This window comes from Macrotis lagotis, chromosome 4 (assembly GCF_037893015.1).
Source record: "Macrotis lagotis isolate mMagLag1 chromosome 4, bilby.v1.9.chrom.fasta, whole genome shotgun sequence".
NCBI lineage: Eukaryota > Metazoa > Chordata > Mammalia > Peramelemorphia > Peramelidae > Macrotis > Macrotis lagotis.
In genome coordinates this window covers 81,233,965-81,356,024 of record NC_133661.1, presented here as the reverse complement: position 1 = coordinate 81,356,024, position 122,060 = coordinate 81,233,965, and the positions used below count along the sequence as shown (strand labels likewise).

Below are 122,060 nucleotides of genomic sequence, written 5' to 3'. Positions count from 1 at the left end.
GCTCTAGAGTCCAACCATTTGTGGTTTCTTATAGAACAATAATATTCCATAGTATTCATGTACCATAACTTGTTTAGCCATTCTCCAATTGATGGGCATCCCCTCAATTTCCAGTTCTTTGCCACTACAAAAAAAGAGCTGCTGTGAATATTTTGGAACATGTGGGATTTTTCCCTTTTTTATAATTTCTTCTGGATATAGACGTAGAATTGGAATTGCTGGGTCAAAGGGTGAACAATTTTATTGCTCTTTGGGCATAGTTCTATATTACTCTCCAGAAAGGTTGGATCCATTCACAACTCCACCAGCGACATATCAATATCCCAATCCTCCTCAACCTCTCTAACATTGATCATCTTCCCTTTTTTCTCATCTTGGCCAATCTAGTAGGTGTGAAGTGATACCTCATAATTGCTTTAATTTGCATTTCTCTAATCAATAATGATTTGGAGTATTTTCCATATGATTATATATAGCTTTAATTTCTTCATTTGAAAATTGTCTATTCATATCTTTTGACCATTTATCAATTGGGGAATGACTTGTAACCTTATAAATTTGATGCAATTCTCTATATACTTTAAAAATGAGACCTTTATCAAAATTCCTAGTTGTGAGGATTGTTTCCCATCTTTCTGCTTTCCTTCTAATTTTGGCAGCATTGATTTTATTAGTGCAAAACCTTTTTAATTTAATATAGTCAAAATCATATTTTGCAGTTTATAATGTGTTCCAATTCTTGTTTGGTCATAAAATTATCCCCTTTCCATAGATCTGATAATTTCTTGGTCTATTAATTTATCTATGGTGTTGCTCTGTATTCCTAAATCCTGTATCCATTTTGACCTTATTTTGGGATAGGGTGTGAGGTGTGGATCTATGCCTAGTTTTTGCCATACTATTTTCCAGTTTTTCCACAACAATTTTTGTCAAATGGTGAGTTCTTATCCCAGAAGCTATCTTTGGGTTTGTCAAATAGTAGATTACTGTTTCTTTTTTTTTTTAATTGTTGAAAGGCAATGGGGTTAAGGGTCTTGCCCAGAGTCACACAGCTAGGTCATTATTAAGTGTCTGAGGTTGAAGTCAGGTCCTTCTGACTCCAGGGCCAGTGATCTATCCACTGTACCACCTAGCTGCCCCTATTACAGTTTCTTTTGAAGCATCCTAATCCACTGATCCATTACTCTATTTCTTAACCAGTACTAGGCAAATTTTATGAATGTCACTTCAGAGTATAGTTTTAGATCTGGTAAAGTGAGGTTACCTTCTTTTAAATTTGTTTTTCATCAGTCTCCTTGCTATTCTTGTTGCTCCAGATGAATTTTGTTACTATTTTTTCTAGCTCAGTAAAGTAGTTCTTTGGTAGTTTGATTTTGTAGTTTGGTAGTATGGCACCAAATAAGTAATTTAATTTGGGTAGAATTGTCATTTTTGTTGTATTAGCTCGACATAACCATGAGCATTTGACATTTTTCCATTTATTTAGATCTGACTTTATTTGGGTAAGAAGTGTTTTATAATTGTGTTCATACAGTTTCTGGGTTTGTCTTGGGAGGCAGATTCCCAAGTATTTAATGTTATTTTAAATGGAATTTCTCTCTCTATCTCTTGCTCTTGGGCTTTGTTGTTCATATAAAGAAATGCAGATGATTTATGTAGGCATATTTTATGTCCTGCTACTTTACTGAATCCATATCATCTGCAAAGAGTGAAAACTTTGCTTCTTCATTGCCAATTCTGATTCCTTCATTTCTTTTTCTTTTCTTATTGTTACAACTAGCATTTCTAATACTATATAGTATTAGAAATGCTAGCTGTAACAATTGTAATATTGAATAATAACATGATAATGGGCATCCTTGTTACACTCCGATTTTATTGGAAATGCTCCGAGTTTATTCCCATTATATATAATATTTGTTGATGGTTTTAGCTAGATACTATTATTTAAGGAAAACTCCATTTATTCATAAACTTTCTAGTGTTTTTCATAGGAATGGATGTTGTATTTTATCCAAGGCTTTTTCAGCACTATTGAGATAATCATATGATTTCTCTTGGTTTTGCTATTAATATGTTTAATTATGTTGAGTGTTTTCCTAATGTTAAACTACCCCTGCCTACCTGGTATAAATCCTACCTGATCATGGTGTATTATCCTAGTAAAAATTTCCTGTAGTTTCATTGATAAAATTGTATTTAAGATTTTTGCATCAATGTTCTTGGGGTTTTTTTTTGTTTTGTTTTCTAGGTTTTTGCAAGGCAAATGGGGTTCAGTGGCTTGCCCAAGGCCACACAGCTAGGTAATTATTAAATGTCTTAGACCAGATTTAAACCAGGTACTCCTGACTCCAAGGCCAGTGCTTTATCCACTATGCCACCTAGCCACCCCTGCATCACTGTTCTTTAGGGAGATTGGTCTATAATTTTCTTTGTTTTAGTTCTGCCTGATTTAGGTATCAACACCATGTTGGTGTCATAAAAGGAATTTGGCAGAACTCCTTCTCCTATTTTATAAAAATAGTTTATGTAGAATAGGAATTAATTGTTCCTTAAATGTTTGGAAGAATTCCCTTGTAAATCGATTTGGACCTGGAGACTTTTTCTTAGGAAGTTTATTGATGGTTTCTTCAATTTTTTTCTGAAATGGGGTTATTTAAGTAATTTATTTCCTCTTCTGTTAATCTGGGCAGTTTGTATTTTTGTATATATTCATTCAATTTATTGGCATACAGTTCGGCAAAGTAGCTCCAAATTATCTCTTTAATTTCCTCTTTATTGGTGGTTAGTTCACCTTTTTCATTTTTGATACTGGTAATTTGGTTATCTCCTTTCTTTTTTTTAAATCAGATTAACCAGAGGTTGTCTATTTGTTTTGGTTTTTCATAGAACTAATTCTTAGTTTATTTTTGAGATCAATAGTTTTTTTTGCTTTCAATTTTATTAATCTCTCCCTTGATTTTCAGGGGATCTTTAATTTGTTCTTTTTCTAGCTTTTTTGGTTGCATACCTAATTCATTGATTTCCTCTTTCTCTATTTTATTCATATAGTCATTTAGAGATATAAAGTTTCCCCTCAAAAACTGCCTTAGCTGCATCCCATAAATTTTGGGATGTTGCATTATTACCATTTGCTTGGATATAATTATTGATTATTCCTATTATTTGCTGTTTGATCCACTCATTCTTTAAGATAAAGTTATTTAATTTCCAATTAGTTCTTGATTTATCATTCCATGACCCTTTATGACAAGTAATTTTTATTGCATCATGGCCTGAGAAGTGTGTGAGATATTATTTCTGCTTTTCTGCATTTGATTCTAAGGTTTTTGTACCCTAGTATATGGTCAGTTTTGGCATAGATGCCATGTACTGCTAATAAAAAGGTATAATCTTTTCTATCCCCATTAACTTTTCTCCAGAGGTCTATCCTATTTAAGTTTTCTAAGATTCCATTCACCTTCTTAACTTCCTTCTTGTTTATTTTATGATTAGATTTATCTAGTTCTGAGAGAGGGAAATTGAGGTCTCCCAATATTAAAGTTTTGCTGTCTATGTCTCCTTGTAATTCACTCAGCTTTTTCTCTAGGAATTTGGATGCTATACTACTTGGTGTATACATATTTAGTAATGATATATAGCTTCATTAGAAATGTTGGCTTTTAAGATGTATTTTCCTTCCTTATCCTTTTTAATGAGATTGATTTTTGCTTTTCCTTTTTTCTGAGATTAGGATCACTTCCCCTGATTTTTTACTTCATCTGAGGCATAATATATTTTGCTCCTACCTTTTTCTCTTTACCCTGTGTGCATCACTCTGTTTCAAATGTGTTTCTTGTAAACAACATATTGTAAGATTCTGGTTTTTTAATCCATTCTGCCATCCACTTCTGTTTTATGGGACAGTTCATCCCATTCACATTTACAATTAAAATTACTAATTCTGTATTTATTTCCATGCTATCTTTCTCCATTTATATTTTTCTCTTTCCTTTGATCTTATTCCTCCTCACCAAACTTTACTCTCTTTCCCCTTTGTCTTTTCTTTTAAAAATTTAACTTTCAGTTTATTTTCACTTATACCTTCACCTTCCCTTTTAACAATCACATCCTTTCCTGTAGACTAGGGTAGATTTTTAAATCCAAGTAGGAATGAATCTTATTCCCTCTCTGGAATAAATCTATTGAATAGAATTTACCCAGCTTTCACATTCTCCCTTCTTTCCCTCTAAAATTATAAATCTTTGTGCTGCTTTCCTTGTGTTATTTATTGAGCTAGTATTATTAATCAGGTATCATCATCCCTCTGTTTGTATTTTTCCCCCTTCCCCCCCTTTATCCATATTCCCCAGTATTTTGTTTCTGAATACCAACCTCTTCAGTGTGTTTGCCCTCCTATATTACCCCTCCCCTTTCTTTCCCCTTTCCCTTTTTCCCTTTTCCCTTCCCTTCCTTTTGTTATTTCCCCCACTACCCTTCCCTTTCTCCATCCCCCCCTTTTCCCCTTTTAATACTTGAAAGGTTAGATGTTTTATAAGTTAATTGAGTATGTATAGGTTGACTTTAGGCCAAGTCTGATGAGAAGAAGATTCAGGTGTTTCTCATCTACTCCCTTCTTCCCCTCTATTACCATAGGTTTTTTGTACCTCTTAGTGTAATGAGATTTACCCCATTCAATTCCCTCCCTTCTCCTGTCTCTTTCCTGTCTCCCTTTTTAAGTAGGTAGTGTTTTTTTAGATCATTCTATCGAAGTCATAGAAAATTCTGAGTGTCTGTCCCTTCTAGTTCAGTATATTCTATCGAATAGAGTCAAAATTCCTGACAGTTATTAGAGTCTTTCTCCCAAGTGGGGTTAAAGCCAGTTACATCTCTTTAGATAGCAGTCTCATGGATAGGTCATGATTGTTCACCATTTCTGGCTAGGTATATTCTCTTTGTTAGAGTTACAATTCTCAAGATTTATGAGAATCCTTTTTCCCCCATGCTGGGATATAGCCAGTTTCAACTTACTGGATAGCATTTTTTTCCTTTTACCCCCCCCCCCCTTTTCTTTTTACCTTTTCATGTGTCTCTTGAATCTCCTGTTTGCTGTCCAAATTTTCTGTTTAGCTCTGGTCTTTTCATCAGAAATTTTTGGAATTCTTCCATTTTGTTAAATATCCATCTTTTTCCCTGGAAGAGAAGGCTCAGCTTTGCAGGAAAGTAGATTCTTGGCTGCATTCCAAGCTCCCTTGCTCTTCGAAATATCTCATTCCAGGCCCTTTGATCCCTTCATGTTGATGCAGCCAGGTCCTGTGTGATCCTTACTGTGGTTCCTTGATATTTAAATTGTTTCTTTCTGGCTGCTTGTAGGATTTTCTATTTTATCTGATAGTTCTGGAGTTTGGCCACAACATTCCTTGGTGTTTTCATTTTAGGATCTTTTTCTGGTGGGGATCGATGTACTCTTTCCATAACTACTTTGCCCTCCGATTCCATGATATCAGGGCAGTTTTCCATCACTAGATCCTGTAATATTAAGTCCAGGCTTTTTTTCTCTTCAATGTTTTCAGGAAGTCCTATAATTTTCAGGTTGCCCCTCCTTGATCTATTCTCAAGGTCACTGGTTTTGTTGATGAGGTATTTTACATTTGCTTCTATTTTTTCTATTTTTTGATTTTGTTTAACTGACTCTTGCTGTCTCATGGAGTTATTAGTTTCTGTAGACTCCATTCTTTTTTGGGGGGAGGAGTTTTCTTCATTAACCTTTTGCAACTCCTTTTCCAATTGGTCAGTTCTACTTTTGAAAGAGCTTTCCATTTGACCAATTGAGGTTTTGACAGAGTTAATTTCTTTTTCCATTTGCTCATTTGAGGATCTGAGAGATTTATTTTCATTTTGTAATTGTCCAATTGATGATCTGAGAGATTTATTCTCCTTTTGTGTTTGTCCAATTGTACTTTCTAAGGTTTTCTTTTCTTGTTGCAAGGTATTAATTGTCTCTCCCAAATTTTTAAGCTCCTTCCTTATTTCTTCAAGGAATTCTTTCTTCACTGGAGACCAGATTGTATTCTCCTCAAAGGTTCCAGGTCTCTCTGAGTTAGGGTCTTTCCCTTCCAGTAATTTTTCTATGGATCCACCTTTCTGCTGACCCTTCTTCATTTTGCTAAGACCTGAGTTGGTGAGGGGCTGGTTCACAGGGTCTTGGGATCTCTAAAGGCTTTACTTACTGAGTGCAGTTTCTCTGGCTGGCCAGTAGGAGGTGTTGGTTGCTTTCTCTGGAGTGTCTGTGACCTTGGTTGAGGCCTTTTCTCTTTGCCTGAAGGGAGGGGTTGGAGGTATTGAATTCTTTTGCCTTCACTCAATGGTGGGCCTTACCCTGGCCTGAGGGCATTCCTCAGCTGGGCTGGTTCTTCTGCTCACACACCTGGGCCTGAGGCAGAAGTAGTTTGCATTTGTTTTTTTGGGAGGAGGTTTGAGTTGTAATGGGACCAGAGGAGCCCAGGATGGTGTCCACAGCTCTCCTGTACCAGAACTCTACCCCCAGCTCCATCCCCAAGCTCCAGGGGAACAGCACCAACACCAGTGCCTCTGCTCCCTAGTTGACTCAAGCCCCCACCGTCTAGCCCCACTGCTGATCCAGCAGGTCTGGCTCTCAGGCCCTCAGACTCCCGGTTCCAATTCAGCTGTTAATCTGGCTGATCTGGGGCTGATCCTCCCTCTGAGCCCAGACTCACCCGCCCGAATTTGGCCAATGCTGCTGCCAGAGACAAATCCTGAGGTAGATGTTCTTTCTCCTGGCTTTTCTTTCTGGGTTTTGTGGGTCGGATTTCTTTTAAGAGGTTTGTTTCATGTGATAGATGGGGAAAGGTCAGGAGACTTTAGAACTGTGCCTGTCTTCTCTCTACCATCTTGGCCAGAGGAAATCAGGTATCATCAAACATAGTTTGATTATTTGATTGCTTGATAAGCAGTATTGTCTCAAATTATATCAAATTATAATTATAATCATTTTTTTAACTTTAACCCCTTTTCAAGTATCTTTCAAGTATACACAATCCTCATGAGCCAAAGTATCATCCAAAACCATTTCATTTCTTGAGCTATTTGTACCCCTCCCCCAGGCCTATTTTTCCTCTCACATTTTAATTTCCCACTTCCCACCCAGGGTACTTAACCCCTTGTTATGTGAAACATGGGTTAAGTCAAATCCTAATCTAATTAACTGCAAGAATCTTAAAGATCTTTAAGTACTGGGAGGTTCTGGATGTCTCACCTGAGAACTTTACAAATGATTGTAGGTTACAGAGACACTGATTCAGGTCCTCAGAGTTTATGATGCCCTCATTAGACAAAGTGCTAAGCACAGTAGAATTAAAGTGGGTCAAATAATAATGAGACACTTAAATTTAAAGTTAACACCCCTGCTTTTCTTCAGGGCTTTTTTGTCTCAAATAGGTGAAGTCATCTTGAATATTAAAGAATGGAGAGACAAGATCCAACTATACCCATATCCTTTAAGTCCATTCTCTTCAATCATATTCAACCCTTTAATTATCCAAAGAGAAGTAAAGTTCTAAAGAATTAGAAGTATTGTATCTTTCCTTTTACAGTTGTATACAATCTGTTAGTCTTGACCAGTGTTTGTTTGTTTTGTTTTTTCATTCCCCTTTTTGTAACTCTTGAGTCACGTATTTGGTGATTGAATTCTCTGTTCAGTTCTGGTCTTTTTGTCAGGAAATTCTGGAAGTCCTCTCTTTTCATTGAGTATCTATCTTTTTCTCTGACAGTATATGCTGAATTTTGCAGCGTAGTACCTTCTGAGTTGTAATCCCAGGTCCTTTGTTCATTAATATATGTTATTCCAGGTCTTCTATACTTTAATGTTTAGGCTGATAGGTCTTGTATGAGTCTGATTCTTTTTCCTTTGTATTTGAATTTTTTTCTTTTTGCTGCTTCCAATATTCTCTCCTTTATTTGAAAGTTTTGAAATTTGGTTATAAAAGCCCTTGGAGTTTTTATCCTGGGGTCTCTTTTTGGAGGGGGTTCTGTGTATTCTTTCTTTCTTCTTTTTTTTTAGGTTTTTGCAAGGCAAATGGGGTTAAGTGCATAAGGCCACATAGCTAGGTAATCAGTAAATGATTGAGCCCAGATCTGAACTCAGGTACTACTGACTCCAGGGCTGGTGTGCTATCAACTCCACCAACTAGCTTCCCCTGCGTATTCTTTCAATGGTTATATTGTTTTCTTGTGCTAATAGATCTGGACAGTTTTCCCTTATAATTTCCTGCATGATGTTTTCCAGGTTCTTTTTTTGATCTAGACTTTTTAGTAGTTCAGTGATTCATAGATTGTCTCTCCTGGATCTATTTTCTAGGTCATTCATTTTCTCTAAAAGGTACTTTAAATTTTCTTCAGTTTTTTCAACCTTCTTATTTTGTTTAAAGGATTCTTGTAGTCTTGTAGATTCATTGGTTTCTATTTGTTCAATTCTAATTTTTAGGGTTTTATTTTCTTCAAATAGGTTTTTGTTTCCTTTTCCAGTTCATTATTTTTGCTTTTAATGGAGATATCTTTGGTGAATTTTTAATAATTTTCCTTTCTTTTTCCTCTCTTCTTTGGACTTTAAATTCTTTTTAGGCTCTTCAATGAACTTTTGCACGTGAGTCCAATTTATACTGTTTTGATACTTCCCCTGTGAGTGATTTTCACTTATTTCTTCTTCAGAGATGGCATTGCTGTCATTTTTGTCTATAAAGTAGTTTTCTATAGTGAGTTCTCTTTCAGCTTTTCTGCTCTTCTTTGTTGTCTTAGCTCTGCTCCTGGAGTATAGGGAGTATAAATCCAAGCTTTTTTTTTTTTTTTTTTACTGGGGCTGTTGTCTAATTCCTGGCTTACCATTGGCCAAGATGCTGTCTATGCAGTCTAGGCCCTTCCTTTGCAGATTTTTAATTCCTCCTTTATGTCCAGGTTCTGACATAGCATTGGTTTGTTCCTGAACGAATCCTGTTTTTTACCCTGGTGTTCCCAGGGTTCTTACTTTGGGGTTGGGATCCTCCTGGCTGGCTTGCTATCTAGCTCCTGGGACCTCTGCTGTTGTCAAGCTGTCTGGACCTGGATTGCACTGTGGCTAAAAGCCTCTTGCTGCCATTCCCACTTTCCCACCTCACTGGACTTTACTTTTCCTTTCCCCCCAAAGAGATAGACCTTCCCTGAAGATCCTCCATGATGTCTACAATTGAAAACTTCTTTGAATCTTCTCTTTTTCTTGGTGGGATCTGTAGTGTGAATGTCAGAGTAGAGCCTTCATTTATCTTCATTAGAGAAAAGCTCTGGGAGTATGTTAGCTTCATGCTGCTATCTTGGCTCCACCCCAACCATTACTAATAAAATTTGTATTGCATAATTGTTTTTTGTCTCCTCCATTAGACTGTGAGCTCCTTGAGGAAAGGGTATGTTTCTGTCTTTTTTCCCCCTATTTCTAAAACCTGGTGCATGGTATTTCTTAATAAATTCTTCTTTAATTGACTCAACCAACCTTGCTAAGTTAGGAGAAGTGATTCTTGGCTAGGTAGCTGACCAATTTTTAGTTAAGGCATCTCTATCTCAAAAGGTCACAGAGGGTTTGTAATCAGAGTCAGTGAAGGGGCTGCACAACCAATGAAATAACAGATCTTGCAGATAATGAAACAAAATGTGAGGAAAGCTCTTTGCAAAGCTTAAAGCATTATATACAGATGAATTATTGGAGAGATTTTAATCCAGTTTAAGATATTATTTGTGGGGCAAGTACATTTACTTCCTTAAAATCTTAAAGCACTATAAATGTGTTTTTATTATAAATATAAGCTCCTACCCAGTCCAAAAAATCAATTTCACAGTGGTTTGTCTAGAATAGATCTGAATATTTCAGAAACTCAGGATTAGTCAACAATGCCACAATGCAGCCAAAAAAAGCTGTTGCAGAATTAGGGTTCATTGAGAAAGTGTGGTGTCCAGACACAGCAGGTGGTAGAATACTGCTATACCTGGAATGAGAATCATATGTACTATGTGTTGCATTACAGAAAGTACATGGACAGACAGGATAGCATCCTGATGAGAGTCTTTCTATTCCCCCATCTCCCTTATCTCAGCTGCATCCTCAGGACTTCTGCTTTAAAACCAAACTTTTTTTTTGCATTTTTTTTCCCTAGAATATTAACTCTTTGAGATTAGGGAAGATCTGGCCCTGGCACTCCATCCAGACCTTGACATTTATCAAACACATAATTGTATTTTCATTTATTTATGCAACTGAGATTGGGAGGGTCATCAAAACCATGGTCTTTAAAGTTCATTTGAAGGAACTGGGAGAGAAGGAGCTATAGTGTAGAGATAGGATATGGAAATCTTCAAAGATCTAAAGGATTAGGGCTGGCTAGGTGGTGAATAGAGCACCAGCCCTGAAGTCAGGAGTACCTGAGTTCAAATCCAGCCTCAGACACTTAATAATTACCTAACTGTGTGGCCTTTGGCAAGCCACTTAACCCCATATGCCTTGCAAAAACCTAAAAAATAAAGATTTGAAGGATTATCATGTTAAATAAAGATTATAGTTAGTTTGTTTGGCTTCAAAGGCCAGAAATGAGAGCACTGAGTTTGTTAATGAGGTAGATTTAAGTTCAAAGTAAGAAAAACTTGGGCAGTAAATCAGTTTTTTTCCCTTTGTGCTAAGCTCTCATTTGAGGTATCTAGGTGTCACAATGTCTAGAGTGCCCAGTCTCTAGAGACAGGAAGACAGGAGTTCAAATTTTCCCACAGACATTTGTTAGCTGTGTATGACCCTGAGCAAGTCAACCTCTGTCTCAGGTTCCTCCACCTTAAAATGGGGATAATAATAATAATAATGACAGTTACTTCCCAATGGTGTCCTGAGAATCAACAAGATAATTCTTGTTAAGGGCCTGACTATATAAAATCTCTCCACACTTTCATAAAATTTCATCTTTTAAAGGAAGTTTTCTCAATTCCTCCTAACACTAGTAGTTGTTAATTATTTCCTATTTATCCTGAATGTAGCTTGCTTTGTATATATTTGTTTGCATGTTGTCTTTCCCATTAGATAGTACATCCCAGGTCTTCACATAGACTTCTTGTGCCTGACATGTGACAAAGCATTCCAAGCTTATAATTGGTCTGATCAGCCACAGTCCAGACACCCTGCAACTTGTCTCTAACACAGGGATGTTGTTTTGATCTTCTTTGATAACAAAGGGAAAGAACAAACTAAATAAGGTCCTTGAGGGCAGGGATGGTGTTCTGCATCTGTTTGCATCCCCAGAGCTTAGCTCCTAGCTCCTAGCTCCTAGCAATGCCTAATAAATGTTAGCTTATTCATTCAAGTGCCTAGTAAATATCCAGTGTAAAGTTAGGCAGTCTAAGTAATGTAAAAAAGACATTAATAAGAAGTTGGCACAATTAGAAGTGCAAAGGCACTATCTAGATTATAGGAAGTAATCATCTACTATAATCTACTGTTCAGATCATATCTAGAAAGGTAGGACCAAATGCACCTGAAGTCATTTCACAGGGAGAGAAAAGCACAATGTAGTAAAAAAGTGTTGGGTTGAGGATTTGGAATCCTACCTCTAACATTTATTATCCTTCTGACTATGGACAAGTCACTTTACCCTCTGTAAGTCTCATTTTCTTTATCTGTAAAATGGGAATAATAAAACCTCAAGGTTATGTGAGGATTCAGTGAGATAATGTGTTTAACAGAGCTATGAACGCCTTAAAGTACTATATAAATGTCAATAATTAAAATAAGAGGAATGATTAAAATGAACTGGCGATCTTTAGTTCAGAGAAGAGAAGTTTTAGGGAGAATGAAAGGATCATATTTGTTTAAGAACATTTAAATATGTGTGTGTGTATATATATATATCTATATATCTATATATAGATATATAGATATATATATATATATATATTTCATCACATTTGATGAACTTTAAAAGAACTTTAAAAGAAATCCGAGTAATGAACTTTAAAGAAATCTGAGATCTTCTCATTTTCTATTTGAAAAAAGAAGGAATCAAATACCATTTATATCCTAGGTACTCTCCAGAGTGCACCACTTTAAAGATTAGAAGTTTGCCTAAAGATTAAAAATTTGAAAAATTTTGTTTTTTCATAATCTATGTTTTTAAAGGCTATAAAAATGAAATCATTTTTAAAAAATCCTAGCTCTTATGCCCTAGATACATATGTTAATATGAAAAAATATAAATATATACTCATATTAAAGTAGATAGGCATACAAATAAATATATGTATTCTTATATAAAATATATACATATATATCCTTTTCAAACAGATTATTAAATTTTACTTATAGGAAAAGGTTTGATCTTTAAAGTTATCTCTAAAAGGCACCTAATATGTCACTGGCTATTGATTACTTCTAAGAGAAAATGTGAAGATGTTCTTGAAAGTTTTAAATTGTTCTTTTAAATTTCACTACACAAGACATAGATGCTGAAAATTTTTGAGAAAATAAATATTTTGTAAATTTAGTAAATTTAAATGGAATAGAGAACTTTGGTGTTTAAAGGCACCCTATGGTGAATTACTTAGTGAAGAATTCTTTTTTGTATTGTGAATAACCATCCCTAAATATCCATATCACCATATTCCTCTATCAAATTTATTTAAAGCAAAATATTATATATGCCACTAATTTACTTAATATCTTTTTGTTTGCATCCTAACTTTAGTTTCTTTTCAGAGTATTCATACCTCTTAATTCTTCTTCAACACAATTCTAGAAGGTAGCTACATTATTTTTTTCCATTTGATAGTTGAAGAGCCTAAGGCTGAAAAGCTTAATTAAAGTCAATCATCCAGTGAGGGAAGCTAGAATTAGATTATAGGTCTCTTAGCACCTTATGTTCCTTCTAGGAGACATTACCTTTCTTTTTGACTCTTAGGCTATTTTAGAAGAACACAGAGCTGATTATTCACTTAGGATTCCAGGGAGTGTCATCCAGAATTGTTGCTAAACTATATTTTCAGCAAATACTTTCATTTTTGCCAATGAGATAGCCATTTTTTTCAGCTGGAAAATAAATGAAATGTATACTAGAGATAAAACACATGTCCTGGAACAAAGATGATTACTTTTTTCTTTTTTTTTTATTTTATTTATGATTAGTTTACACATTACTAAAATATTCCCCTTCCCCACCCCCTCCCCCATAAAAATATAAAACCTCAAGAGAAATAAAGTAAAAGAAAGAGAAAAAGATGTGTTTCATCTGTGTTCTGATACCATCACCTCTGTCTCTGGTGGATCATGTTCTTTAACATAAGTCCATCATAGAAATTACTTCCATATTTTTTCAAAGTTGCTGTTGCTGATTGTAACTCCTTTCATCCATTCTTCCCCACCACCATCTATTATATTTTCTCTCTCATTTCACTCTGTCCCTCTTCAAAAATGTACTGTGGGGCAGCCAAGTGGCAAAGCAGATAGGGCACCAGCCCTGGGGCCAGGAAGCTCCAAGCCCATATTCCACCCCAAAGACTCAGCAACCACCCAGCCCCAAGGTGCTAGACAGGCCACCCAATCCTAGCACCATGCAAAAAGTAAAAAAGAAAATGTGTTATATCTGACTACCCTCTCCTATGATCTACCCTCTTCTCTATCATCCACATCCCCTCTCTCCCTGTCCCTCTTCTCTCCTTTTTCCTATAGATGTGTATACCCTGTTGAGTGAGTATGCTGTTTCCTCTCTGAGCCATTTCTGATGAGAATGAAGATTCCCTCATTCCCCCTGGCCTTCCCCTGCTTCCATATCATTGCAAAAGCTACATGAAATATCTTTTATATGAAATATCTTAGCCTATTCTACCTCTCCTTTCTCTTACTATTTCCTTTCTCTTCCTTTCTCCTTTCTCTTAGCTATTAACTCCATTTTTACAATATATTATATCTTCAAATTCAGCTCTCTCCTGTGCTTCATCTATAAAAGCTTCTTCTACCTGCTCTATTAAATGAGAAGGTTCATATGAATATTATCAGTATCATCTTTCCATGCAGGAATACACACAGTTCACCATCATTAAGTCCCTCATAATTTACCCTTCTCCTCCACTCTCTATGTTTCACCTGAGTCCTGTATTTGCAGGTCAAACTTTCTGTTCAGCTCTGGTGGTTTCAACAGGAACATTTGAAATTCCCTTGTTTCACTGAAAATCCATCTTTTCTCCCTGGAAGAGGATGTTCAGTTTTGCTGGGTAGTTGATTCTTGGTTGCATTCCAAACTCTTTTGCCTTCTGGAATATTATATTCCAAGCCTTGCGAGCCCTTAATTGTAGTTGCTGCTAAGTCCTGTATGATCCTGACTGCACCTCCATGATAACTGAATTGTGTCCTGGCTGCTTATAATATTTTCTCTTTGACTTGTGAGTTCTGGAACTTGGCTATAATATTCCTGGGGGGGGGGGGGTTGGATCTCTTTCCAGGGGATATCAGTGGATTTTCTCAATTTCTATTTTGCCCTCTGCTTCTAGGATATCAGGGCAATTTTCGTGTAGGAATTCTTTAAAAGACTCTTTTCCTGATCATGACTTTCAGGTATCCCAATACTTTTTAAACTATCTTTCCTGAATCTGTTTTCCAGATCAGTTGTTTTTTCAATGAGATATTTCACATTTTCTTCTAATTTTTCATTATTTTGGTGTTGAACTATTATGTCTTGATTTCTTACAAAGTCATCAGCTTCCTTTAGCTCCATTCTATATCTGAAGGATTTTTTTCCTCAGAGAGCTTTCTTATCTCCTTTTCCGTCTGACCAAATTTGCTTTTTAAAGCATTCTTCTCCTCAATAACTTTTTGGACTTTTTGCACCCATTTGACCTAAGCTGGTTTTTAACATGTTATTTTCTTTTTTTTAATTTATGTTTTATTCTCATTTTGTACAAATTTTTTTTACATTAATAAAATATTCTTGTTTACAAGTAAACAAAATACCCCTCCCCCCATGAATATAGATAGACTTGCTTGGGTGAAAAAAGTAAAGGGGAGAGAAAAAAAATTAAAATAAAAAAATAGTAATAATTGTAGGTATGGCCAGGTGGCGCAATGGACGAAGCACCAGCCCCAGAGCCTCTAGCACCTGAGCCCACATCCAGCCCCGTAGACCCAACAATCACCCAGCCATGTGACATGCAAGCCACCCGATCCCCACTGCCCTGCAAAAACCAAAAAGAAGGGAAAAAAAAGACCCCAAATAAAATAAAATAGTAATAATAGTAGGGGTGTATGGGTGGCAGACAGAGCATTGGCCCTTGAGCCAGGAGCACCTGGGTCCAAATCGGGCCCCAGACACCCAAAGATCATCCTGCTATGTGGCCCCAGGCAGGCCATCCAGCCCCATTTGCCCTGCACCCTCCCCCAAATAATAATAACAAAAAATGTGCTTGAGTGTTTGTTCCAACACCAACAACTCTGTCATGGGTGGATCTCATTCTTTATGATAAGTCCATCACAAAAGTTACTTCCATATTTTTCCACTGTTGCCATTGCTGATCGCAACTCCCTCCTTTCTTATTTCTCCACTACCATGTACTCTATTTTCTCTCTCCTTTCACTCTGACTCTGCTGTAGGGTCGTTGACTGGCTCAGCATACAGATTCCTGGTCCTGGGGCCAAGAAGCCCTGAGCCCCCATACCACTCCTTAAACCCAGCATCCACCTGGCCCCATGGTCCTGGGCAGGCCTTCCAATCCCAGCCCCTTGCAGGAAGTAAGAAAGAAAATGTGTTATATCTGGCCATTTTCCCCCATGGTCCATCCTCTCCTCCTTTATTCACATCCCCACCCCTTCCCCCTGCTCCCCCCTCCTTCTTACTCCAGATGTCTATACCCCATTGAGTATATATGCTGTTTCCTCTCCTAGCCATCTCTGATGACAGCAAAGGTTCCCTCATTCTCCCTTGCCTCCCCCCTTCCATATCATTGCAATAGCTCATTGTAATAAAAAAAAATCTTATTATGTGAAATATCTTGGACTATTCCCCCTCTCCTTTTTCTTTCTCCCATTCCATTTCCCGTTTTTTCTATTGACTCCATTTTTACACCATATTTTATCTTCAAATTCAGCTTTCTCCTGTGCTTCAACTATAAAAGCTCTCTCTACCTGCTCTATTAACTGAGAAGGTTCATATGAGTATTATCAGTGTCATTTTTCTATGCAGGAATACATGCAGTTCATCCTCATTAAGTCCCTCATATTTCCCCCCCTCTCCTCCAATCTCCATGCTTCACCTGAGTCCTGTATCTGAAGATCAAACCTTCTCTTCAGCTCTGGCCATTCCAAAAGGAACATTTGAAATTCCCCTGGTTCATTGAAAGTCCATCTTTTTTCCCTGGAAGAGGACATTCAGCCTTGCTGGGTAGTTCATTCTTGGCTGCATTCTAAGCTCTTTTGCCTTCCGGTATATTGTATTCCAAGCCCTAGGAGCTTCCAATGTAGTTGCTGCTAAGTCCTGTGTGATCCTGACTGCAGCTCCACAATATTTGAACTGTGTCCTTCTGGCTGCTTGTAATATTTTCTCTTTGACTTGGGAGTTCTGGAACTTGGCTATAATATTCCTAGGGGTTGGTTTTTTGGGATCTCTTTCTCTGGGGGATCGGTGGATTCTCTCCATTTCTATTTTGCCCTCTGCTTCTAGAATATCAGGGCAATTTTCCTGTAGTAATTCTTTGAAAATGATGTCAAGGCTCTTTTCCTGATCATGACTTTCAGGTATTCCAATAATTTTCAAATTATCTTTCCTAAGTCTGTTTTCTATATCAGTTGTTTTTTCAATGAGATATTTCACATTTTCTTCTAATTTTTCTTTTTTTTTGGTTTTGAAGTATTGATTCCTGATTTCTGGTAAATTCATCAATCTCCCTGAATTCTATTCTTTGTCTGAAGGATTTGTTCTCCTCAGAGAGTTTTCTTATCTCTTTTTCCATCTGGCCAATTTTGCTTTTTAAAGCATTCTTCTCCTCAATAACTTTTTGAACTGTTTTGTCCATTTGACCTAAGCTGGTTTTTAGCATGCTATTTTCTTCAGCATTTTTTTGGATTTCCTTGACTAAGCTGCTGACTTCATTTTCATGTTTTTCCTGCATTTCTCTCCTTTCTTTTCCCAGTTTTTCTTCCAACTCCCTCATTTAATTTTCAAAGTCTTTTTTGAGCTCTGTCATAGCCTGAGCCCAATTTCTGTTTTTCTTGGAGTCTTTAGATGCAGGAGCTTGTGCTTTCTCATCCTCAGACTGAGTATTTTGATCCTTCTTGGGCTCATTTGCAAAATATTTTTCAATAGTCTTCTTTTTGTTTCCCTGCTTACTCATTTTCCCAGCCTGGCCCTGGTTTTGGGGTGCTTCCTGAGCTTTTGGGGCACTCCCACAAGGAGTGTATGAGGCTCTGTCCTTCCTCCTGGTCTGTGAGTGACCATATGCGCCCCCCCTCTGCCACAGGGCTGAGGTGGAGGGGGACCCTGCTGTTCTCTGGGGGGGCCTAGACTGTGATCAGGATCCGAATGTGGTCAGAACCCCAGAGTCCTGTTCCAGAGACAGAGGACAGAGCTCTGCAGTCTCTCTCTCTCTCTCTTCACTCCCCTCCCTCAGCTCAATGGGCTCATGCCCTGGGGGCTCCTGCTTACCTGTGCCACCAGCTTCTGTTTCCTGGATCAGGGCTGGGGAAAGACCAAGCTGCTTGCTGTGTGCCCTGAGGCTTGGGCTCCACATGCTCTCTCTGGCAGAGGTCCCCTGCTGTTCCCCCACTTTGTGCCCGGTGCTCCTCGGGGTGCAGCTCAGGAGACTCCCCCGCTGCTGTGAGCTGAGGCTCCTAGCGCCCTGGGGCTGCCTCCGGGAGGCTGAAGTTCTTTTGCTCTGGGGGGCCACCCCTCTGGCGGGCCACCCTTCTGACCCTGGGGAGCAGAGCCTTTCTGCTGTTTTCCAGGTTACCTTGAGTAGGAGAACTGCCTCGCTGGGTCCCTTTGTGGGTTCTGTCTCTCGAAAGTTTAGTTAGAGTCCTTAGCTTATGAGTTTTATCAGAGAGCTCCTAAGACTCGATCCCTTCATGTCGCCATCTTGGCTCCGCCCCCCCAACATGTTATTTTCTTCAGCATTTTTTTGGATCTCCTTAACTAAGCTCATGTTTTTCCTGCATCTCTCTCTCATTTCTTTTCCCAGTTTTTCTTCTATCTCCCTTACTTGATTTTCAAAATCTTTTTTGAGCTCCGTTATCACTTGCACGCAACTTCCATATTTCATGGAGTCTTTAGATGCTGAAGCTTGGACTTTCTCATCTTCAGATTGAGTATTTTGGTCCTCCATGAGACCAAAGTAATTGTCTATGGTCAGGTTCCTTTTTTTTCCTGTTTACTCAGTTCCCCAGCCTGTGCCCAGTTTTGGAGTGCTTCCTGAGTTTTTGAGTTTTATTGGGATATCCTCACAAGGACCTCAGTGTGTTAGGCTGTAACTGCTCTCTTGGTCTATGAATGTCCACAATCTCACCCCTCTGCCATGGGGCTGGGGAGTCCCTGATCTATGTGGGGCCTAGACTGTGACCAGGATTTGAATGTGGTCAGAGCCCCAGAGTCCTATGCCAGGGACAGAGGACAGACCCCAGTAGTCTCCCTCCACTCCCTTACCTTCCGTGGGCTGAGCACTCAGGGTGCAGCTGCCTGGAAGCTCTTGCTGGATGACTCCACGTGCCTACTTCAGTGTCCTGGATCTGGGCTGTCATGTCCATGCTGGTTGCCAGGACTGCATTGAGGACCTTGGCTTTGTGCTTGCTTTGGCAGAGGTTTCCCTGTTGATTTTCCAAGTTGTGAGGCTGAACTTCTTTGCTCTGGCACAGCCACCCCTCCAATCCTGCGGAAGAGAGTTTTTCTACTATTTCCCAGTTTCCCTGGGCTGGAGAATTTCCTCACTGAATCTTTCTGTGAGTTCTGTCTCTTGAAAATTTAGTTAGAGTCATAATTTTAATGTTTTTGAAATATTTTGGAGAAAGCCCCTAAGAGAGGCTCTTGGCTCTGTCTCCAAGATGTTTACTTCTCTAGGAACACTACTCAAAACCACGCTACCTTTATAACAAATCATCATCATTGACATCAGGCATAATAAACATTTATTTATTTAGGTAGAACTATGTTGGACACTGAGGATACAAAGAAGTAATAAACCGTATTTCTGCCTTCAAAAGACTTAAAATCTAATTGAACAGACAATGCATATACTTAAAAACATGGTACATGCTACCTTCTGTTGTTATCCTTAGTGACTTGATTGACCCCACATTTGGGGTCATCTCCTGTCTTCCTGATTTATATCTGGCCACTGGACCCAGATGGCTGTGGAGGAGAAAGTGAGGCTGGTGACTTAGCATAGCCCCCTCACTCAACTCCAATTCATGTGCTTGTCATGGCATCACTTCCCTGATGTCATGGTCTTCTTTGTAAATGAAGGACAAACATCATCATCATCATCATCATCATCATCATCATTATTATTATTACTATTTGACAAATAAATGTTATAGCCAAGAATTATATACTGAATTCAGAGGAGAGAATGGACACTGAAGGTGGAGTGATATCAAGGGAGGAAGTTGTGAACTAGAAATAGAAACAGGACTATGAATGATTAATTTGGGAAACAATAAATAGGCTCTATGTAGTGCAGTGGGTCAGCTAAGTGTTGCTGTAGTCAGGAAGACTCATCTTCCTAAGTTCAAATCTGGCCTTTGATAGTCACTGGCTGTGTGATATTTGGATAAGTTACTTAAGCTTGTTTGCCTCAGTTTTCTTAACTGTAAAATAAACTGGAGAAGGAAATGAAAAACCTCTCCAGTATCTTTGCCAAGAAAACCTCAAATGGGATCATGGAATATTGGACACTGAACAACAACAACAACAATAAAATGAGATACTCGATTTGGCTAAAGCCAAGAAATTCTAGACTTGAAAAAATAAATACAACAGACAGGAGCATATTAAGAGTCTTTGCCTAGCAGTGGTAGGCATTTAAGTGCTAATGGAGAGGCCTAGAAGGGAAGGTTGAAAAAATGGATACATTAGATAGAAGAGTCTGATAGTGAATGCTAGCTAAAAAGGGATTTAGACTTTTTTAGATAGTAAGGCATCATTAAAGGTTTCTAAGGAGTGGGAGGACATGATCATTTAGATCATTTAGAAAGATCATTCTTATATCAATAATGTAGATTTTGGGGAGAGGCCGGAAAGGGGAGACATGGGAGCTAGGAGATTGCCCAATGATCCAAGTATGAGCTGTTAGAAATGGAGAGAAAGGGATGAATGATAAGCATTATTTCAGTGAAGAATATGACATGATTTGGTAACTGATTCTTTTAAGTTCTAGATTGAACAGGAGTCACGAAGATTCTGGCCCAGGACCACTAAAAGAAGTGGAATAATTGAGAAGAGAAGCTGGTTTGGTAGCACTATAATGAGTTCCCTTCTGACATGCATTTATCTTGACACTGAATCACCTCCTGAGGCCTTTCCCAGTCTTTATTTTTGCTAGTACCTATATAGTTGCAAGTGACTTCCTTTCACAGGTTATACTATAGCTATTTTGTAAGCATTGATTTGTTTCTGTTAGTTCACCTATTAGGATTTAAACAACTTGAGAACAGGGGATGGTACCTAGCAAATAATAAGTGCCTAATAAACAGTTATTGATAGAGTGATCCAAATGAAGATGCCCCCTTATGCAAGTTTGCAAAGTAAAAAAAAAATATTCTGGAATTCATTCCCTCACAGCTTCCTTTCCTGTCATCAGAACTATCTCTCAGTCATTTGCACTTTATTGTGAATGAATTTAAGTCAGTCTTTCTTTTTTTAAAACTCTAATTTTGGAAGGCTTTGTCTCTCATTAAAAGAATTTCAGGCTGAGAGAACAGGTTAGAAAGGTTTTGAGGGGATAGAAAAGTATTCTTGGAGATTCTAAAATTATGCCATTTAAATGGCTGCCTGTTTTGCCTACCTGTAAGCAAAATTTCTTCTATTTTTTTAAGTAGACAACAATGTTAAAGGCAAATAAGTAGTATAGAGGATGGAATACTGAAACTGGAATCAAGAAAACTCATGTTCCTGAGTTCAAATCTGGCCTTAGGCACTTAGCAATTGTGTGCCCTTAGGTAAGTCACTTAACTCTGTCTCGTTTCCTCATCTGTAAAATGATTTGGGGAAGGAAATGGCAAACCAATTTAGTACTTTTGCCAAGTAAATCCCAAATGGAGTCACAACAATCTGAACTAAATAACAACATGTAAACAAGAAGCATCTACTTCTAATGATTCTTTTTTTATTAGAAAAGAAGAGAAGAGTAAGATTGGCTAACTAAGTGCATTAGACTCAATTTTAGGAACTTTAAATAGCTTGGATGAATTCCCAGTTTGAGTTCCAGTTTTGAAAGTTGAGGAATTCAGACTTAGGAACATTTTGTGTAGGAGATCCCTCGGGACTGGGAATAGGGCAGGGAGAGGAGAAAACTTGGTTTCCTCTTGATGCCCCATCTGCCATATCATCAGACATACTGGACAAGTATGAAAGAACCACCTCCAGCCAGGAGCCTGAAGCATTAACTGAAGGATGACCCACAGATTCAGAGATAGTCCCCTGAAGAAATAAACATGTTCAAGGTGTGACCTTCCCCTCAGACAACAAAGATGAGTGCCAGACATGGACTCAATACAGAAGCAGAAGCTGGGAGCCCAGTTGAATGGTCCATCCAGTAGAGAGTTAAAGATCTGAAGGAATGTAGAGAGAAGGCCACTAAAGAGAAAAAGAAAACAGAAAGAGAATTGTGGAAGCAAATAAGGACAACGTAGGAATGATATATAGCATTTATATAATATTCACAATAGACCAAGGACTTTACAAGTTTTTGCTCATTTGACCCTCACAATAACCCTAGGTGGTGCAGTAGATAGAGCACTGACCTTAGAATCTGGAGTTCAAGTCCAACCTCAGACAATTGATTCTTATTAGCTTTGTGACCTTGAGTAAGTCACTTTACCCTGATTGCCTCAGATCCAGGGTCATCTCCAGTCATTCTGATTCATATCTGGTCACGAGACCCAGATGACTTTGGAGGGCAAAGTAAGGCTTGTGACTTGGCATAACCCCTCCCCCCTCCCCAAACTCAAATTCAATTCCTGTGCTTGTCATGGCATCACTTCCCTGATATCATGATCATCTTCGAGAACAAAAGACAAATATTACCATCATCAGGTGGTGGATACTATTATCTCCATTTTATAAATGAGAAAACTGAGGCAAAAAGATTAAATGATTTATTCAAAGTCATAGAAGTAGTAAATATCTGAGGCTAAATTTTAAACTCAAGTCTTCTTGCTAGAAGACCATCCACCCAGCTGCCTCCTTCTGTGTTTGAAATAACATTCACCTATCCCAGATCAGTTTACGGAGAGCAAAGAATTTTAGAGATGAAAAGGTCCTTAAAAATAGAATCCAATTTCCTCTGTTTATAAATGAGGAAATTGAAGACCAAAGATGTGAAGTGATTTCATTAAGGGTGTACAGATAGATAGGTACAAAAAGAAAAATCCAAAAACCTCTTCATTCTGAGGGCAATTCCCTTTACCCTTTGTTGTCCCACTAGCAGTGGACTTTTAATTCCTAACTGAAGAATTTAGATTGGGTATGATCAGCTATAGGGACCCATTATAGATCCTTAAGCATGAAAGTGACATGATGAGAAAATGGCATCTGAAGGAAATGATTCCTGACAACTAATGCAAATTGAGAATGACAGGAGAGGACCTCATCTGGAGATTATTTGAATTGATTCATTCACAAGGTGTGGAAAACCTGACATGGTTTCGTTGTCAAGTTCCCTACTTGGGAACTTTGTTGACTATTCAAATGATTTTTTCAGTGTTTTAATGGAAGTCTTATCTCAATGTAGTATAGTTATCACTTAAAAAAATATGGATAGTTGAGGGCTATGGGAATGAGGCAAAAGGAATGAAAAGAGAAGCATTGTTCTTCCCACTGTTGAGCCTGAGCCCACATTCCACACACCCTCCACTGTCACTTCTGTTATTTCTATGAGAACAAACTGCACATATCTTGGGTGGTTTATTTTTCACTTACGACTAAATACAATTTTAAACCAACCCATAAATTTTTTCTTGCTAGTTCACTTTCCCTTGAGCTTCAAAGTCTCCTTTTCACATAAATAAATCAAACCCACTTATAGTAGCATTCCATATACTGCTAATCTCTATACAAGAAGGGGAAGGGAACAAGCATTTTTAAATAATATTTTATTTTATTCCCAATTAAATGCAAAGACAATTTTTGACAATCATTTAAAAAAAATTTTGAGTTCCAAATTACTTCCCTTTTTCCCTCCCTCTTGAAACAGCAAGCCATTTAATAAAGATTAAACATATTTCCATATTAGTTATGTTGTGAAAGAAGAAAAACGAAAAGAAAAAAAGTGGAAAAAAAATAAAAATTAGTATGCTTTTAATTGCATTCAGGCTCTATCAGTTTTTATCTTTGTAGATAACATTTTACACCAAGAGTCCTTTGGGATTGTTAGATCATTATATTGCTGGGAAGAGTTAGATCAATCAGAGTTGATCATTATACAATACTGTTGTTAATGTGGACAATGTTCTCTTAATTCTGGTCACTTCACTTTACATCAGTTCATATAAGTCTTTCCAGGTTTTCAGAAGTCAGTTGGGTCAACATTTCTTATAGCACAACAGCGAACCATTATAATCATGTACCACATCGTTTTCAGTCATTCCCCAATTGATGAGCATCTCCTCAATATTCAGGAGCAAGCATTTATATTGTATCTACTATGTCTCAAGCACTGTATTAAGATAATTTTACATAAATTATTTCATTTAATCCTCACAACAGTCCTACAAAGTAAGTGCTGTTATTATTTCCATTTTACAATGGAAGAAACTAGGACAAGCAGAGAGGCTAAATGACTTGCCTGCAATCACATAGCTACTAAGCATCTGAGGCCAGCTTTGAGCTCTTCTTCCAGACTCCAGGCCAAGCACTCCTTCCACTTAGCTAACTACAAAATAATTTGGCATTTAAGAAGGGTTCCCTCTCTACATCACCTCCCCCCATATCTGTCCTGTCTCTTCTCAGCTGTGTATTATAATTGTTGCCTGTGTGAAAACTCTCATTCTCTCACAACAAAGATGTCAGACAGATAGAAGACTGAAGCAAAACCCCTGTAAATCCCTTATTACAGTAAGTGAGTTTGTACAAAATATACTTTTCAGAATTCAAGTAGAGAAAAACATAATAAAATTACTCCAAATTTAGGAATATTTCTGAGAATTTGGATAATTTGAGTACTTTGATAAATGTAGGGCATTCCCAGTGAGGAATACTCTTTGCCAATTCCAATCACAACTATCTTTATCATTTATATTCTTAGGGAAGTGCCTGGGACCCTAGGAAGCTAAGTGATTTGACTCAAAAAATCAATATGAGCTATTCCTTTGGAAAACACTTTCCAGGCAGTGGTTCTCAAATGTCATAGCTTTACCTAGAAATCCCCAGCTACAGCTTGCAGCCTATTTTTCCCAGCTTGGCTTCTGGAAGGTCATAATAGAAGTTCTATCTGTGAAGACAGCCAAGGTTATTTGTCTGCTGGGGGTCCTGGGAAAGGAATGAAAGAAGAGGATGAGGAGAGAAAAGGAGAGGAAAGACAGAAGGTTTATAGAATCTAGACAATGGGTCAGAAAGTCCAAATTCTCAAGAATCCTCCTTTGTCACCAACTTAAACATTGTATGTGCTAATTCTTCAGGTCAATGAAGACTGCCCTAAGCAAAAAAAAAAAAAAGTTTAAGGACCACCTCTGTAAGAGAAAAATAAAGAATATTTGCATTTTACTTGAATAAATATAATATTTTTGAAATAAAAATATGTATAAATAATAACAATAAAATTCAATGTTGATGGAATTATGAGAAAACTGGAACCTTAATAATTTTGATGGGAATTCAGTTGAATTATACAACTATTTATTAAGCACTTGCTATGTATCAGATACTATCAAAGAGAAAAAAAAATAGGCCCTGACCATAAGGAACTTATGTTTCACTATGGAAAAATAACATATACATAGATAAGTAAATAAAACATGCGAAATAAGTACAAAGAAATAGAGGAGGAAAGGATTGAACAATAATGACTTAGAAAAACAGGAGGGGTCATTTGTAGGAAATGATTCTTGAACAGAGACCCAAAGGGAACTAGGAGACTTAAGTACAAAAAAGGGACTGGTGAATGAGAACCCATTCCTTAGTAATAGTCATAATGTTCAATGCCTGATGTAATTTCCCAAAGGTAGCTTCAGTCTGAAGTCAGGAAGATCTGGGTTCAAAATTCAGCCTCAGACGCTAAATAGCTTTATGACCCTGGGCAAGTGACTTACTCTGTTTGCCTCAGTTTCCTCATCTGTAAAATGGAGACAATAATAGCATATACCTCTCAGGATTGTTGAAAGATGTTTATGATACAACATTTATAAATGAAACATTTAACAAACCTTAAAAAATATATAAAAGCAAGTTATGATTTGGTGAGGATAAAGTGAAATGATAAGGTAAAGAAAAAGTATATTCTAGATATGAAGGATAAGCTTCTGCAAACAGATAGAGATGACCAACAAGAAGGAAGGCTGGCTTAGCATGCTCAAAAATGGCCCAAGAAGTTTCCAGAAATTTGAGGTTGAGTTGGCTGCTGGGGAAGTAAGAGAAATAATTACTTCTCCTCATTGCTAAATGGTCAAGGGATATGAAGAGGCACTTTTCAGAAGAATTAATCAAAGCTATCTATAATCACTATAGATTAGAAAAATGTAAATTAAAACAACTCTGAGCTACCACCCCACATCTCTCAGACTGACTAATAAAACAGACAAGGAAAAAATGAAAACTATGGAAGAAAGAATTAGAAATGGAATTACTAGCTTGGCACAAGAGTTACAAAAATCTTACCCTAGGACCAAACTCCCTAAAAAATGAGAATCAATCAAAAAAAGGTCAGTGACTTCGTTGAGACAAGAAGAAATATTGGAATCAGGAGGATCTGAATTCAACTGCGATCTCAGACACTTAATAATTAACTATGTGACCGTGGACAAGTCATTTAATCCTATTGCCTTGCAAAAAAAGTAGGAAAAAAATATTAAAAACAAAACCAAAAGATTCAAACAATAGAAGAAAATGTAAAAGATCTTGTAGCAAAAACAGCTTCTATGAAAAAAAAATGAGAAGTTTAAGAATCATTAGACTGTCTGAAAGACATAACCAAAACTTGAACCAGACATGCTATTTCAGGAAATCACAAAAGAAAACTCCATAGATATTTTAGGACCAGAGGGCAAAGTGGAAATAAAAGGTATCTAATGGTCACATCCTGAAAGAGCTCTCACAATGAAAATCCCCTAGTATCATCTTAGCAAAAACCCAGTTTTGGGATCAAAGGAAAACTATGCAAGCAGCCAGAAAGAATTTTTGTACAGAGGACAGTCAGGTTCACACATAATTGAAGTGATCATTTTAGGAGCAAAGAACTTGGAATATAATATTCCAGAAGGCAGTGAATATAGGCTTACAGTCAGAATAATCAGAGGACTTTTAAGCATCCCTGTTGAAAAGACCAGAGCAGAGTAGAAATTTCAAGATCCTAGCACAGGATTAAGGAGAAATAGAAAAGAGGCAAATATGAATGAACAATGATAAAGAATTAAGACAATAATAAACTGCTTGGGAGGAGATGATGCATGTGTTTCCTCTGAACTGTATAATTATCAGGGTTTGAAAGTTAGTCTAATTAAACATAAGACTCTTGAATGTCTTTATGATCTTAAAAGAGGAATGGAATGACAGGGTAAGAGAATTATGCTAACAAAGGAAAGTGAGAGGAAGGTGAAGGAGAATTATCTAATATGACTCGGATCAGAAGTTGAAGTCTACAGCAAAGAAGAAGGAATAGGGAGAGATGTCGATGAGTGAACTTCACTTTCATCTGAGTTGGTCAGTGGAGGGAAGAATGTATACACAATACCTATAGAAATATATTTCATTTAATAGGAAAATAGAAGGAAGAGGAAAGAAGGAAGAAGAGAGAATAGAAGGATACATTAAAGGAGGGATTGATATTAAGGAATTTTTTTGAAAGGCCCAGTTTGGCCTAATTTTTGAGTATATGAAGGGCAATTAAGTATAATAAGGCCAGAAAAGTAGGGTTAATTTTGGTTGTGAATGGGGTTTTTTTTAAGTTTTTTTTTTGTAAGGCGATGGGGTTAAATGGCGTGCCCAAGGCCACACAGCTAGGTAATTAAGTGTCTGAGGCCGGATTTGAACTCAGGTACTCCTGACTCCAGGGCTGGTGCTCTATCCACTGCGCCACCTAGCTGCCCTGTGAAGGATTTTAAATGACAGATGAATCTATATTTGATCCTAGTCACAATATAAAACAATTGAAATCTATTGGGCAAGATAGTAACATGTCAAACCTGGGCTTTGGGGAAAAAGTCTTTTTTTTTCAGTTATGTGGAAAGAGAAAGGGGAAAGATTTGAGGTAGGGCAATCAATTAGGAAACTATTACCATAGTTCTGGTATGCAGTGATGAGTAGTGGCCATAGGAGTGTAGAGAAGGGGACAGATATAGAATAAGAGGGAGAAATGACATGATTTGGCACTTGATTAATTATGTGAAGTAAGAGTACAGAGTCAAGAATGAATTCAAAGCTGTAAAACTTTATAACTAAAAGAATGTGATGCTCTCCACAAAAATGGGGAAGTCAGAGAAGGATGAATTTAGTGGAAGGACAATGAGTTCTGTTTTAGATGTGGTGAATTTGAGTTACTTTGAAATATATAATATATTGAAATATATAATTCAAAATGTCTAGTAGGCAGTTGGTGATGTGTGCTAGACAGATGCTAGGAGTCTAGTCAAAGGCATGGAGGAAGGAGATATTTTATACTCAAAGAGAGTACCAAGTAAAGCCAGTTTGACTAGAACATAAGGGGAAGAATGTGATGGAAAGAACTGTGAAATCAATCTATTAAGAAAGGTTGGAGCCAGATTATAAAGAATGTTAAATGTAAATGTAAATCAGTATTGGATTTTTTGAGAACAGTTTAGGACTATGGACAAAATTCTTTAACTCAGTGTTCAGATTATATAATATGAACATCATTACAATAAAAAAGTGAACATGGGGGTGGCTAGTTGGCACAGTGGATAGAGCACCAGTCTGGAGTCAGGAGTACCTGAGTTCAAATCCGACCTCAGACATTTAATAATTACCTAGCTGTGTGGCCTTGGGCAAGCCACTTAACCCCATTACCTTGCCAAAAAAAAAAAGTGAACATGACTATACAAGAAGAACTGATGTATTTATTATTTAAAAAAAAACTAGAAACAACACACATTAACCAACAAATAAGTGATAAAATTTTGGTATATTCAATATAATGAGGTATTTTATTCTGCAAAAAATGACAAATATGAATACCACAAGAAAATATGGAAATATATATGATACAGAACAAAGAATTTCTTTAAACATCATTTACATGGACTAAGGCTATATTTAAAGATGAGTAACAGCAACAAAATCTCTTAGGTGTACATACATAAAAGAGATCAATAGGCACAAAACAAGTAAATTATTATTATTTAAAGTTTAAATTTTGATACTTAAAATACATGTATTTTGTCATGGTGGATACATCAACAAAGATTCCAGTCTATCCCTGTCTTAATAGATGGCCTTCAAGAATTTCTATCATTGGAAAATTCATTTTATCCTGGAGTCAGTCTGACATTGAGCCCTATCAAACTTAGCTAAGCTATTCCTTAAACAGTTACCATGTAGTTTTGTGGGGGTTTTTCTTTTTTTTCTTTTTTGTTATTTGCTAGGCCTGAACTCAAAACATTCCACCTTGGAAGGAAGCCAGAACTTGTTTCTGAAAGACAAGCAATCTCTCCCTGATCATCTTCTCCTTTTCAATTCTGGGCTCAGCTCATTGTCCATTTTTAGTATTTGTCCTAGATATATGTACTGATGGACCAACTCTTATGAGTTATCCATCCAGATGTATGTTCTGGTAAGGGCATAAATAATCTATGCATACAATGAGGGTATCCATGATGAAGGAACTAGAAGGGAGCAGTAGGTCTTTCACAAACAATAGCCTACAGCAAACATTTTTTGTAGTAATGCAATAGACTGAAAGGCTAGGGAAACACATGATTCCACTGTACTTTTCTATACAAATTTTTTTGGTAAAGCATAATGCTGTCTTATAGTCTTTCCTCCAACAAATACATGACAAAAATCTTATAAGATTCCTCAAAAGATGTCCCAAAAGAAATGCCTTTGTTCAACAACCGATCAATGAATATCAAGCAAAGCACAAGACAGAAAGATGCAAGCTTTTCAAAGGTTTTTGCTACCATCATGAAGGATGTCCAAGACAGACCAAATGGAAAAGGCAATCTATTTATGGATGAAATTATTCTGGGGTTTATATAATAAACATTTCAGAGATTCCTAAATAAGACCTATCATGTATAAACATTTTTTTAAAATCCAAATGTAAAACCCATATTCTATGGTTTTATTTGGGGCTAAATCTTATATTATTTATTTGTACTTTTAGGAATATTGTCTACAATAATAATAATAATAATAAATATTTTAAATTAATTATTGAATTAAATTAGATTTTATTAAAAATCAAGTGATTTTTAAAACATTTCACTCCAGCCCTTAGAGAGGACAATAAACTAATGAGGATTTATAATCTTTTTTAGAGATTTGGAAGTTATGTTCTCAAATATATATAATGCTCAAATCAAATATATTATTCTTAACACAAATCCTCCATAACTTTTTCCATTCAGTTATATAGAACTGACTGAGTTTTACCAAGTTGTCTTCTGAAACAGATTCTGAAATTGGGCCCATGGTAATTTGGGCAGAATTCAATTAAATGTCTACTTGCATCTAGGTCAGTTTTCTTTTTTCCAAGGAGTCTTTTTGTTGAAAGGAGAAAAGGCCTATAATTTAACTTGTCATTTTCAAAAATATATATACTAGAGCAAGTACTGTCTTTTTTCTATAAAAGGACAGGAGAGGAATGAAGAATTGTTTTAGACTCTCCTAAGATGCATCATCTAAAAAGTTAATGAATACTAGAGCCAATAATTGGAAATGAAGTGAAGAATGAAGAAAAAACACTCAGTACCAGCTGCAGCAATTAAAAAAGCACCTGCTTCATCCTTCATCTGCCATCATCCCCGCCAACAAACCCAACAGTTTCCCTAGATTTGTTGCCATGTTTTTTGAGGAAAAATGCGCTTTGTTTCCAAGCATACATGAACAATCTTATTGATTTTTAACTTGGACTTTCTGAGGAAAATAAAGTCAGGGAAAGGGTAGTGTTTACCTGAGTATAGTATTGCTTTTTGCATTTCTCCCATGCCGAGTTTGAAATAATGTAAGATCCCATGTAACCATAGCAATCAACTTCACTGACCTGAGAACTACTGGTAAACTTAGCTAGTACAAAGTGGCTGATTACTCCATCTCAGGGAGGAGAAGTATATCAGATTTCTAGAAGGAAGACTTCTGTGCTTTTAGAGAACCACAGACATTAATTAAATGCAGATTACCTTATATAGATTTAAGCCAGCAGACAAATTCTTTCAAGTTTTTCTAGAACATTGTGTGTGTTTCCTTGACAGGAGGAGGAATGATCTCAAGGTGTGAAAGTACTTAGAAAAGTTAAAAGCACTGTGTAAATGTAAGCTATTAATTATCTTTATGGCCAGGCTTTGGTCTTTCACAAATCTAATCACAGCAAAGGGGTAGAGATAATGAGGTGTTAAACAAACTATAAAAACACAGTTATGAGTCCCCTGATTGAATCAGAAGGGAAGTAAAGCCAAACCATTAAGAACAGGAAGCCATATCTTTGTGTGACCTTTCAAAATCAATTTAAGGGGTGGCTAGGTGGCACAGTGAATAGAGCACCAGCCTTGGAGTCAGGAGTACCTGGGTTCAAATCCAACCTCAGACACTTAATAATCACCTAGCTGTGTGGCCTTGGGCAAGCCACTTAACCCCATTGCCTTGAAAAAATCTAAAAAAAAATCAATTTAATAAGTACAAGGAGACAGACTAGAAGAGGAACTTAGTTCCTGATGTGGAGTAGAATGTGGAGAAAGAGAAACTGTAAGAAACCTGTGCAGAGCTAGGAGAACTGAGATACAGGTAGAGACAATCACCAAAAAGAAGGAGGCCAAGATTCTATGAGCAAGGTTGCTTAGGCTAAGCAGGAAGCCAGAAGTGAAACAAGAATTCAACTCTGAAAGAGAATTTTTTGGGGGTAGAGGAGAGGAAGAAAGAGGTTTTTTTTTCCCCCCTCACCTGACTCCACTCCCCACCTCCCATTGTCCATGTTGCTTTGAAATGTAGCTTGTCATGTGTAGGAGACATTGCATCTAGCGGGGTGTAGAGATGTGTGCTCCAGATAGATGTGGATATAGAGAGTCAGTAACTAGAGGAAGAAAATGTTATTGTTCATCTTTTTTCTTGAAGAAAACTAGTGATATAACAAGGGTGATGACTTGCATACGAATTGGATGTAAGTGAGGTAGAGCTAGACAGTCATCAGCTTCACACTTTCTCCTCCAGAGCCATGGAAGTCCAGTGACAAGAAAAAACATCAAGAACAGTGGTGATGGCCCAGGATGCAATGGGTCATCTTGGCATTTCTAAATTAAGGTCTTTCCCATGCCTCAATTTCTCTAACGCAATACTCATTAAATGACTAAGAATTACCTAACACTTGAGACAAAAGATGATCTAATTTAATATCACAAAAATATCAGTCTGCAAGAAGAAGACTCAAAGTTTCTAGCCAGAACAGAAAATAATTGCTATTTACAGTGATTTTAAGACAACAAAGCAGCTCTGAGGAAAGGATCCCTGTTGGAGGAGAAGAGAGCCAGCTATGACCTTCAGAGATAACTAGAACATACAGTTCAGAGTGAAAATGTAAAAAGAACCAGACCAGGGGGACTCAGGTAAACAATCTATCCAACAGAGATGGTACACCCAGGAAGCTACATGAGGACTTTATATATAAAGAGAAAATAGGCTTCCAGGACCTGTAGTACCAGAAACTGTGAGTTGCCTTTGCCATATGTATATTCAATATGTGTACCTCACTACCATTTTTCCTTTGGATTTGAGCTTACTTTTCCTATGGATGGTATACATTTATGGGAGATTGTATTACAGGTTTAGATGGAAGTCGGGGGGGGGGGGGGGAGACAGGAATATTTTGTAGCTAGCTACTATTCTTACTATGACATCTTTAGTAAATGTTATATCTATCATTGTTGCTGAGTCATTTCAGTTTTGTTTGACTCTTTTTGATCCATTTAGGGTTTATCTTGGCAAAAATATTTTAAAGATTTGCCATTTCCTTCTTCAGCTCATTTTACTGATTAGGAAACTGAGGCAATCAGGGTTAAGTGACTTGCTCAGGGTCACACAGCTAGTAGGCATCTGAGGTCACATTTGAACTCAGGGAGATGAGTCTTCCTAATTCTAGACCTGGTATTCTAACCATTTCATCATTTAGCCATCCAAGTTTTATCTATTGGCTGACTGTTAAAAACAGAGTACTAAAGGCTTTTGAATTATAGTTATAAAAGGTTGGTTCTAAACAGAGGACTCTTAGAACATTGTGAGAGTAGTGATCACAGTGTAGGGAGGGATTCCAGAGGGGTAATATACACACATATATAAATATTTAAACACATGCACATATATATATATATATATATATATATAGTCATACAAATATGTATATATGTGTATTATGCATGTGTAGATATACACATACACACATATATATGTGTATTGTGCATGTGTAGATATACACATACACACACACACACACACACATATATATATATATATATATGTGTGTGTGTGTATTGATAAAAATTTGAAGACAAAGATAATCATACTATATTTATGGCAAGAGCCCTCTACCAGGTACGAGAATTCCAAGTGAGAATTCCCCAATTTTCATTTTGCAGTGGTGAGAAAGGGTGAGAAGATATTACAATCCTTCTCTCTACCCCTCCCACCCCCCAAAAGCTCCCAGGATGGCTGTTAACAGTCATGGAATACATTCGGTAAATCCAGTTTGTACTCTCACGTTCTGGACAGATAATGAATGACTGGCACTGAAAAGGACTGTTTTTCAGCTAACAGATTTAGAGCTGCAAGGGAGAATGTCATCTCCAAATAACCCATACCTCAGATGAGAAAACTGAAGCCCAAAAGGGAAAATTACTTAAGGTCACGAAGGTAATAAATAGCAAGATTGGGATTGGGTTCCAAATGTAGCATGCTTTCTACTGAACCATGATACCTTAGTTCCTCATCATACTTAATTTTCCATACTTGAAGGGAGGGTTCTTTGTCTCTCTTCCATAAGATGAAGGCTTTCAAGTTCCTCAACATTTTTGGAACCACACTGAGGACTTCTCCAGAAGGACCAGGGCATATCTTTCCTAGTTAGATAAAGGACAATGCATGGTGAAACCACATGAAGTTGCTTTGTTCATGGTGAGCTGATGCGATGAGAGAATGCATCTTGTTAGTTACCAGGTGTACCCTTATCCTCAGTCCAAAAGGCACTGTTTATAAAAGGAATGCAAAAAAAAAAAATTCCAGTTTATTACAATTGTGAACCTGATCTTTTTCCCTCCCAATTTCATTTAATAATGATTTCTCCCATTTGACACAATATCAACTTACTTCTGAGTTTTTTTGACTTTAGATTGAAACAGATCCTAAAATTAATTTCACGCTTTTCTTTTAACTCTGTCTTTCTAAAAACAGGCCATGTTTATAGAGGGGGGATGGGGAGCATTTCTATTAACATGATAATGGTTCTGAAATGAGTCCGATGTGTGAAGCATTCCAATTGGCAGCTTGTGAGTGGCTCCATTTTAGCTTTCTTTCTCTCCCAGTTTGAATAGTATGATGGTGGAGGCTGAATTATTTAGTGAGCTGCCTTGAGTGAACCACATAATCTGCTATACTGAAGAAAACATTGAAAAAAAAAGTTCTTGTTGCATTTTCATATTTCCAAATTTTAACTAAAATATTGAGAAAAGGGAAATATGGAGAAAGGAACCTAAAGCTATAGGTAACTGGAGTCAACCAATACTCTATAGTTAACAATAACCAGTCCTATGAATAGGAGTCTTCCTGCATCCTGATTTAAGGAATTATGGGGAAGCTCCCTTTGCCCTAAGATATTACCCACACTGGCTTTTCTCCTTCTATGGGAATTCTGTCATTCCTTTCATTCCTTTGGATTAAAGTACTGTTCTCTAATAAAAAAAAATCTACCCCTTACCAGATCCCCCACCCCGCTGAAAGAAAGGCCACATATAACAATGAAAAACAATTTCTAGTCATTACCCTCTGAGAAGTTTCTTCCTTCCTCCTTCCTTTCTAGCTATCTCTTCCTTTCTTTGTTTCTATGTCTTTTTTTCTTCCTTTCTATGCCTTCCTTCCTTCCTTCCTTCCTTCCTTCCTTCCTTTCCTTCCTCCCATCTTTCCACCTTTTTCTTCCAGATGAAATGGTGGTCTTGATAAAGATTTGTCAAGGCTAATCCCTCTACATGTTTCTTTGATATCCACTTCCAACTTCTCTTCTAAGTTGTTGCCATTATCTTTTCCTTCTCCACTCTTCAGCATCTATCTACTAGCTTTTTTTGCTACCTTAGAAATATTACCATTTCACTTCTTTCCTTAAAAATCCCTCCTATGACTCGACCATATCCTTTAGCTATTGACCTTTATTTCTCCTTCCATCTGTGCTAAACTCCTAGATAAATCCATCTACATTTCAAGTTATTTCTTTTTCTCTCACTTTCTTTTGCAAATTAGCTTCCAACTTCATCAACTAGCCTCTTCAAAGTTATCAATGATCCCTAAATTACCAGATATAATGGCTTTTTATTTTTTAAAAATTTTATTTATTTAAGACAATGGGGTTAAGTGACTTGCCCAAGGTCACACAGCTGGGCAATTATTAAATATCTGAGGACAGATTTGAACTCAGGTCCTCTTGACTCCAGGGCCAGTGCTCTTTTAACTGCATGGCCTAGCTGCCCCTTCTTTTTCTAAACTTTTCCCTTTGATTTCTTTACAGCATTTGATACTGTTGAAATATAATAATATTGAATAATAGCTAGCATTTATATAATGTTCACTATGTGCCAGGCAATGTGTATTTACAAATATGAAACATATCCAGGTCTAGTTTTTCTCCTGAGCAAGTCATATATCATCAGTTGCCTTTTAGACATTTGGAATTGGAAAGTCCACAGTCATCTTAAACTCAACATATTCAAAGAAGAATTCTTTCTCTTTCATTTCCCCGTGACCACCAAGAGTGACCACCCTCCTAGTCATCTTGGTTCATTCTTTTGGTGTTATCATTTATACTTTTCCTCATTCCATTTATATAATTCATTATTATTTCTACCTTCACAACTTCTTTCATATACATCCCCTTCTCTCCATTCACCCTGATAAAACCTGGATTTAGATCCTCATCACCACTTGCTCAGACAGCTGCAATGACTTATCTGCCTCAATTATTTCACTCACTCCACTCAGCTAATAAGACAGTTTTTCTAAAGCAGAAATCTGACCAGTCTCCCACACCCCTTCACTCCCCAATGGACCTTATTGGCTTCAGGACTCAAAATAAAATCTATGGCATTAAAGATATTCCTAACCTGGTCCCTTCCAACTTCACTAGTCTTATACTTTATTCTCTTTCAATCCAACTACTCTCACCTGCCTAGAGTTCCTGAAACATTACTCTCCATCTGCTTTAAGATTTTTCACTATCTGATCCTAAAATGTGGTGCCCCTCTTGGTTTTCCTGACTTCCTTCAAAATTCAGCTTGAATCTGACTTTCAAGATGCTCTCAGATTACCATTCATCTGTTCTGACAGATATATATATATATATATATATGTATATGTATATATATATACATAACACCTATATGTAATAAATATACATATATGTAACAAATATACACATGTATGTGTATGTATTTATATATAAATATCATATGCATATCCACATATATATGTGTATATAGATATAATCATTATCACATATATATGCACATATATTTTGTATATTGTCTCTAGAATATATGCTAATTTCTTGATGGAATGAATTGTTTTTTTGTTTGGGTTTTTTTGGTTTTTTGCAAGGCCATGAGGTTAAGTGACTTGCTCAAGATCACTTAGCTAGGTAATTATTATGTACCTGAGGCCAGATGTGGACTTAGATTCTCCTGACTCCAGGATCAGTGCTCTATCCAATGTGCCACCTAGCTGCCCCCAAAGAATTGTTTTTTGCCTTTCTTTTTATCTGCAGTGCATTTGTACATCTGTAAGTAGTGTTGTGTTCAACTCTTCATGACTTCATTTGGAGTTTTCCTGGCAAAGATACCAGAATGGTTTGTCATTTCCTTCTCCAACTGCTTCCTTCAGCTCATGAGAAAATTGAGGTAAAAAGAGTTAAGGTACCCAGGGTCACATAGCTAGAAAGTTTCTAAGACCAGATCTGAGCTCAGGAAAATAATTCTTCCTGACTTCAGGTCCAGCACTCTATCTACTGTTCTACCTAATTGCCCATGGAAAGTATTAGGTGCTTAATAAATGTTTATTAATTGATTAAATAAACTTAGTATTTAACTCTAAAACATGTTAAAGTGAATCAAAGTCTCTGGATATAACTGAGGCAATTACACACTGTGATATATAACTGATGTTTTCTATAACTCATAATGCCATGCCCATCACTGTTTGTCCTATGTCAGTCCCTACCACACCAGTTTCCACTGTCTTTCTCCACTCTCTCCTAGTTTCCCTGGGTGCTCTTTTCAAAGGATAGAAAATCGGAAATTGTACTGTTTTACAATTTAAACAAGTAATACTAGAGCAGGTTTGACTTCAGTTTCATGATCATTTTTTCCTCCTTCTCTGGTCCCATGAAGAATGGGGACACCAAAGTAGCCTAAACAAAGAACTCAGAGGCTGGCTTTTGTGAGCATCCTTTTCTCCAAAATACATACAAACACATATATAGACACACATATATACACATACATAGTAAATGCATTATAATTGCTTATCAATGGTTGATATACTACCAAGAAAGGCCTGAAGTATGAGCCTGAGGATGAATTGCACCTAAATCATTCAAGAACCAGCTTAGTGAAGTCCAAAGCTGCTCATCACTAGAGGGTTGGCCACCAGGTAGTGATTTTTGTGTTTCCCTATGTCAAGCCATTCAGCTGCCTACTCCTAAGTAGATGATAAGGAGGGGCTGAGACAGTGTCAAGAAATACTTTCACAGATTAAATCATAAATCCCTAAAGCACCAAAACAATGACTTATGCTAATGGAACAGGGTAAAGTGACAGATTTCCCAAAACATTAAATAATTCCAAATTCTTTCTGTTTAGCTTTGGCATACATCCATCCCATTATTATCTTTGCAACAAAGTGAGTCCCTAAATTTTACATAGTCCAATATTTAATTTAGCTCATATTTTCTGACCACATACCTTCAGAAAATAGTAGAGAGAAACCTGGGAATCTGTTAGATAAGACAGAGAACATATTTTCATATTAAAAATTAGTTATCTCTAATTTCCCATCCAATAAGGTTCACACAGATAAATGAAAGTTGTCAATTTTTCTTTAGGGAGAAACAGGCCAGCATAGTAGTAATGACAGAAAGCTAGCAAGGCAATAAATCTGTCATTTGAACTGTTTTTAGAAGAAGAGTTTTGAAACACTGTGGTTGACTGTATTAAGTACAGTAAAATTTCATTTATTTGGATCTCTTTAGGGATGAACCTTTATGGGAAGTTGAACTTTTAAGAGCTATATTAGAAAAGTTATTAATGTGAAGATGTACTTGAATCCAATGATCCAATTTCTAGGTATCTATTCCAAGGCAACCAAAGATAAAGAACAAAAAAACCATAAATATTTTAAAAAACATTCATGGCAGTGCTTTGCACTATTTATTTCCCCTTGCAGAAAGCTCTCCCTTCTCACCTCTGCCTTTTGGTTCCCATAGCTTCCTTCATATCTCAGTTCAATTCTCATTTTCTCTAGGAGTCTTTTCCCAGTCTCCCCAGCTGCCCTTGAGATGACTTATATCCATATTTTGCATGCATCTAGTTATTCATTTGTTTCTTCCATTAGACTGTGAACTCTTTGAAGGAAGGGACAGTTTTTATGTTTCTTTGATTACCCAATATTTAGCAACAGGGTTGGTACATAGTAGGAACTTAAATACTTGCTGTTAATTGAGTAGGAAAAAAGTAAACCCTTACAAATAAAGGGATTGTCTTTTGATTGGGGAGCATCCAAGCAATCTATGGTCTGTTAATATGATAGACTAATATTATGTTGTTAGTAATGATGACCATGAGGAATTCAAAGAAACTTGGGAAGTTCTATATGAACACATGTAGAGCAAAGTAAGCAGAAAAAGGAGAATAATTTACAAAATGGCCAAAACAATGTAAAGACAAGGAATTCAGAACTCTGCCAAAGACAGAGTAAAATAAGCAGAACTCTTGATTTTAGAGAACTAATGATTAAACATGCTTTCTTTCCCTTGGTTGGAAAGTGGAAGTTTGAAAGGCAGAAGTAAGAGTACAAGTCATTTAACCTCTGTTTGCTTCGGTTTTCCCATCTATAAAATTGGGATAACTATAGCAACTACCTCCCAGGTTGTTGTGAGGTTTAAATAAGATAACATTTGTAAAGCATTTAGCACAGTGCTTTAAATGATAGCTTTTATTATTATCAGTGTTTCTATTTGTTTCACAGTATTATCCTTTAGAAAGACAAAGTGGGAAGAATAGACTTAGGAGTCCCAAAAGTAAGATTAGAGCCTCAATTCTGCCATTTAAAAACTCTCTAATCTTGAGGGATTCACTGCATCTTCTGGAGCCTCACTTTCCTTATCTGTAAAATCACGGAATTATTGTGATACAATGGAAGTGAAACTATATTGTAAAATACAAAATGGTGGCTGGATATAAAGCCCTAACTGTTTCTTTTTCACCTTGGTTTTATTTCTATGAAATTGGACTGAGAGCTGTTTGTTTCTAGGTAATAAAGTGAACCAGGAAGGAGGAGATGAGGTGCAGGGGAGAATGTTGCAGGGACTGAAGACATCTGCATCTGACTTAGAAAACTAATCCCAGTAATGTAGGAAGTGTTCTGCTCCCTGCAGGTCTATTGACTCTTCTTCTGAAAGGACATTCCATCTCATGACTCTAGTCTTTGCAATGGCTATTTCTCTGCCTGGAATGCCCTTCTTTCTTTCTTTCTTTTTCCTTCTCCTGGATTCCTGGCTTCCATCAAGATTTAGCTTATCTCTCACTTTTTGCCAGAGATTTTTCCTGGGACCTCCCACCACTAAGTGTCCTTTCTCTGAAATGATGTTCCACTTAGACCAACAATAACTTGTATGTCCATAGTTATTTGCATGTTGCCCCCCCCATTAGATGGTGGGCTTCTTGGGGGCAATGACCATATTTTTGTTTTTCTCCAGTGGCTGGCTCAGTAAGCGATTAATAAATGTGACTGACTAACTGAAATCTAACCCTTACTAGATAGCCCGGTCTGGACTCAGGAAGACTCATGTTCCTCAGACACTTTCTAGCTGTGGGAACCTGGACAAATCACTTAACCCTGTTTGCCTTAGTTTCCTGATCTGTAAAATGTGCTGGAGAAAGAAATGGCAAATAACTCTAATATCTTTGCCATAAAATTCCTAAATGGGGTCACAAAGAATGAAAAACACCGAAAACTACTGAACAACAACAAAAACTATAGAAAGGTCCATAGGACCAGAGCTGTGATCACATCTATCTCTTTGTTCTGAGTAGCTGAAAGGATGTTCTATGGAGAAGATCTGGGAATCACAGTTCCCTATTTTTCCATTATAACTCAGGAACGCTTAATAGTAATTTATCTCATGAACATCATGGTATAGTGGGAAGTGCATTAGATTTAGAGTTAATGCACCTCGATCCAATCTGGTTCTTCTCTTACTTCTTTTTGTGACCCTTGGGAAAGTCCCTTCTCTGTCCTCATCTGTAAAATAAGGATTCTTTTCAGTTCTTGGATTTTATTGGATTTTATTTCATAAAAAAGAAAGAAACTCCAGATTGTTGGTAGTGATTTCTGCATGAGATTTTCCCTTCCCTGGAGGTGAGATCACCAAGATTCTTGCCAGAGAAAAATCATCTGGTTTCTAGACTCAGGATGGACAGCTTTTAGCTGGCTTTAGCTAATGGGTTATTGATTAAGGCATACAAATTTCCCAAGATGTTTCTAATGTGTCCTTGTAGGGGCTTCTCAATATGAAGTGACCCTCTGCCCCTTTGTTTGCTCTCCTCTTTCCTAGCTTAGAAGCAATAGCAGTATATAATTGGCAGCCAATAGAGGTGGGTAAGCCTTAGAATAAGGAAACTCTGGATCAGATCTTGCTGGGGACATACTTTGGCAGTGCCACTACATGGAACTTTATTTTACCTCTCAGTACCTCAACATAATTATCAAAGGCTATAAATTGCTAATAAATTGAATATCTGCAGGCGAAGGAGGTTTATTCAAACAGGAGCATCCCTCCACTGTTGAAATCAGAGGTCTAGGCCAAAAACAAACTCACCACTACCACCACCACCACAAAGTTTATTAGAAAGAACCTTGGAAGTGTCTGGGAGTTAGGATGCCTGGTTTCGGCTAATTATGTGTCACTTTTTCTTTGGCCTCAGTTTCTCTTTTTTTTAGCTGAAGCAGAGGCTAGGGTTTTCTTTTTTTAATCTTATTTATTTAAGGCAATGGAGGTTAAGTGACTTGCCCAAGGTCACACAGCTAGATAATTATTCTGAGGTCCGATTTGAACTCACATCATCCTCCTGACTCCAGAACCTGTGCTCTATCCAGTGCCCCACCTAGCTGTCCCTTAAATTTTTGTTTCTTTAAGGCAATGGGGTTAAGTGGCTTGAAGATCACACAGATACACAATTATTAAAGGTCTGAGTCACATTTAGACTCAGGTCCTCCTGAATCCAGGCCCAGTGTTCTAGCTACTATGCTACCTAGCTGCCCCTCAGATGGAGTTTTCTTGATTCCTTCTAGAAACTTGTCCACTTTTCTTCTTCTCCTTTCTCTTTGCTTTACAACAAAGCCCAAACTCCTATTGTGACCAACATTCACATTTGCAATTATGTGGACAGGAAGAGGGAAAAGAGAAAAGGGGACTTAACTTTTGACACTTATCAACTAGACTCTAACTTCTCTTTCCTTCTCTGATCCACATCTTTTTAGGGATTGGTGATGATTTGACACATTCCCTTTGCCCTCAAACATAAATGCTCCCTTTGACTGAAATATTTCCCCTACTGACTAACGCCTTCAATTCTACAATTGGAATTTCATTCCTTTGGATTCATTGCCCTTCTGTTGAGGGGAAAAAAAAGTTAGTATCTTTTCTGGAGTGAGCTGTCATCAATTAACACCTTTGTGTGAATTATCTCATTAGCAATCTTAGCAAGAGGTTCCCTAGCAACCATCTAATTTAACCCTATCATTTTTCAGGACCAAAAAACCACAGTCAATGGAGGTTGTGATTTTCCTAGGTTCATATAATAAGTCACCAAATCAGGATTAGAACCCAGATCTCCAAACTCCAATAAGGTTGTGATGTGCCCAAGATTATCCAATTGGTGAGTGACAGAGCAAAATTAGAAACAAGATCTTCTGATGCCAAAACAGAAAGTCTCAACTTGCCCTCCTGAAGCAGAGGAGAAGAAAGCCCCAAAGGACTTCATTCAAAGAATCATTTTGCCTGGGGTCAACTAGGCTGTCTGGAATATAAGGGTCCAATAATATTACACATTCATTTTGTACTCTTGCAAAAGGAACAGTGAGTCTTTTTTTTTTCTAAAAAGAGGTTGGACCTTCTTTTATCTGGCTCCCAGGAACAGCACCTAAGAGAGTGGAATTGTTCTATCTCTTCCATTTTTCTGTAAACCCTTAGAGAATTTCTCTTTGAATATTTGTGTAGTCTGAGGACCAATACACACATGCTGTAAGGAAGATGATTATGTTTCTGTTTAGTCCTGAAGACATATAGTAACATTTTTACCTTTCTATATAGTCTCTTTTTTAAATTTTTATTTTTGAAAGCAGTGGGGTTAAATGACTTGCCCAAGGTAGCACAGCTAGGTAAATTATTGCGTGTCTGAGGTCAAATTTGAACTCATGTCCTTCTGACTCCAGGGCCAGTGCTCTATCCACTGTGCCACCTAGCTGCCCCTCTATATTCTCTTAACCTCTTGCCTTCTCTGCAGGGCCATGATAAGCTGTATTATGGCATCTCAGCAGTGGAATAGCTATCTCTTCCTGTTGCTTTTGGAAAACATCCTGATGCTTTCTTTTTTTTTTAGGGTTTTTTTTTTCAAGGCAATGGGGTTAAGTGGCTTGCCCAAGGCCACACAGCTAGATAATTATTAAATGTCTGAGGTTGGATTTGAACTCATATACTCCTGACTCCAGGGCCGGTGCTCTATCCACTGAGCCGCCTAGCTGCCACCTAGCCCCCCCTCCCCATGCTTTCTTACAATATACTTACTTCCATAATTTTACTCATTACCCAAGATAGGCTAATATTTAAACCAGTTGGCATCTTCTGCCTACAAAACTGCAGGTTTCTTAGAGTCCCTCTGAGCTGAGCATGGCTTGTTTGGAGCATGTCTGAAGCTTCCTAATATTCTGCAAACTCTTTCCTATATCCCATCTCCATCCTGCTTCCTCCTGCCACAGAACTAATAGCATCCTGATAGATAATCCTCTGCCTCCCTCATCACTAAGGAGATATACTAGGATCCAGTAGAAGATCAGATGCTTTCTAACCTGAAAACAATGGATATGAGAGATGAATGAGAAAAGGAGATAAAGAAGAGGCCAGAAGATGAGTAGGGAAGATAAAGGAAGCCAGAGGCAGCAGAGGATAAAAGCAGGAAAAAAAGGAAGAGAAGAAAGGAGAAGAATATCTGATGGAAGAAAGCTGAGCAAAGGAACAACTAAAAAAACTTGTGCTGCTGGCACAAGTTAGCATCTACAAACCATCCTAATGTGGTTCATGAATGGTGGCTATTTATAGACATTTCTCCTTGACAAACGAAACCTCCTTAAGAATTTAGGGTTGAGAGGATTGGATCAGAAAGAGCTCTACTCAAATTGAGGTGATAGAGACCCTGCTCCAGCATAGGAACCGACCTAATTCCAAGATTCCGAATTTCCCTTATCTGATCACAATTTCTTGTCAGTCCACCTCCTCTTCCATTGCCCCATTCTTCCCAAATCTGCTATTGGTCTTGATTATGGCACTGGGTCACAGCCTCACATGTGGAAAACCAGATAGACCAACCCACTCTCATACAGGTACCTCCTCTTTAGCCTCCTAAGCCCTCCTCCCCTCTCTCTCTCTCATAATCTAGCTGCCAAAAAGAACCTTCCTAAAGCACAGAACAACCATCCACTCCCCCCAGTTCAAAAACTTTCCATGGTTTTCTATTACCCATAAAATAAAATATAAACTCTTTCACTTGGTGTTAAAATCCAATGTACCTTCCTAGCATCATTTCTCATTCCTCCCATTCTCGTACCCTCCATTCGCAAGACTAGACTACCATAACTCCATCCTGATCTTTACCCCACCTCTACCTTATGCATTAATAGAGGTAAGGCCTTAGATTTATATTAAGTCTCTATTTTAATCCTTTTCTTCCTTCAAGACCTAGCTCAAGTGAGGCATAGTCAAAAGTGATCTCCCAACTCAAATTTTCTTAGAGTCCTTTTTCTGAATCTTTCCTTTGTGCTTTTCATATTCTGCCTTTTTATTATGCTTATTCTAGAACCTATTATCCCATGAATTAAATTGTAAACTGTTTAAGGCAGGGGTTATTTCATTTTGACCATTTTATACTCAGTGCCTATGATATTAGGAACTGAGATTCATATAGTATTTGAAATATTTTATAGCTCTTTACAAATCTTTATCTCATTTGAATCTCCCAACAATCTTGTAAAGATATACTACACGTTTAATAATAAATTACAAGTTTATTTGTTTTTTTTTTATATTCCTTTTACATATAAGGAAAGTAAAAAACAAAGAGATTCTATCCATGGTCATAAAGCCAGCCAGGTTCAGCTCTAGAACTCAAGCCATTATTCTCTGTTGATTCAATACTTGCCTACCCAGAATATGCAAGCAACAGTTATTTATTAAAGAGAATGAAATTGAACAAAGAAATGAGACACATATAAAATACAAAACAGAACATCCACGAGTGTCATAGAGATCCACAGATCTGTAAGACAGCTATAAATAGAGTATTCTGAAGAATTTGAGGAAGAAGATGCAATTAGGAAATTCAGGAAGGTTTCATGGAAAAGATGATATATTAGGTAGACCTTAAATCATGGACAGAGTTTACTAGTTGGAAATTGTAAAGAGGTTATCTCAAACACAGGTATTAGTATATCTATATTCTCAGAGGCATGAAAGTAGAATGTGTTCAGAGGATAGAGAGTGAATTTGATTGAGATAGACTTTATGAAGGTAGTGCTTTAAGTTAAGTCTAAAAACTTTTCTTGAAGCCATTTTGTGAAAGGGCCTTGAATGCCAAGCTAAGAAGTTTGAGTTTTGCCTTATAGTTGTCTTTGTATTAAAAAATAAATAAATAAATAGCATTTTGTCAGTTGGCATCTTAGCACCATACTCAGGGTCAGATTCTGGGTTCTAGTTCGTTGTCAGGCTTTACAAAGACCTTATCCTGGAATTACCCAGGGTCCACCTTCTCATCTTTTAAGTGTTTCAAAATATAGACCTCCTATCACATCAGAATTCTCATCCAGAGATAAGGACAACTCAAATTGATGGTGATCAAAGCAATTGATTCCTTGACACACCCCTTCAGTGACCTACCCTCTCTCAGTCATGACCCCATACCCATTTCATCCTCCCTATGGCACTACTCCCTCATTCATTTCCCAGAATAGTCATTTAGGAACTTGGAAGGAGAGAGGGACACAACCAGTAATATTTCCCACTCTTCCACTTCCACTCAAAGGTGATTGTGAAACTCTTCTGCCCCATTCCTCCCCACCCAACCACATTATAGCTGTTTTGTGGATAAGTAAAACTGTTATATTGACCAGAAACAGAAAGCTGGAAATTGCCAGGAACCACCTTAGGCAGTAAAAAATTAACCTTCTTGCTGAGTAGTGAAGCATAACAATCAAAGGTAACACGAGTTTAGAATGCACATTTCTTTGTAAAACATTTTAGAACAAGATTATGGAAGATTAAAGATAAAATTGTCTCACAAAACAAGGAAGGAAATGAGCCTTATAAAAAATTTTACATGAGAGCTAACTGAACCAATTAATCCCCACAAAGGCTTAAAGATGAAATTTGAAGAAAATAACAAATAGTTGTTAAAATGGAACAGATCTATCAACCTTTCTATAGCAATTTATTCTCATTATAAATGACAGGGGAACTGCTACATTTCCAGTGGAATTCCTAATTGTATCATTTGAAGGAGTATAAATTGTCCTCAACAAAATTAGGAAGTACAATTTGACCTAACAGAAAATCTGTACTAAAGGTGACAATGGAGCAAGGAGGGATCAACCTTCAAGACACCTCAAAGAGAGAAAGATTTGAAGGTGTGGAGAAGATGATAGTATTACTAATAATGGATCCATGTGTCTTTATCTCTATAAAATCACTGAGAGGCAGCAGAGTCTAATGGATAGAGATCTGGTCTCAGAGCCAGTGCTACTTGGGTTACAGCTTTATCCCGGACATGTGTTTGGCTATGTGACACCCAGCTAAGTCACGTAACCATTTAGTCCCTTGACAATTCCCTAAGGCTGAAACTTGCTGAGAAGGTGCTGACATCAGTTGGTACAAGAAGTTCCTCACCCAGAACTCTTTTCACCAATGAAGTCAAAGTCTAGTCCCCACCCCTTTACTATCTTTATTAAGAGTATCCTTGTTGAAAACCTAGAAACCGAATAGGCTGAATTTGGCAGATAATTATGTGAAATACACCTTCATGGTTTCTTAAAACCGTGATATAAAGAAAAGGGAGAGGGAAGGGAGTAAATATTTATAATTGCATATAGATAATATGATTTACATATTCATATAAAGAATATGTAATCCCCCACTGTTTATTATTTTTGGTTACACAAAAGCTTTGGATTTAATAGAGGAAATAGTTTCAAGAGGTGTTTTTTCCAGTGAGGATGTTCTATATATACATTAAGATTATACAAGATTTCTTTTTTTAAAATTTTATTTATTTAATACAATGGGATTAAGTGACTTGCCTAAGGTCACACAGTTGGGCAAATATTAGGTGTCTGAGATGAGACCGGATTTGAACTCAGGTTCCCTTGATTCTCTAGGGATGGCTCTCTATCCACTATACCATGTAGAAGCTCCTTGTATAAGATTTCTTGAGAGACACTACCAAATAGATAATTATCCAGCAATCTCTTGATTATCAGTATCAAGTGAAGTATAAAATTTGGGGATTCAGTAGAACAATGATCAAAGACAATTCTGGTAATCTACTTGTGGTGGAAAATACCATCCACATCCAGAGAAAGAATTATGAAGTCTGAATACAGATCAAAGCATACTATTTTCAATTTTTTCAATTCGATTTATGTTTTACTTTTTGCTCTCATGACATTTTCCCCTTTTGTCTTGATTCTTTCACAACATTATTTACAAGGAAATACATTTAACATAGTTATGCATGTATAACCTATATCAGATTACTTGCTGTCAAGAGGAAAGGGAGGGAGAAAAATGTGGAACTCAAAATCTTACAAAAAAAAAATGAATGTCAAAAACTGTCTTTGCATGTAGTTGGAAAAAATTAATTTAAAAAAGACAAAAAATTGACTCATAGAAGCTATTTGCCACAATCATGGAAAATGTCCTACACAAAATACAAGTGAAAGAGGCATTCCCTATCAGAAAGGAAGTGTTCTCAATGTTTCTACTTGTAGATGACCAACTGATTGTATTAAGCACCTGAAAATCAAAGGACATTCTCAATGAGATCCACCATCAACTAAAACAGATGATGGCCCAATAATACACCAGTAGCCAAAGTGAAACTCAAGTGGAGGAGGAATATTGCCTGAATTGTGGGCAGACCATTATGTTAGTCCATATACCTTGGACAGACCCTGGAGCCTGATTATGCATGGAGCCCAAAATTAAACAAAAGGAAAACAAGTCTGTATTGCCTTTGGAAAAGTGTACCACCTTCTTTCTCAAGTTACTCCTTGCAAACAAAATCCTTCTTTTAAACATGTATTGTCATAGTCTTGTTATATAGTAAAAGACATGGAACAATCTCATCTTAGGAGAAACATAATTGCAGGTGTCCTGGAGAGCAATGGAAAATCATATGATGGATATAAATAGGTTGATATTTTAGCAATATATTACCAATGATGATTTGTATGCAAGTGGTAGAAAAGACATCATTAAGAAGGCATCTATGACTGGGAAAAGGAAATTTATATAGTAAATTGAGAGTCACTGTTGCCCAGTTATTACTGATTTTTTTTCCAAGGGCATTGGCTACAATTTCTCTGGAAGACTTGGAGATATTTGGATGGGAAGTTTCATATGGATTGTGAACTATACCAGTGGCAAGAGTATCCATACTGATAAGATAAAAAAAATACATAGATATTTCACTATAAATATCAAATTTATATTTTCTAGCAAGTACTTTGTCCTAGTTTGGAATTCTGGAATGCATAGAATTTTAGAATCACAGAATGTTTGAGATGGAATGGATTTCAAGAGACCCTTTAATTCAACTTCTTCATTCCAGGGATGCAGAAATTAAGACACAGAGAAGGAAAGGAACCTGTTCTTAGATATTGGAGAACTGGAATGGAACCTACATCTCTAGACTCCCAATCCAATGCATATTCCACTTTCAAAATAAATAATATTAGCTCACATTTGTGAGATACAGTTTGGTTTATTGAATAGAGACCTGGAATCAGGAAGCTCTGAATTTAAATCTTAGCTATGTGACCACTGGCAGTCATTCAATCCCCATGAATTTTAGTTTCCTTATTCATAAAATGAAATAATAAGAAAGGTAGCATAAGTACAAGTGGAAGGAATAACAGAGTTGATATCAAAGAATATAGGTTCAAATCCCATCTTTGCCAGTTGCTACTTGTGTGACCCTGGGGTAGGAGAGCTGACCTTTTCAGGCCTCAGTTTCCTCATTTATAAAATGAAGGGGTTGAACTAAATAAATGCCTCCTGAGATTCCTTCCAGATCTAGATTTATGGGTCTGGTTCTCCTGTAGTACCCACTATCTCTGAGGTTTAAATGAAACAATGGAGCTTTGCAAACATTATGCTGGTGAATATTATGGGTACTCTACAATTTACAAAGCACTTTCCTCATACTCAATATGGGGTGGAGTGGGAAATGGGAGAAGAGAAACCTAAAAGTACAGAGGGCTTACTGGACTAGGCAAGGCAGGAAAAAGCAGTACCATTATCCCAGTTTTACAGATGAGGAAAATGAAGGTTCTGACTCATGTCACCTGAGGATCACATGGAGCCATAATTTGAACCTAAGTCTCTTGGCTCAAAAACTGGCCTTTATTCATATTCAAAAGTAATTCTTCACTCCCACAAGCTGATTCTTTTAAATAACAAACTTCACTCATGCATTTCAAACAGGACTCAATTTGCAAAAATCTGATTCACAAGGAAACTTTTCAGGAAACACTTTGCTTGGGGAAAGTGAGGCATGCCTAAAATCTATGCCAGTCTCACCCCCACCCCCTCCTCAATAATAATGCATACTCACCCCTTGGTCTTGATCAAACATATTTATGCTGCTTTATGATCATGATTTCCCTTGGGCTAATTTTCTCTTTGTAAGAAAACCTGAGCAAGGTAGGAAAAAGGCAACATCAAAAGGCTTTCCAATAATGGGGAGAGTTTCATCTAACTTCATTTTTCCAGTGGGTGTCCCTTTTAAATAGAGCTTCCCATCTGAGTTTGCTAGCCATGGGGAAAGAAAATTCCCCAAGGTTTCTTCTGAGATTGCAGTGAGATCCGACTGCTCCCACCCACTCAGCCACCCACCCACCCACTAATAAGCCATAATGCTGCCCTATTTTTGGTAACAATTAAAGGGCCTCCCTGTGAAAGCAGAAAGCTGTTTATTTTCTCTTACATCACTTTGCCCTCCAATGCTGTGTGGGGCTCAGTGTTGTCGTTGTGATGCAAGTCTGTTTTCCCTTCCAGCCAGTTGGATTCTCCCCATCTCAGAGCACCTCACAGGTCTCTCCCTGGGAGCTGTGCTCTGCTTTGAGTGAGGAGCAGCTCACGAATCAGCTGCAGGTCCCTGTTTTTAAAAACAGCCCCAGAGGCAAAGAGGAAAAAAAGGGTGGACGGATTCTGGACTTGGCCTGAGATCAAGACAATCACCCTCTGAATTCAGAAGCGTTCTGTTCATGTTTGGGGAGATTTTTGCAACTGGATGGACCCAGAAAAGATCAAAAGGATGGAAAGTGCCAGCAATGCCAGCATCCCCTTGAAAAGAATTGCTTATTTTCTATGCTTTTTATCTGTGCTTTTGCTGACTGAAGGGAAGAAACCAACGAAGCCAAAATGTCCTGCCTTGTGTACTTGCAGCAAAGATAATGCTTTATGTGAAAATGCCAGATCTATTCCTCGCAGCGTTCCTCCTGATGTTATCTCACTGTAAGGCCCGTAAGCATTTTGTTCTTTCATTTATGTTGGTTTTTTTTAAACCTAAACCAGTGCATTTGGTATTTTTACATGCTGACAGAAGGATGATCTGGGGAGGAAAATTCCTCCAGCATGCCAAGCCTTCTGACAGTGTTACAGTCCGGCTGCATTTTAAAAATCCTGATTCTCCTCTTCTCCTAGCTGATCTGAAACCCTCTTTAGATTATTCTGTTCATTGTTATGAGAAACCTGTAGCGAATTCTTGCTGGTGACTTCATCTGGAAAAGAACAGTATTGTGACACATAAAATAGCTTTTAATATAGTGACTAATATGCGAAACTAGATTAACATAAGCTTCTTTCTCTTTTTTTTCTTTCAGATCCTTTGTGAGATCTGGTTTTACTGAAATCTTAGAAGGGAGTTTTATACTCACACCATCTCTGCAGCTCCTGTGAGAAATATTTATATCATGATTACTTATTCTATCTTATTGATTCCATGTCCCTAAAAAGCTGAGTATTAGTTTTAGGAGAGGCATGATTGCGTTTTCCTAACACATATATGTGTACTCAGATTGACAAAATAAGATAGATATGGTTTTTGTCATCTCCCACTGGAAACAAAATGTATAGCCTGGCTGGGGTGATGGTATATTTATTAACCTGTTCCACAGGGGGCTTACATAGCAATTGCTGAAGTTGCTTGACCATGACAACATTTCTCCTAATTTCATGCCACTATTTCAGTTTCATTTTTGGCTTTGAATCCTTGGTATTTCTGCCCTTTCGGCTCAAATTAGTCAATACAGATCTAATCATGACAACATATGTACTCAAGATGTTGATTCTCAGGGAGATTAAACACGCAGTTGCTATAAGGGATTTGCCATGAGGGGAAAAAAAAGACACATTTTACCTTTCTCTGAATGGGTAACTAAGACATTGTTAAGAATTCTCAACTGAAAGGGTTTTTTTTGGGAGGGGGGTGTTGGGTTTTTGTTTCCTTTTTTCTGTTTTTTGTTTTTGTTTTTTTTGCTCATTAGCTAATCTCCAGCAATTTAAAGGAGTAGCTGGATAGACTTCATGTTACGAGTTGGCCACCAGAGACCAACATGTTCAAATCTATGCCTGAGACCATTTTTTAAAAAAAATAACATTTGACCAAGAAATCAGCTCTCTGTGGCACTGATTTAGCTGGGCATTTATTCTGAATGGTAATATTTGACAGGGGACTTACATTACTGAACTCACCCTTTTTGTAACACATTTAAAACAATACTCAGGGTTTGGCTACATAGAAAAAAGTGGATGTATTACAATCCTATTAACACTTTTGATAATTTAGATAGTTTGATTAGATAATGAAGGGTCCAAAAAGGATGCTTTTGTTGTGAAGTCAGTGATTGAGTTTGGATGCCTAAGGTTTTTAGATGCCTATCTGCACAGGGTCTTGCAACCAGTATAAAAGGTAAAAAATTGAATCAACCCACCACTTTGTCTATATGGTAATCAAAAAACTGGCTTGACTGACTTTTCACCTAAGATTTTGAATTGATCGGTTGTTTTAATGTTGCATAGACATTTAAGCTAATGATCATCAACTGTCTAATGTTCTTCAATGAGTGACAATTTTATTTGACATGGAGTCTGAGAGTTGAAAGATCATCTAGTGTCACCTCCCATCTATTGAAGGAATGACTTCTATAGGGCTGATAGATTTTTTTTAATGTATCTGGCAGTTGTACTTCTGGTTACTCTTTTGTCCCAGAAGCTGTTAGTGGGGCAGTGAAAATGTTTTTAAAAATACTGTTTTATGGTTCTAAAAGTCCCTAATGAGGACTGTTAATCCAGTGGTAAAGTTCAAAAATAGAAGTTTTAACACTAATCCAACTTTGTTTTCCTGACCCTTGATGGATATTAGCTGTGTCACAGACAGCTGAAACTTATCAAATAAACCAATTACCAAATCTCGACTCCATTACTTCCTGTGTAGACCTAGCCTCGGAAGGCATAGATGTGGTAGAACATTATGGAAATAGTTGCTGTGGCTGCTCAGATAATGCAATTACACTTATTTAGAATCACAGGGGGAAGCCAAGTGACTTGTTTTTAAATAGCCTACTTGGAGAATGTGCCATGCTTCAGTGTTCCATGCTCTGAGTTCCTATGGAACATTCTTTCTAAAAGCAGTTCAGATTTCAGAAACAACAAAAGGACAAGTAACTCTTGTTCTATGCCCTCAGCTAACTCAAACATGCACCAAAATGGTAGTTTGGTACCAGAGCTGATTTTCTATGACATTGCAAAATAGGTGAAATTTATTCTTGATCCAGTGTCCTTTTCCTTTCTCCTTCTCCAACTTTGTCTCCATCTGTCATACCTCCTATTAAATATCAATTCCCTCCTATTCTGTGTCTCAATCAAACTCTGATTTCAGGCAAGTATCTGATCAACTCATTCACACTAAGGTTTCGATAAATGATAAGATTGGAAGTGTTGTTCTTTACAGAGGTATTTGCCCTTTAATTAAGAACAAAACCTTAAGCAGAAAACAAAAACAAAATTCTAAGGGTGCAATTTCAACCATCAGATATTTGATATTTGATCAGAAAGGCACCAAATGGGATAGATGGTACAGGAAGACCCTCTGGAACTTTGAAAGCACACTAGCAGGACAGTTATTAATTCCTTAGCGGAGCATCCCCCCTCACTCAAATCCAAATTTATGGGCTTCTCATAGCATCTCCTCCCTGATGTTGTGGTCTTCTTTGAAAATGAAGGACAAACATTATTCTTATGTAAAACTGGAACTGATTGATACACACATAAGCCTAGGTTTTAGCAATATTTGTGAGAAGTGTGAGATACACCAGCTATTACCTATAATTTGCAATTAATTCAAGGAAGAGCTGTTAAATTGTTAGCACAGGTTACAGAGCAAATTAGGTGGCATGTCACATCCTGTGAATAAATGCATTTAACATCAAATTATTTTATTGAGATGCAGAAGCAATTAATTGTTCTCTATTGTGCTATGGGAAACAAGGAAAGAAACAATCTATTTCTATAACCTCTTATAGCAAGCTGACATTTTTAAAAATTGTGGAACCAAATGTTTTTACAGACTTTCTGGTATTTCTAACTAGAGAAGTCAAGATGGAAGGTACTTTTTAAAATGTCAGACTGGGGTACCAAGAGAAACAGGCACAGTTCCTCCTTAACTTCTAAGCAATGTGTGGAGAAAGAATCATGTGAGGCTGAGGCTGCCAGTTTGTTTTGAAGAACAAAAAAAAAATCCACACTTGGAAAAGGAGAAAGGAAAAATCTGCCAATGGGAATAATAGAACGATCAAACAAAAAGTTAAACAGATTGGTTGTGCAAGGATTATTCAAAGTAATATCTCCATGTAAGATTGTAGTTAACACGATTTGTCCAAGCCAATTCATCTTTCTATAGTCGTGTTTTTTTATGAAAGTCAATGATGAAATATAATCATCGAGAGCTTGTTCTCCCTCTAAGCTTAGTGCGTAAGAAGGAAATTTCATGAGTGAACACAATTTAAAGTGCTGTGGTTTGGGGTTGTTTTTTTTTTAATGATAATATGGCCCCTTTCCCTCTTGGATACAAACTGGTTTTTTTTTCTTCTCTCAAATCCCCTAAAGGGAGGGACTAGTAACTGGAACTTAATTCTAATTTGTAGAAGGTGATGTGTGACCAAATCACCATTAGTTTGTGAGATGTTTTAATGCAATTAAAGGCTTCCAGTTCCCAGGAGAATTCTCTAAGTACAGAGTACATCTTGGGTTGAGATGTAGTATCAGGCTTCAAAAACTAGATATATAAAAAAAAGGTGATGGGAATAGGAAAAACTCCTGTTCATTCCACTGAGATTTGGACTGCATAAGGGCTATAAAATTGGTCCCCATGGAAAATCTAGAAAAATGTATCCCTTTGATCTTTTCTTGCATCTATGAATCAGCATCAAATTGGCAGAGATAAATAAACACTCCCAAACCAAATGACAAACAAAATTATGAACTTCAGAAATAATTATCATCTTCCAAATTTGTTTTTAAAAACTGAATGGGGTTCCCATTTATCTCTGCCCACACTTACTACTCACCCATTTCTCCCCTTTTTAACCCACTTCCATTTATTCCTTTTTGATCCAGTATCATTACTCTAAAAACAAAAACTCTCTAAAGAAATGAAACTACATTCATTAGATAGGATCACACTGATTTGGGGATTGGAAGGTACTTCAGTAACAATCTAGTCCAATCCATACAGAATAGTATGACATATATGACAAAAGTGGGTATTCATCATGTACCTGCAGACCTCCAGGGTAGAGAACCCACCAACCTCAGACACAATCCGTTCTGCTTTTGGGTAGTTCCAATAATTTAGAATGTTTTTACTGGTATCAAGTTTAAATTTGCCTCTTCCTCATGTACATGATAGACTTTCAAATACTTGAAGACAAACAGTTTTCTTGTCTCCCTGAGGCTTCTCTTCTCCAGGCTAAATACAACCAGATCCTTCAAGTGATATTCTTAAGTGATAAACTTAAAATTTCCCTTCTCTGGACATTCCCTAGTTTAACAATGTTCTTCTTAGACAGTGGTGCCCAGCAATGAACATAATTCTCTAGATGGGGTCAGAGAAGGTTCCTATTAATGAAACCCAAGATTTGATTTCTGGTTCATTTTTGAGCTTGCAGTCTGTTAAAATCTCCAAACCCCTTTTCTATTAAATTCCTTTACAAACACAACTGTTGGCAATCTATGTCTTCTCCATGCTATACTGTGAAATTGATTTTTTGTATTCAAGTGCACAACTTTATGTTTATCTCATGTATATTTAATCTTATTAGGTTCAATCAAAAGCTCTAGCTTATCAGTATCCTTTGGGTTTATGACTGTCATTCAGTATATTAGCTATTCCTCCTAACAACATACTTGAGGGGAACATAGCTAGTACATACAACAGTAGGGATTCTCTTTTTCTGTCCTATTGTGCATGATCCCATTGTCCACTAAGAGCTGTTCCATTGACTCATTGTGGCATGGAACTGATTCTAGCTTGGTTATTATAGGCTATATCAATAGAGTTTCCTATAAAAGTGGGAAAACTTCAAGCATACACCAGCAGTAGTCTAGGAATCTGTTGCCTGATGACTAGACTAAGTTTGGAAGGGTTTAATATCAAAAGTTGACTGTTAGGTGAAGTTTTGAGTGTTGTTTTTTTTTAATAACAACAACTTGTGTAGACCATCAAATCCCAAGAGAAAGTGAGATTTTTAGCTGCACTGATAGAAGAAATCATTAGTATTCCAATAAACTACTCTCCAATGAGATGGACAATCTCATTAAGGTAGATTAGTCTCTTCAGTGATGCAGCTCACAGCCTAGTCTATTTGCTGTAACTGGCATCCATGTAGTAGCCTAAGTGGTAGGGCCTTATCATGTCTTCTTGTGATGGCATGAGGACTCTCCATTGGTTATCCTTTACTCTCCTCATATGTATATATATACATATATATATATATATATATGTATATGTACATACATGAGGATGGTAAGGACAGCTAAGTGGTGCAGTGGATAGAACAATGGCCTGGGAAGGAGGAAAAGAGTTCAAATTCAACCTCAGACACTTGACTCGTACTAGCTGTGTGACCTTGGGCAGGTCACTCAACCCTGATTGCCTCACATCCACAGTCACCTCCAGTCATTTTGATTCATATCTGGTCACTTGACCTAGATGGTTCTGGAGGAGAAAGTGAAGCTCACTCAAATCCAATTCATGTGCTTGACATAACATCCACCTCCCTGACGTCATGGTCTTCTTTGAAAAGGAAGGATAAACATTAGATATTAGATATTTGATGGTAGGTATCCCTTTTACTACTTCTTTTGCCTTATTGTTGGTTTGAAATGTATTGCAGTCTGCTTAAGTCTATTTTGATTCTCAGTTCTTTGGGATCTGAAGTGTTCCATGACTTACTGTCATAATGGTGTTTATAAAATAGCTCTATTTCAAGAAGAAGCCTGGAGTGATTAAAAGAGCTTTGTCATTTCCTATAGCAATTTTCCTACTCTCCTTTTCCTGTTCAATTCTGGACCCAGCTCATGTCCTTTTGCAAATTCTTTCTAAGATAGAGACAGAAAGACAAAAAGACACAAAGATCCAGGTGAATAAACTCTGTAGGTTGTCCATTGATTTGAATAGCATGGACAATAAGCATTATTCATCCACTTGGATTTTCCTGTGTGGATAATTAAATCATTTGTGGGAGAATAAAACTTATTTAGGAAGCTGCACAGTGTTTCAAGCCCTGATGACATTATGGACAAAACAAGAGTATTGTGAGTACTTCACTATCTACATAGCATATCACTCTTCAACTTGTATTATGCCATGTAACTCCTCCATGACAATGGCAAACACTATTTCCCTATTGTTATGCTTTGTTTGATATTGATAGTCATAGGGTCACTGAACAAAATTATCTTCTATAAAAAGAATCTTGCACAATTTTGACATGCACGGAAGCACTTTATTGGAGGAGAGTCTTTAAAGGAATATTTTATTATTCTGAATCAAACTTTTTTTATATAGTTCAGAAACAATCACAGTGGAATCATTTATGCCTTTCGGTCAATTGTGTAATGTTACTTATGAAAAACTATCAATTTCCTTCTAATATCTTTAAGAATATCCTCATTATGTGGGTAGATTATACTCATTAAAATTTGGTTTAGAATAGAAATTAGGTGCATAGGATGGTTATTATTAATGCTACTTATAATGTTAATTAGACCTCAGGTCTAAGATTTTGCTAAGTCCCTAATATTTTTTTTTCCTTCAGATAGCTTAAGAATCAGTTCTTCAGGAGGCAGCTAGGTGGCACAGTGGATAGAGCGCAGGCCTTGGAGTCAGGAGTACCTGAGTTCAAATCTGACCTCAGACACTTAATAATTACCTAGCTGTGTGGCCTTGGGCAAGTCACTTAACCCCATTGCCTTGAAAAATCTAAAAAAAAAAAAAAGAATCAGTTCTTCAGTACTGTCATTTCATGTCACTTCCAGTGCAGATTTGCTCTGTATATTAGGTATTCAGTCTCGGGTAGATCTCATTTTTGCTTTCTTCAGGATTATTTTTATTTCATCAAGATACACAACTGAGACAGGGATATTAGAGTATAAATATTGTTCCTCCATTACCCTTGATGATGCTATGAAAGTCTTTACAAATCTTCTCTAGTTTTTGCTTGTTGTTTTCTTTCAAGTTTTACCTTTTAAGTGGCCTCAGGAAGATTTTGTTTAGTTGGATATTTCTATAAATTTACTTTAAATTATTTTTTCTTTATCAAGCATTACTTTTTACTTTATCATTATTTTTTTTCCTTTCTCACAATTGACTGAGGTGATTTCTAAACTCTTATGATTTTCATGTTATGATAATTGAGGCTTATATTGGTAAAACTTCTGTAAGAAATCCTCATAATTTGTGTCAATAGTTTTTACACTATCCATATTCTATTTTTCCATCATTGGTAATGTGTCTAAATAGTTCAGAATGCTATGATTTTTAATCACATGATTTTTCTCATTTTTAGTCTTCTAATTTTTAAAATTAACATTTTTTTTCCTCTAAAAATTCAATGATCTGACTGCAAGACAGATAAATCAGTAATGACTCCCACATCAATAATGAGTCAATTCTAGCTTGGCAAAATATAAGCAATTTCATTTTTTATGATGTTATTTGATGGTTGCCATAGTGCTTCCTGATTTTTATCTCATTCACAATATATAAGCATGAGGCTTCGGAGTAAACCATAAGTTGACATCCTCCCTTCTTCATTGCTTCTGAACTTTATTTTCCTACTTTTTGTCATTTTCACCTTCACATGGAAATTACTAAGTACCAAGGCCTATATTGATTTACTAAATTGGATTTTATCAAGTTCTTTGTGGATTTTTCTTCCCCTTCATCCTCAGCAACAGATGCTGGTATACACATTTAAGGTATTTTCCAGATGCTATTTTTGCAAAACCTATTCTAGCACTGAGCAGTAGATAACAAGATGAGCAAATGGGCCCATGAAATAGCATTTCTTATAGCATTTGAAAATCTAATAAAAACCCAACCTCTTTATTTGCCTCTCCAAGGAAGAACATATTAACCATACTTCCATCTATCTGTACCTTTTTTGCCTTCTGTCTTTTTTTCTTTTTTTATTTACACATTACTAAAATATTCTTGTTTAAGAGTAAACATAATACCCCCTCCCCCACAAAAAATATAAAACCTCATGTGAAATAAAGTAAAAGAAAGAGAAAAAAATATGCTTCAGTCTGAGTTCTGATACCATCATCTCTGTCTCTGGTGGATCTCATTCTTTATCATAAGTCCATCACAGAAGTTACTTTCATATTTTTCCACAGTTGCTGTTGCTGATTGTAATTCCCTCCATCCATTCTTCCCCACCACCATCTATTAAATTTTCTCTCTACTTCCACTCTGTCCCTCTTCTAAAATGTGCTGTAGGGTAGCTGAGTGGCGCAGTGGACAGAGCACTGGACCTGGAGCTAAGAGGCCCCAAGCCTACATACCACCCCAGAGACCCAGCAACCACTTGTTCCCATGGTCCCAGATAAGCCACCCAATCCCAGCACCTTGCAAAAAGTAAAACAGAAAATGTGTTATATCTGACTATTCTCTCCTATGATCTACCCTCTCCTGTATCACCCAAATCCCTCCTGCCCTGTCCCCTTTCTCTCCTTTTTCCCTAGATGTCTATACCCTATTGAGTGTGTATGCTGTTTCCTCTCTGAGTCATTTCTGATGAGAGTGAAGGTTCCCTCATTCTCCCTTGCTTTTCCCGCTTCCATATCATTGCAAAAAAAATCTTTTATATGAAATATCTATTCCACCTCTCCATTCTCTTACTCCCAGTATGTTTCCCTTTTAGCCATTGACTCCATTTTTACAATATATTATATCTTACAGTATATTATATCTTCAAATTCAGCTCTCTCCTGTTCTTCTACCTGCTCTATTAAATGAGAAGGTTCATATGAGTATTATCAGTATCATTTTTCCATGCTGGAATACACACAGTTCATCATCATTAAGTCCCTCATAATTTACCCTTCTCTACTCTCTATTCTTCACCTGAGTCCTGTACTTGAAGGTCAAACTTTCTGTTCACTTCTGGTTGTTTCAACGGGAACATTTGAAATCACTCTTTTCAGTTTTTCTGGGTAGTTGATTCTTGGTTGCATTCCAAGTTTTTTGCCTTCTGGAATATTATATTCCAAACCCTACAAGTCCTTAATGTAGTTGCTGCTAAGTCCTGTGTGATTCTGACTGCAGCTCATTTGAATTGTGTCCTTCTGGATGCTTATAACATTTTCTTTTTTGACTTGGAATTCTGGAATTTGGCTATAATATTCCTGGGGGTTGGTTTTTTTTTTATCTCTTTCTGGGGAAGACCAATGGATTCTCTCAATTTCTATTTTACCCTCTGCTTCAAGGATATCCGGGCAATTTTCCTGTAGGAATTCTTTAAAAATGAGGTCAAGGCTCTTTTACTGGTCATGACTTTGAGGTATCTTAATAATTTTTAAATTATCTTTCCTGAATCTGTTTTCCAGATCAGTTGTTTTTTCAATGAAATATTTCACATTTTCTTCTAACTTTTCATTCTTTTGGTGTTGATCTATTATGTCTTGATTTCTCACAATGTCATCAGCTTCCTTTAGCTCCAATCTACATCTGAAGGATTTGTTTTCCTCAGAGAGCTTTATCTCCTTTTCCATCTGACCAATTCTGCTTTTTAAAGCATTCTTCTCCTCAATAACTTTTTGAACTGTTTTATCCATTTGACCTAAGCTGGTTTTTAACATGTTATTTTCCTCAGCATTTTTTGGGGGGTCTCCTTGACTAAGCTGCTGACTTCATTTTCATGTTTTCCCTGCATCTCTCTCATTTCTTTTCCCAATTTTTCTTCTATCTCTCTTACTTGATTTTCAAAATCTTTTTTGAGCTCTGTCATAGCTTGAACCCAACTTCTATATTTCTTAGAGTCTTAGATGCAGAAGCTTGGACTTTTTCATCTTCAGATTGAGTTTTTTGATCCTCCATGGGATCATAGACAAAGTAATTGTCAATGGTCCAGTTCCTTTTTTTTAATGTTTACTCATTTCTCCAGCCTGTGACTGGTTTGGGGGTGCTTCCTGAGATTTGAGTTTTATATGGACACCCCCACAAGGACCTCAGTGTGTGAGACTCTGACTACTCTCCTGGACTGTGAATGACCACAAATGCACCCCTCTGCCATGGTACTGGGGGGGGGTCCCCTGCTCTATGGGGGGCCTAGACTGAGATAAGGTTTTGAATGTGGTCAGAGTCCTGTTCCAGGGACAGAGGACAGACCTTGGAAGTCTCCCTCCACTCCCTTACCTTCAGTGGGTTGAGCACTTAGGGTGCAGCTGCCTGGAGGCTCCTGCTGGGCAACTATATAGGCCTGCTTCCATTTCCTGGATCTTGGTTGCCATGCCATGCTGAGGGCCTGAGCTTCACACTCAATTTGGAAGAGGTCTCCCTGCTGATCTTCCAAGTTGTGCTTGGTGCTCCCTGAGGTGCAGGTCAGGAAATTGCTTCTGCTGTTGGGAGCCATAGCTCTCAGGAGCCCTGGGGCTGTTTCTGGGAGGCTGAAGTTCCTTCACTCTGGCAGGGCCACCCCTCTAACCCTGTGAAACAGAGTTTTTCCACTATTTTCCAGGTTGCCTTGGGCTGGAGAATTGCTTCACTGGATCTCAAAAATTTACTTAGAGTCATAATTTTAAGATTTTTGAAATATTTTGGAGAGAGCACCTAGGAGAGGCTGTTCTCCTGCTGCCATCTTGGTCCCAGCTCCCTGGTTTTGTTTTTAATAGGGGTGCCAAGATGACTACGCATGTTGGGCATTGGACTATTATTTCTCATTTAGGATATTAATAACTAAGTTAATATTTAGAGATGGTCTAAAACTGTGTGCTGCTCAGTATTCTATACCCTACTTTCTTCCATTTTCCTATCAGAAGTGGACCACAGAGGATTGTGAAGTTTTGTATTGTTCATTGTAATATGGATTTCATTATCCAAAGCATTCAATTGGGCAGCCTAGTTCTCAGTACTTAACTAGGCAGACAAGTAAACTCCAAGTATAGCCAAAGCCATGTTCAAAATCTTTCAATCATGGAAGAATATCCAGAGCTTTTGATTTGTTGGCAAAATCTTCAATAATTCTATGGTCTGAGGGCTAAATGTAAGACTTTGCAGAAGGTGAGGCAATAACCACACTAATAAAATCAATAGGGATGGGAAGCTCTCAAAAATAAATTCTTTATGTTAAGACACAAAGAAAAACAGTTTTGATGAGAAGGAAAAAATGGAAATTTTCTAAAAAAAATGTTGATGCACAGGAAACTCTTCAGTCAGCTTAGATCTGGAGAAAAAAAGTGCAGGAATCAAGAACAGATAGCAAAGGTTAAATAGAGAAGAGTAACACAGTCCCATAAGAATGTTATCAAAGCATACAATATCTTGAGGTTAGAGTCGTAAGCTAAGAATTATAAAAATATATGCTATAGCTATATTGGAGAAAAGAAAAGGAATAAAGAAGGGATAGGACCACTCAAGACAAATGGGATAATGATAATGGAGGAAGGAGAAAGGGAAGAGCTGGGAATTGATGTCCAATTATTATTTTGTTTCCTCTATCCAGGAGAATAATCTTTGATCTGGAAAAAAGAGAACAAAAATGGCTCCTGGAATACTGATATCCAAGACAGTAGGGAGGTTAAAGAGCATCATACTGTGCTTGATGAGTTATATATAAGAGGGCCTGGATAGACCCCCCCAGCCATTGACTTTGGAAGATGGATACCTAAACCACAGATGAGATCCATAAAAAAATGTGATCAAAAGATCATTGATTGGATTAGAAGGGATTTCATAGGTTATCTAGACCAACCATCTCATTTTACAGATAAGGAAACTTGAGACTTCAAATGGCAAGCTTAGAATTGAGACCAAGGTCTTTTATACTTCAAATTTCAGTTTTCTTTCCACTATACCACACTCACTGGTGGAAGGGAGTGGCACAGTTCCAGAGAAAGGCAAACACTGCCTTGATTGGATTTTTTTTGGATTTTTTTTGCAAAGCAGTGGGGCTAAGTGACTTGCCCAAGGTCACACAGCTAAGTCTAAGATTTGAAGTCAGGTCCTCCTGACTCCAGGACCAATTGCTCTATGCACTGTGCCCCAGCTGCCCCCACCCTGATTTTCAAAGAAGAGAAGAGAATTCAGGAACTATAGATCAATGTCTTTGAATTTCCATCCTGGAACTAATCCGTATTGTTAAAGGAATTATTGGAGAACACTTAGAAAAGGAAGTAGTATCTATAAAGGGCAAGTATGGCTTCCTTTAGAAGTCATGCCAAATAACCTCATTTCCTTTTTTGTCAGTATTACTAAACTGGAGAATGAAATGTCATACCACTCCAGTTTCTTTGCCAATTCAAATGAGATCACAAAAAGTCAGACACATCTAAAAAAAATGGCTCAACAATGATAACTAGACTGATAGATCAAGAGATATGGTATTAATGCATTTGACAAAAACTTTCATGCTATTCTTGTAAAAAGTAGAAAGCTGGATGTTTAATCTCTCCTATTGCATTGGAAGAGGTAGAATATCTAACACTAGGGATATAGTAATTTTTTGGGGTTTTTTTGCAAGGCAATGGGGTCAAGTGGCTTGCCCAAGGCCACATAGGTAATTATTAAGTGTCTGAGGCCCGATTTGAACTCAGGTACTCCTGACTCCAGGGCCAGTGTTCTATCCTTTGTGCCACCTAGCTGCCCCTAGGGATATAGTAAATTTGTTGTACTCTCCCTTGGCCAGACTAAGTTTTGTATTTGGTTTGGAACAGCACATTTTAGGAAGAACTCTGATAAGCTAATCAATATCTCAAGGAGGGAGACTAGGATGGAAAAGGGACTCTATCTTCCATTATATGAGAAATGTTTGCAAAAATTGGGAATATTTAACCAGAGAAGATTATAGCTACCTTTGATTATTAGGATAGTTATAAGAAGGGTAAGTATCCAAGTTTGTTCATTTTATCCTTAGAGGTGAGATCCAGGTAGAAATTACAAAAAGGCACATCTAGACTTATTGTCAGGAAAAACTTTAGTAGTGAAATGAGTGCCTCATAAGGTTATGGGTTACCTTTTGGTCTTTACACAAAAGCTGATGATGCTTTTGTCCTTTGTTCTCAAAGAAGACCATAACATCAATGAGGTGATGCCATGACATGTATGTGAACTGGATTTGAGTGACTGTGCTAAGTCACCAGTCTCACTTTCTCTTCAGTGGTCAGATATGAATCAGGATGATTCACTGAAGGCTACATAGCTAGTAAGTATCTGAGACTGAATTTGAACTCCTGTTTTCCTGACTTCAAAGCTACTGCAGCATCTAAATTTCCTACACAAAGGCTGAATTAGGTATGTTATTGAGGAGTTGCCTGTTCAATTATAAAGTAGAATGGATAGCCGCCTTCAGTCTCTTCTACTTTCAATGAGCAAACAATTGCATAGAGGTATTTTCTGCATATAGACAAGACTTCAGGGTTCCACCACAGAAGATTTACAACAAAATCAAATAGGAAAGGCAGAATATATTAAAGTTTCTGCAGGTTTATTAGAATCTCACCGAGAAAAACTTGATTTGGGGAATTCACTACAACACAAGGGTTTTAACCATTTCATTTTTTAGACTGTCATAATTATTAGGAAGTCCTTCAACTCTTGAAATCTACTACTCTACACCTTCCATCAACTTCCCTTAATTCTGCTTCCTGGAGCCAAGTAAAATAAATCTAATTCATCTTCCATGGCAGTCCTTCAAATACTTAAAGACAGCAAATCATTTCTTCCCTTAATCTTCTTTTCTTTAGGCTTTTAAAACATTTGTAATTCTTTTAAACAATTCATAAAAAAGCAAGACTTGAAATGTCTTCATTTCAAGTGATAGTCTAGCTGGTCAGTATCTATCCTAAGATATGACTGAGAAGTGAGTACAATATTCCAGATGTATCTAACCAGGGCAACGTACAGTGGGACAATTTGTGGGTATAATTAAGATTCAGTAAAAACTAATAGGAATTTGAATGTTTAGATGAGGGGAAGAATGGAAAATTCTTAGAAGTGGTGGGGTAAAGGAGAGAAGCCACAAAATCTGTTTTTATGTTGTTGAACTAGCTGAAGAATAAATCAGTTTGGGTGGTTCAGTCAAGGGACATTTGTGGGGACCATAGGGAAAAGTTGGTTTTGGTATTTGTTTTGTAAATTTTCAAATGCTGAACAGCAGCAACTGCCTGAGCCTTGAGGAAAAGCACTGAAAAAAATGTTTAACATCAGTTCTCTCCTTGGGATTTTTCCAGCTCTTTTTGTTAATTCTCATGACTATTTTAACACATGCAGTAAGATAAAGAGGATTTTTTAATGTGATATATAACCTCTTTACTGTGGCTTCAAATGTCCCCAATGACAAGACAAGGGAGTTCCTTCATGAGAGAAAATTCCAAGTTGTTATAATCCTATAGCTTCTTGTGCCTAGAAATGGGAATTATATAAGGCAGCACATGCTTAGAAAAAGAAAATAGAAGAGAGAAAACCATCTGGAGAAGAAACCAAAGTTAAAGAAAAAGTGGATCTATTCTAGGGAAAGGCAAGGGAGGGAGAAGTAGACAGGAAAATTGTAGTTTATGATCAGACCAGGAACACATGAGGGGGAGTATATAGTACTCTGCATCTATGTTACCTAATCCAAATGTCCTAGAAGTATTCTAACAATCTCAGGGTTTGGAGTTTTTCCAAGATACTTCTATTGAAACTCCATTATATAGATAGTGCTCAATCCTAAACTGAAATGTCTATTCTGAAAGTTCTGAAATGACTATGTCCTTCTCCCTGGACAGGGGATTACATGGGGAATATGGGACAGATTAAACTATTATCCCTCTTGATTTTGCAGAAGATTGTACCCATTAGCATATTATTTCATTCTTTCTTAAGGCACTATTAAATTTGTTACATGCATGGTCTATTAATGGAGTTTTACATTGCTGGGGGCTCAAGCTATGACTTTCCTAGAATTAGTGTGACCCATAGGCATGGCACTGAATCATCAACTTTCCTTTCTTTTTTCTTTCTGGGAGGGTTTCCTTGCCCAGTTTACAGTGACTTTGGAGAGTAGAGAAAGTTGCCAGAGGCAGTGTCAAACTGCTACAACATTCTCAAGATCCTAGAGGTGATCCCTGGCAAGAGGAAACTATATATCTACTACTTACAACTGTAACTCCTGAGCTCTGATGAACCCTTATTACACCATTAGGTTTTTTTTTAGAAAGATTTTATTTTGAGTTTCGCAACTTTCCCCCCATTCTTGCTTCCTTTCCCCCACCTCCCACAAAAGGTATTCTGTTAGTTTTTCCTTGGTTTCATGTTATACATTGACCTCAGTTGAATGTGATGACAGAGAAATCATATCCTTAAGGAAGAAAAATAAAGTATGAGATAGTAAAATTATATAATAAGATAATGGGTTTTTTCCCTAATTTGCAGGTAATAAATAATCTTTGGTCTTTGTTCAAAGTCCTTCTTTCTCTGGATACAGATGATATTCTCCATTGCAGATAGCCCAAAATTGTCCCTGGTTGTTGCACTGATGGAATGAGCAAGTCCATCAAGGTTGAACATCACCCCCATGTTGCTGTTAGAGTGTATTCATCTCGATCAGCATCAGTTCATGCAAATCCTTCCAGGCTTCCCTGAATTCCCATCCCTCCTGGTCTGTAACAGAACAATAGTGTTCCATGACATATATGTACAACAGTTTGTTAAGCCATTCCCCAATTGAAGGACATTCACTTAATTTCCAATTTTTTTGCCACCACAAACAGGGCTGCTATAAATATTTTCATACAAGTGATATTTTTACCCTTTTTCATAATCTCTTCAGGGTATAGACCCAGTAGTGGTATTGCTGGATCAAAGGGTATGCACATTTTTGTTGCCCTTTGGGCATAATCCCAAATTGCTCTCCAGAAAGGTTGGATGAGTTCACAGCTCCACCAACAATGTATTAGTGTCCCAGATTTCCTGCCTCCCTTCCAACATTGATTATTGTTCTTTCTGGTCATATTGGCCAGTCTGAGAGGTGTGAGGTGGTATCTCAGAGATGCTTTAATTTGCATTTCTCTAATAAGTAATGATTTGGAGCAATTTTTTCATATGACTATGGATTGCTTTGATTTCCTCAACTTTAAATTGCCTTTGCATATCCTTTGGCCATTTGTTAATTGGGGATTGTCTTATTTTTTTTAAATTTGACTCAATTCTCTGTATATTTTAGAAATGAGTCCTTTGTCAGAAATACTAGTTGCAAAAACGTGTTTCCCAATTTACTACATTTCTTTTGATGTTGGTTACAGTGATTTTGTCTGTGCAAGTTTTTTAATTTAATGTAATCAAAATTATCTAGTTTGTTTTTAATGATGTTCTCTATCTCTTCCTTGGTCATAAACTGTTTTCCTTTCTACAGATCTGATAGATAAAATATTCCTTGTGCTCCTAGTTTGCTTATAATATTGTTTTTTTATGTCTAAATCCTCTATCCATTTTGATTTTATCTTGGTAAATGGTGTGAGGTGTTGGTCTAATCTAAGTTTCTTCCATACTAACTTCCAATTTTCCAAACAGTTTTTATTAAAGAGAGAGTTTTATCCCAATAGCTGGACTCTTTGGGTTTATCAAACAGCAGATTACTATAATCATTTCCTGCTATTGCACCTAGTCTATTCCATTGATCCACAACTCTATCTGTAGCCAATACCAGACAGTTTTGAATGACTGATGCTTTATAGTATAATTTTAGATCTGGTAAGGCTAAGCCACCTTCTTTTGTACTTTTTTTCATTGAATCCCTGGAAATTCTTGACTTTTTATTTCTCCATATGAATTTACTTACAACTTTTTCTAACTCATTAAAGTAATTTGTTGGAATTTTGATTGGTAGGGTACTAAACAGGTAGTTTGGTTTTGGTAGAATTGTCATTTTTATTATATTAGCTCAGCTTATCCATGAACAGTTAATGTTTGCCCAGGTGTTTAAATCTGATTTTATTTGCATGAGAAGAATTTTGTAATTGTTTTCAAAAAGTTTTTTTGGGGGGGTGGGAGGTTTGCAAGGCAGTGGGGTTAAGTGGCTTGCCCAAGGCCACACAGCTAGGTCTCTGAGGCTGGATTTGAACTCAGGTACTCCTGACTCCAGGGCCAGTGCTCTATCCACTGCACCACCTAGCTGCCCCTCAAAGTTTTTGAGTCTGCCTTGGCAGGTAGACTCCCAGGTAATTTTTTATTTTGTCTGAGGTTACTTTCAATGGAATTTCTCTTTCTAGCTCTTTCTGCTGTATCTTGCCAGTCATATATAGAAATGTTGAGGATTTATGAGGGTTTATTTTATATTCTGCTACTTTGCTAAAGTTGTTATTATTTCTAGTAGTTTTTTAGATGACTTTTTTGGATTCTCTAGGTATACCATCATGTCATTTGCAAAGAGAGTTTTATCTCCTCTCTAATTCCTTCAATTTCTTTTTTTTCCTCTAATTGCTGAAGTTAACATTTCTAAAACTATATTGAATAGGAGTAGTGATAATGGGCATCCTTGTTTCACCCCTGATCTTGTTGGGAATGCCTCTAGGCTCTCCCCATTGAATATAATGCTTGTTGATGGTTTCAGATAGAGACTGCTTATTATTCTAAGGAACAAACCATTTATTCCTACACTCTCTAGTGTTATTATGAATGGGTGCTGTATTTTGTCAAAAACTTTTTCAGCATCTATTGATATGATCATATGATTTCTGATAGGTATGCTATTGATATAATTAATTATACTAACACTTTTCCTAATATTGAACCAACCCTGCATTCCTGGGACAAATCCTACTTGATCATAATGTATTATCCTAGTGATAACTTGTTGTAATCATTTTGCTAAGATTTTATTTAAGAATTTTGCATCTATAGTCATCAGGGAGATATTCTATAATTTCCTTTCTTTGTTTTAACTCTTTCTGGTTTAGGAATCAGCACCATATTGGTGTCATAGAAAAAGTTAGGCAGAATTCCATCTTCACCTATTTTTCCAAAGAGTTTATATAGAATTGGAACCAATTGTTACTTAAATGTTTCTAGAATTCTCTTGTGAAGCCATCTGGCCCTGGAGATTTTTTCTTAGAAAGTTCAATAATGGCTTGCTGAATTTGTTTTTCTGAGATAGGGTTATTTAGGTTTTTGATTTCCTCTTCATTTGATCTGAGCAACTTATATTTTTGCAAATATTCATCCATTTCACTTAGATTGTCAGATTTATTGGCATAGAGTTGGGCAAAATAATTACGAATTATTATTTTTATTTCTTCCTCATTGGTGGTGAGTTCACCTTTTTCATTTATGATACTAGCAATTTGGTTTTCTTCTTTCTTTTTTTAAATCAAATTGACCAGAGGCTTATCAATTTTATTGGTTTTTTTTCATAAAACCAACTCTTAGTTTTATTTATTAGTTCAATAGTTTACTTGCTTTTGATTTTATTAATTTCTCCTTTAATTTTTAGAATTAAATTTGGTATTTAATTGGAGTTTATTTGTTCTTTCTCTAATATTTTTAGTTGCATATTTAGCTCATTGATTTCTTCTTTCTCTAATTTATTCATGTAAGCATTTAAAGATATATCCCCTGACAGCTGCCTTGAGTGTATCCCATAGGTTTTGGTATGTTGTTTCATTATTATCTAGAATGAAATCATTAATTCTCTCCATAATTTGTTGCTTGATTTACTCCTTTAAAATGAGGTTATTTAGTTTCCAACTAGATCTGGGTCTATATCTCCTTGGCCCAATATTGCATATGATTTTTATTGCATTATGATCTGAGAAAGATGTATTCACTATTTCTGCCTTTGTGCAATTGATCATTAGGTTTTTATGTCCTAATACACGGTCAGTTTTTGTATAGGTGCCATGTACTGCAGAAAAAAAGTATATTCCTTTCTATCCCCATTAAATTTCCTCCATAGGTCTATTATATCTAGCTTTTCTAACAATCTGTTTACCTACTTAATTTCCTTCTTGTTTATTTTTTGATTCAATTTATCTAAATCTGAGAACGGGAGGTTCAGTTCTCTCACTAGTAGAGTTTTTCTGTCTTCCTGTAACTCTTTCAACTTTCCTCTAAGAATTTGGATGCTGTCCCATTGGGTGCATATGTATTTAGTATTGAAATTATCTTATTGGCTATGGTACCTTTTAGGAGGATATAGTTTCCTTCCTTATTTATCTCCTTTAACACTATTTTTGCAGCTGCTTTGTCTGAGATAAGGATTGCTACCCCTGCTTTTTTCACTTCGGCTGAAGCAAAATATATTTTGTGCCAAACTTTTACTCTATATGTATTTCTCTGCTTCAAATGAGTTTTTTGTAAGCAGTATATTGTAGGATTCTGATTTTTAATCTACTCTGCTATCTGCTTACATTTTAAGGGAGAGTTTATCCCATTCACATTGAAAGATACAATTACTAACTCTTTATTACCCTCCATGCTATCTTCCTTCTGTTTGTATTTTTCCCCTTTATCCATATTCCCCAGTGATTTTTTTCTGAATACCTCCCACCTTCAATGTGTTTGTTTCTTGTATCAACCCCCCCTCCCCTTTCTTTCCCCTTTCTCTTTTCCCCTTCTTCCCTTCCTTCTGTTAGTTCCCCCTTTTCTCCCCTTCCCCTTCCCCATCCCCCTCCCCTTTCCCCCTTTTAATGCTTGAAAGGTTAGATAAGTTTCTTAACTAAGTGTATCTAAGTTAACTTTAGTCCAAGTCTGATGAGATGAAGATTCAAGTGGTTCTCACCTCCTCCCTTCTTCCTCTCAGTTATAATAGGTCTTTTGTTCCTCTTGATGTAATGAGATTTACCCCCATTCAGTCTCCCTCCATTCTCTCTTCTGCTTACTGCCCCCCTTTTAAGAAGGTATTGTTTTTATTTTTTTAGACTTTTCTAGCAAAGTGGCTTGCCCAAGGCCATACAACTAGGTAATTATTAAGTGTCTGAGGCCAGATTTGAACTCAGGTACTCCTGACTCCAGGCCAGGTGCTCTATCCACTGTGCAACTTAGCCACCCCAGGAGTTACTGTTCTTAAATCATTCTATCTGAGTCACAGAAAAGTTATGAGTGTCCATCATTCTGGCTATTCTATTGTAATAGGGTTACAATTCTCAAGAGTTATGATATTCTTTCTCCCAAGTAGGTATATAGCCAGTTTCATCTTATTGGATAGCAGGATTTTTTTGTTTTTGTTTTTGTTTTTGTTTTTTACCTTTTCATGTGTCTCTTGAGCTGCCTGTTTGATGCCCAGATTTTCTATTTAGCTCTGGTATTTTCATCATGAAATCTTGGAAGTCTCCCATTTCATTAAATGTCCATCTTCTTCCCTGGAAGAAGTGGATTCTTGGCTGCATTCCAAACTCCCTTGCTCTTTGGAATCTCATTCCATGCCCTTCAATCCCTTAGTGTTGCTGCGGCCAGGTCCTGTGCAATCCTAACTATGGCTCCTTGGTATTTAGATTTTTTTTTCTTTCTGGCTTCTTGTAGGATTTTTTCTTTTATCTGGCAGTTCTGGAATTTGACCACAACATTCCTTGATGTTTTCATTTTAGGATCTCTTTCCAGAGGGATAGATGCTTTCTTTCAGTAACTATTTTGCCCTCTGGTTCCATGATATCAGGGCAATTTTCCATCACTAAATCCTGTAATATTAAATCCAGGCTTTTAGTCTCTTCAATATTTTCAGGAAGGCCAATAATTCTCAGGTTCTCCGATCTTGATCTGTTCTCAAGGGCAGTGGTTTTGCTGAAGAGGTATTTTACAGTTTTCTTCTATTTTTTCAATCTTTTGGTTTTGTTTAATACAATCTTGTTGTTTAATGAAGTCACTAGTTTCTGCCGATTCTATTCTTTTTTTTTAAGAGAAGATTTTTCTTCATTTATCTTTTGCAACTCCTTTTCCAGTTGGTCAATTCTATTTTTGAAGGACTTTTCTGTTTGCCCAAGTGTAGTTTTGAGAGAATCATCTACTTTTTGCATTTGCCCAGCTGAACATCTGAGTTATTCTCATTTTGTATTTGTCCAATTGTATTTTCCAAGGTTTTGTTTTCTTGTTGCAAGAGGTTAATTTTCTCTTGCAATGTGTTAATTTTCACTTGAGTTTCTTTTCCCAATTTTTCAACTGATTTTTAAACTTCTTCCTGATTTCTTCAAGGAAGTCTTTCTGGGCTAGAGACCAATTCATATTCTCCTCAGTAGTGCTAGATCTCTTCGGGTTAGAATCTGTTTCTTCTAATTATTTCTCTATGGGTCCCCCTTTTCTCTGGCCTTTTTTCATCTTTCTAGGATTTTGTGGGGGGGGGGAACTGGTGTTTGCTTTTGAAGATCCTAGAGGCTTTGTTCACTTGATTAAGTAATTCCATGGCCCAGCCAGTAGGGGGCGCTGGTTGCTTTCTCTGGAGTGTTTGAGGTCCTCAGCAGTAGGGTCTGATTTGACCTTGAACACTGGACTGGGCCCTAGGGGAGGGAGTTAATCTCTTTCTATTGAGTGAACTTTATTGTCCTGAGGGCATGGGTTGTTTATTGTTTGTTCTGGAAAAAGGGCTCTGCTGAAAGTATGGAACTCAGGTGCTTAGCCTAGCTAGTTGTTCTCCAGGCGTGCTTTAAGACTCTGTGCTGGAACTCACCCTCCCATAGCCCCCCACCCCCCACCCCACCAAAGACTCCGTACCTAAAGTTGGATCTCACACTCACCATTCACTGAAGTCTCTATGAATGAGGCTGGCCCTCTGTCTTCCCCCACCTGCTGTCCCCATGGTGATCCTCTGCTCTCATCTCTGGGTTCACCCACGGAACCCTGAGACAGACCTTCTTGGTAGATGTTTTTCTACTAGCTTCCCTTTCTGGGTTTTGTTGATCGAATTTCTGTTAAGAGGCTTCTGTCATGTTATTTTTTTTTGCAAGGCAAACGGGGTTAAGTGGCTTGCCCAAGGCCACACAGCTAGGTAATTATTAAGTGTCTGAGACTGGATTTGAACCCAGGTACTCCTGACTCCAGGGCCAGTGTTTTATCCACTACGCCACCTAGCCGCCCCCTGTCATGTTATTTTTGAGGGGAAAGAGGAGCACTTATCACAGTGCCTGTCTTCTCTTCACCATCTTGGCTGGAAGTGTACACCTTTAGCTTTTTTTTTTTAAGAAAGATTTTATTTATTTTGAGTTTTACAATTTTCCCCCATTTTTTCTTCCCTCCCCCCACCCCCACAGAAGACATTCTGTTAGTCTTTACATTGGTTCCATGTTATACATTGATCTCAGTTGAATGTGATGACACAGAAATCATATCCTTAAGAAAGAAAAATAAAGTATGAGATAGTAAAATTACATAATAATATAATGGAGTTTTTTTCCTAATTTGATGGTAATAGTCTTTGGTCTTTGTTCGAAGTCAATATCAATATCTGTAGGGGAGAATGGAACCAAACTATACAGAAATTTAGACAGAGACATATAAATAGGGAACTATTTATGTTCAGGGCACATCATGACTGAAAGTCTGAGTTGCTGTCCTTGAATTCCTTAGAGAACAGGACAAGGCTTCTTCTGAGTATGCCACTCCTTACTGTTCTATCCAGACAATTCCTTGACTGGGATCTAGGAAAGTATTGCATTCTTTTAGCAAAAGCAGCTTCCCCATGTCCTAAATTTACAAAGCTTTTCGCATCTTCTGTCTTGCCTGGGTTCTGAGGGATTTCCCTTTCTTGAGTCACAGATTGCTGTGAGGGACAAGGCTGATGAGCCTTTGATTTTAAGTCAAAGGTAGTAATACTGGACAAGCCAGAGCACCCTTTCCTTTCCACTATGGGCAGTAGCAATTTCTTCTTCCTCCAATTCACTACAGCAGCAGAATTGTTGTTCTAATCAGTAGTTCCTAGTCAAAGCCCATCTTCCTCCAGGCAGTTCAGCAGGAGACAGTGCAGATTCTAAGCTCTTCTCTCAGATCTCCATTCTGAGCTTAACTCCATTTTTTATGATCCATCTACTCAATTGAACTTTGCCAGGCCTGGCTCTCTTCATATATAAGCTTATGTTTCTGTATTCTTCCTCTATTCCTTTGTCTTCTACCTTCTCTCCTTCTCTTGTACTCACTCTGCTTTTTCTCTTTCTGACTGATTTTGGCCTCAAATCAGGGTCACCTCCACCTTAATGAGGAAAACAAAATTCACTTTCTGTCATACACATCATAAACAGGCATATACAATTCTCTCATAGTCAATAAAGGCAAAAGTTATCAGGGTGTCCCTGCTATGAACTTAAAAGTTTTCGTAGTCATATATAAACTACCTGCTGAGAAACAAGACATTTTGGTCATCTCTGCCTTCAGTAAGTACTTTTGCCTTCTTCTAAAGGATCCTTTCTCTCAGGTCCTCCCAGAATTATTTCTTCCCAAGTATTTTCCTTTAAGAGACTCTTTTGCAGATTTCCCATCTAAATTGTTTATGTTTCTTCCCTGTAAACAACAACCACAAATTGTCCAAACCCAAAAGGTGAAGCATCTTTCATTTGTTTTTCTTCCTTTTCTTTTCAACTTTCTTTTAAAATAATTTTTAAGTTCCAAATATTCTCCCTCCCTTCCAATTCTTCTTTCCATTCCCACTGAAAGGCAAGCAATGTGATATCAATTATATATGTAAAATCATGCAAACGTATTTCTTTGTTAATCATGTTACCAAAAAAAGTAAGAAAAATAAAGTGAGAAAATTATACTTCAATCTATACCCAGAGCTTAGTAGTTCTCTCTCTGGAGGTGGACAGCATTTTCTGTCATATTGAATCCTTAGGAATTTTTTTGAATCATTGTATCGATAAGAGTAGCTAAAACCTTTCACAGTTGATCATTATTACAGTATCACTGTTATTGTGTACTATAATCTCCTGGGTCCACTCTTGTTATTATGCATTAATTCAATCTTCCGTGTTTTTTTCTGAAGTCATCCCCTTCATCATTTCTTATAGTACAATTGCACTCAACAATCATACACCACAGCTTGTTCAGTCTTTCTCCAATTGATGAGCATCTTCTAATATACACATATGCATATATATAGATATGAATTTATGTATATATAATATATATATTACAAATCGATCTTTTTCTTTTGATCTCTCAGGGTATACTGGATCTGCAATTGTGTAGCCCTTTGGACATCATTCCAAATTGTTATTCAGAATGATTGTACCTGTTCACAACTCCACCAACAATTCATTAATGACTTTATTTCCTCTCATCCCCTTTAGTTTTTGTCATTTCTGATAGCTGTGAGTTGGTACCTTGGGTTGTTTTAATGTGCATTTTTCTAATCAATAGTGATTTAGACCATTTTTATATGACTAAATAGCTTTGACTTCTTTTGAAGTTCTTTTCATATTATTTGACCATTTATCAATTGGAGAATGCTCTTATTTTTATAAATTTGGTACAGTTTTTATAAATTTTTTTTAAATTTGATACAGGCTTTTTTCAGAAAAAACTTACTATAAATTTTTTTAATTACTTTATTGTTTATGATACTTTTTTTTTAGGTTTTTGCAAGGCAAACAGGGTTAAGTGGCTTGCCCAAGGCCACACAGCTAGATAGTTATTAAGTGTCTGAGACTGGATTTGAACCCAAGTACTCCTGACTCCAGGGCCGGTGCCACCTAGCCACCCCTTATGATACATTTTAACAAACCATTTATTTCCCTGATTATTTTAGCAGCTCCCATTTGTAAAATGAATTAACCATATTGACCATGGAAAATGTGAAAAACAGTTTCAGGGCCAAGGTTCTCAGTTTTTATGACTCAATTGCAACATTATTTTAAAAGTATGCCAATACTTAATTTTAAAATCTAAAATTAATATTCTAGTTTTAAATGCCTAATTTTCCACCCCTAGATTTCATCTAGCCCTATTTTATACTAATTTATTTTTAACCTTACTACCGCTTACCTTCTTACCCATGTCATCTTCCTGTTACCTCTTCAAACAACAGAATTTACTATTTCACTAAAGTCTGTCTGTCCTGCTAAATCTTTATTGTTTGCCTTTGGGTTGACAACTCTTCGAGGGTTTCCACCTAACTCTAACTTCCCTTACCTCTCCTTTTTGAGACCCAATCTATCAGATTTTTCCAAATTATTAACCATAACTTTGTTTGCCTTCCTCCCCTTTCTTTCCTTCTGACATGAAATGATCCTCTTTTTTGTAGGCTGAACCTGGAGACTTTCAAATGCTCATTTTAAAGGTGTCTTCTCAGTTCACTTTTTAAAAACCATTTATTAGTCTCAGCTACAAAATTATTACCCCATTTACAAATTTGATCATTTACTTAATTTTATCTTTTTGGTTTGTTATTTTAGCTCTAATTGAAATTAATTTGTCTGTGGTCCTGATTTAGGTAGCAAAAATTTCCTCCTCTCCATTATTTCACTATTCCATATCCCTAATTTTTGCTCATTTCTCAATTCCATGACAAATGCTTCGAAGCTATAAATTACTCTATAAACTCTTTCTCATGATGCTTAAAGACTTAACACCTGTCTTTAATCAAAACAATTCAGCTAAGCTGATCATTTTTCTCCATAGCTGGGACCTAGTTCTGATGTTCTGCTCAATTACAAGGATTCTAAGAATCCTTCATTTTATTTTATTTTATTTTATTTTATTTTATTTTATTTTATTTTATATTTTATTTTATTTTTAAGGCAATGGGGTTAAGTGGCTTGCCCAAGGCCACACGGCTAGGTAATTATTATTAAGTGTCTGAGGTCGCATTTGAACCCAGGTACTCCTGACTCCAAGGCTGGTGCTCTATTCACTGCGCCACCTAGCTGCCCTCATTTTATTTTTCTTAGAGGAAGATTACAAGTCATTTTTTTTGTCACCTTTCATATAAGTACAACTCGGGAGGATACTGAGCATCTTGTAAAATTTGGGATAGCAAGAGAGGACTTCATCATATTCCACAGGACAGATTTTAGATCAGAATTTGTAAAACATCAGAAGTTGTTCTATCCCTATTGCTTCCTCCCTGTATCACCACTCCCTTTCCTTTTACCTCTACTTTTCTTCATATATATTGCACATGTGTATATATAAACATAGTAGGTATATGTGTATGTCTGTATGTGTATGCATACACACATAAATATATGTACTATATGCTTACAGTTTACTTAGTGTGTTTCAATTTACATCTTCTCCTTACTTCTATTCAGTCTTCTTCCTTTCAACAACCAGTATTTTCTAAACCCTACAATGTATCCTGATCTTTTCTAGGCATTATTAAACCCACTTATAATTTGACTCCTAGGATCAAGGGCATTATATACTAAATATTGGATTATGCAAATGTATTCACAAATGTTGATCTCTCCAGCCATTATCTTATATACAGATAGAATCCCACTTTCACCTATTTGAAAGGAAATCAAAACATTTTTTATCCAAACATTTTAAAAATGATTTCTCTTTTAACACAATCCATGAAATTCATAGCAGTAAAATAGTAACCATTGGATAGACTGTGTAAAGATATTTTTCAAATAAAATTATATATTTCAATTTAGACAATAGAACATCTATGAAACCCAGTGGGACCTCACCAGAACTGTCCCATGACTGCTTGCACAGAAACCCTGACCTATAGAAGAAGGTCTAATTCCCCTGATTCATTTACACACAAATTGATGTACAAAATGTTTTGGCTATGACTAAAGTAATCAAACATGTTTCCTTAAAAATATTTCTCTTTGGAAACTACCTTCAAAAACAATTCATGAGATAAAGAACCTCAATATCTATACCTCATTTTTCACACACAAACACACATAAGCACATATACACACTCAGGCACATACACAGAGACACTCCATAGGTATTTTCCAATCCATTGAGTCAAGTTAGAATGAATTTTGGCTATTTCTAAAAATTATTTCCTCCCTCAAAATATAAAGATTTGCCATTATTGAGGGAATGAGAAAGAATGTCATAGTCCCTGAATGAAATTCTCAAATAGGAATTCCAAAAATGTTTTCAGCAAAGGCAAAATTTTTGGAATAATATCATGATTTCCTAAGTTTGAAAAAGACAGTATTTATTTAGATGCTTAAATTCTGGTTTATTCACTAGAAAATTCAGACCCATTATTTTACAGTTATTCTTTAAATATAGGATGAATCTCACTGGGTACCAATATAAACCTTATTACATAGAACAGATATGCTCATATCCTAGCACATTAAAAATATTTTGCTGTTGTTGATATAGTGTATGTGATTTTGTGGAAGCTATGTTGTTATACTCCTTTCTAGAGTTTGGATAATCATGGAACAGGATTAAGGTCAGTCCCAATTGATCTAGATCAGGCTTTATTTACCTATTTTGCATCATAGACCCTTTTAGAAGTCTAGTGAAGCCAAAAGACCCCGTCTTACAATTGTTAAATTTTTTTTCGGGTTATGTTCAACTCTCTGTGATATCATTTGGGGTTTTCTTAGCAAAAATACAAATGGTTTGCCAGTTCCTTCTCCAGTTCATTTTACAGATGAGAAACTGAGACAAGGGTTAAGTGACTTCCCCTGAGTCACATAACTAGTAGGTCTCTGAGGTCAAATCTGAACTCAGGTCTTCTTGTCTCTAGACCCAGAACCCTATTCACCTTTCCTCCTCTCTGCAGCCTCTTAGAATAGTGGTTGTAAATTATTAAAGGAAATATTAAGTATCAATTAGAAATTTAAAAAAACAAGATATAATTTATATATACATATATATATATATAATATGATAAATCAAGATAAAGTACATGACTTCTTTAAAATCTATCCATGGAGCCCTTGCCCGTTTGTGAACCACAAGTTAAGAATTTGTGATCTAGATATATAAAGTTACACTATACTTATTTTCCTGGGCAAATTAAATGAAAGACTATTTTTTCAATGACAAACTTTTTTAAAGTGTGAAATAATTTGATCATGATTTATCTCATGTTTTAATATTTACATGCATTGAATGCATGTTTAAATTTTTAAATGATTTATAAAGGACATTTATTTTAAATGTGCTTGTTTTAACATTAAAACATAAATGATCTGATATATTCCTCTCTCTCAAGATTTTATTTTTGAAGTAGGTAGGCAGATATAAAAGTTCTATATATACAAGATCTCAGTGGCCTCCTGAATGTGAAAGGGAGCTTATGATTAATTATTTAAGACTAAGTCTAGCAGAGTGAAGTGGCAAATGACACAAAAAACTCTTGCCTAAAATAAACTAGATAATTGAGGGAAAAGGAGTTATTTTAGTGAATTATATGTACAGCAGTGCCAATTCTTCAGATTGATTCATTAGTCAAGATATGAATCATAATCAAGAATATTCAAAAATATAATTCATGATTTCCAAAAGCATGAAGGGGAAATAAGAAATCCTAGAAGAATCCTAGAAGTAAAGTCACTTGTTTTTATGCTTTCCTATTTTCTGATTGTCTATTTTTTTTACATTTCCCAAACTTCTGACCATTAGGCTTGCACTCCCCTTCCTTGGGTCTTTCTTTGGGTCAAATATTTTCCCCTTATCCTTATCTTCTTGTAGAATCTTCTTTTGTTTTTGACAGCCACTATCTCAGCCATTCACCAGTTCCCTTATTGGCCTAGGCATGAGTTAAGTTCTCCACCTTTCCTCCCTTTGTGGCTCCATTAACTTGACCAGCTACTTGCTAGATAGCCACACCCAGCTTCTGATAAAGGTTTGAGGTATAGTGACATCCAAGTAGAGATGGTCTCTGGGCAGCTAGAGACTGGCGCATGGGTCAAGGATTGGGGCTGGAGCTGTATATTTTGGAGTTAGAATCGCAGGCTTTAAAGTTGGTAGGAAGATTAGAAGATATCTTGGTGAATCAAGGAAGAGGGAATAGGCATATCTAAAGCTGAACTCTTGGGAGCTGGAAGAAGACTTAAAAGTCAACCTTGTTTTTAATTAAAAAAAAAAATCTCTTCTGTGGTATCCCTTTGATCATTCAGCCTTTGCTTGAATACTTCCAGTGTCAAGAAATTCAGTAACTATTAAAGAAAACTGCTCCATTGAAAGATAGCTCTATTATTGAAGTTCTTATTTATGTTGACCCAAATCTGCTTCCCTATAACTTTCATCCATTAATGGTGATTCTACTCTTAAGCAACACAGAGCAGATTTTGGCTTTGTCCATACTTTCCTCAACTGTTTTTCATGTAGCATGGTTTGTAGACTCTTTATTCTCCCCATGATCTTCTGGTCACATTGCAGTTTGTCAAAATTTTTCTTCAAACGTGGTACCTAGAACTGAAACACAGTATAAGAAATGTGATCTGACCCCCAGATGTGAGTATAGCCTACCCTGGTTTTTAGCAGCTCCCCTCAATCTGCTAAAGTTAGGAGCAGAATAGCAGTAGGACAACTGTGAAGCAAATAGAAGTCAAAACTTGGGTTTTTGAATTGAAAATCCAAATCAATCTATATGATAAACTGACTTACACATTGTCTATATAGTTGTTAAATGGACAGGGATTTATGAAGGCATCTGTTACACAACATTTTTCACTAAATTAGAATTGTTATGTCCATTCTAACAAAGCAATGTTTGTTCTTTGCTGGTTAATGGCCCAAGTCACAGCTTCATCTCATATATATGGACATTTTAATGAAGATTGTTTCAGTGGGCTGCTGACTCAGATTCATGGATGAAAATAAAATCTGCCCCATTCTCCCCATTGGGCTGGGGAACATGTAATTCATGAGTAGAGAAGGACGTTTTCCTTCCCTCAAGCTCCTTCCTACCATCTACTCCCATACTGAGTTCATTTGGCTGCTAAGATATCCTTGTAAACACTCCCAAAAAAGTAGGCACAGGAATATTAAAATAAGAGATGTCAGAGAACATTACTCTTCCCCAGGGGAAGATTCCAGGCTTATGCAAGGTACGTTGTAAATCCTCCTAACTCTTGTATATAAGAGCAATGGAGAGGGTAGCAGAAATATCATTTACTCCTACAGAAAACAGAACAAAAACAAATTCTACCTTCACTCTTATACAGTCAACATTTAAGTGTTTACTATGGGCATAAGGGCATAATATTCAGGGCCAGCTAGGTGACAGTGGATAGAGCACTGACCCTGGAGTCAGGAAGACCTAAATTCAAGTCCAGCCTCCGATACTTGTTAGTAGCTGTGTGATTGATTGTGGGCAAGTTACTTAATCTCATTGCTCCACAAAAAAAAAAAGAACAAAAAAGAAGTTAGCCCCTGTTCTTGAGGAGTTCAGAGTCTATACAAACTCATGGAAACCTGCCTTTGCAGGTTTGCATAAGAACAGGTTTCTGCTTGGTGAGTTAGAGAAGGAAGTTCTTTTGTATAGTCAGAGGAAAGTACCAAAACATTTTACAAGTAGCAATGTTAGATGAACATTTTTTGATGTCATTATATTTGAGCCAGTTCTAAATTCATGTATTGTAATAATATGTGTTATAACAGGCTCTTGTTCTGTCAACCAACATGCATATATTAAGTACCCTCTATGTGACTTGTGGTGGCTATGTGGTTCAGTGGATAAAGAGTGCTGTACTAAAGTCAAGAAGACTCGAGTTCAAATTTGATTTTAGACACTTACAAAATGTATAATCCTAAACAACTCATTTAACCCTGTTTGCCTCGGTTTGCTAACCTGTAAAATGAGCTGGAGAAGAAAATGGCAAACACTCCAGTATCTTTGCCAAGAAAATTCTAAATGGTGTTATGAAAAGTTGGACACAATTGAAAATGTTTGAGCAACAAATGTCAATATGTGGCAAGCATATTTCTAGGTGCTGGGGATACAAAGTTAAAAATGAAACAGTCCCTGTTTCAAGGCACTTACTATATTCTATGAGAGATGGGCATGTTTGAGTACTTACCAAATATAGGAAAATAAATATAAGGTAGTTTCAGGGTGGGGGCATCACAGCGAAGGGAATCAGGAAAAGGTCTCATGGTGCTTGTGTTAAACTTTATGGATTCTAAGAAGCAGATAGAAGGCCCAGAGATGGAATATGGAGTGTTTATTGTGAGATACAGCAAGAAATAGTTTCATTGAAACACAGAGCACATGTGCCTAGAAAGATGGGTTGGAGTTAGGTTTTGAAGAACTTTAGGATGTTTTGGAAAAAAAAACAACTAAAATGGTCTAGAACTTTATTCCATTTATATAAATTGATATGTGGTACTATTTATATCCACAGAGGATAGTATATAGAATTGTTTTTAGAAAATGTACAAAAATGCCAGACATGATGCATGATTGTAGTCTCTGCTGCTGAAGAGGCTAAGGATGATGGTTCACTTGAACTCAAGACTTCTGAGATACAGTAAGGCTAAAGTTGATTGGATATACTAAGTCCAGCACCTGGGAACCCCAGGGGCCACATTTTCTAAGGAGGGACAATCTTATCAAGGTAAGAAAAGTCAAACTGGTTAAAACTGCTATGATACCTTTTATTCAAATTGGATCTTTGATTAGCTGCTACACTTCCAGCTTGGGCAAAATAGGGACAACTACTATTTTTTTGGATAGTGTACAATATCACATGCTATAGATATAAAACTTTTAAGTATTCATTGATTCCAAATGTAGAGTTTAAGGACTATCCTGCTTGTTACTGCCTTATCCAGTGGACTTCATTCATATAGTCTCCCAAAACTTGAATGAAATGTTTGGGTTTTTACCATGTAAATATTTAGACCAAATTCTACTCACAAACATCCAATTTGTCAGTCTCCTTAAGATCTTATTGGTCAAAAGTAGCACACATAATGGGAGTTATTTACTCTGGTAACATGGAATATCTGATTTGAAATTATCAACATATTGCTGGGAAATTTTGTACAAAAGCAGAACTGAGAACAGTTTCCATGCTAATCTTTTTTTCCTCCTCCATCTTGACCACTGGAGAATGTGTCAACATCAGTCAGATCAAAGGTCCCCAGCTACAGAAAGGAGCTAGAGATAGTTATAATGGCTCACTTTAATGACTTAGTCACTGGTAACCAGTCTTGCTATTTTCTGAATCCATGAGGTGAGCTCTTAACTAAGTTGGTCCTCAGAGAACAGACATTGAACTTGTACTGCCTCTCTAGCTTGGGTAGGACCTGATAGAGCCATCCTCAGAGGTTTGGCCATGGATGAAGAATACTTTCAGCGACATCAACTTACAGAAAACTGTCTGCAAAGGTATAGATCTTTGCTAGGGGAAGCAAATCTTGATCACCTGAAAAACTGAAATGTTAAATTTGAGGTGAAAAGTCATTAGTGAGGGAACTCACCCCCCCCCCCAAATCCCTTAAATTTTTCCCCCACAACTTTGGAGCTAAAACAGGGACCGTTGTTTATGTTGCCACAGGATACAAGGGATTTTCTGTACCTTATAAACTATCTTTCCCCTCCTACCCATCCTTGTACATCAGCAAGCCAGGTCTTGGCTCTTTCAAACTTATGTAATCATTTTGCCTTGCTTCCCTAAATTCCATTGTCCCCACCAGAGTAGAGCACAGTTTCATTCACTCCATCATTTACCTGGCTTTCTGATAACAGTATATCAACTTTTTATAGATTTAAAGGGGAAATGACTCTGGAACATTTTTAGGAATTATACAAAAATAGGAGAAGGGTCCAGTGATAAATGAAACAGCTAACTGCTCACAAAAGTTTTAAAGTTTTATCTCAGTCCTCTATTGACTAATACATTTGCAACTCTCCCTAGAACCCTTCTGCCTAAAAGCTTCCTTAGGTCACAGGATTTGAAAGCTCTAGTCCACTTCATGAATTACTTATGAGAGAATTTAGTCCCAAGGATATTAAATCACTTTTACTAAGGTCACACAGATAGTAGCAGAGCTGAGTTTCGAATCCAGCTCTTTATATTCCAAACCCCAAACTCTTTCCACTAGATTGGGAAGGAAGAAGATCCAGGTTGAAAAAGGGAATTAGGGACAATATTAGAATTATACCAAAAAAGTTGAGAGGGGCAAATTCAGTACTGTGCTAAGAATTCCTGGAAAAGAGCAGACCCCAAATGACAAGAAAGCTCTACTTTGGCTGCTAGTTATATAACCCATTTCAATTTATCCTCCTCCCTTCCAGTGAGTAGGGAATGGCCCTCTCTAGCTGTAAAATAGAAACAGATGGAAACAAAGCCTCTTTTCAGACACTGAAAGGGATAGTGTATTTGTTAGAGAATACAAATGATAAAAATCTCTGCTTTGTGATAAAGAATAGGAAAACACTAAAAGAGGAAACAGATTTTGTTCATTGTTACATTGATTATAGGGGGTAATTATATTGGCACTGCTTCCCTGTAGTATTTGTAGTAGTAATGACAACTTTATGAACCATGTTATATTTATAGGATCTTCTGTGTTGGAATGGTTCTTATAGGTGATGACCATCTATTCTAACTTGATATATTAATGCTCTTTACAACAAAATGGATGAAAAGTCAGTCAGTTAACATCAACTTAAACATCTCCAATAAAGGGAAACACTACCTCATTAGGTCACCTATGCCATTTTGGGAGAGTTGTAGTGATTTGGAAATTCTTCTTTAGACTGAGACATTTTTTTGTTCTCTTTATTCCCCATTGCTCCTAATTTTCCCTTCTGTGATCATATACTGAAAATTTCCTCCCTCTTACAGGATGGTTCTTCAGGTATTTGCGAACAATGATCAGTTCTAATCCTTCACCACCTAGGATTGGCTAAAGTCCTGTCTAATTAAGTCTTTTCTTTGGTAGTAAAATAGTCCCATGCCTTTCTTCTTATAACATGGCTATGGTCATCCCAGTTGCCCTTCTCTGTATATTCTCCAATTTGTCAATGTCATGCTTTAAATGACTCTTGGGCTCTATGGTAACTCAAGGCTGGTTGATAAAATTTGGCTGACTTTCATAGTCTTTAGTCATTTTACTGTACCAGATATGGCACACAGGAGTCTGCTGTTAGACAGATACTTTTTTTCTCAGCTGTCTGATTCTGTCATCTTGTATCACTTTATCTTTAAAATACTGGCTAAGGATACTGAAAACCTGTCATATATTTGCCCATCCCCTGCAAAGTTCCAGTAGGAAATGAGCATACCTTATTTGTTCCCCAAGTTGTCTTTCCCCTAAGCTTGCCCTCTCCTTCCCCCTATGCTGGAGCTTTGCTTTTTGTCTGGCTCCAATTGAAGCAGCTCATCTCTTCTTGCCCTTCTCCCAGCTCTGCCCAGTCTCTGGAAGCAGTCACATCTTTCAGTAGGTTGAGTCCTTGACAAATTATTGACATTTGCCTTGAAGCATGGCCAAGACTGACTCCCCTAAATCTGACCCCCTCACTTACAAAGACTGCTTCTCCCAGATGCTCTTGTTCCCCTGTCCTGAATCTATATTCCCAAGCAGACCCACCATGTTGGCTAAACTAAGGTGACAGATAAAACAAAGAGCTGGTAGACATTGGACCCTTTCCCTAGTCTTCAGTTAGCAATTTTTTTAGGGTCTACTATCATCTTCATAAAGCCACTTTCCACCCCCACATTCCCAGGGATTTCTAAAGTCACCAGTAAGAATTTATAGTTAATTGAAATAACAGCATAGCTCTACCCCATGACCCATTAGAAATACTTCATTGCTCTGTTGTAGTTCTTTTGTGTTTATTTCTTTTTCAAATAATGATAGAACCTTTGGGCTTAAAAGTATAGGAAAAAATAGATGGGGGCCAGATGACAGGGAGAGAGGTTGAAGGATTAATCAAAATACTTTAAGGAAAGGACATAAGCATCACAGAATCTTAGAGCTGGAGGGACATTGAGAGCTCATCTGGCACAATACTTAATTTTACAGCAAAGGAAAATGAAGCTCATAGTGTATAATGACTTGCCCATTGGTAGCATTACTAGCAGAATTCCAGGTCAAGTCCTTCGCTCATTCTTTAATCCACAATGCTTCTGAGAGTGAAGCCCAATGTAAGGGTGCAAACTCCCAAACCTGAACCTGAGCCTCCACTGGCTGAGCTAGTCATTTTGATATAAAGATTGAGAGAGAGAGAATCAGGCCCATTGTTCACTTAAATCACAACTCTATTTCTGGCAACTTCATCCAGAGACATTTTAGGGAAGATCTTAATTATCTTCCTTGATAGTAACCTCAAAGATTAGGAACATTCGCTGAACATTCTAGTTCCTATTTTTGAAACCATTATGTTCTCTATTAGTTTAAGTCTTTTTGAAGGTACATTTTCAACCTGTACTACCTTTGGGGGTATAAGTTTCAAAAACTTATTGTCTAAGTTCTTATTTCACAATGTTGTTACATGGAAAGTGCTCTATAAAACTTAAAGCTACATAGAAATAGGAGTTACTATTTTTTAAAGGAACTGTGATTTAATTGCTAAGGAACTTCTAATAAGACTCCCTCTCCCCATAGAGAGTCACACCTGCTCAGCAATTTATAGTCAGTCATAAGGAGTTGCCCAGGAACTGAAAATTTAAATGACTCACCCCCGAGAAGTGGGACCTGATCTAGAGCTTCCTGACTTGGAGGTTTGCTCTTCATCCATATGTCAGTAGCTTCTTCCAGATTAATATTATCACTATGTAAAAATATCTCCTTTTTTGTCTTCAAGTTTCCACTTCAGAATGTGTAAAATAATCTTTGAAGAGCTCACCACTATGTTGTGGTTGACAGTGTATTACATTTCATAAGTGACTTTTAAAACATTTCCTGCTGATGGTGAATGTGGATGTCAGTTTGTCAGAATGCCAGTGGTATTTGCATTGTTTAAGAAGAAAAATGGCTTATATTTTGTTTTGGTTTGTTTTGCTTTATCCTGCATTTTGTATTTTACTTCCCTCTCAAAAAAATGTTAAATTGTTACTTATTTAACTGGTACAGATGGCTTGGCTGTTTATCTTCTCACCTTACCACTTAACATGCCACCTTAGTGGTTCATTCCTGGCCAACTGGTCAGGAACCCCACTGACTGGTCAGATGTTGCTCTGGTTGTCAGAAATCCCAAGCAGAGGAATTTCTGGAATAATTTTCTTCTCAAAGCTAGTGGTTTTGCTTAATGAGTAGTCTTGCCTGCCTCAAATGTAACTTGAACTGTAACTTTTGAACAAAAGGTTAAATAGCTCTGTGTAGTAACGGCTGGTGTGCGTGTGTGTGTGTGTGTGTGTGTGTGTGTGTGTGTGTGTGTGAGAGAGAGAGAGAGAGAGAGAGAGAGAGAGAGAGAGAGAGAGAGAGAGAGAGAGAAACACATAGAGAGACACAGAGGTACAGAGAGGGAGAGAGAAATTGAAAGGGGCAGAAAGAGGGAGGGAAGAAGGGAGGAAGAAGAGAGAGAGAGAGAAAGGAAATGTGCATGAGACAAAAATATAGGAACAGACAAACACAGAGAGAGAGAAAGAAAGAGGGAGGAAAGGATGGATGGAAAGAGAGAAAAAGAAAGGAAGTATGTATAAGAAACAAAAATACAGACACAAAGATAGAGATTGTGTGTGTGTGTGTGTGTGTGTGTGTGTGTGTGTGATATGTGTACAAGACGGGAGGGCGATACATTAGCACATATGCTACAAGTTTTTTATAGCCAGACAATTTGGGGTTGCTAAAATGCTTCAGAAATTACCCAGAGGAATACATCAGAGGCAGCCAGCAGGTGTTTTCCATTCTGAGCTTCCACCAGCATAGGGATTAGAGGCAGAAAACCTGGTGATTATTGCCATTTTCACAGTTTCAAATTTTAACCCATATTTCTTCTCTGCAGGTTGTTCACATCAAATTCCTTTGATGTAATCAGTGATGACGCTTTCATTGGCCTCCCTCACCTCGAGTACCTGTAAGTGAGCCTCTTGGGTTTCTCATCACAATTCAGTACACGAACTTCCCAGCTGCTGTCGTTGTTTGACTAAAAAGTTATAACCTGTTGCAGATTCATAGAAAACAACAACATCAAGTCAATCTCAAGACATAGTTTTCGGGGCCTAAAGTCTTTAATCCACCTGTAAGTACAGAGGTTGCGTGTTCCTTCTTCTTCTTGCTGATTGATATTCAGTCAACTGATTATTTGTACAGGGATCACCAAGGACGTCATGGGTTATTTTAAAATCTGTACTGTTTCCTGTCCTCACTTGCATTTAACATATCGCTAAAGGTGTGTGTTCGAGTGATTAAAAATTAATTTGGATATTATCTAAGGAATGTGATCTGGAAAACAATCTCTTACAAAGAAATCATGAAAAAAACTAATTCTGGATTGCCAAAAATCACAGGTCACCTCTCTCATCATGAATAAATGATTATTTAAATCTTTGATTTTGCTAATATTCTCCTATATGTGCAATATAAACTTGGTATTAACTCATATAAAAATGTAGCTTCAGTACATGTCATATGATAAGTAAATAAGGGATTGAAAAGTCCGAAATAAATTCACCCTCATGGTTGTTTTTTCTAAATGATGCCAAGTTATTTGTTCCAAGTGGAATTTGTAATCGAATTTGTCATGCCTCACAGATACTTCCTTGGTAAGTGAATTACTTATTGAGTCTCATAAGCCCTAAATTACATTCTGGAATAAGGTGATTGGGTTTTAGAGCAGAGACAAGGATTCTTATTTTACAAACACCAATGAAAGCAACCATCCTTATGCTACTTTAAAGTTGCAAAATGCTTTCTGTACATTGTTTCCCTTTGATCATCACAATCACCATATAAGGCGAGTAATCTGGATGTTATCCCCATTTTAGAGATGAGAAAATGGATGCTTAGATTAAATGATTTGCTTGTGGTCAGGTCACATAATCGAAAGGTGTCAGATTAGGATTCAGACCCAAATCTTGACTCAAGTCTATTGTTTTATATTCCTCACCTGATTTCCTCTTCAGGAAGAACCTACATCCCCAAGCAGAAAAATGACTTAGAATGCACTAAAAGTTGATATTTCAAGATAAATTCAGAAATGGTATCTAAAAGTAAAAAATAGAAACAAGGTCATCATTTGTGAATTCTTCACTAATGCAAACTATATATACTTTTCAAAAGTAGGTACTCTTTCCTGGAGCAGAGCATAGAGTGCTGGGCCAGTAGTCTAGACTAGAGTTTCGACTCAGCTTCAGTCACTTACTAGCTATGTGTCCCTAGACAAGTCATTTAACCTCTGTCTGCTTCCATGAAATGAGGAAAATAATAACAGCACCTACGTCCCAGAGTTGCTGTGAGGATCAAATGAGACAATATTTATAAAGTGCTTTAGAACATAATAAATGCATGTTTGCTTCCTTTTGTCTTTTTATATAATAAATAAAGGTAACCGATTGGTACTTTAAAGTTCTGGACCTAGAGTCAGAAAGACCTGTCCAGATCCAGCCTCAGTCACTTTCCAGCTGTATGGCCTCAGACAAGTCACTTAACCACTCTCTGCCTCAGTTTCTTCATCTGTAAAATGGAGGAAATAAATGTGCTTTTCTCCTGGGATTGTTGTGAGGATCAAATGAGATAATATTTGTAATACCTTAAAGTGGCTTTATTTTTATCTCTAACATCTAGATAGAACCTTGCACCCAGCAGGTACTGAATAAATGCCTCTGATTGAATCGAATGGGACCCTAGATAAAATTACAAGGCACAAGTGGTTTTTATACCTCAGCAGTTGGTCTGAGAGGAGGCAATCACACTAGAAGTCATTAGATATTTTTTTCTCTCTCTTTTCCCCTACTCTGATTAAATACAAACAGTTGCACTCTGAAGATGCCAAGTATTCACTGCCATTCTAAAAATGTCTGAGTAACAATGGAAGCCAGAGAATCCTCATACTGCTCTGTTGTATCTCCCGCCTTCCCTCACTATGGTAGTGGGGATGGAGGAATGGGGGGGGGCAGGAAGGGGAAAGCTTCCAGCTGGGACCTGAACATCCCCAAATCAATGGAGCAGTGCCCCAAATACTAAAGGACTACAGCCCTGAATGGGGGAAGTCTTATGACCTCAGTTGGGAACACATTCCCTTCAATTCAATCTATTTCAACAAGTATTTAGCAAGAGCCAACTATGTACTCAGTAGACAGGACAAAAGAAATACAAAACAGTCCATGCTCTCCAGGAGCTCATAACCTAATTAAGGAGTGACTGGTCAGCCAGGGATCTGGAATACCATGGCAGGCATGGGTTCAAGACCCACCATGAAGATTCCTATTCAGTCTGCCTACTTGGAGGACAATCTTTGGACCCAGACCTCTCTTGATAAATGAGAAGGGATTCTCTTTTAAGAGTAGTAATAGTGATTGCTTAATAATCCTCCAAATTCAGCCAGTTGTATCTGCCAGCATTCTACATGGGCCACCCGATCAAAATGAGTGATAAATTTGGGTCATGGCAAAGGCTATCCATCTTATGGTGATATAGGGTTGAGTAACCCATAAGGTGAGGCTAACCTCACCCTTCAATTTTTCCCATTTTTTTTCTACAAGAGAAAAATAATTCCATTGTGGAACTCCTATCATATGCAGGCATGTGTCCTAGAGACTCAGTTAAGACAACATGATGCCTTGCCTTTGAAGAAATTACAGTCTATGGTTCATAGAATGAGCAAACATAAGAGTAGGAAGGGACTCAAAAGATAACCTAATTCAGTTATTATTTGAATCAAGAATTTCCTCTTAAAAATCCCAGGAAGGGAATTAGACAATTCCCACTTGAAAGCCACCAGTGATTCCCTGACTTTTGAGGTAGTCCCTTCTGTTTTAGTTTAGCTCAAACTTTGAGGAAGTTGTCCCGCTATTGAATTGAAATCTGCCTCCCTATAAGTTCCACTTGTTTTCTTTATTCTATTCTCTGAAACTTGTCCTGAGAATATTTTAAAATTATAATCATCCCTTCTCCCCAACCCCTTTTGCCACATACCTAATCTTCTCTTTCTCCAAGTTAAACAGTAATAAGTCTTCCAACTGAATCACATGCAGTACCTTCTTCCAGGCTCAGACTCTTTTTTGGGTGAACTCTAGCTTGTCTATCACCAAAAATGTGGAGTCCAAAATAGGACTTGGTACTCATGATGTGCTAGGGGAGAAGATAGAAGCAGAACTATATAATTTCCCTCATTATAACAGCATAATGGACAAGGTGGAGAAATATTTTCCCCAAATCACTAGAATCCCTTAAGGGACCTCTTGGAAGGGGAAAAATCATCATGAAAAGACAATCTCAGAGGGGGAGGCAGTTACAGAACCATGGCCTGTTTTGGATAGAAGGAACCTCAGAGATAGTCTGATTCATAATGAGGAAACTCAAACCTTCAGAAAAGTCACTAGAGCTGGCACTAGAACCCAAGACTCCTGCCTTCCATGCTAAGGAAGGATTTCCCTCACCGTGTGTCCACATGTTCACTCCTTTGCCATGGTGTTGAAAGAAGTTGTAGTTCAACTATAAGTAGGAACCTCATTTCTTTTTTAGGACCATCTCAGGATGTATCTCTTTCTGCCATTGCCCTACTATTCCCCTACCCCCATACTAGCTGCCTTCCTGAGTCACTCCCCAGCCCCACAGCCAGGACACAGAACAGTTGTTCTGATTTGCTGCACTCTCTGAGACAGGACTAGTTACAATTAGCTTTTCTGGGAGAAGACCAAATCCTGATAGGGTATACTCACCCACAAGTGATCCTGCCTTCTGGACTTCAATATTGGTACAGCTTCCTGACTGGAGACTGGGATCCACAGATCTGTGGCCACAGGAAACCTGGAACTCGACTTGTATCTTTGGAAGCTTTAATGAGGGCAGCCAATGGAAGGGCTGCTTTATGACATAAGTAGCAGGATTGTGATTGGGAAACCAATGCCCTGCCATGGTCACTGAAATGCAGATGAAAAGGACTTTCCAACTATCTCATGGCTGTAGACTGAAGTAGGGTGAAGACTTTAGTTTCTCCTCATTATCACATTTGTTAGCCAAATGCCTTTAGGAAGCTATTTCCTCACTCTGGGTCTCAGTTTTCTTGTATATAAAATGAGTAGGGATTACCCTAGAGGATCTCTAAAGTCTCTTCCAGGTCTGTAACTCTCTGATAGCTTAAAGACAGAGATATAACTTTGAGGAGTAAGACATATGGCAGATAAGTTTAATTTCTTTCTTTCTTTGGGGCATGGGGTTAAGTGATTTGCCTAGGTGACGCAGCAAGTAAGTGTCTGAGGTTGGATTTGAACCCTGGCCCTCTTGATTCCAGGGCAAAACTCTCTCTACTGCATCAGTTTCAGTAGGAAATGAGAATGTCAATAAATATTTGTTAAGAATTTGTGGTATACTAAGAACTATGCTAAGAATGAGGTAAGATCAAATAGGATTTCCTAAAAGGTTAAATAAAGCATGATCCTCGTTCCCAATTAATTTCCAAGTCTTATAGAGGAACAAAGTAAGATGGAAAGAAGGTTGCATTTGGAGTTACTATACCTGTGTTCGAATGCCAGCTCTGCTGATCATACTATATGTGTGACCTTGGGTAAGTCATTTAAATTTTATGACTAGCAGTTACCTCAGCTAAAAGAGGTTGCCAGAAAAAGAGGGTGATATTAGTTGGTTCTAGTTTCTTCAGATATAAATTTCTAAAGATTTAGGAGAATTCAAATGCAAACAAGTAAAATATAAAATGATTTAGGAGAAATATATTGAACACGAGGCACTAAGGTGAAGGATTATTATTAACTAGTAAGGGCATTTGAGCTGAGCATTAAAGGATGAGGAGAATTTCAAGGGAATAATGAACATGGATAGGGTCTTTCAGATATAAGGGTCAACATAAATGAAGATGTGGAGATAGAACAGCATAGAATGTCTGGAGGGGACAGTGGACAGTAGATGAAACATAATACACTTTGAGTGTAGTAGTAGTGAAAAATAAGGCTGGGCAGAGCTCCGGGACAAAGAATTGGTTTGAATTTCTTTTGGCAATCTATTTAGAGCCAAATAAGAGATGAAAAGTTAGAGGTACCCTGATGAGGGAAGTGGAAGGTAGAGAGAAGAAATCAGTTCTGGAAGGACATTCCAGAATGTTGGCATTTCCAGGGAAAAGGTGTGGAATATTAAAAAAAGGTTGGAATCAAACATAAATTTGGCCAAAGTTCAGTGTTTTGCCCTGGACTCTAGGAGAGATCCTATTAGCAGCAGCTAATTCCTCATCAGTTTTATAACCAGGTATATTTTCATAGCGACATCACTAGTATCAGCCCTCAGTCTTTGAAATAGATGACAAGAGAAAGAGTGCCAGAGTTGGCCCCTGATACCATTTAGAGACAGAAGGTTATACAAACAAGGCTACTGCTATAATTCATGGCTTCTTCTGCCCTTCTCAGTCCCAGCACTAGTAAGCTGATACTAAATTTATCCTTAGTATAATGCTGCTGTTGAGGTTGACCCAGAAAATGGCATGAGGGAGGGAACTGCAAAAGCCCTGGACTTGAGCGACCATGGACTATATACAACACTTACAGGTATATATGCCTGAAGCTGTTGGGTCTCACTGACTATCAGAAGATAGTAAAAAGAAACAAAAAAGATATTAAAAGGGAACTAGATTTAGTCATTAAAAAAAATCAAACGAGATGGACATTCTAGTCTCTAATTTTTTTTGTCTCTAGCTTCTAATTTAATTCACATCATAGATCTTTGGCTTTAGACATAGTTACTAATTGGTGGGAATGACCAACCATCTCTTATTTTAAAAACTGCATGCAAAAATTATTGAAAGGTTAGTATCATCTGTTTATTGGACCCTCTCTCCCCCAGTTAGACTGTCTGGGAATAGAAAAGGCACCAAGGAATCATCACCCTCAAACATCAGCATAATCCAGTTCCTCATTGATTTGCATTTTCCTTTTTTGATTCTTTGCTCATATTGGCTTTCTCAGAGAGATTTTAGTTGGCTTTTTGTTCCTGGCTTTGTTCTTATGTTTTGGGGCTGGCTAATAAATCTATGAGCTGGTTCTGCTTGCCTGAATTTATTTAGCTCTGAATGTGAGGGGATTATTAATTTGCCTCTCCATACCAGTAATCTGCCTTCATGAGAATTTATTGAAAATTAGATGAGATTTTTATTCTCCAATAATTTCTCCTTTTGGCCAACCTTTGAAAATCCTACTTGCTGAAAAGTATTTTGAATTCTCTTGGCATTTTGGAGTCCAAATACCCTTCCTGGCATTCTACTTCAAGCCTTCACAGTGATTAGGAAAAGACCTTGGAAATGAATCCAAATACATAGAGTAACTCATCTGAGGACATATGATTTACAAGGGGAACAGTAAAGACTGAAACTCAGAAATTCTGGGATTTTTAGCTCCGGGTTTAGTGTTCCTTCATTATACTTCTGATCACGTATTTCAAGGTAAAAAGCAACTTGTTTCAGGAGTTGATTTATTTTGTTTCTTTATAAATTTCAGTTTCAACTTTGTTGGCAGAGGATTGATGGTTTCTTTGACTGGGGCACTCCCTCTGCCAATGCAGGTTAGTCCCTTCTTTGCAATCGATAGTACTAGTTTCTTGGAGGGCTGAGAAGATTAAAGGACAGTCAGCCTATGGTAGAACTTGAAGTCTGTGTTTCCTGACCGACTCCCTATTTACTAGTCTATTCTGACTATCCACCTATTCACTTTAGAACTATTCTTCCAACCCCAATGAAAGCAGAAAATATACTGTTGCCCAATGAGAAGGAAGACTTTGATTAAGTTGACTCAAGGCTTGACTTGCACAGCGAATTGGGGTAGGAGGAAATGGAAGATTCCAAAGCTAAGAAACTCAAGGTAATGACCAGTAGGTGCTTAGACAAAGACTATAAAAGGCTAGAGAATCAGCTAATTCCAGGCACAGGGACTGAATTTGGAATTCACAGCCTCATTAGAAAGCCTTCCCGAGGAATCTGAAATTTCTTCCCCAAAGTAGAATGAGTTGAATTAATTTAATTTTTGTTTTTGTATCTCCAGGGCCTAAAGGGTATTGAATTAATGCTTCTTGAATTATCTTAAAAAGGTGACAAGCTAATCTTTACTTCAATCTTCTAAACATTCCCTTAGAGACCAATTTAAAATTTGCTTATAGCTGTAGTAATAGCATCATTCCAAGCATCCTACAATACTCTTCCAATGTCCATGAGTTATTAGTAATATTTCCTAAGCTATCACATCAGGTAGACTGTGATCCAATTCTCTGGGGAGGAGCATATATTTATATGTAACATTTGGGAAGAATTTTTATCTCCTTTCAAGTATCTTCTAAGTCTTTGCCACATATTTAGCACTTTTCTGAAGGTTAGAGGATACACAAGCATGCTTATCTCACAATCAACCCCTTAATAGCTTAATTGTTATAAATTGCTTTAAGGATTCCAAAATGTTTTGCAGACATTATCTCTCCTTTGAGTCACATAATACCCTTAGGAAAGGGGAAGGAGGCTAGACAATGTGAGGATTATTATTTCCATTTTATTGCTCGGAAAACCGAGGCTCACAGAAGAAAGATGATTTGTCCAAGGTAACATATTTATTAAGTGTCAGAGTAGGAATGAAAACATAGCTCTAGTGACCCCCTTTGACCATGATCTTTCCATTTTACCATATTTTTCTCCCTTCTCCCACCCCAAACCTATGATTCTCTCTATGTGGGGAAATATCAAGGTGAGAAAACTCCCTTCACTGATAAAAATTGAATTTGTAACTTATGGTTTTACAGAGTTGCCTGAGGGGCATTGAAAGATTAAGGAACTTATCCATACTCTTATTTTTAGTGTAAGTCAGAGGCAGGACAAAAACACAGGTTTTCCTGACTCCAAGTTCAGTCTTCTAACTGAGATACTGAGATGTGGTGTGAACCTAAATGTAGGTAAAAATAAATAGCTCCCTGGAAAAAACCTGCTCAGATCTTTTTTTTTTTTTGCAAGTGAGGATTTTAATAACCATTGGTACAACTACAATATCAAAATGATAACTTCAGGAGCTTATATATTTTTAAAATATTTTGGAACTTTAAAAGATTGCTCTTTAAGAAATTCTGATTCAGTGAGATTAAAAATGAGGATGAGGCTATCTATAATGCAGAGAAGAACAGGCCGGCACATATGGCTGTAGGCGGAACTTTCTTAACAACAGAACCCAATAGCCCTGACAGTACATTTTGGGAAACTGTACCATTTGAGTTGGTCTGTTCTGTTCTGGGGGTGGGGAGAGGGCTACAGCTGGTTGCATTTTCAGATCTGGATGATGTTTTTTTCTCATGTAAACAAAGAAAATACTAAAATAGAAGGAATTACCCTGATTCCTATTTGAAAGCAAAGGCTATCTGTCTGTGGTCATTTGGCAATTCTCTGTCAACAATGAATTTAAGTCTTAAATAAAGGACTCAAATGTCCAGTCTAGAGTGGGCCCTGATTTTGTATCTTTCAATCAATAGACATTTATTAAACATTTATTTTTGCCAAGTACTAGGTGAGGAACCAGAGAAACAAACACAAAAGGGATTCAGCTCTGCCCACAGGGATCTTACATTCTAATGTAATGCATACCCTTTTGCCAAGGCAACACATGTCTTCAATGACTTTGCTTTAGGATCCATATAATATTAACAATAGTCACAGGAAAAGTGTAGTCTTGCTTTGTGAACAACTAGGTATAAGCTAAATTGGCATTCTCGTATTTAAACTAATTGACTAGTTACTTTTAATTTTATAATTGCCAATTAATTTAGACCAAAAACTTACTATAATTGTAGTCTTTTCTGGAGCTTAAGGGTCACTTTATTTTGATAGGTCACTTCATTCATTTCTCTCATTTTGTAGATGAGTAAGTAAGGCCCAGAGAGAAGGGCTTTGCCCAAGGTAACACAATAAGTGACAGAGCTAGGACAATTTTTTGTTTTTGTTTTTCCCATGATAATATTCTGTGTAATTTCCAACTGGTCATCTCCATCCTGGAAGCCAGGAACAACTTGGGCGGAGAAGAACATCTTGTTTGGCTTAGCAATTCTAGAACAGGGAAAACAAGGGAGGCTGAATCATTATTGACCTGGATGAACATTCTCTCCTCTCTCTCTCCCTCCTTCTCTCTCTTTCTCCCTCTCCCTCTCCTTCCCTCTCTCTCTCTCTCTCTCTCTCTCTCTCTCTCTCTCTCTCTCTCTCTCTCTCCATAAATACAGTTATTTTTTTTTTTAGTTCAGGACGTGGAGCAGGCTTAGAAACTGGTCTGACATGTACATTGACTGTACAGGAATAGATTGTTTTACTTCTAAGGGTTAAAAGAAGAGATGTAGAGAGATTATTTTATTTAACAACTGATCTGTAATTTGCAGAGCAAGAGGAGGCAAGGAAGGAGGCAATACATGGTACAATAAGAAGAGATGAAATTAGACTTATAGCACCTGAGTTCAAGTCCCAGCTCTTCTACTTACTACCTACATGACCTTGAACAAATAATTTGACCTTCTTGGCCTCAGTTTCTTCATTTGTAAAATTAAAGGACTGAACTAAATGCTTTCTAAGATCCCTTCCTTAATATCCATAATATCTTTGAGAAGATCAACAAAATATCAATATAAGTTAGATTTACTTTGGAGGCCATATGGTATTAATTGCACTATCCTAAAAGTCAGCCCATTTCTGCTACTAGGTCATTCTATGACTCTGGATAAATTATCTCACTTCTCTGGACCTCAGGCTCTTCTGTAAAATGAAAGAGCCAAATTAGATAATCTTTTAGGTTCCTTCCAAAACTAGATTTCTGTGATTTACCTCTCCTGGATTGCTCTCAGGTTCAGATAGTCTGTCAGTTAATTGGTATGTATTGAGCATCTGCTGTGCACCTGACCCTGAAAATGATTGGTAGTATCTCTGAAAGACTGGGCAAAATTGTGAGGTTAAACCACAATTCCAGAGGACCAATAGGGTGTTGAACAACTGATCAAAAGGAAGGTCCCTACCTACCTTCTGACAAAGAAAAGGAAGAATCAAGATGCAGAATAGGAAACTTCAGACATGGACAGAATGATAAAGCTTGTTTTGTTTGACTGAATATTTGTTACAGAAGTTTATTTTTATTTTTCCAAAGGGGAGTATTGGGAGCAGTGGGGAGAGGGAGTAGTTGGGGATAGGGTAACACATGAAAGAAAGAAAGGAAGGGAGGGAGGGAGGAAGATAGAAAAGGAGAAAGGAAGGAAGAAAGGAAGGAAAGGAGGAGGAAAGGAAGAGAGGGAAGGAGGGAGAAAGGAAGAGAGGGAGGGAGGAAGGAAGAGAGGGAGGGAGGGAGGAAGGAAGGAAGAAAGGGAGGGAGGGAGGAAGAAAGAAATGAAGGGAGGAAGGAATGAGGGAAGAAAGAAAAAAGAGGGGGAGGGAGGAAGGAAGGAAGAAGGGGAAGGGGAAGAAAGGGAGGGGGAGAGAGGGAGAGAGAAAGGGAGGAAGAAAGAAAGGAAGGGAGGGAAGGGAGGAAGAAAGGGAGGGAAGGGAGGAAGAAAGAAATGAAGGGAGGGGAAAGAAAGAAAGAAAAGGGAGGGGGAGGGAGGAACAAAGGAAGAAGGGGAAGGAGGAAGAAAGGGAGGGGGAGAGAGGGAGAGAGAAAGGGAGGAAGAAAGGGAGGGAGGAAGAAAGAAAGGAAGGGAGGGAAGGGAGGGAAGGGAGGAAGAAAGAAATGAAGGGAGGGGAAAGAAAGAAAGGAAGGGAGGGGGAAGAAAGAAAGAGGGAGGGGAGAAAGAAGAAAGAAAGAGGGAGGGGAGAAAGAAAAAAGAAAGGAAGGGAGGGGGAGAAAGAAAAAAGGAAGGGAGGGAGGAAGAAAGAAGAAAGGAAGGGAGGGAGGAAGAGAAAGAAAGAAAGGGAGGGAAGGAAGAGAAAGTATGAAAGGAAGGAAGGAAGGAATAGAGAAAGAAAGGAAGAGAGGGAAAGAAAGGGAGGAAGGAAGAAAGGAAGAAAGAGAAAGATAAGAAGGGAGAGAGAGAGAGAGAGAGAGAGAGAGAGAGAGAGAGAGAGAGAGAGAGAGAAGAAAGAAAAATAAGAAAGGACAGAATAATAAACAACACAACTTAGAAAATTACATGTTGAGAGGTAGAGCCACAGTGACAGAAAAAAAGGCAACTTGCCTGAACTCTCCCTCAAACCCCTTCTAACACCTGTAAATAATGCTCTAAAACAGATCTTGAAGCAGTAGAACCACAAAAAAAGAAGAATGGGATGAAATCATTTTCCAGTCCAAGACAACTGAAGTCAACAGGAAAGGTCTGCCCCACCTGGGTGAGGGTGGAGCATGGTCAGGCACAGGCAGTGCCAACACAGATCCAGCCTAGCAAACCAGAAGTTAGATTTGGGAGTCTTAGCAACAACAGCAGCTGTTCCAGAGCTTTCAGTCTACAGACAATAAGGGGGTTGAACAACTGATACTGATCAAAAAGAGATTACAAGGGTCTTTTTGCTGGCACTGAGGCGGGACTGTTTCTTTGCCTATACTCGGATACTTGGATCTAGCTCACAGTCCTGGATGGCAGTTATCAGGCAAGGAGGAGCACTGGCACCCAGAGTTTGGGGCCACAGTGGAGAATGGACCCTCTTCACAGTTCCAGGACAGACAAAAGTGCTTGTGGTCACTGTCAGATCAGAGCACAAGCCAGGAGAGTAGTAGAGACATACCTTTCCTTAGATCATATCACTTTGGAAGAACTGAAAACTTACAGGTCCCTAGAAGTATTTCTGAAAACAGTTACCCCAAACCCCTGTAGTTTGAAGCAGTGTGCCTCTACCCTTGAAGTAGAGCTCTACTTTAACAAATAGTTAAAAATAAAGAAATAGGCAGAAAAAATGAGAAAAGAAGAGAAAATAATTCTAACTACCAAAAGGTATTATGTGACAAGGAAGATCAAAACACACTCTTAGAAGAAGATAACAAAGTCAAAGTTGTAATACCCAATGCCTCCAAGAAAAATGTGAATTTTTTTCTCAGGCCATGGAAAGCTCAAGATTAAGTAAGAAAATAGAGGAAAAATTGGGAAGAGAAATGAGAGTGATGCAAGAAAAACATGAAAAAAACTCAATAGCTTTGAAAAGAAGACACAAAAAATATATACACTTTTAAAAGCAGAGTAGGCCAAATAGTAAAAAGAGGTACCAAAAAAAAAAACCAATGAGGAGAAAAATGCCTTGGAAAGCAGAATTAGTCATATGGAAAAAAGAGGTACAAAAATTTACTGAAGAAAAAAAATCTTAAAAATAGTAGAATTAGACCAATGGAAAGGAGGTACAGAAGCTTGCTGAAGAAAATAATTCCTTAAAATTAGAATTGAGCAATTGAAAGCTAATGACTTACACACTGTAATTTGTCTCAGACATAGTGGTATCATTTTTGTCTTCTCTGATGACAAAGCACAAGAACCCTAAAGGAAAGTAAAAAGGGAAGGAGATAAAAAAAATGGGGGAGGAGGGTGATAGAAAAAGAGTGAATTGGGAGACAGAAGTCAGAAGCAAAACACTTTTGAGGAGGGTAGGGTGAAAGGAGAGAGAAAATAAAATAAATGGGGGGGGCAGCTGGGTGATACAGTGAATAGAGCACCAGCCCTGGAGTCAGGAGGACCTGAGTTCAAATCAGCCTCGGACACTCAGTAATTATCTAGTTATATGACCTTGGGTGAATCACTTATCCTCATTGCCTTGCAAAAAAATAAATAAAAATAAGCAGGGGAATAGGATACAGGGAAATAATCCTTAGCAATCATAACCATGAAAACAATTTTGAAACAAGTGTCTTTGATAAAGGTCTCATTTCTCAAATATATAGAGAACTGAGTCAAATTTATAATAATAGAAGTCATTCCCCAATTGATAAATGACCAAGAGATATGGACAGTTTTCTGATGAATTGATCAAAGCTATCTATAGTGATAAGAGAAAGTGCTCTAAATTGCTATTGATTAGAGGACCACAAATTGAAACATTTTTGAGTTACTACCTATCAGATTTACTAATAGGACAGAAAAGGAGAATGACCAATGTTGGAGGGTATGAGGGGAAAAAAAGAGACATTAATGCATTGTTAAAGGAGTTATGAATTGATCTAATTATTTGTAGAACAACTTGGAACTATATCCAAAGATCCACAAAACTGCATACCTTTTGACCCAGCAGTTACTACTAGGTCTGAATCCAAAAAGAAATTTTTTAAAAAGGGGGGGAAAGGACCTATATATGCAGAAATATTTAAAAGCAGATCTTTTCTAGTGGCAGAGTTGGAAATGGGGAAGATGTCCATCAAATGGGCAATGGTTGAACTAATTGTGCTATGTGATCATGACGGAATATCATTCTGTTATAAGCAATAATGAGCAGGATGTTCTCAGAAAAACCTGGAAAGATTTGAGTTTATGTAATTTGAAATGTACTATGTACAAAGTAACAGCAATACTGTAAGATGATCAGCTGTGAATGACTTAGCTTTTCTCAGCAGTAGAATGATCCAAGACAACTCTGAAGGACTTATGATGAAAAATGCTATCCATTCCCAGAAAAAAAAAACTGATGTTTGAATACAGATTGAAATATACTTTTTTAACTTTCTTTTTTTTACATGAAGTTTTTTTTGGTCTATGTTTTCTTTCACAGTATGACTAATATGGAAATATGTTTTGCATGACTACAAATGTATAACCTATATCAAACTGCTTACTTCTCAAGGAGGGGAGTGGGCAGGGAGGAAGGGAAAGAATTTGAAACTCAAATTTTTAAAAATGAATGTTAAAATTGTTTTTCTATCTAATCAGGGGAAAATAAATTTTAATAGAAAAAGAAGGTTATATAAGTAGAATTTCTTATACATTTTCAAAGAAAAGCAAGTAGCACAAAATAGAGATTCACATTTTTGAGCTAATGACTTACACACTGCAATTTGTCTCAACCACAGTGATAGCATGTTTGTCTTCTTTGATGATGAAGGACAAGAACTCTACAGAAAAGTAGAAAAGGAAGGAGTTAAAGGGGGGGATGATAGAAAGAAGAGTTAATTGGGAGAAATGGTAGTGAGAAGCAAAACACTTTTGTGGAGGTTAGGGTGAACAGAGAGAGAACTATATTTTTGGAAATGCCCATTGTAATCTGGTATTTGTTAAGTTCAGGGAAAAAAATTATGAAATTAGCAAAACTTTAGCTTTAGTAATCATTATTTTCTGCCACTTGGAAGTACCTTCCACATATGGATCTCAATACTAGGAACCCTAGTATTCTCTCCCCTCCTCCCAATTAAAACCTATCACAAATGTTTCCATGAAAATAAGTTTTATAGCATCAATTCTCCCTATAGTATTTGGATTTAATTGAAAAAAAAAGGAATTACCCCTCAGTGTGAGCCTCATGGAATTACAGAACTCCATTTTTAATGGGTATTATTCTTTTGGAATTTAATCAAATACTGCTTGGTACTTATTATTTAATTCTCCAAATATACAGATAGAGATAGAGATTAGATATAGATATATATAGATATCACAGTGCTTCTTTGTATATTCTGCAGAATCTAACCTCCAGCCAACCACTTAAGAGGCTCTTTCATAATACTTGTTGATGTAAATTCTATGAGTTGAAATCTCATAATATGTAAATTCCTCCCTTCTAGAGAGTTAGACACCTTTAGAAGCTACATTTACTGTCTTGGGTTGCTAGGATACTGTTTAATGTACTGGTTAGATACCTTTGGAAGCTATGTTAACTGTCTTGGGTTGCTAGGATACTGCTTAATGTACTGAAATGATTATTTATTAATGGTAATTTCATGAGCTGAAACCATTAGTGCAGCTGCCACAAGTGCCTAACTTATTCCTAAGAGCAGATTGCTTTAAAAAATATACTTAATAAAAAATATGGAAGAATTCAGATGTATTCACCTATATCTAAAATAGCCTGAAGTTGCTTACCATCTCAACTATAGTACAGGATAAGGAATTTAAAGATAAACTAGTGTAGAAAGGAAGCAGAAAGGGTAGATGTCTTCCAGCACCTTAGTTTAGCTGAATCTAACAGCACCAGAACAATGAATTTGGCTGAAAGTTTTCTAGAGGCTACGGCAAAAGGAGAAACACTGAGTTACATCATTTTTACTTTCTTAAACAGAAAGCATGAAAATTCATCTTCAGAGGTAAATGTTTTCTTAAGGGAGGATTGGCTCTTAGAACAAAGGATACTGATTAACTAGCATAATGAATGATGTCCTCAACCACAGTTTCACAAAAACTGCAGAAATGCTGTTCAGCAGCAAGGAACTCATATCGACCCAACCACCTAGAAGAATAGAGGGCAGAACATTAGACAACAACTGAAATTGGAAAATCCAGATGAGTAGATATGATAATATATCCATTATACTCTTTTGCAAATATCAGGTGTCTCAAGTAAGCTCAGGACTTTGGTTGGATTGTCTTCCATTCACAATTTTTGCTAGAAGAGCAAAAAATGTTCAGTCTCAAGAGAACTAAAAGCCTATAGTAGGAGCTCATGTTCCCCATTAATTGGGTATGGTGCCCATAGAAACTTTTTTCTTTGGTGATTCTCTGTCCTGAATCTCAGAAACTTAGAATATCTTTCATTGTATTTTTACAAAGCTATGAAACTGTACCACTTCAGGGAATTCTCACATCTCCCTCTTCAAGCCTAGAATGAATTCTTATGTTGAGATTTCCCAGTGTGAAGGTTTGCACTTATGCAAAGAATGTTCACAACCAGCATACTCCAACTAGCCTTCACATCACCAGTTATGGTTTATGTGGGATATTTTGGCAAGCCCTTGCTGGAAAGAACCCATTAAGTTATTGCAGACATAGTGTTAATATCTCACCATTTCTCCAATCCCACCAAGGGGCAGGATGAGGAAGTATCATGGCAATAAGAAATTCTTGTGTTAAGGTAAGGGGTCATAAAGGAGCCTTATGGGAAAAAACCCAAAAGGTTTAACCAGGATATAGGTTGTGGAGATGAAGGACCAGAGGCAAAATATTTCTGGAGCAATCAAAGGATCCAAATCAAAGTGAATAAAATCCAAGGGGGCTGAGGAGAAGATCTAGGACAGGCTACAGAGTTTTAATTTCAAAATAGACAATGGAGGTAATGTTTAGTAGAGTTCTCTCAACTTGCTACACTGATTGTTCTATAGGCACATATATGTCTTCCATATCAGGCCTTATGTATCTGACCATTTTTCTCTTGCTTTCTCTGACTTTACCTAAATAGTTTTCATTGCCTTCCTATGGAGTTCCATGAAGACAATAGTTTTTAAACAGCAATGGATGATAGCTCAGTCCAAAACTTTAGTCAAATCTGTTTATTCTAAAGTATGCACATATATTAATGAAAGGATTCCTTTTAAAGACAACACTTTTTCTTGCTTGTAGAAAAACTTTCATTCATTTATTCATTTAGAGGCATTTCATCAATCCCTATTAAAATAGGAACAATTTGTTAAGGGTGATAATTTTCAGAATGGGTGGGTAGTCTAGCATTACTTTGACAAGTGCAGTCAATATCCAACTTAGAAATGGGTTGTCTATAAATTAGTTGTTTAGAGTTTGGAGTATATATTCTCTTAGAAGCAATATTATGTAGATCATGGAATTTATTCCAGGGATATTTGATTATATTCATATCTATGTAATATTTGAGGTGATAAGGTGATGATCAGGACCTGGAGTGAGCATGATCTGAGTTCAAATCCAGCTTCAGACATTTACTAGCTGTGTGATCCTCAACAAGAAATAACTGTTAAGTGCCTCAGTTTCTTCATCTGTAAAATGGGGGTAATAATATAACCCATCTCCCAGTGATATTGTAAAGATCAAATGAGATAATATTTAAAAAGTGCTTTGCAAACTTTAAAGGACTATATAAATGCTAGCTATCATTATTATTGTTGTTATTATTCTTTTTTCTATAGGATAATCACATCCAAAAATCATTTTCTGCCATCTTGCATAAGTGCTAAAAATGGTGAGTGTGTGATGAAACAAAGAGAGTAGGAACTGAAAATGTAATGATAGACAGTATCTTAATAAGAAAAAAGTGATGCAAGTCAATGTATGAATAACTGAAAGAACTGAAATGATAATATGATGATGATCATAACAGACCTTTTGCATTCATACCATTTCCTCTTTCTAATGACAGATCATTTGAATATTACACTAATCAGACTGATGGGAAATTTTTCTTTCTTTTTTTCCCCCAGGAGTCTTGCAAACAACAATCTCCAAACACTCCCCAAAGATATTTTCAAAGGCCTGGATTCTTTAACAAATGTGTAAGATATCAACAATTATTAATTTCCAAACAATAATAAGAAAACTAGTTAAATTAGATAATTGTATTTATGTTCTATTGCAGTTTTTGGTCTGCCTTTTTTAAGAAGTAATACTCCACAATATTACTGTTTCTCATTGCCATTAGTAACTCTGAATACATAACATAAAAACCTTTTTCCAATCTAGTGAACCTAGAGAGGAGTAAGGAAAACTGCCTTAAAATATAAAGATTTTTTCCCCCTCATAAGAGATCCAAGAATGTGGACAAAGAAAAATGTAAGGAATTCTGGGAAACTGTCATCTTAATGATGAAAAGCTAAAGCCATCAATTATTTGACATAAAAATAGTTGGTGGGGGAGGAGGGCATGTGGAGAAAGTTACTTTCTGATTGGGAGAAAAATCTTTAGGCTTCATCCTCAGGAATTTGACTTAAGCTCCAGGAAGGGAATTCTATCCTGAATCCTTTCCCAATAAAAAGGCCTTTATAAAACAAAACAAAACTTCAGAATTAGAAGTTTGTATTAAGAGGATAGAACTTTTTGAAAAATAGCATGATAGCAAGGAGTATAGCTTGGAATTCGGTAAAAATATAATACTCCATTACGTGTTTGATTTCTGCAATATAAATAAAATATAATAGTAAAACAAGTATAACAGTATCTCCATTTGCATAGTACTCCATTTGCAAATCTTATGATGAGATTACTCAGGACTTTTAGAATATAAAATAACTTTTTATTTCATTTAGTATAGCGCTAAGGCATTTTATTCCAGCCTTTACTAACTCTGCACTATCAAGTCATTAATGAAGCCCCCATTAACCCCTTTCTACTGATTCAGTCCTAAATCATCTCTAGGATTTGGTTTAAGCATTCAGGTTATAATGATTTACTCTGAACCATATTGATTCCAATCAGGCTACCTCTAAACAATAGAATTTAAGGAAGATTGGATTGGTTTGGGAGATAACTTAGTTAGAAACTTCTCCTCATGGCTAAATGTGGGGGTCTGGATGAGTCTGAATATCCTCTTACTTTAGAACAGAACCATGAGAAAGTCTGAAATCAGATTGGCTTCCTAGGAATGTCTCAATAATGAGTTAGGTCTCATAGTATCCCTATAATTTAGGCTCTTTTTTTAATTTTTTTATTTTTTATTTTTTTTATAAATTTATTTTTTATTCTCATTTTGTACAAATTTTTTTTACATTAATAAAATATTCTTGTTTACAAGTAAACAAAATACCCCTCCTCCCCCATGAATATAGATAGACTTGCTTGGGCGAAAAAAGTAAAGGGGAGAGAAAAAAATTAAAATAAAAAAATAATAGTAATAATTGTAGGTATGGCCAGGTGGCGCAATGGACGAAGCACCAGCCCTGGAGCCACGAGCACCCGAGTCCATATCCAGCCTCCTAAACCCAACAATCACCCAGCCCAAGCCACCTGATCCCCACTGCCCTGCAAAAACCAAAAAAAAAAAAAAAAGACCCCAAATAAAATAAAATAGTAATAATAGTAGGGGTGGCTGGGTGGCAGACAGAGCATTGGCCCTTGAGCCAGGAGCACCTGGGTCCAAATCCTGCCCCAGACACCCAAAGATCACCCTGCTATGTGGCCCCAGGCAGGCCATCCAGCCCCACTTGCCCTGCACCCTCCCCCAAATAATAATAACAAAAAATGTGCTTGAGTGTTTGTTCCAACACCAACAACTCTGTCATGGGTGGATCACATTCTTTATGATAAGTCCATCACAAAAGTTACTTCCATATTTTTCCACTGTTGCCATTGCTGATCGCAACTCCCTCCTTTCTTATTTCTCCACTACCATGTACTCTATTTTCTCTCTCCTTTCACTCTGACTCTGCTGTAGGGTTGTTGACTGGCTCAGCATACAGATCCCTGGTCCTGGAGCCAAGAAGCCCTAAGCCCCCATACCACCCCTTAAACCCAGCATCCACCTGGCCCCATGGTCCTGGGCAGGCCTTCCAATCCCAGCCCCTTGCAAGAAGTAAGAAAGAAAATGTGTTATATCTGACCATTTTCTCCCCATAGTCCATCCTCTCCTCCTTTATTCACATTCCCACCCCTTCCCCCTGCTCCCCCCTCCTTCTTACTCCAGATGTCTATACCCCATTGAGTATATATGCTGTTTCCTCTCCTAGCCATCTCTGAGGAGAGCAAAGGTTCCCTCATTCTCCCTTGCCTCCCCCGTTCCATATCATTGCAATAGCTCATTGTAATAAAAAAAAAAATCTTATTATGTGAAATATCTTGGACTATTCCCCCTCTCCTTTTTCTTTCTCCCATTCCATTTCCCTTTTTTCTATTGACTCCATTTTTATACCATATTTTATCTTCAAATTCAGCTTTCTCCTGTGCTTCAACTATAAAAGCTCTCTCTACCTGCTCTATTAACTGAGAAGGTTCATATGAGTATTATCAGTGTCATTTTTCTATGCAGGAATACATGCAGTTCATCCTCATTAAGTCCCTCATATTTCCCCCCTCTCCTCCAATCTCCATGCTTCACCTGAGTCTTGTATCTGAAGATCAAACCTTCTCTTCAGCTCTGGCCATTCCAAAAGGAATATTTGAAATTCCCCTGGTTCATTGAAAGTCCATCTTTTTCCCTGGAAGAGGACATTCAGCCTTGCTGGGTAGTTCATTCTTGGCTGCATTCTAAGCTCTTTTGCCTTCCGGTATATTGTATTCCAAGCCCTAGGAGCTTCCAATGTAGTTGTTGCTAAGTCCTGTGTGATCCTGACTGCAGCTCCACAATATTTGAACTGTGTCCTTCTGGCTGCTTGTAATATTTTCTCTTTGACTTGGGAGTTCTGGAACTTGGCTATAATATTCCTAGGGGTTGGTTTTTTGGGATCTCTTTCTCTGGGGGATCGGTGGATTCTCTCCATTTCTATTTTGCCCTCTGCTTCTAGAATATCAGGGCAATTTTCCTGTAGTAATTCTTTGAAAATGATGTCAAGGCTCTTTTCCTGATCATGACTTTCAGGTATTCCAATAATTTTCAAATTATCTTTCCTAAGTCTGTTTTCTATATCAGTTGTTTTTTCAATGAGATATTTCACATTTTCTTCTAATTTTTCATTTTTTTGGTTTTGAAGTATTGATTCCTGATTTCTGGTAAATTCATCAATCTCCCTGAATTCTATTCTTTGTCTGAAGGATTTGTTCTCCTCAGAGAGTTTTCTTATCTCTTTTTCCATCTGGCCAATTTTGCTTTTTAAAGCATTCTTCTCCTCAATAACTTTTTGAACTGTTTTGTCCATTTGACCTAAGCTGGTTTTCAGCATGCTATTTTCTTCAGCATTTTTTTGGATTTCCTTGACTAAGCTGCTGACTTCATTTTCATGTTTTTCCTGCATCTCTCTCCTTTCTTTTCCCAGTTTTTCTTCCAACTCCCTCATTTGATTTTCAAAGTCTTTATTGAGCTCTATCATAGCCTGAGCCCAATTTCTGTTTTTCTTGGAGTCTTTAGATGCAGGAGCTTGTGTTTCCTCATCTTCAGACTGAGTATTTTGATCCTTCTTGGGCTCATTTGCAAAATATTTCTCAATAGTCTTCCTTTTGTTTCTCTGCTTGCTCATTTTCCCAGCCTGAGCCTAGTTTGGGGGTGCTTCCTGATCTTTTGGGGCACTCCCACAAGGGTCTCAGTGTGTGAGGCTCTATCCTCCCTCCTGGTCTGTGAATGACCATATGCGTCCCCCCTCTGCCATGGGGCTGAGGTGGGGGGGGCCCTGCGGTTCTATGGGGGGGCCTAGACTTCGATCAGGATCTGAATGTGGTCAGAGCCCCAAAGTCCTGTTCCAGGGGCAGAGGACCAAGCTCGCAGTTTCTCTTCACTCCCCTCCCTCAGCTCAATGGGCTCATGCCCTGGAGGCTCCTGCTTACTGGCTCCGCGCACTTCTGTTTCCAGCTCTGGGCTGCAGAAAGACCAGGCTGCTTGCTGTGTGCCCTGAGGGCTGGGCTCCATGTGCTCACTCTGGCAGAGGTCCTGCTGTTCCCCTACTTTGTGTCCAGTGCTCCTCGGGGTGCAGCTCAGGAGACTTCCCCACTGCTGTGAGCTGAGACTCCCAGCGACCTGGGGCTGCCTCCAGGAGGCTGAAGTTCTTTAGCTCTGGTGGGCCACCCCTCTGGCAGGCCGCCCCTCTGACCCCTGGGAGCAGAGTCTTTCTGCTCTTTTCCAGGTTACCTTGAGTAGGAGAACTGCCTCACTGGGTCCCTTTGTGGGTTCTGTCTCTCAAAAGTTTAGTTAGAGTCCTTAGCTGATGAGTTTTATGAGATTGTTCCTAAGACTTGATCCCTTCTTGTTGCCATCTTGGCTCTGCCCCCTAATTTAGGCTCTTTTAAGTGACTTGCCCAAGGTTACACAGCTAAGTAATTAAATGTCTGAGGTCAGATTTGAACTCAGGTCCTCTGACTCCAGGGCCTGTGTTCTATCCACAATGCCACCTAGCTGCCCCTACCCATGTCCATTTTAACCCTAGTCCTATACTACCACCTTGAACTTAGTCCCAGCTCTACCTCCCTTTCTCCTTCCCTCAGTTATTTAACATACAGAACATTGCCAAGGATGCTTTAAGATATCACTACCTCATTATTGTGGATATTCCCTTCCCAATACAGCTCATAACCTCTTCTTGTCTTTAAAGTGTTGTTTTAAAAAATATCCTCTGGCAGTCTGATAAACCTTTTCAACTTAGCTTGGGTGTTCCACAAAATACATACTGAATATCTTGAAAGCTTGGTAGGAACTTTCAGAGCTTGCAGTCCAATGGCACTGCCTTTCAAGGACTCATAATTGGGACATTCCAATAAGACGTGGGAGCAGGGAGCAGGGCAAGAGTTGTTAACCGGGGGCTATGAATTTATTTTTCTTAATAATTCAAAAACTATTTCAATATGATTGGTTTTCTTTGTAACCATATGTATTTTATTTCATGAATTTAAAAGTACTATTTTGAGGAAAGCATGAGATTTACCAGACTGCTAAAGGGGTCCATGACAGAAAAATGGTTAATAACCCTTGTTCTAGTGAAGTATGATTGTGTGAGTAAAAAAAAAAAAAATAATGGCACATTTCTTACTCTCCAATGGCCCACAGTTGAGCAAGAAAGATAAGGCATAATCAAAAAGTGCCCCATGAGGGCTAGGGACAACATGTTATGGTGGCTCAAAAGGAGAGATCACTTTCAACTGGCTTTTATAAGGTTAATTTGGAGCCTTAGAAAAAAGATGGAACTTGAGCTTAGCTGTGAAGGATAAATAGGATTTTGATAGCTGAAAAGGAGTCTCTTGAGCCCAAAAGTGGTCCAGATATGCCATGGATCCAGATGACTGGGATTTATATATTGACAATGTTGCCTCATAGTATGATTAAATGTCTGTACCTATAAGCCCAAAGAGAACAAAAGTAAAAAAAAAAATAACAAATAATTCATGTAACAATGTGTTACAATATTCTTTATATTCTCTAATAATATAATGAAGAGGATACTTAAAGAATCAAGGAGGAAGACTGTGGTCCCCAAAACTGTGGTTCAGGGATTATATCCTTGCATCCTTCTGAGCCCAGAAGGGGAGAATCAAGCCAAAAGAGATTTAATGTGATTTCATCATTCTAAGGGATTCCTGGTAAGGAAATTCCCACTATTAACATAGATTGTAATTGGGCTTAATTCAGTCTTTGAGATTAGCTTGGAGTCAATGAGAAGCTAAATGATTTGCCCAGAGTCAGAATGTATCAGAGGTGGGACCTGAATCCAAGTGAGCTTGAATCCAAGGTCAGACTTCTATTCACTGCCTCTCAGTCCAAGGGAAGGATTTAAATCAGAATAGCCATGGCCTGTACAATTCCTGGGGGGAAGTATACTTAATTCCTATAGAAATAATGACCTGGTACAGCAACAGTAGTTAAATTTTGTTTTTCAGTGACCTAAGAGGGAATTCATTTAATTGTGATTGCAAATTGAAATGGTTAGTAGAGTGGCTAGACACCACCAATGCAACAGTTGAAGAAATCTACTGTGAAAACCCACCAGAATATAAGAAGCGCAAAATCCGTAGCCTCTCATCAAAGGATTTTGATTGCATTATTACAGGTAATGTATTCAAAATTGTCATACCTCATCAGATAAATACTAGGACTGTAATTTTTACCTATAGAGTGTTGATTTATCCTCCCAATGTGAAAACTGAATGAGCAAATTATTTTTTAATCAATAATAATAGTGGATTTTTCTATAAGATATTAGGATTATAAGGTGTTTTGATTTGATTCTCACTGTAATTCTGGGAGTTGGGTAGTACAATGAATATTTTTCCTTTTTTATAAATGAAAAAACTGCAGCTTACAGATTTAAATTATTGGTCTAACAAAATTCATGAGTAATAAAATTGGGACTCAAATTCTTTGCTTCTGATTTGAATTCCAATGTTCTCCATTTAATTTTAGAAAAAAATAAAATTACTACTTAAATGTATTCCTTTAAAATAAATGAATATACCCCCCAACTTGTATTTCTTTGTTCTATAGAATAAATAACAAAGAAAATACTTTTCCCAGGCCTTATAAATCCACTTATATATTTTTGCAGAATTTGCAGCATCTCAGCTCCTGCCCTACCAGTCTCTGTCCATAGACACTTTTACTTATATGAATGATGAGTATGTAGTGATTGCTCAGCCTTTTACTGGGAAATGCATTTTTCTTGAATGGGATCATGTAGAAAAAACCTTCAGGAATTATGACAACATTACAGGTAAGTAAAGTTTTCCCATATTTTGAATAATATATTTAGATACCTGCATCCAATTTAATTCAATTTAAGTGAATGCCTATTTTTAAGCAATTACTCTGTGCCTGACACTATGCTAGGAGTTGAAGATGCAAAGGAAGAAATTTAACTAGTGTTTGCCATGAAGAGGCTTGCATTGCTATTTATTGTTAGTAGGGAGAGGGAAATGGTTAAAGCTTTAACAATATTGACTAGTAGATACTTGGCAGTTTTTCTGGTGATTCCACTGAAATATGTCTAAATATTCTTCCAAGGGTCCTATTTCCTTTTTCTCTGTTTCCAGGGAATATTTAGACCTCCCTAGCACCAGCCATCTATATGCAATTTGTACAGTCATGGCCACACTATTTGCCAAGTCAGTTGACTTGCTGCTCATCCCTAAATTCCCATAGGGCTTTGCATATCTTTGGGACTGTCCTAGAGTTTCAGGGTAGTTCTTTGAAGGTAGTGCCATTAAGAGATTTTTCTTTAACATGGACCTTCCCTTGGGTTCCCTCATATTTTTAGGAAATTGGCTTCATGACCTTTTAACTTCTTCCCCTTAAGGTTCTTGAAGAGCTATATGCAGAATTCTTAGAATTCTTTGTACTGAGATTGAACCAAGAAGTTCAATTTCAGTAAATGAAAACTTCCTCTCTTTTTTTTTTGTCCAGAGTGATTAAAATGTTTTTTTTAAATTAAGCTATCTTTTTTTTTTTAGGTTTTTGTAAGGCAAATGGGGTTAAGTGGCTTGCCCAAGGCCATACAGCTAGGTAATTATTAAGTGTCTGAGACCAGATTTGAACCCAAGTACTCCTGACTTCAGGGCCGGTGCTTTATCTACTGCGCCACCTAGCTGCCCCAAAATTAAGCTATCTTAATAAAATGGCACACCTCCCTCTTGGTGGGAGAGAGGGGCCTGGAAAAAGAAATTTCTTCTGTAGCCAGGAGATAAGACTAAGCCTTGAGCAGACATTTTGTTATGATTCTGTGAATCCTTAAGTAAGCCTACCTACTTCATTGACAACTTGAATATTTAGAGTGACTCTGAAAGCCATGGCGTCTCTAAGGTCACTACTGTTTTATGCAGTTAAAGTTAAATGATAGGTTATAGAAGTGAAAGCTGAACTCTCCTATTTCAATATGAATCATGCCTTGGATTAAAATAAAAATCTATCAATCAATAAATGAACAAACAAATAGCAATGCACAGATCTCTTTCTTCAAAACATGAAAGACTAAAGCTCCCAACCATATTTATGTTTGCATAAACTGGATGGATAGAAAGACTTATTTATTAACAGAAGAGTCTTTTATATGGCAGAGATGAATGCTCTAGGTCACATTGCTGTAGAGATGGACCATGGAAATAAGACTTAGTTACATCTTATTTGGTCATAACTGTAGAGGCAAAGCTCATCTATCACTTGGTTCCAAAGACAGTACTAATCCTTTATTTATCTTTTCCCCAGGAACATCTACTGTAGTATGCAAGCCAATAGTCATTGAAACTCAGCTCTATGTTATTGTGGCTCAGCTGTTTGGAGGGTCTCACATTTATAAAAGAGATAGTTTCGCAAACAAATTCATAAAAATTCAGGATATTGAAATTCTCAAAATCCGAAAACCAAATGACATTGAAACATTCAAGATTGAAAACAACTGGTATTTTGTGGTTGCTGACAGTTCAAAAGCTGGTTTCACTACTGTTTACAAGTGGAATGGAAATGGATTTTACTCTCATCAATCATTACACCAGTGGTACAGAGATACTGATGTGGAATACCTGGAAATAGCCAGGACACCTCAAACTGTCAGAACACCTCACTTAATTCTATCCAGTAGTTCCCAACGTCCTGTAATCTACCAATGGAACAAAAGCACAAAATTATTTGCTAATCAAACTGACATCCCAAACATGGAAGATGTATATGCAGTAAAGCACTTCACCGTCAAAGGTGATGTGTATATCTGTCTGACAAGATTCATTGGTGATTCCAAAGTAATGAAATGGGGAGGCTCATCATTTGTGGATGTACAAAGAATGCCATCCCGAGGATCCATGGTTTTCCAACCTCTTCAGATAAATAATTATCAATATGCAATTCTTGGAAGTGATTATTCCTTTACTCAAGTATATAACTGGGATGCAGAGAAAGCAAAATTTGTGAAGTTTCAAGAGTTAAATATACAGGCACCAAGATCTTTCACTCATGTGTCTATTAATAAGCATAATTTTCTTTTTGCTTCCAGTTTTAAGGGACGTACACAGATCTACACACATGTCATAGTTGATTTAAGCGCATGACGCATTCAACTCTTTGGCTGCAGTCAAAAACTCTCTCCAGTTAAGTGGACAGGATGAGCTAAGTGCATGATGACTCTTCTAATCATACTTCCAAATGAATGCCTTTCAAAAGTTGAGATTGCTAGAGCCAAGCATTACCAGTATCTTCATCTTTAACTGTCAGGTCTAGTGGTGTTGGAAGTTACCTTTTACAAGACAGATTTAAATTGTTTAACTGGTCTTTGCCTTGACAATGTGTAAATATGTGTGCAATGGCATCTGTTATTATGAGAAGAAATATTAATATGTACTTTTCTGTTTATTTATTCATGTGTTCAGAAACAACTGCCAAATAAAATGTTTACATTTTCTCTTTCACATTCCAAATGTAATTATTTACAAGATTTATGGAGATTATATTGTCTCTCACATAGCAGTTGCTCAAAAAAATGTGATGAATGAAGGAAGGAAGGAAGCATTCAATCAATGGCATGTTGAGAAAATATTCATAGCATTTATAAAGTATTTCTTATATTAATATTGCATTATAAGATAAAAATAGCAACATGAGTCATCAATAACTTAACAATAGATTGTTTAGGGTTCAATGTCACAAGCTGCAGAATAAGAAAATACCAAATGTGCTTCCAGGTAGGAGGGCTAGTGGTAAAGAACCACAGAAGGTGACCTAGGTAATAGAAAATATAATAACAATTAATAAATAATAAATAAGCTGTGAGGGCATGGGGAAAGGAGGATTTATTTCCCATCAAGAGAGATCATCAATGCTATAACAAAGTCTGAAAAAGTGATATCAACAGGGATGTATATAAAGCTGTACAAGGAAGCATCATCAATGCCAGAACAAAGGTTGCATCCTTTAACCTGGCTAATTTCTGAACATACCCATTATATTCTCCCTCCAGTTAAAAATTCTCTGTCCTGACAGGTTATAACAGGGTACTTATAAGTGCACTGCATTATATTCCATATTCTGGAACTCTGGGATTATAAGGTAGTTAACTAACTAAAGCAACTATATTTTTCTATTTCACAGATATCTCCCCAGTTTCTTATACTCCCCTCAAAAATCTACGTAGTTAAAAATCTTTTATTTCTTTGTCACAAATTTTAGGCATTTCTAAAATTATTGAAGGAGGGATGGTTCAGGGTCTGGACCTCCCATTACTGGTTGGGCCTAGTGCTTACACTTAGTTCCAATAAATAGTTGTACAATGAACCTTTAATCTCACACCTACAGTGGTAATTACAACAGCAGAGGAAGTAAATCCCTAAACTCTATCTCAAATCAACATCCCTTCCCCCATACTCTGCACAACTGACCCAAGGGATTATAACAGAACTCAACTCTGCCCTTTCCCAATTCCCAACCCCATTCCCTGTGCAATGAAAAAAAACCAAAATCAGAATGCTTGCTCTGGCTGAGACTGCAGTATGGAATTATTCTGTACTGCAACAGAGTTCAGTCAGAGAATTAAGGAACATAAGAAAGGGAGGCAGGATGCCAAAATGTGACATAGGCTTGGAGGTTCTGCCTTCAGGTTAACAGCCATTAGGGGAATGTGTCAGAAAATGAGTGATAGTGGAATATAAGGGGAAAAAAATAACTAAATTACTAAAGATCTCAGGAAAGAAGCTCAGTTAAAAAGCATGTGCAGTTAAACAGAAAGGAAAATAATAATAGAAGGGATCGATATTAGGTCAATAAACAAGTCCAGATCAGCTAAACAAGTTGAGAAAATGAATCCACATCTAATGAGGCAGAGAATCTTCTGAATTCCCAAGTTTCTGAATAGTTTAAAAAGAAAATTGAAATTATGAAGGCAGAAAACAGCTGAAAAAACCAACAGAATAGATAAACTTAAATCCATGATAAGAAACTTTACCCAAAAACCAAGACAGGGAAATATCAGAATTTGGTTTGTTTTACTGAAGTTCTATCTTGGGGACACTCTACAGGATATGTAAAAGGGATCCTTAGCTCCCAGACAGTTGTTCAGGCTGACAATATGTCCAATACAAGACATGGCTTATTCTATCTGAAAGAAAATGTATCATGCCAAAAACTCACACCCCAAGTCCATTAACAGACAAAATAACTCTCCTTCCCTCGTTTGTAGGTTTTTGTCTTCTCACTGGAATTATATTCTCCTCTTGACTCGGTATCACTTTGAGTAAAATCTCTAGAAAAGGGATATAACACCAGAGGGTTGATTAGTTTCTTGCCAATATAGTCGCATAATTTTCTGTATCAGTAAAGATACCGTGTATCATCAGCTCTGTCTATTGTTTCTCTTCAACTTCAAACTCCTGCTTGATTCAAGTTTCCTCTTTGAGCTTGGAACTAGTTGTTATCTAGTAACTACTAGGAAATTTGCTTATGATACAAATCTTAGAGGCTTAGCTAATGCACCGGATAAAAGAGAACTCAACTTGGCTAATTATTTTCCATGTCTGAACCTCCACTTCCCCGCCTATAAAATGAGGTTGTACTTGATAAGGCCCTAAGTCTTTTCCAGTACTAACATCTATCACCCAGAGCTGAACAAAATATTCTCAGATAGTATCAATCCATTGGATAGTATTTCTTACAACATAATAAAAAACAAAGGGGGACATTGAGAGAACAAGGTATGATATGACTTTCTTGATTTTGCATGCTGAAGAATATCTTAAATAGACTTATTTCAAGCATCTCATTGTAAAAAAGACTGAAAGATGTTGGATTATATTATTAATTAGACATGTTGAGACTGAGAGATTTCAAGTTTAGGAACATTGAACCAACTCTAATAATGTAAAATCTAATAGTGATAATTTTTTAGTGCTACACTTGCATTTCAAAAAACTGACTTCACAAGTTCAAGACAGGGACAAGAATGCATGATTACATGGCAGTGTGTCTGAAAAAAATTTGAAGTGGACTTGCAGAATTGATGTGAAACAAGACTGTGATTTGGCAACTAAAAGGTTAATGCAATCTTGCATTGCATCATAACTTCTAGGAATAAGGAGATATTCACTGTCCTCTGCCTAAAATCAAACTATAACTGAAGGACAATGTTTGTATTTTAGAAAAGAAATTAATCACCTGTAGAGCATCCAAAGGAGGCTCAACCATGATGGCCATATAAGTATCAAATGAATGGACTTTCATCCTGGAGAAAAGAAGATTCAGGAGGGTCATGAGTGACATCTTCAAATATTTGAAGGGCTGTTCTGTGAAAGAGGGATTAAATTTGTTCAATTTGTCCCCAGAGGGAAGAACTAGAGGCAAGAGATGAAAATTATAAGGAGAGAAACTTGGGCTTCATGTGAGGCAAAATGATCATTTTTAATGATTAATGAAAGAATAAATCTTAATAAGCAGAGCTATCCCAAAATGGGGCAAGCTCCTTCAGGAGGTGATAGATTTGCCCATAATTGAAGCCTTTAAGCAAAAAAATGGAAGATCATCTATTTGTTCATGTGTTTTTCTGGTATGGATCAGACTCTTCCAACTCTGAAATTTGGTGATTCCTCCTCTTCTCTCCAGGAGAATACCTACTATATGCATACTATTTGTGAACTCCAATATTTCAGAAGTATTACATTTCTAAGTTTTATTACTGGACCCCAAGCGAAAAATTTCAGGAAAGGGATTTTTTCCCCTATTAATTACAAAACAAAATCATATCATGTCTAGGAAAGACATTTCAGGTGCAATATCAGCCTCCTGAGTGGTTTTTACAATAACAACAAAGGCGCTGAGAGACCAAAGGATGTTATGATTCTTTAGGTTTCCATGTCTTAGTTACCACAGAATGTAGAAATAGGGTTGATTTTCCTTTTTTTTGAGCAGAACTTCTAGTAGCAGTATAAATATGGGATTATAGAAAAAAAAAAAAAAATTCAATGGATTCAAAGACCTAGTTTCTAGCTCCTACCATGTGGCCTTGGACAAATTATTTTCTCATGATGAGTCTCTTTTCTCATCTAAAATATAAGAGAGTTTGACCATATAGTGTCCAAGTGGTATTTACTTATAACATTATTTGATTCTGGGATAATAAATTTAGAGTCAGAAGATACTTCATAAATCCAACTACTTCATTTTATAACTAAGGAAATTAAGGCCAAAGGGCACATGGGTAATGAGTTAATAGGATAGATATAAAGTTGGTATAATGAACACAGGGATCAACTAATCTTCTTTTACAGTTGAGGAAACTGAGGCTCAAAGTCAAGTGACTTGCCCACAATCCCAACAGTAATAAGTAACAGGATTAGAGTTCAAATGCAGTTCCCTGGATTTTAAATCTAGTGTCCTTGAGCAGCTAGGTGGCACAATGGAGAGAGCACCCACCCTGGAGTTAGGAGGACCTGAGTTCAAATCCAACCTTGGGCACTTAATAATTGCATAGCTATGTGACCTTGAGTAAGTCATTTTAACCCCATAGCCATAAAATTAAAAAAAAAATTTAAATATAGTATTCTTTCCACTTCACCACACTATTACCTAGACATAGTGAATAGGTATATACTAAAGTCATTATCAATTGGTATTAGTCTATGAATTCTCTAGAAGAGAGATTTCCCCAGGTTTCTGGTATGGGGTTCAAGGTAAATCTATCACGTCACAGGTTTCTGGCACCAGGGGTACATTTGAGAATTTGTGTTATTTAAGATTAAGTATCTTTAAAATACATTATCTCTTACCAAAAGTGAACCAAGTCAATCTGAAGGAGTCCCCAGGATCATGTTTGACACTTGGCAAGATATATTTTTTTCCATTCTCATCCACTATTAATAAATAGTAACTGCAATGTTTTCTATGTACATTTTAAGTTGTCTTCTCAGACATATTCTGTTTTAAAATATTTAAACTGTCACCTCATTTTAAAGTTAGATGTTTCTTTGAGTGTATGCTACCATTAACTGATTCTGAGTTCCCATGACCCATAGGGGATAAGACTTGATACCCCTCAATCATGTTCCTGACTTCTTCAGAAACTGTTTTAGTTTCTGCCTGATCTTCATCAAGAAAGGGCAGTGTCAGCAACCTTTTGTCCTACTCACTTTCAGGTTAGAATTGCAAAGTGAAATTTTAGAAGCTCATTTGCAAACAGGTTTTTCTTGACTTAGCTTTTCCCAGGATATCCCATTACCCACTTTGATTTGATAGAGCTAGCTTCCAAGATCAAACAAAGCAAGGTAAAGGAATGTTGGCTTTAATAATCACTTTGAGGCGGAGCCAAGATGGCAGTGTGAAGGCAGGAATTCCTGGAAACTCATTCCCCAAAAACTCCAAAAGCTGTGAAATTATGACTCTAGCCAAAACTTAGAGGAGCAGAACCCACAAAAAGACTGAGTGATACAATTTTCCAGTCCAAGATGACTTAGAAGTTCTGCAGGAAATGTCTGTTCCACTTGGACTGGGGTTGGAAAAAGCTGCAGTGCAGCTGCAGCACAGCACAGCCAGGCTGGGCACCTGGATTCATGGCAGAGGGCACAGCTTCCATACCTCTTAGCCCAGGGATCATAGGGACATCTGGAAGGGTGATGAGAGAACTCTGCTGCACCAGAGTGAGTATGGAACCCACTCTGGCCTAAGAGCAGCCCTGCAATGAGAACCTACAGCAGGAATCAGCAGAGCCACCCAGCACATCCAGAGTTCTCAGCCCATAGATGGTAAGAGGGTCTGGGGAGACTGTAGAGGTCTCTCTGCTTCCTGGGGCAGGATTCAGTTATTTTCCCACACTCAGATCCAGGTTGCATTCTGGGCCCCCATACTTCCACAGAAGAGCAGGGACAATCCTCACAGCTCCAAGGGAGAGGGGAGGGCCTGAACACAGGCAAGAGAGCAGTCAAGAGCCTCCCATAAGACCTTGGAGGAATTAAGGTCCCTGTAGGTTGTCCCCAAAATCCCCCAAAGCCTTAGAAGTGTGGCAAATCAGTCATAGCCTAAGGAAATGAGTAAACAACAGAAAAAGAAGAATCTGATCATAGAAAATTACTTTGATCCCATGGAGGATCAAAATACAAACTCAGATGATGACAAAATTGAAGCTCCTGTATCCAAAAGAAATAGAAAATTGGCTCAGGCTATGGATGAGCTCAAAAAAACTTTGAAAAGCAATTAAGGGAGGTAGAGGAAAAATTGGGAGGAAAAATGAGAGCGATGCAGATAAATCATGAAAACCAAGTAAGCAACTTGGTGAAAAAAATACAAGAAAACACTGAAGAAAATAACATTAAAAATCAATTTATGCCAAATGGAAAAAGCAACACAAAAGCAAATGAGGAGAAGAATGCCTTAAAAAGAAGAATTGGACAACTGAAAAAGTAGATACAAAATCTCTCTGAAGAAAATAACTCCTTCAAATGCAGAATGGAAATAAAGGAAGCTGATGACTTTGTGGGAAATCAGGAGAAATACAACTCTTCCAAAAAAAAGCCAAAAATTAGAAGAAAATGTGAAATATCTCATTGGAAAAAAACAACTGACCTTGAAAACAGATCCAGAAGAGATAATTTAAAGATTATGGGGCTACCTGGAAGTCATGACCAGGAAAAGGGCTTAGAATTTATTTTTCAAGAAAAAATACAGCAAAATTGCCCTGAGATCCTAGAAGCAGAGGATGAAATAGAAATTGAGGGAATTCACTGATCACCTCCTGAAAGAGATCCCAAAGAAAAATTTCCAGGAATAGTATAGCCAAAACTCCCAAGTCAAAGATAAAAGCTGCCAGAAACAAACAATTAAACTACCATAGCTCTATAGTCAGGGTTACACAGGATCCGGCAGCATCTACATTCAGGACTCATAGAGTTTGGAATATGATATTCTGGAAGTCAAAAGAGCTTGGTTTACAACCAAGAATCAACTACCCAGCAAAACTGAACATCCTTGTTCATGGGAAAAGATGAATTTTCAATGAAACAGTGGACTTTCAAACTTTCCTATTGAATCCAATAGAGCTGAACAGAAAGTTTGATCTCTAAGTACAGGATTTGGGGGAACTATACAGGGGGTGGATGAGAAGGACTAATTTTGAGGAACTTAATGATGTTGAACTGCTTGTATTCCTGAATGGGAAGAAGATATTGATAACTCATAAGAGCAGTTAGAAGGAGCATATATATAGACAAGGATCACATATAGACAGCTCCTTCACAGGAAGGAGCTGAATATAATGGTATAATATAGTAAAAAGATGGAGTCATTGGATGATAAAGGAAAGTACTGGGAGGAAGAGAAAGGATAGGAAGAAGGGGCTACAATATTTTACATAAGAGTCAAGAAAAAGCTTTTACAGTGGAGTGGAATGGGGAGAAAGTGAGGGGGAATGAGTGAGCCTTCATTCTCATCAGAAATGGCTCAGAGAGGAAATAACATACACACTTAATAGGGTATAGAAATATATCTTACCCTAGAGAAAAATGAGATGAAAGGGATGGGATGGGATAAGGGGGAACAGGGGGAGGGAAGAGGGGAGTAGGTGTTAGAAGAGAGGGAAGATCATGGGAGAGGGTATTAAGATACAACACACTTCTGGACAGGGACAGGATGAAAGGAGAGAAAGAATAGAATAGATGAGAGTGGGTATGAATAGAGTGGAGGGAAATACAGCTAGTGATAGCAGCTGTGGAAAAAATATTGAAGCAACTTCTCTGGTGGCTATGATGGGGAAGGCAACTCATCCCAGAGATAGAGCCATTAAAATCTGAGCACAGACTTAAGTACACTTTTTTTCTCTCACTATTCTTGAGGTTTCTCATCTTCTTGGATGGGGGGGGGTTATGATTACTCTCACAACAAGATTATTATTATAATAATATGAAATAAATAAACAAAAAAATCACATTGAGTTAATCTGCCTGGTTTTTTTTCTTTTTTTTCCAACATTGTATTGCTATTGGACAGGTTTCATTTTCCAACAGTTGGTCAGACGTGCAGCTGTTAAGCAGATATTCTTCATGACCCATCTCTCCCCTTCCTCATAAGCAGAATGTGGTCACAGAGATCTCTGCCCTACCCACAAACGGACACAGTAGAAGATACATGGTCTAGTAAACTCCCCTAAGTGTTCACTATATTGTTACTAGACCTAGTGCAGACTCTTCATTGACTTTAGTCCTAAAAATTCCAAACTTAAGTGATCTATCAGCCTTCACAGGTCCCCAAGAACATTGATTATAAGCATGTTTCACCACACCTGGCAAGGAATTCACACTTCAATCAGGGAGACAATATATAATATATTATATATACAAAAAATATCCAGTTGTAATAGAAAATAATTTCAGAGAGTAA

The 122,060-nt window shown here is 37.2% G+C and overlaps 1 protein-coding gene and 2 long non-coding RNA genes across 4 annotated transcripts; 1 reads left to right on the top strand and 2 right to left on the bottom strand.

Moving 5' to 3' along the window:
* Positions 1 to 18,420: 18,420 nt before the first annotated feature.
* LOC141521132 (uncharacterized) lies at positions 18,421 to 49,723 on the bottom strand. The gene is made up of 3 exons (XR_012477852.1): positions 49,565 to 49,723; positions 49,193 to 49,272; positions 18,421 to 18,897 (listed from the first exon to the last, which is right to left on the bottom strand). It is a non-coding gene; the product is annotated as an uncharacterized LOC141521132 (long non-coding RNA).
* LGI1 (leucine rich glioma inactivated 1) lies at positions 49,585 to 117,077 on the top strand. Of its 2 annotated transcripts, XM_074233340.1 has the most exons (8): positions 49,585 to 50,094; positions 50,463 to 50,534; positions 87,150 to 87,221; positions 87,315 to 87,386; positions 104,587 to 104,658; positions 110,612 to 110,781; positions 111,277 to 111,441; positions 112,929 to 117,077. In XM_074233340.1, the coding sequence occupies exons 1-8, from the start codon at positions 49,871 to 49,873 to the stop codon at positions 113,762 to 113,764; spliced, it is 1,683 nt and encodes a 560-aa protein (XP_074089441.1). In that variant the 5' UTR covers positions 49,585 to 49,870; the 3' UTR covers positions 113,765 to 117,077. The 2 variants fall into 2 exon arrangements, with proteins under 2 accessions (XP_074089441.1, XP_074089442.1); XM_074233341.1 differs by lacking the exon at positions 87,315 to 87,386.
* On the bottom strand, positions 86,952 to 91,161 carry LOC141521131 (uncharacterized). The gene is made up of 4 exons (XR_012477851.1): positions 91,027 to 91,161; positions 90,281 to 90,436; positions 88,254 to 88,350; positions 86,952 to 87,305 (listed from the first exon to the last, which is right to left on the bottom strand). It is a non-coding gene; the product is annotated as an uncharacterized LOC141521131 (long non-coding RNA).
* Positions 117,078 to 122,060: the final 4,983 nt, after the last annotated feature.

Bases quoted from the DNA above. Each gene is read 5' to 3' on its own strand.
- LGI1 (XM_074233340.1), top strand. From the start codon at position 49,871: ATGGACCCAGAAAAGATCAAAAGGATGGAAAGTGCCAGCAATGCCAGC. The intron at 87,387-104,586 runs GTAAGTACAGAG...TTTTTCCCCCAG, and splicing joins CTAAAGTCTTTAATCCACCT to GAGTCTTGCAAACAACAATC. The intron at 104,659-110,611 runs GTAAGATATCAA...TTTGTTTTTCAG, and splicing joins CTGGATTCTTTAACAAATGT to TGACCTAAGAGGGAATTCAT.